The sequence below is a fragment of the Sorex araneus genome, chromosome 2 (genome assembly GCF_027595985.1).
Source record: "Sorex araneus isolate mSorAra2 chromosome 2, mSorAra2.pri, whole genome shotgun sequence".
NCBI classification, from domain to species: domain Eukaryota; kingdom Metazoa; phylum Chordata; class Mammalia; order Eulipotyphla; family Soricidae; genus Sorex; species Sorex araneus.
In genome coordinates this window covers 104,782,649-104,915,233 of record NC_073303.1, presented here as the reverse complement: position 1 = coordinate 104,915,233, position 132,585 = coordinate 104,782,649, and the positions used below count along the sequence as shown (strand labels likewise).

The window sequence follows — 132,585 nt, the reverse complement described above, 5'->3', positions numbered from 1 at the left end:
ATATAACATATATATTATATACCACAAATGAATGCAGTCATTCTATATCTGTCCCTCTCCTCACTCATTTCACTCAGCATGTTACTCTCCATGTCCATCCATTTATAGGCAAATTTTATGACTTCATTTTTCCTGACAGCTGCATAGTATTCCATTGTGTAGATGTGCCATAGTTTCTTTATCCATTTGTCTGTTCTTGGGCACTCAGGTTGTTTCCAGATTCTGGCTATGGTGAATAGTGCTGCAATGAACATAGGAGTGCAGATGGTGTTTATACTGTGTGTTTTCGGGCCCCCAAGATATACTCCTAGAAATGAAATTGCTGGGTCAAATGGGAGCTCAATTTCTAGTTTTTTGAGGAATGTCCCTACTGTTTTCCAAAAAGGCTGGACCATTTGGTATTCCCACCAGCAGTGAAGGAGAGTCTCTTTCTCCCCACATCCACGCCAACACTGGTTGCTTTTGTTCTTTTGGATGTGGGCCAGTCTCTGTGGTGTGAGATGATACCTCATTGTTGTTTTGATCTGCGTCTCCCTGATGATTCGTGATGAACATTTTTTTATGTGCCTTTTGGCCATTCGAATTTCTTCTTTGAGAAAGTTTCTATTCATTTCATCGTTTAATTTTATTATGGATTTGATTTTTTTTTTTCTTGTAGAGTTCAGTATTAACCCCTTATCAGAGGGCATAGGGTGAATATCCTTTCCATTCCACTGGTTGTCTTTGTATCCTGGTCACGGTTTCTTTTGAGGTGCAGAAGCTTCTTAGTTTAAGATAGTCCCATTTGTTTATCTTTGTTTCCACTTGCTTAGTCAGTGGTGTTTCATCTTTGAAGATACCTTCAATATCGTGGAGAGTTTTGCCAACCTTTTCTTCAATGTACCTTATGGATTTTGGTGTGATATTGAGGTCTTTAATCCATTTTTTTTTGCTTTTTGGGTCATACCTGGCAATGCACAAGGGTTACCACCTGGCTTTGCACTCAGGAGTTACTCCTGGCAGTGCTCAGGGGACCATATGGGATGCTGGGAATCGAACCCGGGTCAGCCGCATGCAAGGCAAACGCCCTACCCGCTGTGCTATTGCTCCAACCCCGAGGTCTTTAATCCATTTTTATCTGACTTTTGTGCGTGGTGTTAGGTAGAGGTCTGAGCCCATTTTTTTTTTTGCATGTAGCTGTCCAGTTTTGCCAGCACCATTTATTCCATTTGTTAGAGACTTTCCTTGCTCCACTTATATTTCTTGCTCCCTTATCGAAGATTAAATGATCACATATTTGTCTTTTTTTTTTTTTTGCTTTTTGGGTCACACCCGGCGATGCACAGGGGTTACTCCTGGTTCTACACTCAGGAATTACCCCTGACGGTGCTCAGGGGACTATATGGGATGCTGGGATTCGAACCCAGGTCAGCCGCATGCAAGGCAAACGCCCTACCCACTGTGCTATTGCTCCAGCCCCTGATCACATATTTGAAGGTGTGTGTAAGGATATTTAACCCTATTCCATTGGTCTACAGATCTGTCTTTGTTCCAATAGTATGCTGATATAATTACTACCATTTTGTAGTACAGTTTGAGGTTGGGGAAGGTGATGCCTCCCATCTCCACCCCCCCAGACTTGCTTTAGCTATTAGTAGCAGCTTATTGTTCCATATGAATTTCAGGAGTGTTTGATCAATTTTGTTTGAAAAATTTCATGGGTATCCTTATAGGGATCACATTGAATCTGTATAATGCTTTGTAGTCCCTGTTCTTATGACTACAATTCAAGTACCCTACTGTAGTTTGTCATCTACAATGTAGATTAATTCCTTTATAACAATAGCTTCACAATGAAACTATAGACCAGAGTTGGGGAGATGACTCAAAAGAGTCATCTTTTGCAAGTGGGAATCCCATGTTCAAACCTAGAACCACATGGTCCTCTAAGAACCATGTATGAAGAAACAGATAAAAACTATTAAAGCTTTTTTGTGTGTTTGTTTTGGGCTTGGGGACGGGGGCACACCTGGTGTTGCTTAGGGCAAACTCTAGTCTCTTTGTTCTGGGGTCATTCCTGGCTCTGTGCTATGGGACCATATGTGGTGCTGGGGAGCATCCTGGGGTTGGCATGTGGAAGGCAAACATCTTAAAAGGTATTTCTTTTCCCCCTATGTCACCGCTAGATAAGAGGGAGTTAGTTTGGAGCCAGAAAGGTCATACAAGGCCGTGTTTATTACACAAGACCTTCTTTATTATCCTGCAATGCATTTGGAGACTTTCAACAAAATTTTTGTGAACAGTAACTGTCCAAAGACAATTAAGAATCAAAATAAAAATATATATCAATTGCTCAATTTTCACTTTAGATACAGACATTTAAAAAATATATTTTCTTTATTCAAAATTAAAACTTATATAGAAATATTTTAATTTTTACAAAATATTTTCATTACCAAAGGAATAAAAAAGTTTAGAAATAAGAATTCATTTATAATTCTCCCTTCCTAAGCATGGACAAATAACATTTTAGTGTATTTCTGTTTCTCTCCTGATGCAAGTTATTTTGTGTAATAATATTAGGAAACAGACATTTTGGAGAGACATTTTCATTTAGCTTGTATTTTCTTGATTATATTTCATGCAACAGCTGTGAGGTGAAGGTTCAAAAGAAAGCAAAGAATGCATTTTAGTGACAGTGGTAATTTACATTTTCTCCCTCACAGAGTGGAGAAGGAAACTTAAGAGAAATTCAAGGAAGAAACAGAAAAGAGACATATGCTGTCGTCCTAAATATAAAACAAGTAAACTGAACGCTGCAGAAAAAAATAATTTAGGAACACACAAGATTGGAGTCACTTATTTTTCCTTCTAAATAAAGAAAAACCTGTGTCTTTTTTTAAAGACCCTGATTTTTCTAAATATTCACCACAGTAAATAGCTATAATTAGGATTCATCACACGTAATCAGTTTCCAAATTATTTCATGAATACATTAACTATTGCAAGCCCCCCCTTCTTTCTCCCAAGTCAATCTTCATGCCAGCTCCAGACACACAATGGCACTTGAAACCAGTCATAGTTCACAACAATGTCTGCGGGTCCGGAGACCTGTGTTTAACATGCTTGGATCCAGTAAACATTTCAGTCCCGTATCTTTTCGACATTTCAATCATCTTGATTTGGCGCGGGCACTGAAGGTGGTAGTATTCCAAAGAGCCCTCTCGCTGCATGCTAAGTGCCGTTCTCTGAGTCCCAGCCAGAGCCTGAATACTGGCAGAGTTGATTGCCCAATGTAGTGATTTCGTTTCCAACCTCTGCATACTAAAATTTCATAGCCTAAACACAAAGCTTCCAGATTTTGCCTCCTCAAAAACAGAATAGAAGCAATGGAACCCGGCCACAAAATGACTAAGATCATCTTGGAAATAGGAAGAGAATAAATTTTCCAGGTTGTCATAAAACAATCTTGAGGAAATTAAGGCTGGTTGGTGAGGTTACTGATAACTAAGGGGCTGTAAAAATTACAGTGGCTATAGTTGGGGCTCTTCACATCTTTCTACACGGACTTTATAAAGGGGGCTTGTTATAGTTTGCTTTTCCCTAAAGCAGATCTGGAAAAAAAGGACGTGAAAGCGAGTAGTTTTCAGGAACCCGGGGTGTAGAAGTGCAGGTGGGAGAGAGGAAAAGCAAGACAGGAGGGAGAAAGAACCTAAGATAGAGTACATTTTCCGTACCGATTATTTCTCTGAGACTTAACCTCGGTGGAGAGCCCAGACACAAAGACTAAAAACACAGCTGAGAGCTGAGCCACGTCAAAGGACAAAGGAGCTGGAATATTACTCACCAACTTTCCCCTAAGGCTGCAGGTAGCTATCCCAGTGTTAACCTTCTGTCACTTGCAGCCTCTATCCAGCAAGAATACTGGGAAAACTCTCACGGGGAGTTTCACTTGTTTAGAGGAGGTTGCCACTGGCACACGGCAAATTTCTGGGTGTCAAAGGGAGATGAACTAGACCTCTGCAGGGTTTGTCCTGTGCTGGTGGCGAAGAACATGGCTTTCAATCACAAGGACTCCGTGCAGTCCTGCTTCTGCTAATAATGTGTGGATCAGTGTATTTAGTTTATCTAGGCCTGTTTCTTTATTTGTAAGTGAAAACCATAGTAGAAATCACAGGGATTTTAACAGACTAAGATAGTATCTGAGCGTGTGTAAGCTGTATTCTAGGCTCACCACATAAAATAACTGCTCAAATGCACTTTAGAAATGCTGTTTGAATATTTGGAATTTAACTTTTTTGGGGGGAGGGAAGTTGAAGAGTTGAAGAGGGAAGTTGAAAAATCCCAGGCTCTGTATTCAGGGATCACTGCTGGAGTGCTTAGAGGATTGTATGTGGACCAGGGACGACTGGGGCTGGCTCCATGCAAGGCAACCCCCTCACTCCTGCACCTCCTCTCCAGGTCAACTTTAACTCTTACGACAGCTCTCTCTTAGGGTGGCTGCAGGTGTGCACTTATTAAAATAGGTGCCTCCTCTAACTCCCATGACTCTCACCTCTGAACAATCAAGAGGGGAAACACAGATCAACCCAATTCCCTTATTGGTCGGCATCTGAAACAGCCTGAAACTAAGCCTAAGTTTCATTGTTGGGTCACTTAATGGGACTGTTTTTAGGAACTCCTCAAGGGACCTCCAGATACGGCTCAGTGGTTGTCATCAGGCTGGAGAGATACAGAGTCAACCAGGGTTTGATCCCACCAAGAGTGATCCCTGAGCACAGAGCTAGGAGTGAGCCTTGAGCACTGCTGGATGTAGCACACCCCTCTACACATCCCCAAGGTAAAGAGACCTAAAAATGTCAAAATGTCCTGTAAGCATAAGGCCAGGAATTCAATTCACACAGTGTGTGGCCTCACACATTGCTGGGCAGCACAACTAAAGATGGGAGAATGCTGTGACTGGGAATGCAACCCCGCAGAGAGCACTGAGAGCACCACAGCGGACCCCCTCCCTCCACTCCCCACCCCCCGCCGCCGGGAGCACTACAACCAGAATGTGCACAAACATCACCAGAGAAGTCGATCCTTACTGAGGAAGTATGCAAGCACCACAACTACTTACCAGTGAGACCCCCCAGCAAGCACCATAACCAGCCACCTGTGACCCCAATCATGGCAACAACAGAACAAAAAAAGGGGGAAAAATAACTCTTGTAGGGACTCAGCAGAGCCCAGGTTTGGTTGTTCTGACCAAGCCTAAGGTAAGATCCTCCTTTCAAACCACGCTGCTTAGCTCAAAGCACAGCATGAGTTAGCGAGAGAGAATTTCTACTGCTTGCTATCAACAGAATCTTAACCAATAAAACCCATATGTTCTTCATCTAACACTTAGCTGCTGGCTGCGTTCTCACTGCTATATATATATATATATATATATATATATACACACACACACATACATCTATATATATATCTCTCTCCTCGTATTTTGTGCTTGTTTCTCCTAAGAGAGTGGGAAAGAAAAACAACCAAAACACCGCCCCCCCAACCTCCCAGTCTTTTCCAGTCATTTTAAGAACTGACTGTGCAAAGCTTAAAATATACAGCCGTTGGGTTGGGTCTGGAGAAATGATAGTTCCGCAGGGTGAAAGCGTGCTGCGCATGTAGGAGATCTCAATATCTCAATTTGATCCCCAACACAACCTGCAGTCTCCCAAGCACTGCCAGGAGCAACTTCCATGCACTGAGCCAGGAGTATCCCCTGAGCACTGCCAAGTGTAGCCCCCAAACCAAAATTCAAAGAAAATTATTAGATAAGCTTCAATACGCAGAACAATTAAACTATATACAAAGCAAAGTGAAAATTTGTTCCTTTAAGGCCTTGACATTAGATATATTTAACTGAAGTAACTTCTGAAAATATGAGAGACGATTTTGTATCTGTGAAAAATTAAGATGTCATCAGATTCCGCTCTCCTTTTCTGAAACTTTGGCTTCCTTTCACCATAAGCTCCCAGGGACTCCAATTCCTCACTTTCAATCTTCCCACACTGCTTCTTTAGAGAGGAGGGGATTGCAGCCACACACAGTGAAGCTCAAGGCTAACTCCTGGCTCTGTGTTCAGGGGTCACTCCTGGCAGAGCTCAGGGGACCATACAGGGATTAAACTTTGCTGACTATGTGCAAGGCAGGTACCTTAACCCCTGAGCTATCTCTCTGGCCTTGCCACTCTGCTCCTTAATCTTTTTTCTGTATCTATTGCCTATTCATTAATTCATCTGCTACTTATTTAGTGTCAGCCATGGGCCTACTACAGCAAATACTATATATCTATATCTATAGTTATATAGTAACTATAATTCAAAAACAAAGCACACTGAGTTCTTGATCTTACAAAGTCTATGATTTCCTGGTGTGAAAAACATTGAACATTACAGGGCTGTGGGAAAGGGAGATGAGTACACTGGGTGGTGGGTGTGGAGAGGGAATTATGTGCATAGGAAAGCATCAATAACTGTATTCTAATTCACATTACCTCAAACAACACAAAAATTTGAAATAATCCTAGGGTTGGAGAGAGAGAACAGAGGTTAAGTTGCTTGTCTCACATTCAGCTGACTGGGAGTGACCCCTGAGAATAAGAGCCAAGCTTAGCCCCAAAATACTGTGGGTGTGACCTCCAAACTCTCCCCTGCAAAAAGAAAGCAAAAATCAAACAGAACACCTTGACTCAAGAGAAAACCACAGGGGTGAAGTGTCACAAGAGGCGGGAGGAAAATATTCTTTCTAGGGAAACATGCTTATCACAAGGAATGACGCTGAGTGGGAGTATGTGAGAAACCAGTTTTCACTTGCTTCCTTCTTCAATAAATGAGTCCGTAGGGGCTGGAGAGAACCCACAGGCGAAGGTACCTGCCTTGCATGTGGCTGACCCTAATTCAATCCCTAGCGTTACATCTGTCTCCCAAACACCACCAGGAGTGCTTCTGAGCAGTCAGGAGCAGCCCCTGGTAGCTGGTTGCCAGTGTTGCTATGTCTTAAGGCTGTGTGACCAACCTGACTTATTGGTCACACAGCATTCTGTTCAAATACTTGCCGACCCACTCCCTTCACAAGGATGTTGTATTACACTTAGGGCATATACGAAGAATTCAGAATTATCTCAAGATCCTTAATTACATTTGATTTGCCACAGAAAGGAATAGTTACAGGTTTCAGAGACTAGGATGACCTTTTGTGGTCTTTTATTTGTAAAGTAAGGAAGACCGTAGTCTCTTCTAACCCCAGTCCACTGTCCCTATACTATCCTGGAAATCGAGCTATTCCCAAGTGCTCTCAGCTCATTCTCATTATTTACACTGATATCTTGGGGTTTGCTTACAACCACGTGTCATATTTTGTATGCACTTTATTACCAGGCTAGGACCACTGAACATTTTTTTTAAAGGTCTGAGAGCTTTTCCTTGTTTTATTTTTGGGCCACACCCAGTGGTGCTCTGGAATCACTTCTGGTGGAACTTGTGGGACTCTAAGTGATGCCAGGGATTGAACCCAGGTAGGTTGGCTATGTGCAAGGCAAGTGCCCTATCTGTTAGATTATCTCTATATCCCTGTAGAACTTCCTTTTGATTCTCTTGCCTCAGGCTTACTTTTCTAGTCCATCCAAGGAAACTATTTTTTTTTTTTTTTTTTTTGCTTTTTGGGTCACACCCGGCGATGCTCTCAGGGTTACTCCTGGCTTTGCACTCAGGAATTACTCCTGGTAGTGCTTGGGGACCATATGGGATGCCGGAGATCGAACCCGGGTTGGCCTCGTGCAAGGCAAACGCCCTACCTGCTGTGCTGTCGCTCTGGCCCCCATACAAGGAAACTTTTAAGGTCTGTTTAGTCATGTCACCTTCTTTCCTAGCCTTTACTTCCCTAGAAGCAGTTTATCTAAAGAAAATCTTTCAAAACCCTAACACCAAAAATGTTTTGTTCCGAATATTTACATATATCCCATATACCTTTGTTGCTTAATAACTGCACTCCCAGGGCTCAATAGGGTAGGCATATGCTTTGGCACTGCAGGAGGCCGGGAGTTCAATGCATAGTTTCCTAACTGCCACCAGGAGTAGCCCTGAGCTGTGGCCACAAGACACAACCCTGCACTCCAGCAGCTAGGAAGGTAGTGTAGATGACCATGGCTCCATGTAGCCCTGGAGGCTCCCATACCAGCTTCAGGTGGCCCTACATCCTTGGCAATATTGCGTCCTCAGGCTCCGGCAGTGAGCTGCTGCTTCTGTTGGCTCCACCCCTCCTCCCCCACACCTGGCATCATTTGGAAGTGCTCCCTCCCCCTCAAAGAACTGCACTCTATTAAACAGTAGGAGATCCCCTAAAGTGAACCCTTGGTGGAAACAAAGTAGCTTATTTCTTTAAATAAGTCCAGATATAGTTAAAAGGTTTTATCAGCAATCCACTAAATTATCAGCAGGGTTCTTTCCTTCCCTGCTTTTATAGGTATGGATTCCCTTTATGAGTGACCTCATAATCTATTTAAACATTTGGAGACCTAGTATTATTTGTATGCTTGTGCTCATACATGTATTATGTATACTTATTACACACACAGCCCCAGGCAGTAGTTTAAGGAAGCACTAAGTGCTTATCCTTTCTGTATAATTTTTCCTAGAAACTGTGGGTGCTATTTCCCTGTTAATCTCTTGGCTGAAACTTGGTCATAGGGTCACATTTTGCTGCAGTGGCAGAAAACAATTTTCTGTAGTAGGATATAGTGACCAAAGCTTTGTTACAGCACATGGGAAAATGAATATTGGTAAAGTGGCTGTCTTTTACCCAATATACTAATGTGTTTTTGTGCCCACTGTAGACCTTGGCAAAAAAGTCTTAACAGGAGTCCGAGCGATAGTATAGCAGTATAGTAGGCGGGGCTGACCTAGGTTCAATCCCCAACAACCTCAGAGTCAGTCTCTAAGCCCCACCAGGACTAATCCCCGAGAGCAGAACTAGAAGTCCTGAGCACTGCTGGATATGACCACAAAAGTCCTAACAAAGTCCTTAATATTATGGAGCAATCTCTCAACCATATTTTGAGCAACAAATGAGTATATTGTGAGTCTTTAGTAGTGGAGAGATGAGTCTGAAATAACCTCAACTGACCCCATAGTGCCCTTAAAGGGACTGATAGAACTTGTTAAAAATAAAATAAAATGCAAGGCTGGGGAAAGAGATAAAAGGGTTAATGCACATGCTGTACATGTGGAAGGTCTGGACTCTGTTCTGGGCACTGCAAGGTCTCTAAACACCGCCAGAAGTGACTACCCAGCAATATACTCTGGGTAAAATCCCTGAGTCTGTCAGGTGTGCTTGCTCCTCCAGGTGTGTGCCCCTAAACAAAAATACTTTGTCCTGGGGCTGGAGCGATAGCACAGTGGGTAGGGCATTTGCCTTGCACGCGGCCGACCCAGGTTCAATCCCCAGCATCCCATATGGTCCCCTCAGCACCACCAGGAGTAACTCCTGAGTGCAAAGCCAGGAGTAACCACTGAGCATTGCCAGGTGAGACCCAAAAAGCAAAAAAAAAGAAACCACAAAAAAAAAAACAACCTTTTTTTTTGGGTTATGCCTAGCAATGCCCAGAGGTTATTACTGGTGACACTCAGGGGCCATATGGGGTATCAGGAATCAAACCTGGGTCAGCTGCATGTAAAGCAAGTGCCCTACCTGCCGCACTATGGCTCCAACCCCACAAATTAATAAAAACAGTGGGTTGTGCAAGGCATCAACTGGAGTAAACTAAAAGATTAATTTTACAGCAGGAAAACTTGAGAAATATTACCACTGCCAAAGCAAAAGGTCTACCAACAGTCGTAAATCACAATGTAAATCCTGTAAGCTAAATAAGCATCTTACTTCTGTGACTTCTCCCTATTACGCATCATCAGTTTGATCATGAGGAACAAAGGAACAATTTTAATAGAGTGAAAATGTCCCTAAAATACTGAACAATACAGAGCCATCAAAAACATCCACACCTGTTACAAGATTATCCTTTTGTTCAGTTTTACTAATCCTTCATAACGGTATCGGTGGAAGCGGCACAAAGGCTATTTTGATATATGTAATTTTCCTTTTTGGTGATGCTGGGTTTGGTGCCAGTATTTAAAATGCTTTTTTTTTATTTTAAAGAATTGTATGGCTAGAAGATGGAGAGAGAGTTCAATGAGCTGGAGCACATGCATCATATGTAGGTGGTCCACATTCAATCTTTGCACTTTATGGTCCCCCAGCTCTGAGCTGGAAGTAGCCCCAGAGGCCTGCTCAGTATGTCTCCAACAGCAAGATAAAAACAGGCCATTCTGATTTTAGTAAGCGTCACACCAAATCTGTAGATTGACAGGGGCAAATATGCTATGTTAATGCAATATTAAAACTAATTAAGTTTTACAGTATCAAGATGTCTATTTAGTTCTAAATAGAACTAAATCTATTAAGCTCTAACATTTTACTTTCAGTAACTTTTTGTAGTTCAGTGTACAAGTCTTGCTCATTCTTTGCTAAATTTATTTCAAGTGTTTTTCTGTCTTAGACATTATTGTAAATAAAACTTATTTTCAGAAGAAGACCTTAATCTGTTTATCTTCTATCCTGAAACTTTGTTACATTTGTTTTTTTAGTTCTAACATATTTTGTGGACCTTTAAAGGATTTTTTTTATATACAATGTCATGTGATCTGCAAATAATTTTACTTCTTCCATTCCAATTTAGATGTATTTTCTTGTACTTGCTTATTTACTAGTGACTGAACTGAAAGCAAAAAGTTACAAAGAGACAGTATAGGGTTTTAAAGTTCATCTTTGTTTTGTAAGTTTGCATAAAAGTAGAGAAATTACTTCTCTTCTGCAGATAAGCATATCATTGCAAGATAGAGTAATATTAATCTTTGTAGTTAAAGAGCATATATCATTACAAGCATTGCAACATCAAAAGCACTCAAAATTATGAACAAAAAAATTTCTGTACCTGTTTTATACTTAATTATCTTTAGGACATTTAAAAATAATGAATAAAGACAACTTGAGTAAGCAATTTTCACCTTTAGAATTTATTACAGAAATTATAAATACAAAATGAAACCCAGTTATACAGGAGCTGCATCTGAATAAATTAGATGAAGTTCAATAAAAATATGTAAACATATATTTTTTTTTGTGCATGAGACATACTTAAATGTTTTCAGTGACTGGCATTGTTTTACAGATAACGAGACAGTATTTACTAATTAATATTTTAAATACTGTTTCTTTAGAAGGCTTTAAATACAATATCCAGATAAATGAACAGCAAAAGGCAGCCCAACTCTGAAACTGTAAAAATTAAAAATTCCTTAGAAGAGATTATCTTCTAGTCCTCTCAAAAGAATTTTCCAATCAGTCATGTTACAAATACATAATACAATATCTCTTAAACTAAAAGCACAGCAGTGAATGCTTTACGAATGTATTTTTGACCAATACAAATTTTTTAGTAATTATAATTGTATATAAAATGCATTTACAAAATACACCTAAGCACAAATCTAGAAGGATATTCGGTTTTGAAATATTAAAGTTTTGTGCTATTAAAAAGATGTTTGACAAAGTATCAATCTGTTGTGTGTATAATGAGGAAAGACAAAAGATAATTTCAAAATTTTATAAACACAATAATTTATTATAAATATTTATAAATCACTGATTTTTTGACACTCAGATACGTAATTGTGTACAGCCAGAAGTTGTTCAACAGCCTTTTTGCAAATTATGACTTGAACACAGGCTTTCAAGTGAGTGGGCAAAGGGAGCTAAAGGCAGGTGTGAGGTGAGCACTAAAGAAAACAAAGACAACAAAACAATGCCAACTAAGTAAGTTTGTAGTCTGCTACAATACATCTTTAAGAATAAAATCAAGTGCTTAAAGCTAAAAAAGTCTATATCACTTCATCTTCTTCAACTTAAATGACATAAATCATCAGAAATTATTATGAGTTGGTATACTTCAGCTACTGATATGCATTATTCTTACTACAGCGGTTCAATCAAACTTCCAAATTTATCCTTTTTTTTAAAACCTTACACATGTACATAAATACCAGTAAACTTAAATATTTTTATTTACTATTTCAATCTTTTCCTTAAAAATGCAGGATTTTATCTTGCATCAGTTATGTGGCTATAACAAAGATGAATTAAATAGCAACTGAACATAAAGAATATTGATGCCATGACATCATGATCTGGAACAACTGAAGTTTTCTACCTCTTGCTCCATTTTCTAAAGGATAGAAAGGAAAAAGCAGTAAAAGGGAAAAAATGGTAAGTTTCAATATGGGAAACAACAAAGGAACATTATCCCATTGCAATTTTTTGTTGTCTCCACCCCCTAAATTTGTTTACCCTCCCATAGTAAACATTTAGGAATGATAATTCAGTATTAAAGACTATGACATAAATTGTTACTACTGAGGGACTTTATTAATTGAATAAATTATATTCATATTCATCTTAAATCATAGTATTATAATTTGCTATGGCATAATTAAGAGTTACTAGCATTTTATATTTTGTAGATATTAGTGTTACATATATCATACTCATAGTAGATGAACTAAATATTGTACAGAATATACTAGTAGGTATAGATAGTAGTAAACAAATTCATACAACAAATAAATATAAATACATATAGTTATCACCCAATATCTGTTTCTAAGTTAGTGTTTAGAGAAGTAAACCTGTCCTGACCCGGTGCCAGGCTGTCTTCACCAGAGCAACTCGGAGGGGGTGGGCTGAGTGTCCCTCCCCACTCCAGCAGAACCCCAGCAGCTGAAAACCCCCAGAACCCAACTGCGCTGCACAGCCATGCTCAAGGCCGCTCTCCACAGGCTCTGACGAGCCTCACCTACGGGGTACCCTGGAGAAAAACCTAGGTAGGCAGAACCCGTGACTGAGATCACCAAGCTCGCTTGGAACGGGACTGAGCCTCCTCCCCACAGCTCCCCAGTTTTCCAGTAGCTTGGCAGTCACATCCACAAGCTGCTTCTGGCGCCATATAATCTCATCAGTGGCCAAAATCCAGGGACTGAAATAAAGCTCCCAGAAGAGAGCGACACAACATCCTGGGTGCACAGCCTCATTCGTGGCTGCTCAACCTCTTATACTCTAGCCTATGGATGTACCAGAAGTAGCACACATTTGTTTGGGTTTAACACATATGTTTGTAGTATCTTATACAAGAGCTTAAATGGCTCCAGGATGAAATACAACAATCTTCACACACTTTCCTCTTACAGTGGTGGGACTGGTGTTTGAATATTATTTGTAATGAACTATTATGGACAACTTTATAAAAATAAAACAAAATTTTAAAAAATGGTTTGGTTTAAACCATTTTAGCCAAAATTAAAACAAATATTTCAATCTTAAATAGAGTTCTGTATCTTCATTAACACACAAAATAAAGATTTTCAGTTTGCTGAAACTATAATTTCACTCTGCATTAAAGAAAAACAGACTAGTCTATGGCTAATTTTAAAAAGCACAGGAGCTAGCTGTAGCCAGAAATACTCTAATTCTCATATTTTAAAACTGTTCTAATCGATTTAATATACAAGCTTACCTGAATGAGTTTTGTTTTGTCATAGTCCCTGCGATGCTGATATATACACTGACTGATTACTGCATACAAATTTTCCAACTGAAAAATATTATATCCTTGACTTTTTTTAACAACAGTCTTCAAAAGATTCTAAAAAATAACAACAAAAAACCTGATTGTTTATGAGGTAAATTCCTTGAAACATCACATTTTAGCTTTGAAGATTTGGATAACTTTTAAAGATACAAGCCAGAGAGAAATCAGATGAAGCTAGTAAGACCCCTGATAATGAATCATTCTATATTCTGGCCTCTGATCTGATTACTTCTCATTCTAGAAACTATATTTAAGGAGGCTAGTAACAATTTCCACTCTCGTTAAAAATATCAAAAAATTTAAAACATAATCTAAAACCAGATTAACAGTAAAGAAAGCAGTATTTTGGTAGGGAAACTGACATTTGTAAATTACAGTTAGTTTCATTATAGGAAATTTTAAAAAGTATGTAAAAAATTTTTTTGAAAGTAGTGAAGTGCTTCACCATTTCTGGGTTCTATACCCTACATTAAATCCTTTCAAAAAACATCATTTAAGCTCATGTTAATACAAAATACAATATACTAGAGTCCTTCTTTTTGATAGGTTACGCTAGTAATAGGTGTAATAAGAGCATTATAATTTCAACTTACGTACTTTTAACTGTTCATGGTCCACAATAAGTGAGGGTGTAGGTTGAGAAAGAATTGCCAAAGCCTTTTCAACACTAATGAGTTGCTGTTGCTCTACTTGGGATCGTCTAGCTCGAGTCATTTGCAGAATACATGTTTCTACAGAAAACAAAATAAAACCGCTCAATTATTTGGTTTAAAGACACTGTGATGCCTGAGGGTAAATAAAAGAACATGTTTACTATATACAAAAATCACTTATGCCTTACAGAATCTGCTGAAAGACAAAGATGCTGCCATTTATATATAAAAAATTAAGGACATTTGAGAAGTTGCTCACATTAGTTATTTCAGGTTATCTGTTACAGTAATCTAAAATAAATAGAAGTTGCTAAAATTCCACTCATAGGCCAAAGTTGGCCTACTGCTACAAATAAAGTTTTTATTTACTTTTTTTTTTTTGCTTTCTGGCTCATACCCAGCGATGCACAGGGGTTACTCTTGGCTCTGCACTCAGGAATTACCCCTGGCGGTGCTCAGGGGACCATATGGGATGCTGGGAATTGAACCCGGGTTGGCCGCATGCAAGGCAAACGCCCTACCCACTGTGCTATTGCTCCAGGCCCCTTACTTTCATTTCTAACTTATCCTTGATACAGATAAAAAAAAAGCCAAGAAAGGTAAAATAAATTTTCTATGGTCATCATAACTAGTTGTAAGAGAACGAGCAAGAACTTAAATATAAGCTACTGTCCTATATATGTGAATGTGAAACTCATTTCGAGCCTAGAAAGATAGTACAGGAGGTAAGGCACTCTCTTGCACATGTCTGACTTGGTTGGAACCCATGCACCCCATATGGTTCTCCCATCCCACCAGGAGTGAACCCTAAGCAGATCCCAGGTGTGGCCCAAAAACCAAAACTAAAAGAGAACATTATGAAAGATTTTGGATTGGTAAACCAGTCTCATTCATTAGTCAGTACTTGGTTTTTGATAAAAATTTAAAATTTTTACCACTTTTTTATCTTTTGGGGGGCATCCCAGTGGAACTAAGGTCCCAGGGCCATTCTGAGTGATAACTGACCCGGTAATATAAGTCTCACAGTTTATTGCTTGGGCCTGGCAATGTAATGCTGCTCTAGGTACAGTGTTTCTTGGAAGTCAACAGGACCATATCTATACCTGGAGGTTCTTAGGTGGATGGAAGAGGGAGGGAGGGAGGGAGGGGATAGTATGTGGTACTGGGGATTAAACTAGGGCCTGGCACACGTGCTCTACTACTTAAACTACCTCCCTGGCTTCCTTCTTCCTCCTTTTGCTTTGTAAGACTAAATGTGTGGATTTCTAAAAACGAAACCTATCTATTAAGAAATGTCTAAGAAGATCCAGATAGAAAACAATTTTAGCAAACTACAGGAGTAGGATTGGCAGAATAGGTATGAATAATCTCAGGACAAGGGAAACAGCCTATGCCTTGAGTATACAAATTCAATCCCCAGCACCAGATGGCCCCTTGAGCACAACTGGGTATAGCTATGGTCCTAGGACCACTGGACCAATCACTGAACCATCCAAATGAGTTGCCTAAGCCCTCAGGACTTGCCCCTATGTCCCCAAATTATTGCTTGGAAGCAAACCCCACCCCCAAAATATACGTATAAATCTTTGATTTAACCTATATTAAGGATAGATGAATGATGGGGGTACTTATTCAATACCACTCAGCAATAATAACAGATTATCTTGTTTAAAAATCAGAAGGTCCTCTACCATACTCTATCACCAGGCATTTTGCTACCTGCTTTAGATAATATTATTCAATTCTCCAAACAACTCATTACTTTGCAACTACCTACTTCAATTTTGTAGATGAGAAAACTGAGACCAAAAGGTCAAGCATCTTGCCCCAGGTTCAAATTCAGGTCTGTCTGATGCCAAAGCATGCTTTGAACAATGATTTACTAGCCAAATACTTAAGATGGTATTTTTTTCTAATCAACTAACACCTGAACTCTGAAAGACAAAGACAGAGGATGTAAGTTGGGATGTAATTTGTTTTTTAAAGAACTCTGAATGAAACACCTTGCTGAATTGAAACTTACCCTTTGCTTCTTTTCCATCAGAAACTTCTATAATCTGAGAGTTAGAAGCATCTCCATTGCAAGTTATGTTGTCTTTCTTCAATTCTGGACATGATGTAGCCTTCTGAGAATCAAGTTCATTCTCAATATTACCGACACTTGAATTATTTCCCAATTCTATTTTGCTTTCAGAGGCATTTTGCTGCTTTTCATTTTCTTCCACTGAAGACTCTCCTGTGTTTCCAGTCTCATTATGATCTACACTTGTATCCTGATTTTCCTCTGTATCACTCTCAGTTTTGTCATTCGTGACATTCTGGCTATCATCTTTTGTCTGTGTGATTTTCCTTCGTTTTGTTATGGTGCCTAAGTACCACTTTGACTTTTTGCGAACTTTTCTCTTCAACTGAGCTTAAAAAAATCCAAAGAAAAAAGATAAAAGAATATTCAACAATTTTCTAAAGTCTAGAAGTGGGTGAGTTGTGTGGGAAGGGGGAACAAACATCTCCCAAGATAGAGAACAAAGTTTGAAAAACAACTGATTTTGTATCACTGGAATACAGGGGGAAACAGTAATAAGTCAAGGTAAAAATGGACAATGGTTTGTTATTCTAGGACTTTAATTTTATCTTTAAATTTTTTTAAAATTTCTAAAATAATTTAAAGGAAGTAAATGACTGTGATGCTTGTAAGAATATAGTACTATAAAGAATGAATCAGAGGAAGGGTTAACACTTAAATAGCTTATACTTACAATATACTTATATAGTAGAAAATTTTCTAAACCTTTTTTTTTGCCTTTTATTCTCTTTTCCCAAACGCTACCTCCTAACTTTTTACAAAACAATGCTTTCTCTATCTCAAACCTATTGCTTTCCCCTGAATGGAAAAATCTATAATACAGTAAAGAAAGGTTCCACCATCGGGGCTGGAGTAATAGCACGCAGCCTTATATGCAGCTAACCCAGGTTCAATTCCCAACATCCCATATGGTCCCCTGAGCACTGCCAGGAGTAATTCCCAAGTGCACATGCCAGGAGTAACCCCTGTGCATCACCGGGTGTGACCCAAAAAGCAAAAACAAAAACAAACAAAAGTTCCATCATCAACTAAACCCACACACAGGGTATGGGAGGTGGCCCAGTAGAACACAAGTCTTACTACTAATACGATGGGTGTGACTCTCTGGCATGGGAGGGGATGGATGGGGAAAGCATACTGTAGTGGGGGTTGTAGAGAATCCACAAAAGCCCCACAAATTTGGAACAAAGAAAAAAAAATTTTGTTTACAAGTTTTGGACTGGAGCAATAGCACAGTGGGTAGGGCACTTGCCTTGCACACAGCTGACCTGGGTTCGATTCCTTCATCCCTCTCGAAGAGCCCAGCAAGCTACCGAGAGTATCCTGCCTGCATGGCAGAGCCTGGCATATTTGATATGCCAAAACAGTAACAAGTCTCACAATGGAGATGTTACGTGCCCGCTTGAGCAAATCAATGAGCAACGGGATAACTGCTACAGTGCTATAAAGTATTGGAGATATAACAAGGCATCGGGGGAATTAGGGCACCAAATTCTGAAATATCTGAACAGCTGAGAGGCAAAGAGGCCGTGGGAAGTTTGATGTTCACAGGCTTAAAAGGCAAAGAATCAAAACACTTTCAAGAAAGTAGAATTGATAAAACCCACAGGCTTTGGCTTGGTACCTAATGGAGTTATTCTGAATAAGGAAAAATAGAAAATAAAAATCAGTTTCAAATTAAGTCAACTGACAATGAGATAGACTGGGACTGCAAATATATCCTTACAACCCTACATTTATTTCAAGAATACAAAACCATCTTAATTTTAACAAAACAATGAAACTCACTACAGTAATATAAATAAAAGATACGAGGTCAAGGATGTGATTCAAGATATAGAATATATTTCATACACATAAGATCCTTGATTAGATCCCCAGCACTGAGTGACATCATGGCAAGGCCCTCAACCTGGTTGGCAACAAAAGAGAATAAATGTTCCAATTTCATAAATAAAAAGTACCCAAGCATACTTACCAGGAGTGCTGCAAGCCACTGGAGTACTGGGTGTCTTTAGCTTTTCATTCTGTTCTGGATCTGATCTTTTATCACCAGGAATGGAACTTTGTTTTGGCATCACATGGTAGTAAGATGGGGCATATTTGGAGGAACTGCAACCTATTAAACAGACATGAGATGTGAAATCAACTTTGTATATCTGAGAATTATGTAAGAAATTGTAGCATCATCTTCTGATGCTAAATCATTTTCCTACCTCTCTTCTTCCTAGACTCCTGAATTTCTTCACAAAGTCGTTCAAAGTCTTCATCAAGTTCTCCTTTAATGATAGCATAGGCAGTATCTCTCAAAGCACAAGCTCTATGCCTAATAAGACGATCTGAGAAAGAATACAATTAAAAAATTCCTTTAAATCATTCACTTAAAAAAAGAAAGTTAAGATTATAGTTACTACAACTTCATCTAAATTTTTGCCATACGTAGTAAAAGGTACTATTGTGTATTCTTATGGTTTTAGTGTCTGAACTAGAGACAATGGAATAGTAGTCCTATGCAGGTAATTTTGAAAAAGCAAGCCAAAGCTCATACGTTCAACACTATAAATTGGAAGCAATGTGCTTTGAGGCAGAAGGTGGCAGGTAACAAGTGAATGTAAGATTGCCTGGATGGTTGGATCAGTCTCTACAAATAGCAACAGGGAGTAATATTCAGTTTATAGTTAATAGCAACAGTTACAATATCAGAGGAGATGTTGCAGGGGGCTTCTAATTTGGCTCTGAACTAAAGAAAGGCTTAGCAGAGTCTAAGCAGTGGTTCCTCAATTTTGAAAATATTGGGATCATCTTGAAACTAACCAGAGACTAGAAGACAGGGTCCAACAATTTCAAAAAATATCTTAAAATATTCCTTAGTAGCAGGGACCAGAGCAATAGTATAGTGGGTGGGGCAATGGCATTTGCCTTGCATTCAGCCAACCTGGGTACTACCCCTGGCATCCTTAAGTCCTGTGAGCAACACCAGGAATAATTCCTGAGTGCAGAGCCAGGAGTGACCCCTGAGCATTACTAGGTGTGACTCAAAAAACAAAACAAACAAAATAGCAATAGCAACAGTGGTACTGTAATTAAAAAAAGGTTCCATCTCAAGGGTGACTCCATTTTCTACACTTAAGGTAGCTGTTTCCCACCTCTTACCTCCCAAACACTAAACCTAAAAGACCCCTTGGTGCCCCCAGGATATTCCAAGAGGGAACACGTGAAAATAGTGGAAATAGGGAGATATGACAGCACCAGTCTAGGGGGCCTATGGGAGGACAGGGGACCACAGAAAGAAAAATTGAAACAGCACTAAACTATAGGTGGTGGGGAAACTATAAAGAGAAGAACATAACTTTTCGAACTGTAAGAAATTTGATCTCAAGAGCGATAGCACAATGGGTAGGGCATTTGCCTTGCACACAGCTGATCTGGGTTCGATTCCTCTGTCTCTCTCAGAGAGCCTGGCAAGCTACCAAGAGTATCTAGCCTGCATGGCAGAGCCTGGCAAGCTACCCGTGGCGTATTCGATATGCCAAAAACAGTAACAAGTCTCACAATGGAGACGTTACTGGTGCCCGCTGGAACAAATCAATGAACAATGGGACGACAGTGCTACAGTGCTACAATTTAAAATAGAAAGTCAATACACCAGAGAAATTATGTAGAAAACCATTGTTTATCTAGATATTATATGTAATATCATATATTTAGTAATTATTAAGTATCATTAATTTTATTAAGTATAATTAACTTTTATTTTTAAATTTAATTAAAACCACTCAATTTTATTAAGTATAAATAACAAAGTAATATTAAGCATAATTAAAAACTATAAAATAATTTCCTTTTGAGTATATATTGCCCATTGAGGGTTGATAAATGCATTTATCATTAAAAAAGCCACTAACCTTATTAAATAATATTCTTGTGTGCTAAGGGTATATGCACAGAAAATATCTGGAAAGGTTATTTCCAAATGTAATAGTATTTGCCTTTAGAGAAAGGGAAGGGAGATTTGGTTTTCAAAAATATTATCAATTATTTTCGAAAATAATTATTTTCAAAAATAAAATCAAAATAAAAATATTTTTATTTCATTTTTTATTTCATCAAAACATTATTTTATTTCATAAAAATAAAAATACTTATTTACTTAGTTTTGGGGACCATACCAAGCTTATTCCTGGTCCTCTACACTCAGAGGTCACTACTGGAGAACCATATGGAACCACATGGGGTGCAAGGGATTGTACCTGGGTTAGCTATATACAAAGCAAGCACCCTATCTGCTGTATTTTATTGTTCTGGAACTTTTTTTTTCAAACTGAAACACTGAGATACACTTACAAAGCTTTCATGTTTTGAGTTTCAGTCATACAATGATCAAACACCCATCCCTTTACCAATGCACATTCTCAACCACCAATGTCCCCAGCATAAACCTTCCTTTCCAGCCCTTGCCCTGACTCCACGGCAGACAATTTCCCCCATATTCTCTACTTTTGGGCATTATGGTTTGCAATACATATACTGAGAGGTCATCACGTTTGGTCCTTTATCTACTTTCAGCACACATCTCCCATCGATTCCTCCATCATTGTCTTAGTGATCTTCTCTCTAATCCAGCTGCTTTCTCCCCCAGCTCGTGAGACAGGCTTTCAATTATAGGGCAATATTCCTGGCCCTTGTGTCTACTGTCCTTGGGTATCAGTTCTAGCACCCATCTTAAAAATAAAGTAGCTTAAAAGAAATTTTACTTCACTAAGAAAGCAGCCAGAAAATAGTGTAGTGGGCTGGATGTTTGCCTTGCACGTGGCTGACGGGTTTGATCCCTGGAACCCTCTATGAGGGTTAAATGGTCTTAGGGAACCATTTAACCCTCACAATTGCTGTGAGGATTAAATGGTCCCCTAAGGGATACTGACACTAGAAGTGGGTTTGGAGATGGACACTGAATGACCGAAACTGTTATCAACAGTTTTGTAAATGGTGCTCAATGAATTAAAAATAAAATCCTTTGAAACATTTTTTTCAAGGAGTGCTGGGCATCATCCTCAGCCCCAGAAAACCTTTCAAACCTCCTTTACTATGTTAAATTTTATATTTTAGGAGGACTGATATACAAAGGACATAAAGTTGTTATGCAAATTATTTTGCATTAGCAAATATATCATGCAGTTGCTAACAAATGTAAGGGTTTTGTTCTGGGACCACACCTGGTATTCTTTAGGGGCAACGTTATGGGAACTGGTGATGGGGATCAAGCCAGGGCTCCCACAAGCAAAGCATACGCTGCAGCCCTCAGCCACTTCCTTGGTGGTAGAAATTCCGTCAAATTAAATTTCTGCCTCTGGGGCTGGAGCGATAGCACAGCGGGTAGGGCGTTTGCCTTGCACGCAACTGACCCGGGTTCGATTCCCAGCATCCCATATGGTCCCCTGAGCACCGCCACGGATAATTCCTGAGTGCAGAGCCAGGAGTAACCCCTGTGCAGAGCCAGGTGTGACCCAAAAAGCAAAAATAAATAAATAAATAAATAAATTTCTGCCTCTGCCGTATCTTGGCAGTATGGCCTTGAATCATTATTCCCCTTCTTTGATTTTGGGACACGCCCAGCAGTGCTTGGGGCTTGCTCATGGCTTAGTGCTCAGGGATCACTCCTCGAGGGGCTTAGGAGACAACAGGGAGGGACAAGCTCCTTACCTGCTGTACTATCTCTCTGCCCCCTTGAATAAGTTTCTTAATCTCGCTAAAGCTTATTTTCCTCAACTGTAAAATGTGGGTACAATTGCTGTGAGGATTAAATGGTATGGTGAATGTAAAACGTAAATATACTACCAGGCATAAAAACAAAATGTTAGCAACACCCATTGCACCGCAGAAAACAGCCCATCAATGCTCACCTCCAGGATCTCTATCTGGATTGTATTCTAAAGCATTACTACAGATTAGATCAATATCACTCAAATAGTCTTTTACAGTCAGATACTTGTGGAGATCAATTTTACTGATTACAGATGAAAGGTCCATTGGTTGTTTTATTACAGTGACATAATCAGGAACCTGAAATTCAAGCAAATGACCAAGTCACTAAATTAATTCTGAGCACAAAAAAACATTTGAGTCAAGTTTCTTTGCCAGGCAAGGGAAGTGAGAGAAATTAAGGGTATAAGAGACAGAGGTTGTAATATTTAACCTTTGGCTCTACTTGAGACTGTTTTACATTTGTTTCTATTTTGAACCTAAATCCCCAGTGATAGCTTCTACATCATTCCTCAACCAAATGACACACTTAACTCTCTAATTCATTGTGTCATAATAGTATTAAGTGCATTAAGACATTTTTTAATTGTTCCTCAAATGTTTGTTTGGGTTGGGCAAACTGCCTATTTTGTCCAGGAAAATAGAATTTGTTACTTAGTTTTTAGAGTCTTCATGTGCTTAACAGAATTATTACTCAGTACGCCTTCAGACAGAGAAAACAAGTTCTGAGTATAGATAGGGTACTACATAAACTGTCCAAAATTTTCTTTGATTTTGAAGAACCAGCACATTCAATTCAAAGATCAAATACCTCATCTGGATCAACAGGCTTAGTAAATACTCTGAACCGCTTGTCAATAGCAAGCCTATGTGTAACATTCCTTAAGAAAATCCTCAGTTCTCTAAATGTATCTTCTTCTTGTTCCTCTAGTCGTTTCACTTCTTCTGCTGTTAACGGTCTTGGCTTAGGTGGTGGAGCCACTGGGAGAACCTCCAAGGCCTGCAATACTTCACATGAACATAAGATTTTAGTTATTAACTCTTCCATAACCAAGGGTGACAAATGATTCTGTACATATAAAGTGGTCAGGCTTTCAGGTTATCCTTCATCTGTCAGTTATCAGGATTTAGAATACTAACATGCTCCCATAATTTCAATATCTACAGTCCCTATAGCAGTAACTGGCAACCTGTAGCTTGAAATACTAATTCTTATGCCATCATGTTTATTCCATTTCAAGATTCCATTCCATTTTTAGTTTTTTAGGCCACAGCAAGATGCTGGAATTTCTCCTAGCAGATCCAGGCTTGGGGACTCATGTAGTGCCAGGGACTGAACCTGCGGCTCTTGCACACAAAACATGTGCTGCAGTCCTTTAAGCCATTTCCTCTGCCCCCAATTTAAGAAAAACATGAAATGGTTTCTTTCAAATATTCTAGCTATTAAAAAAGTGTTTTGCACAGGGTTGTTGCAAGTGGTAGGCATCTGATCCCTGGCATCACATGGTTGTCCAGCCACTACTGGCTTTTGGCCCTGGGTCTGCAATCAATGTGAAATGTGGCCCACTTAAAAAAATCTTGTCAAATACCTGATGACCTCACTTATCTGTAGCAGATGAAACAGAACAAGGTAACAAACAGTACTAATAAGTGACAAACTCTTGTCTTTGGGTCATAAAACTCAACTTACCAGCAATACGAGAAGGAGTTGGGGGAAGGAAGAGGTGGACTAGAAGTAAGAAAAGGGTACTGGTGGAGGGCCATGGGCACTTTGGTGGTGGTGAGGTGCTGTAAATTGTATACCAGTACCATAAACGCCAATAGCATTAGTTACCTAAATTACCTAAACCCCATGAGAAATATTATAAAGTATTTTCTAGTTAGTTTTGCACTAATGAAAATTATGGTATGCATTAATTATAACAAATTCTTGGGGTGCTGAAGAGAGTACACTGGGTAAGGTGCATGTAAGGCATGTGCCCAACCTGGGTTCGATCCCCAGCACCACATAAGGGTCCCTAAGCCTTGTCTGTAGAGATCCCTGAGCACAGATCCAGAAGTTAAGCCCTGAGCAAAGCTAGGTGTGGCCTCCAAACAAATAACAACAAAACCCCAAGTATCTTTTGGTGCTTGTTACTGGGGGAACAAGCACCCAGACCTTCATCTGGGTCTCATATATGCATGATAAGTGCTTGACTATTGAGTTACATTATTGGTCCTAATATAACTTTAATTCTGTTAAACAGATATGCACTGAGTCATCACTGTCATCCCGTTGCTCATTGATTTGTTTGAGCGGGCACCAGTAACGTCTCTCATTTTAAGACTTATTGTTACTGTTTTTGGCATATCCAATATGCCATGGGTAGCTTGCCGGGCTCTCCGAGAAGGGTGGAAGAATTGAACACGGGTCGGCCGTGTGAAAGATGAACACCCTACTGCTGTGCTATCCCTCCAGCCCATGCACTGAGTACTCAGGCTAAAAATATAAGAAAGTGATAATCCAGTAAGTTGACAGTCCATTAAGAAAACAAAAAATAAAATATAACATCATTACAAAGTCCTATTAGTATTATGAGAAAAGTACAGTAGGTTAAAAAGGGCAGAAAATTAATCCTGCCTCATTATGCTAGAGAAGAACGAGTTGTATTACTGGAAGGACAATTATTAGTACTGTAGGCAGAGATGGGAGACAAGGATAAAATCATTAGCATTAAAAAGCAGACACACAAAATTATGTAAGGGCAGGAATACATTGCATGTAATTTAAAGAAAGAGGTGAGAAAAGAGGGAGAACAAAAGTGCCAAAATATAGACTGGTTACTCCGTTCTCACAAACATTTGTTTGACCATGAATTCTGGCCAAAATTCCAAATAGATGGGATTATACTTCAAAAAGTCTGTATGCTTTAAGAACTGAATTGTAGTGGGAAGTTCAGAGTATTCTAAGCAGTAGAATTATCAATTTCACAAGCAAGGATTTGAGCTGATTATGTAAAAGGTAATGCTATCAGTTGATATTTAATTCCCACAGTCTCAAAACTATTTTGACTTTGGTATATGAACTAACCTGCTTTCTTTTTTGAAACAGGAGGCTTAGCAGCTTGCTTTAGAATTAAATCTTCGAAAAATTTTGTCCTTTCTTCTTCACAAGGTAACTGGACAGTAAATATTTCTCCATAATCACGAACGAATAATTCTTGCACCTATATAGGAATAGGAAAATATGAAAAAAAATGTATCAAACATCCACAATGTGAGCACTGTCAGGAGTGATTCCTGTGTGCAGAGCTCAGAGAAATCCCTAAGCCCATGTGATGTTCCCTCCAAATATTCACAATGTATCAATTATGAATTAGTGGCACTTGAGGGGGGACCTTTCAGCCACATCTGGTTGTGCTCAGGGATCACTTCTCCTGGGGCTTGGACAACCATATGTGGTGCCAGGTTCAAACCTGGGTCAGCTACCTGCAAGGCAAGCATCCGACCCAATGTACTCTCTCTCTTCAGCCCTCAGAGAGTCTTGTACACATATTTTAAATAAAAATCTAAACTGCATAATGAACGATTTAAAAACCCATATTTTATGCACTGTATTTCTGTAAAAACTATGTATGTATTAGATTAAGTGAAAAAAAAAAAACCCACAGCTGTTCTTTCTTAAAAGTCAAGAACTTGAAACATCAAGGATCTTCCACATACCACTATCACTTATAAATCTAATTTATTAATTTCCTAAATTATTTTGTATAGTCTACTATAAAGAACTACATGTCACTGACTTGTCCATTTTGGTCTTAATTACAATGATCAATTACTAACTTTTTGTTATACTTTAGTACTTTCAAAGCCTCCATGTGTATTTTTCAAAGTTTTCTTAGAAATTCAACCATTTTTTTCCTTATGTGCTGGACACTTCAAGATTTAGTTATTTTGCTGTAATTCTTACTGAAAGGTGTATTTTCCTCCACTTTCTCATAACTCAGAAATCACATTTTTTTTTCTTTTATTAGTTCACCATGTGGAAAGTTACAAAGCTTTCAGGTTTAAGTCTCAGTTATACAATGCTCAAACACCCGTCCCTTCACCAGTGCACATATTCCACCACCAAGAATCATAATATACCTCCCCCCTTCCCCCCACCTCCCCAGCCCCCCACCCCACATGTGTAACTGGTAAATTTCACTTTACTCAGAAATCACATTTTGTATTTATATTCTATTACTGATTTAAATTTCTACCAGATACATGTAATCCTTTTAAACCATACTGTAAGTCTAAGCAATACAAAGACATATCAAAAATCTAAGCAGGCTTTTTTATACTTTAATTTCATTATGTCCTCTTCATCATTTCAACTTTAGAGCAATACAAACAGATTTAATTTCACATTCATTAAGTTCATTAAGTATTTTTCTATCACAATTTATGACCAGCTTTACTGTGTACTAAGCTTACTGCTTACTGTCACTTATGAAAAAAACTAGAGAAATAATCTTTTAATAATTCTTTCAGAGTTCTGGAAAAGTTTCTTAGAATTTTAAGAAAAACATTAGATCTCATTCACATGCTTATAATAACTTCATTAGGCAGAAAATCATGGGCATGGCATAGAGATATACTGAACAGGTTAAGACATAAGGCTTGCAGGTTCCCCATGGTCCCTCAGCAGAGCCAGGAATAAGTCCTAAGTACAGCTCATACAAAAACAAAAGAAGCAATAAAGGAGGCTTGCTCTTCAGTGAATCATGCATCCTTATCTATGTCTCTCTGCTTGTGGCTTTCTGTATTCAGGAGAAACCTATGTTCTCTCTTGAACACGTATTCCTTTCCCTCTCCTGACCCTTGTGTCTTTCAAAGTTTCATTCAGTAAAAACGATCTTAGTTCATTTAAAACAAAAAAGAGGAAGGAAGGAAGGAAGGGAGGGAGGGAGGGAGGGAGGGAGGGAGGAAGGAAGAAAGGAAGGAAAAGAGAGAGGAAGAGGAAGGAAGAAAGGAAAGAAGGAAGAGAGGAAGAGGAAGGAAGGAAGGAAGGAAGGAAGGAAGGAAGGAAGGAAGGAAGGAAGGAGGGAAGGAAGGAGGGAAGGAAGGAGGAAAGGAAGGGAGGAAGGAAGGAAGAAAAGAAGGAAGGAAGGAAGAAAAACTGTCTATCCTTGGTAAGCTCAGTTCTCAGGTTATTCTGTAGACCAGTTCTACTATCCTTCACTAGTTTTTACTCCCTTATTATATATCAATCTACCCCACATATGAGACAGATCATTCTGTATGTGTCACTCTTTCTGACTTCACTGAACATGTTAACCTCCAGTATGGATGGGAAATAATGGAGGATGGGATCTGGGTACTGGGACTACCCCTGGAGGTACTCTTGACTATTCCTGGTAGTACTTAGAGGACCATATGTGATGCCAGGGATCAACCAGGTTGGCAGCTCAAAGGCCCTTTTAAATGTGAAAATTCATGACATTTTGAGATATAGTTCAGAGGCAGTAACCTTGTCTTGCCTATGTTAAGCTCTTGGTTTTGGTTCCTTGAACCACAAAAACAAAAGCAAACAAAAACCCTGGAAAGTTAGTGGTAGCCTTTATGGAATGCTCTATTAAGTAACCATTTTTCTCTTCTTTTTTCCCCTCTCACAAAAATATAACTGGACACTGCTCCTGAATCTCTCTCTAGTTCTTTTCCCTTACTTTGCAAAGTGTTGTCCTTTGTATTATACAATGCAAAGACTCCTGGTTTCATGATCTTCCATCATCTAATATCTTCTTCTCCTCCTTTTCAGTCCTATGGGATCTTTCATTTGGGGGTCAAGTTATTTTGTTTATAATGTCTGCAGTTGACTTTTCCATAACAGTCTGTTTGTAATGGCTATGAGTATCTCAAGTTGGCCTTGCTCAAATTCTGATTAATTCACCTTTGCCTCTGAAATCTGACTGACCATAGTTGCTTTTCTCCTGTGTATTCAAGCTTCTAAATCCAGTGATTCTGGAAGAAACTAGCCAATATTGGAAAGTTAATGTGTCTAATTTGTCATCTGTGCACAGAAGCTCCCCATTCCTTTTGATAGCACCCACAGATAACTACTTCTCCATTATACTCATCTTTCAGCCCAGTCTTACTATTCTAGCTAGAAAGAACCACTGCTAACTTTTGCTTAGGACTGCCAAAAGAAAGCTACCATCTAAAGGTTCTCTGAACTCCTTTCTAGCTCTGACCCAGATCTGTTGTTATAAACCAATTCTGTATTTCAAAGTAGTCCTTTCCTGTATATAAAACTGCCCTCACCAATATAATTCCCAATGCTTTGCCTTTCATGGATTCATTAAAGTTCCTAATCCTCTGATAATATTCTTTCTCCTTTTCCACTACTGTTCTAGGCTATCAGAGTCCATTAGTACTCATGAACTAGTACTTATGGGTACTATGTCATTTTGTGACTGCAGTTCTGGGACAAACGAATGTAGCTAATAATGACATACAGTATTTTTCACTAATGAGTTATATAATATCTAGGTAGCCTGACAGTTATATATTACAGTTATATAATATTATCTAGATAGCTTTCTTGGATTGGGACTGGGCCTCTTCCGCCCAGATCCCCCATTTTCCAGTAGCAAGGCGGTTACACTAGAAACTGCCCCAGGCACCGTGTAATCCCATCAATGACCAACATCCAGAGACTATAAAACCAAGTTCCAGGAAGTGCATCTTATAGCCTAGTTCTCCCTCTAGGAGAACCTAGCAAGCTACCAAGAGTTATCCTGCCCACATGGGAGAGCCTGGCAAGCTGCCCGTGGCGTATTCATATGCCAAATACGGTAACAATGATGGGTCTCTTTCTCCTGACCCTGAAAGAGCCTCTAATGCGGAATCGTTGAGAAGGATGAATAAAGAGAGGCTGCTAAAATCTTAGGGCTAGGACAAATGGAGACATTACTGGGCCTACTCGAACAAATCGAGGATCAATGGGATGATAGTGATAGTGATCTAGATAGTATCACAGAATCATTAAAACCAATGTAAAGTTCTAAGTGGACTCATTTATTTGTATCCATATAGACTATTCTTTAAAAAAACAAACAATACTTGATTCTGTGTCTGTTCACCCCTGTATACAGTATGGTATATTTTACTGAGTTTACATGCTTAGAAAATAATATCCAGAGGGGCTGGAGTGATAGTACAGTAGGTAAATTGCTTGCTTTGCACATGGCTGACCCGGGTTTAATCTGCGGCACCCAGAGCTGGCCAGGAATGACCCCTGAGCACAAAGCCAGGAGTAAGCACTGGGTATCACCGTGTGTGGCACAAAAACAACTCCTCCCTCCAAAAAAACATAAAAGAGAGAAAATACAAAGAAGCTATCATTTAAAAAGCAATCTCTAAAATACAGGATTATCAGAGAAATTCCTGAAGTTAAATAATATACTTGCTTCCCAAACTGATGAAGCTAATGGAGGTTCAACCCTGGTATCCCACTGGTTTCCTGAGTCCTCCAGGAGTGATTCCTAAGTGCAGAGACAGGAGTAATCTCTGAACATAGCCAGGTGTGGTCCAAAACCCAAATATGGGGGTGGGGGAGTGATGAGGAGGACCACAGCAGTGAGAATTACATTTTTTTTGGTTATTTTTTTTTGGGTCACTCTAGGCAGTATTCAGGAGTTACTCCATGCTTTGCTCTCAGTAATCACTTCTGGGGTTCTTTGGGGGACCATATGGGGTACTGAGGATTGAACCTTAGCCAGCTGCTTACAAGGCAGTGGGTCTTACTCACTATTATATCACTCTGATCCCAAGAATTACCCATATTCTTAAGAAAGTTATTCCAGATTAATCTGATTAGTTTTCAACTTCCCTACATCTGTGTATAATGAATCAGATAATTTTGTCTTATTTCTTAACAAACGTATAAATGTCTTAACCTCAAACTCCAAATGAGTAACAAGCTTTAACAAGTATAATTAAGTCGATGGTATAACGTGGCTTCTAAATAGCAAATTTTTCTTTGTGTTAATTAGAATACCACAAGAGTACTTAATTCTTTCTGCACCCAGCCTTTAAAATGGAATAAATATAGAGAAGAACACAGAGAAAAGAGACTTGAATTTTGAAGGAACCATAAAAATGCAAGACGTGTAGCAGATACTGCTAGTGTCAGTACCAACATTCCCATGTTCCCTTCTTTAAGAGTCAGAACTAATAAACTAAAAATAAGTGTTTCAACAAAGGTGGGATATTCATATAAGGTCAAACTCAAGGGATAAACTTTCCTTTTTTTAGGTTTCTGGACCTGGTGACTCAGGGGCTACTCCCAGCTCACGGCTTGAGGAATCATGTTACCCGGGGTAGAATTAGGGCTCTTACATGCAAAGTATATGCTCTAGCCTATTAGGCTATTTCCTTGGCTCCTGACTAGAAATCTTTAATTCTTTCAACCTAATAGTCTGTAATATTCTTAATGTTCATTTCTCAATTTGTACAACTTCCAATGGAATAATCAACAACCAACTATAAAAATAGAGCAAACAGAGACATAATCTGATCCTTTGTTAACTCATTTCCTTTTACCCGGCCCATTACTCACTCTACTTTGGCAATCCTGGCCCTCTTGCTTTATTTCTAAAAACACCAAATATAATTTTGAGAATTTTTGCATCTGCTTCTCTTCAGCAAGAAATCTTTGTTCCTTATATTCTCAAAAAGGTTTTACCTTCTTTAAGGATTTTCCGGGTTAGACTAACTTTAATTTACTTAATAATGGACCCTACAACATGACTGACACTGCGTGGCTGAAATTTTCATGGCAATAAGGAGTTATTATATAGTTTATTTTTGTTTGCCTCTATTTCTAGTTAAATGTAACACCATCCCCTCCCCCCAAAAGAAACCCTACAAATGTTAACCTATATTGTTTAGTGAAATATTTCTGGTGACTTGAGCCATGCCTGGCACAGAATAAACACTCAAAAAAAATTAGTTTCTACTTATGTTCTAAAAAGTGCAATTCAGTTTTGTGAAAGATATGTGAAAGATATTATAGTAACTCAGGCCAAGTAAAATTGACCTCAGTCATTATAATAAAACGCCTTATTTGAAGGACATGGATTAATCCTTAACACTATTTAAAATGGGGGAAAGGGTTATGCAGAGACCTATGCTAAGATATGGTTACATATTCCAAGGATGATAAGATGGGACAAAAAAATGTCATCGTAGGGGCTGGAGAGATATTACAGAGGGGCCTTGCATGCAGCCAACCCAGATTAAATACTCAGCATCCCATATAGTCCCTGGATCCGGAGCACTGCCAAGAGTGCAGACTCAGGAGCAACTACTGAGCATCGCTGGGTGTGGCCCAAAAACAAATAAAAAAAAAGATTTTATGTTCTGTTTAGAGACACCAAGGTAAATAAATTGGTATTTAATATCATGTAACAACAAAAAAGAAGCACAATACGAGAAAAGGGTAATATAATTAAGAAACTGATAATGGGCTGGAGTGACAGCACAGCAGGTAGGGGGTTTGCCTTGCTAGTGGCTGACCTGGGTTCAATTTCCAACACCCCATATGGGACCCTGAGCACCGCCAGAATTAATTCCTGAATGCATGAGCCAGGAGTAACCCCTGTGCATTGCTGGGTGTGACCGAGAAAGAGAGAGAGAGAGAAAGAAAGAAAGAAAGAAAGAAAGAAAGAAAGAAAGAAAGAAAGAAAGAAAGAAAGAAAGAAAGAAAGAAAGAAAGAAAGAAAGAAAGAAGGAAGGAAGGAAGGAAGGAAGGAAGGAAGGAAGGAAGGAAGGAAGGAAGGAAAGAAAGAAAGAAAGAAAAAGAGAGAGAAAAAGAAAGGAAGGAAGGAAGGAAGAAAGAAACTGATCAAGTCTCTTTGGTGCTATCAGAGAAAAAAAATTTGTGAAGCTGGAAAGGCAGTACAGTGGTTAAGATACTTGCCATGCATAGTCAAACCCAATTTGATCCCTGGCATCACTGAAAACAACTCCTGAGTATAAAGTTAAGAGTAGCCCCCAGCTACTGCTGGATGTGGGCCCAAAAAATATCCCTCAAAATTTTCTTTTGGGGAAGGAGATAGTTTGGGGTCACACCCAGTGATGTTGTGAGCTCTCAAGGTGTTTGGGGAACCTTATGCAGTTCCAGAGAACAAATTTGGGTCAGATCATGAGACAAGTGCCTTCCCTTCTATCTATCCATCTCTCTCTCTATCTGTCTAGTACCACTATATCTTTTAATATATGTTATGTAATATCTTTTAATATGCGTTATGTAATCCTATTTTTGTAGGAGAAAAACACCTTTAATGTTATCTTAACATAAACCATACTGCCCAATAAGTACTCATAATAAAGAGCTATCAATAACATCTTTGATAAGAAAATTTTTAAAAATTCATTTCTGTATCTCTTGGAATTTTACTCTATGTTCATTTTGGTGGGGGGTGGTGGGGGCAGGTCCCACATCTGGCAGTACTCAGGGCTTCCTCCTGGCTCTGCACTCAGGAAATCACTCCTGGTGAGCTTGGAGGACCTTATGGGATGCTGGGGATTGAATTTGGGTTTGCTACATGCAAGGCAAACGCCCTACCCTACAGTATAGATAGATTCTTAACACTTTACTATGAATAACCCTTTTTTTAAAGTATATTCATTTTTTTCCCCAATAAATTACCTCTTCCGGCAAAGCAGAATGGGGTTTGTCAGAGGTTGCAAGTAGTAAAACTGGAGCAAATGAAGGAATATTCTGTAACAATGTGGTAAATGTGGCTTTGAGTGTTGGTCCAACTATTTCCCACCACAAGTGGATATGAGGAACATACACTATACTTGGAGCTGTTCTCTTTGCTTCACGAATCATCTATAAGAAAAAAAAATTATATTAAGTAATTAATAATGTTTTGTGGAACAGTTTAACTTCGAGACTTAACATATAAAGCCCTAAATTTCCTTTTTCTTTTCTTTCTTTCTTTTTTGGGTCACACCTGGCAATGCACAGGGGTTACTCCTGACTCATGTACTCAGGAATTACCCCTGGCAGTGCTCGAGGGACCATATGGGATGCTGGGAATCGAATCCGGGTTGGCCACGCCCAAGGTAAACACCCTACCTGCTGTGCTATCACTCCTGCCCCAAAGCCCTAAAGTTCTTAAGACGCTTCCTCCAATGGTGTTTGTGTGTAGATCGGTGAGGGTACAGAAGGGACTGGATCACACTCAGTGGACTTCAGGGGCTACTCTTGGCTTTCTGCTCAGGGGACTCTAAGTGGTAACTGAGATCAAGCCAAGATCCACACAGGCAAGTGCCTCACCCTTTGTACTCTCTCTCTGTCTCCATGCCCCTCCAATCCAATAACCCTTCAAATTTCAGATTTTAATTTTTTTGTAAAATCCTAAATATTTTTAAATTAAAAATTAGATTTAGGTCTGGCACAATGAGCATTAAAAAAAAAGGCAAAGGGGCTGGAGCGATAGCACAGAGGGTAGGGCGTTTGCCTTGCACGCGGCCGACCCGAGTTCGAATCCCAGCATCCCATATGGTCCCCTGAGCACCGCCAGGGGTAATTCCTGAGTGCAGAGCCAGGAATGATCCCTGTGCATTGCCGGGTGTGACCCAAAAAGAAAAAAAAGAAAAAAAAAAAAAAGGCAAAGGTCTAGTTTTGAGGAAAACATAATTACTTCAAGCAATTAAAATATAGCTCAAGAAATATAAAAATGATCAACATAAAATACTTTCACATTAAAATGATTTAACAAATAAATTAAAAAATAGCAAAAATACAGACTTGCCCCTAAGCATAGTCAGAGGATCAAATTCCTGTTATCTAACACGCACCAAGTTAGTTTTCACCTGGTAGTTATGCTATTGTCACAATCTCTGGTACTGCAGGTGATTTCCAGCCACACTGCAGCCTGGTGTGTGTAAGCATCATAGATAGATGGGTGACCCCCGCCAAAAAAAAAAGGGAAAAAAGAAATAAAAGTAAAAAAAGCACAGGGCCAATCAGACAGCATAGTGGGTAGATATTTTCCTCATATGCAGCTAACCTTGGCTTCAATACTCAGCACTGCATACTGTCTCCTGAGCCCTGCCAGGTGTGATCCCTAAGCACAATGCAAGGAGTAAGTGCTGAGCACTGCTGAGTGTGGCTCAAAAACTAAAAACAGAAGTATAGGGTGAATATGGTAATTCTAGAATTGGAAAGTGCTTTGTCTTACAACTTATTTGTCTGAACAACAACGAATTACCTGAGCACAGGTTTCTTCAGGAGATGTAGCACTAATTCCATAAAGAATAGGAATATCTAATGTATACACTGCAAATTTTTCCAAAGCATGAATGACAGCTGGTGCTAAATGAGAACCTTGTCCAAATCCTGGTTCTCCCACAATTAATATCCTTGGTCGAAAAGACATAGGTTGAAAACAAGCATTTCTGAAAGAAATATACAATAAATTATGTAGAAAAAGCAAAAACTTTATAGACTGTCACCCAAATTACCAACTAGAAAACATCAACTATATTATCAGCTAATCATAATAGCATGGTTCACATATGATTTTAGGAATATTCTGCACCATTTTTGTATCAACCACTGTTTATGAAAGCTGTAACAAAAAAAAAATCTGATATTTTAACCCGAGGGGGAAAATGGCAGATCTGTTGGCATCAATCAATGTTTCAACCATATCATTTAATTTTAGGTAATTCATACAGGTGGGTAAGATTATAAGGAAACACACCTATTCAAATTAAGAAAATTAAAATTTTCTTTTGCCTTATTAGAGGATTTTTGAGATAGTCCATTTTCATATACTGATGGATTTTCATCATCACTGTAAGCCAAGTCACTTTCTAACAAAGGACAAGAAATATCTGCAAGATAAAACAAAATGCGGCAGGTCATTTTTTGAATTACAAAGAAAATCTATGTAATATTTCAGTTAGCAATGTATTTTAATGAAAAAAATTTAGGAATAAAAATTATTTGCACAGGTATGAGCACCAAGAAAAAATATAAATGCATTCTAAACTCAATATAGTTTAAGTGTGAAGCAAATTTCCATCAAATAACAAGGCAAAATATTATCAAATTTTCTCCAAGAGGCTCTTTTATAAAGAAACATTTTTGAGATATAGAAACACTTAGCTGCGGGGCTGGAGCAATAGCACAGCGGGTAGGGTGTTTGCCTTGCACGTGGCCGACCCGGGTTCGATTCCCAGCATCCCCTATAATCCTCTGGGCACAGCCAGGGATGATTCCTGAGTGCTAGAGCCAGGAGTAACCCCTGTGCATCACCGGGTGTGACCCAAAAAAAGCAAAAGAAAAAAAAAAGAAACACTTAGCTGGGGGCCAGAGGGATAGAACAGTGGACAAGGTACTTGCCTTGCATGCGGCTGACCAGGTTCAATTCCTGAAACCACATATGGTCCCCAAAGCTTGCCAGGAGTAAGCAGAACCATGAGTAAACCCTGAACAGAACCATGAGTTCTGAGCAGAACCATGAGTAAACCCTGAACACAGCTGGGTGTGGCTCAAAAACCAAAATAAATTATAAATTAAAAAAAAGAAAAAAAGAAACTTCGCTTTGGGACCAGAGAGAACAGAGATTTGGGAGCTTGCCTTCCACTCAGTTTATCCCAGTGTCACATATGATTCCCTGAGCACTGAGCCAAGAATAAACTCTGTGCATAAATGAGTGTGGCCCCCCAAAAAACAAAACAAAACCATTTAACTTGACTGATACTAAAGATTACAGTCAATCAAGTCATACCTGAATCTAATACCTCCTTATTTTCGGTCCTGGCATGAGGAAATACTCTCTGCAGGGCTTTTAAGATCTTGTGAACAGTGCTTTGCAGGAGTGGTTTCACAATAGTGGATAGTGCTTGCCCTGGTGATGTTACAGCTCTCTGGGAGGCTGGTATCATCTTCTGTATAGCTACCACAAAGTCCTTTGCTGAGACATTAATTGAAGAGAGATCCAACTGCAGTTTCTCAGTAGTGGTATAGATCTGTGGGTAGCGTCGACGCAGAGCGCATAAAGCAGCCTCGGAGCATATTGACTTAATATCTGCACCACAGTATCCTATCCAAGAGAAGCAAAAAAATTTTCAAAGTAAAACAACATCTTATTAGAATGGCCATGGTTGAAAGAAAATTGAAAATCAACCTCCCAATATTATCAAAATACTTAGGAGTTAATGCTAAAAATCTTATTTAACCAGTGAACTAAATGGCAATGATAAGTAGTCTAATAAACAATTGTTTACGAGTGAAATATACAAGTACTAAATGCGACAAGGGGTCAAGAACAGGTTCAAATTCTAATATGTATTTTCTAAGAAACTCATGTATGCTATTAATTCTATAAAGTGAGAACAACTTTTTCTACTTTACAGACTGATATGAAAATTATAAGAACTATTCAGAAGGCTAATATTAACAAGATGACTAGAAAGTCAGCAAATGATAGATCCTACTATAAAAAAGTAGCATAAAAACATGCCATTAATAATAGATGAGAAGCACAGCACATTATTTAACCCAAGGTTATTTAAACATAACCTTGCAAAACCGTAACTTGTTCAATCTTTGAAATGTATATAATATTTCTTTTAATTGTATAAGACAATGTTTACCAACACAGTTTTCTGCTAATTCATCTAGAAATATGTCCAGAGGTTTAGGATCCCAATGTCGTGTGTGAATCTTAAGAATTTCTTTTCGAGCCTACAAATAGAAACAATTAAAAAAAATTACGAAAGTGCTATTCAGATTAGAATTTCAGTTTAAACACTTGATTAAAAGTTTACCTAACCTATTTAGAAAAATGTCAGAGAAAATGTGTATATGTAAGAGTTTATGTAAGATTTGCATCTATAATACTCAAGCCCTTCCACCCTACCCCTGACAGGTGTGTGTGTGAACGCCCGGCCCGCCAGACCATTCCAGCCGCCCGCCTGACCTGCCCAGCGCCCCGGTCACGGCCTCCCAGCTTCCCTGCCCGCTGTCACAGCTCTGCCCTTGCCCGGACAGGTGTGTGTGTGTGTGTGTGTGTGCGCGCGCGCGCGCGCGCCTGGCCCGTCAGACCATTCCCGCTGCCTGACCCGCCCAGCGCCCGGCAGCCCCCCAGCACCCGAGTTTCCGGGCAGGCGCTGTCCCCCAAGAGGTTGCTGGGGCGTGGCCTGTACCTCCAGGAGCGTGGCCTCAAAGGGGCGTGGCTTCCTGCAGAAGCAGCACCTCTAACTTGGCCCAGTTATTTTTTTTTTTTCTCCTCCCCTGCTCTGTAGACTTAGGTCATAATCCCTATAACCTATTTCTTTGAAAAACACCCTGGCCATCTCAATCACTATATGCCAATAGTCAATTAGCCTATTCTAATTTCACAAAAACTGTCAGTGAACAATAGAAGCTGTACAAGCCCTTCATAAAGAGAGCATAGCCTCAAGTCTTCACTAGAGGCCCCACATAAACCAGGAGGAGCGCCTGAGAGTAAGGAACTATTCTAAAAGGGGAAAAACGCTACCATCATCAACTTAGCTGATCCAGAATACCCTGCAGCAAGAGGGAACAGGGATAGACAACTAGAAGGTTCCAACTCTATAGTTCCATAACAACATGAAGAAACAGCGAAAATTCCCACAAGGAGAAGATGAAGAAAAGATTCCAGAAGCCTTAACAGGGGTTTCCCACAAATACGACCTCTCAGATAAAGAATTCAGAGAGGAAATCTTGAAGATGATCGACGAACACAAAGCAACCATGGAACAGACATCCAACAAATTAAGGGAGGATATGAATGAAGCATTGGAACGGTTCACCAAGAAAATGCAGGAAGAAATGAGAGCAGAAATTTTAAAGTCACGAACAGAAGTGACACAAATAAAGGAATCGGTAGATGAATTAAAAATCTCGATAGGAGTCCTCAACAGTAGAATGGCTATAGCCGAAGACAGAATCAGTGAGCTTGAAGAGGAGCTGCAGAAAGCTTACAGGCAACAACAAATAATGGCAGAAGACTTCAAAATGGCTCTAGAGCGAATCAGAGTCCTAGGGTATGACCTCAAGAGGAACAAAGTAAGAATCATTGGAGTACCAGAAGCACAGGGAAATAACCCCAATGAAAAAAACACAGTGAAAGACATCATGCTAAGAAATTCCCAGAGGTGGAGAAGGCAGGCATTCAGATCCAAGGAGCCTGAAGGGTACCAGCAAAAAGAGACCCTAACAAAAAGATTCCAAGGTATATCATAGAATGATTTATCAAGGGATATGTACAAGAAGAAATTATACTCTTAAATGTATACGCACCTAAAATGAGTGACCGGCCAAACACTTAAAACAACTGCTAACAGACTTTAAGGAGGACATCGCTAGCAGCACAATAGAAGTCAGAGACTTCAACACCACCTTATCACCTCTGAATAGATTGACAAGAACAAAACTCAGCAAGAAAACACTGTGAGGGGCTGGAGTGATGGCACAGCGGGTAGGGCGTTTGCCTTGCACGCGGCCGACCCGGGTTCGAATCCCAGCATCCCATATGGTCCCCTGAGCATGGCCAGGGGTGGTTCCTGAGTGCAGAGCCAGGAGTAACCCCTGTGCATCGCCAGGTGTGACCCAAAAAGAAAGAAAAAAACCACTGTGAAGGAAGAAATGGAAGAGAGAGGGCTAACAGACCAACACAGGGCTTTTTACACGCCAAAAAGCAAGAATACAGATTCTTTTCCAGTGCACATGGAACATTTTCCAAATAGACCATGTACTGGGTCACAAAACATACCTCAATAGAATTGGGAAGATAGAAATTGTATCAACTATGTTTTCAGACCACAATGCGCTGAAGATAGAAGCTAATCACATGCAGAAGACGCGGAGAACCAAATCAAACACCTGGAAATTAAACAACTCAGTGTTGAACAACGAGTGGGTCAGGAAGGAAATCAAGGAAGAAATTAAAAGATACCTCAAAACAAATGAGAATGAAGACACGAGCTACCAAAACCTATGGGATGCAGTTAAAGCCGTGTTAAGGGGAAAATTTATAGCTCTGCAAGCATTCCTTGGAAGGAAGAAAGGGCCTACATAGATAGCTTGACTTCACAGCTCAAGATCTTAGAAAAGGACCAGCAAAAGGAACCCAAACCAGACTGAAGGAAAGAAATAATAAAACTTAGAGCAGAAATTAATGACATGGAAACCCCCCAAAAAATCCGAAAGGTTGATGAAACCAAGAGCTGGTTCTTTGAGAAAATAAACAAGACTGATAAACTGCTAGCAAGACTCACAAAGAGAGAGAACCCTAATAAACCAAATCAGAAATGAAAAGGGAACATCACAACAGAAACCAATGAAATTCAAAAGATCATCAGAGACTACTTTGAAAGTCTGTATGCCACGAAACAAGAGAACCTAAAAGAAATGGATAAATTCCTTAATTCCTGCAATCTCCCAAGACTGAGCCAAGAAGACTTGGAATACCTGAATAGACCTATTAATATCAAGGAAATTGAAACTGTAATCAAGTCTTCCCAAAAACAAAAGCCTAGGTCCAGATGGATTCACTAGCAAATTCTTCCAAACATTCAAAGAGGACCTGTTGCCAGTTCTTCTCAAGCTTTTCCAAGAAATTGAAGAAACAGGAACTCTCCCAAACAGTTCCTATGAGGCACATATCTCCCTAGTACCAAAAGCAAACAAAGACACCACTAACAAAGAAAATTATAGACCAATATCCCTGATGAACACCTATGCGAAGATCTTCAACAAAACATTAGCAAATAGAATCCAACAACTCATCAAAACGATCATACACCATGACCAAGTGGGATTCATCCCAGGGATGCAAGGATGGTTTAACATTCGGAAATCAATCAACATAATCCATCATATCAATAGAAGTAAAGATAAAAACCACATGATCATATCAATAGATGCAGAGAAAGCATTTGACAAGATCCAACATCCATTCATGATGAAAATTCTCACCAAAATGGGTTTTGGAGGAACTTTCCTCATGATAGTCAAAGCCATCTACCACAAGCCTATGGCAAGTATTATCCTCAATGGGGAAAAATTAAGGGCTTTTCCTCTAAGATCAGGGACAAGACAAGGATGCCCACTTTCACCACTGCTGTTCAATATAGTACTGGAAGTACCTGCAATAGCTATTAGGCAAGAAAAAGATATTAAGGAAATCCAGATAGGAAAGAAAGAAATCAAACCCTCACTATTCACATGATATGATACTATATCTAGAGAAGTCTAAAGCCTCTACTAAGAAACTCTTAGAAACAATAGACTTGTACAGTAAAGTTGCAGGCTATAAAATCAATACCCAAAAGTCCATGGCCTTCCTATGTGCAAACAATGAGACAGAGGAAAGGGACATGAAAAAAACAATCCCGTTCACAATTGTGCCCCAGAAAATCAAGTACCTCAGAATCAGCTTAACTAAGGAAGTAAATAACCTCTACAAAGAAAACTAGAAAATGCTACTCCATGAAATAAAACAGGACATGAAGAAATGGAAACATATCCCCTGCTCATGGATAGGGAGAATCAACATTGTCAAAATGGCAATACTCCCCAAAGCATTATACAGATTTAACGCGATCCCTATAAGGATACCCATGTCATTCTTCAAAGAAACGGATCAAGCAATCCTGAAATTCATATGGAACAACAAACGCCCACGGATAGCTAAAACAATTCTTGGGAAAAAGATGATGGGAGGCATCAACCTCCCCAACCTCAAACTACTACAAAGCGGTAACAATTAAAACAACATGGTACTGGAACAAAGGCAGAGCCTAAGACCAATGGAACAGGGCGGAATATCCCTACACACAACCTCAAATGTATGATCATCTAATATTTGATAAGGGAGCAAGAGATGTGAAGTGGAGCAAGGAAAGCATCTTTAACAAATGGTGCTGGCATAACTGGACAACCACATGCAAAAGAATGGGCTTAGACCTCGACCTGACACCATGCACAAAAGTCAGATCAAAATGGATTAAAGACCTCAACATCAGACCACAATCCATAAGGTACATCGAAGATGACCCACAACTGGTCAACCAAATGGAAACAGAGATAAACAAATGGGACTAAATTAAACTAAGAAGCTTCTGCACCGCAAAAAATACAGTGACCAGAATACAAAGACAATCTACAGAATGGAAAAGGATATTCACCCAATACCCATCTGATAAGGGGTTGATATCAAGGGTATATAAGGCACTGGTTGAACTCTACAAGAAAACATCCAACTCCATCAGAAAATGGGGTGAAGAAATGAACAGAAACTTTCTCAAGGAAGAGATATGAATGGCCAAAAGGCACATGAAAAAATCGTCTGCAACACTAATCATCAAGAAGATGCAGATCAAAACAACTATGAGATACCACCTCACACCACAGAAAGTGGCATACATCCAAAAGAACAAAAGCAACCACTGTTGGCGTGGATGTGGGGAGAAAGAGACCCTTGTACACTACTAGCGGGAATGCCGACTGATTCAGCCCTTTTGGAAAACAATATGGACGCTTCTCAAAAAATTAGAAATTGAGCTCCCATTTGATCCAGCAATACCACTTCTGGGAATATATCCCGGAGAAGCAAAAAAGTATAGTTAAAATGACATCTGCACTTATATGATCATCTCAGCACTGTTTACAATAGCCAGAATCTGGAAAAAACCTGAGTGCCCGAGAACAAATGACTGGTTAAAGAAACTTTGGTATATCTATACAATGGAATACTATGCAGCTGTTGAAAAGATGAAGTCATGAACTTGCATATAAGTGGATCAACATGGAAAGTATCATGCTAAGTGAAATGAGTCAGAAAGAGAGAGACAGACATAGAAAGATTGCGCTCATCTGTGGAATATAAAATAACAGAATAGGAGACTAACACCCAAGAATAGTAGAAATAAGTACCAGGAGATTTGCTCCATGGCTTGGAAGCCGGCCTCACATGCTGGGGGAAAAGGCAGCTCAGATAGAGAAGGGAACACCAAGTAAAATGTGGTTAGAGGACCTGCTCGGGAAGGGAGATGTGTGCTCAAAGTAGACTAGAGACTGAACGTGATGGCCACTCAATACCCCTACTGAAAACCACAACACCCAAAAGGAGAAAGAGAACAAAAGGGAATGCCCTGCCACAGAGGTGGCGGGGGGGGGGGGGGATGGAGTGGGGGATGGGATGGATACTAGGATCATCGGTGGTTGAGAATAGGCACTGGTGGAGGGATGGGTTCTTGAGCATTGTATGACGGAAACACAAGCATGAAAATGTGTAAATCTGTAACTACCTCACGGTGATTCACTAATAAAAAAAGAAAAACACTCAACCCCTATTCATTATAAATGTGAATAAAATTACTGTTCTAACAGTTTGGTGTTTTTTTTGCTTTTTTGGGTCACACCTGGCAATGCTTAGGGGTTACTCCTGGCTCTGCACTCAGGAATTACTCCTGGTAGTGTTCGAGGGACTGTATGGGATGCTGGGAATCGAACCTGGGTCCGCCACGTGCAAGGCAATCGCCCTACCCGCTGTGCTATCACTCCAGCCCCTGTTCTAATAGTTTTTAAGGTCATTTATTGGGCTGGAGAGAAGAGTACAGTAGGTAGGGTGCTTGCCTTGCATGCACTAGATTCCCAGACCTACCAGGAGTAATTGCTGGGTGTGACAAGAAAGAAAGAAAGAAAAGAAAGAAAGAAAGAAAGAAAGAAAGAAAGAAAGAAAGAAAGAAAGAAAGAAAGAAAGAAAGAAAGAAAGAAAGAAAGAAAAAAAAAGAGTACTGACAGGGTAGGGAAGATAGCTCTAGTAGCTGGAGTACATGCTTTGCATGTGGGAGATCTACATTAGATTCCTGGCACTAAATGTTCCCTAGCATTACCAGGTATGGCCTAAAACTAAAGTACTCATAGCTTTATACATAATTCCTCATTCGATAAGAGGTTTTGGGTTCAGAGGAACAAAACAGGGGCTTAAGAGTGCCTATCTTGCAAGCATATCATCTTAAATTCAAATCCCTGGTGTCCTTCATGTGCTGAGCACATTCTGGCTGCCCTGCTGAATACCATTCTAGATGGCAGATAATTTCCAGTCATACCACAACTAAAAGTATGTGTGCACACTGTGTCTAGGAAGTGGGACCTCTCGTGAGCATATGTAACTGCATTACAAGCACAACTTGCATACCTTAACTAAGATTGCCAGCAAAGGATATCTGGAAACACCACAATTAAGGAGCGCAAATTTTAGTGAGTGCATGGATGAGTGCAATCACTGTAAGCTGGTATGTAAGTCCCAGTGAACACCACAGCTAAAAACGTACAAGTTAGGTGTGTGTGCAATAACATCAACTATAACGGAGGGACAAGAAAGAGAGCAGGAAATACATTTAAAATATATAGTAAGAGGTCTTAAATTATGTTTTTTTTTTATCATGCTATCTGCAAAAAGGCTAACAATTCATGTCTGGGGATGTGATTAAAAGGACTGAAATGCACACTCTCCATTCAGGTACCTAAGTTTGAGCACCAACACTGCCTGGTTCCTCCCAAACACTATCAGAAGTGACCCCTAACCAAAAATCAGGAGTGAACTCTGAACATCATTTGGCATAGCCCAAGCATTGAAAAGAAAGTCAAGCAGATAGCTCAAAAAGCTGGGGTACACAGAAGTCATGATTTTGGTCATCGTACCTAATGGTCCCCACCAAAAACTGCTAAGGACTGACCCCTGGAGCAATGCGTCAAGAGTAGCCTTCTTCTGGGCCAGAGCAATAGTACAACCAGTAAGGCATGCCTTGCATGCAGACAACCTGGGTTGCATCCCCAGTACCCCATATGGCCCCCTGAGCACCACCAGGAATGATTCCTGAGTGCAGAGCTAGAAGAAACTCATGAACATAACCGAATGTGAGCCCCAAAACAAAAAACAAACAAAAAGCCCCAACAAACCAAAAGAGTTGCTCTCTTCAAGCATCACTGGCTGTGGTGTAAAAAAACCAAATCAAACAAAAACCCCAAACCAGGACAAAACTATTCATTAGGCCATGTGTTCCAAAGCAAAATATATTCCTAATGTTAACATCAGAGTATAGGGGCTGAAGCGATAGCACAGAGGGCAGGGCGTTTGTCTTGCACGCGGCCAACCCGGGTTCAATTCCTGCATTCCATATCATTCCCTGAGCACCGCCAGGAGTAATTCCTGAGTGCATGAGCCAGGATAATCCCTGTGTATCGCTGGGTGTGACCCAAAACAAAACAAAGAGAATATACTCCACTAAAATAATTTTAAAAATTTGTATATGGAGACATTTTAAAAATAAAATTTAAAAATCCCTTTCTTTAATGCATCCGTAAAACACACAGATTACATGTTTGCACATAAATCACATAACCTAGCTTCAATACATATAAACTTCAAATCTTCCAATTCTTACTTTACCAAGACTTGTTAATGATAAGTGTATTTTGTTGAAATTTTGATGACAGGCTGGAATACATATCTTGCATGTGCAAGGCCTTGAGTTCAATCTCTTGGAAACATCAGGCCCTAGAAGCAGTTTCAGATATAGCTCTCCCGGGTCCCTGCAACATTTAGCTTGAGTAACACCAAATCACTGGGCCCAAGACTAACATCCAGGCCCATACCACAGTTTGAGTATCTATGTGAATGGTCTCTAGGGTATCAAGAACTATTGGTGAAGACCACCCTCGGGAGAAAAATTCAATGACATTAAATTCTTACATCTTTATCAGGGAGGCTGAAAAGGAATTCTCTGTCAAAGCGACCAGGTCTTCGTAAAGCAGGATCAATAGAATCCAGTCTGTTGGTAGCACCAATGACAACAATTTCTCCTCTGCTATCCAATCCATCCATAAGTGCCAGAAGAGTGGAAACTATAGAACTAAATTTTAGAAAGAGAAAAAAAAATCATATGGATATTAAATATTTCTTCTTTTGGTAATATTCCATGTTAAGTATAATGAACAAATTTCCTCAGCATTCTACTAACTCCAATATACTTATAGACGGCTGGAGAGATAGAACAGGGGTTCAGGCACATGCCTGCCATGTGCCCCTCTCCAGTGTCTTATATGGCACACTACGATCCTCCAAGCATCATTGGATGCAGCCTTGGAGGCTCCAAGCCATGGTGGTCCAAATAATTCTTGGCACCTCAAAGTTCACACAGCACATCTTTGGGCCCTAGGATTGTCCCAATTTGCTGAAAATCATCAGAAGGGGTCTTTGCACCCCCATTTAAAGACTCCATCACTAATGAAAAACTTATAGGGACAGGGGAATAGCTCAATAGGCTGGAGCACATGCTTTCCATGAAGGAGGCTTGGGTTCAATCTCTAACACTGCAGTCCCAGAAGGACAGAGAGGCAACCCCAATGAGGTAGTAACAGTTAAAGACACCATTGCTGAAATGTTCCCAGAGCTGCAGAATGCAGGCATCCAGATCCAAGAAGCCCGAAGGTAAACAGCGAAAAGAGACCCTAGGGGCTGGAGCGATAGCACAGCGGGTAGGGCGTCTGCTGCACGCAGCTGACCGGGTTCAATTCCCAGCATCCCAGGAGTCCCCTGAGCACCATCAGGAGTGATTCCTGAGTGCAGAGCCAGGAGTAACCCCTGAGCATCACCAGGTGTGACCCCCCCCCAAAAAAAAGAGACCCTAATAAAAAGACTCTAAGATATAATCAGAACAACAAATACCATAGAGACACAATACTGCAAGGATCAAGATCAAAGAAGGAAATTACAAAGAAGCATCCCTCAGATTTATAGCAGACTTATCAGAGGAAACCCTCCGGGCCCAAAGATATAGTTGATATAGTGAAAAAACTCAATGAAATGAGTATCTCATCAAAAATACTTTACCCGGCTATACTCTCATTCAGATTTGAAGGAATAATGCACAACTTCATGGATAAACAATCCCACAATAAAGGGTCCAAAGAGATAGTACTGAGTTAAAGCATGTTCCCTGGGTTCTATCCACAGCACATGTGGGCACCAAAACATAGCCAAAGGTCACTCTAGCACAGAGCCAGAAATAGGTCATTAGTATTTCTCGGTGAAGTCACCCCTCTCCTCCACCCAAATTCCCATAAAGACCACCCAATTTCTCCTGATTCAATGTATCATTTTATTCAAAATCTCAAATCTTGTTCAAGTCAGGATTTGATACAGTGCCCTTCAGATCTCTAACAGTTCCTGCTGTACCTCCCTCATTTATTTTTTCCCCTCCATATTGTTTCTTTGTTGGAGTAACTGGGTCTTATGTGTTCTAGAATTTCCTTCGAACATCTTGGATTGGGCTGACTGCTTCCAGGTAACTGGAACTTGTCCTGTCTAGTATTTCCAGTAAAATAGCAGTTAGATCTAAAAGCTTTTATTTGGAGGCTAAGTTATTTGGGATAGCATGCTACAGAAGATATCAAGTGCTTAGCTACTGAATTCATAGTTTTTAGCCCAAAACTAGGAAATCCTACTTCTTTTATTTGGTCTCAGTTGTGCTCAAGACTTACTCCTGTCCCTGTGCTCAGGGATGGTTGGGGGACCATGTACAGTGCCAAGAATCTTCTTTCCAGCCCAAAAAACAAAGAAAATTGGAAAATAATCTCACATTTAATAAATTCATACTATTATATACAAATCAACATAAAAATATTAAGCTTCTAATTTAATTTGCATTTGGGCTACACATCTTATTTCTCAGTGTTCACATAAATACTGTATTTCACATTATCCTACAAAATCAATACTAACAATAAGATTAAAAAATATTAATAGGGGCTAGAATGATAGCATAGCAGGTAGGTTGCACACAACCCACCCGGGTTCGATTCCCAGCATCCCATATGGTTCCCTGAGCACCACTAGGAGTAATTCCTTAGTGTACAAGCCAGGAGTAACCCCTGTGCACCGCTGGGTGTGACCCAAATAGAAAAAAAAATACTTAATAATATTCAATATAGCACCGTAGTGCTGTTGTTCATCGATTTGCTCAAGCAGGCACCAGTAAAGTCTCCATTGTGAGACTGTTGTTACTGTTTTTGGCATATTGAATACACCATGAGTAGCTTACCAGGCTCTGCTGTGTGGCGAGATACTCTTGGTAGCTTGCCAGGCTCTCCAAGAGGGACAAAGGAATCGAACCCAGGTTGCCCGAATGCAAGGCAAACGACCTACCTGCTGTGCAATAGCTCCAGTCCAATATCCAATGTACTGCTTTATTATTTTGGGGGGAAAGACATACCATCAAAGCTCAGGGGTCACTTGTGGCTCTGCACTCAGCAACTACTCCTGGAAATACTTGGGGGACATATGGTATGCCAGAAACTGAACCTGGATCCACTGCATGCAAGGCAAATGACCTACCCACTGTATCTCTCCAGCCTCCTATGTTAACGTCTTTAAAAAGCTTAATTAATAACAAGTGTTTACATTGTCAGATTTTAAAAGCCTGATTAAAATGAAAAAGAAAATGTGCGTACTAAAATCTCCCTTTGAGATGGCATGAGCTTCCTAAAATTAATTTTTCCTAAAATTTTTCCAGTCTCTTAGAACTGTTCCAAAATATGAACAAGAACTCAATTACTTTATCATAAAGTAACAGAAATATTAAGTATGCTTTCTCTTACAGCATAGCTGTGAGTAAATAAAGCATAGCTGTCAATGTATTATAAATAAAAACATGCATGTTTGCTGTTAGAATATGTACAGACACAACTATTTTTGCCACAAAATTTTGTATTTTAGAGAAACAAAGGAAATTATATAATACCAGTAAATCAAAGAAAGTTACTGATACAATAAATACTGTTTGATGGTAAAAAAGCAAATCAATGGTGGAGCAATAGTACAGCGGGTAGGGTGTCTGCCTTGCATGCAGCCAACCTGGGTTCAATCCCTGGCATCCCATGTGGTGCCCCCAGCACTGCCAGGAGTAACTCCTGAGTGTAGAGCCAGGAGTAACCCCTGAGCATCCGCTGGGTGTGACCCAAAAAGAGAAAAAATAAGTTAAATAAATTCTGTCTTGCTCCAGACACAGAGAAGAATCTCTGAACAGAGCAGCCTGCTGCAAAGATGCCTCCACACTTTAAGCCAGGCTGATTTCACAGGGGTGCCTCAGACGGGAGCCAGCATCGTCCCTCTACCTGCCCCCTAAGGATCTTGGTGGCTGCCAACTTCCAGAACCTAATGAGAAGTGCCCTACATAAGTTCAATGATGGCAAACTCAGGCCTCAAGAGATAGGGGATGGGCCAGTCCTTCTCATCTCCTTGTCCCTACGGAGCCCTGTAGGTCATGCCCACGAACTGCCTCTGTCTGCTATTTAAACTCCTTAACGACCATGATCTAGAGACACACAAAAGAACTCTCAGAACCCAGCAACTCTGCAGATTTCCCCAGACTTTAATTATCTAAAATTTTAGAATTCCAAGAGTGTGAGGCTGCTCTTGAGGCTGTACAACATCTTATGCTATTCACAACAAGCAATACAAAATAAAGCATGGGCAAGCAAGTCTTACCTGTGAATCTGATCTTGTCTGCTTGATCGTACTGGTGCCAGACCATCGATTTCATCAAAGAAAATAATTGATGGGCGCATCTGATATGCCTAGAAGGGAAATTCATTGATTACAATTCACATTTGTCATGAAAATCTTCAAGCATGCATATTTAACATAAACCATTTTAACCCATTTTTATTCTCACTTGCTCTTGAGTTTATGACTTATGAACCTAAATGCAAATTCAAGAATATTTTTTGGATATTATTGCTTTGACTATTGTGCAGTTTCCTTTGTATATGTGCCATTAAGGAGGTAGTGTAGCATACATCTATTACAAAAATGGGATTTGGAATGAAAGCTTATTTATATTTCTCAGCTTTTTGACTTACTAGTTGAACAATTTTAGTGAAATATTTTTAACTGGCTCTTCCCAAAATACTTGGGTTTTTGCAACTGTTTTTGCAAAAGTACAAATAATAACTCATCTCATAATAAGATATTGTAAGGAATTAAATGCTGCATGTAGTAATATAAAATACATCCCTAGTAATTTTCTGTCAGTCAAAAATGATTATCTTATTGCAATTATTTGTCTTATAACTTTGTATATAATTTCTCAAGCAGTTGAGAAAGTTTTGATTTTTATGTTAAAGTAAACTTTTTTATAATCTCTCAGTTTAAGTTATCCCCATTCTAATTTAATAAAATATTTTCCTTTGGTTAAAAAAAAAAAGAATATTTTTTTGGCACCAGTATGTGGTGCCAAGGACTAAACTCGTATTAGCTGCATGCGAGGCAAGTGCCTCCCCCACTGTATTATCTCTCTGGCCCTAAAAAGTATATTCTGTGTCAGGGATGTGACTCAGTAGTAGAGCATTTGCCTTCAAATGTGAGGCTCTGGGTTCCATTCCAAAAAACACCCTCCCAAAATCAAACCATCCAATTTAATTTTTATTGGCATTTTCATCTGGAAACATACATACTCCTTTGGGTTACAGGCATTAGATTTCAGGTAGTTATTGATACGTAAAATATAACTAGTTAAAGATCAACGGTGGACAAATACATCTTTAAAGAGATAAAAAAAAAAAGCTGCAGAGATGCTCTATACCCCATGCCAGTCTAAGTCTCATCCAGGGCAAACCTGAGGGGGAGCAGGTGAGCCCACCACCCACCCTAACAAAGCCCCAACAACTGAAAACCTCTACACTCCATAATCACCATCATGCTCAAGGCCAGACTCCACCACTTCAGACAAGCCTCATCCAGAAACTGACCTGCTAAAAAACTTCAGTATGCAAGTTTTGACTGAAATCTCCAGGCTCTCATGGAGTTAGGGATGGGCTACCTCCCCCCATCTCCCTGTTCTTCTGGGAGCTTGGCAGTCACACCCATGAACTGCCTCTGACACCAAATAAACTCATTAGCTGGCCATGATCCAGAGAAATTAATTTTGAAAGAGATCAAGCTTCAGAGATGCTTTCAGATCCCATAGTCACCATACAGTTAAAACTTTAACCCCATTCAAAATTTTAGAATTCCTAGAGTGTGCAGCATGCAACCATGCAACCTCTCAAACTCTATACCACTGATATACCCAGAGTAGCACACAACACTAGATGGGATATAAAGTAGAAGGCAACCAATCTCAATTAAGGAAATATTAACACACAAGGCTTAACCTGTAACACTTGTTAGTAATCTCTTATGCAAGGGCATAATGGTTCCCTAGTGAGATACAACAATCTTCATACACTTCTAAGGAAACCTTTTTTGATCATTTTTAGCAAATTATTCATAAGAAACAATAGAAAATAAATAATTTGGGGCCTGCTATTTGATGGGGGAAGGGAATTATGAGGAATATAGGCCTCATATATCTAAGGCAAGCGTTCTATTACTGATCTATTAACCCTGGCTCAACTAATCTTTACCTTGTTTTGCTGAGATATAGCTCACTACGGTTGTCTCATATGTGAGGCTAATACTCTCTCCTGAGGCAGAAAGCCAACTAAAAACTTTCCATTGTTAAGCCTGAGATTTCTTGACATACTACTCAAGAAAATTTGATTTCATTTAAATTTTTTTAATGAAAAGTTAAAGATTTAGTTAATCCTTATATATTTAAATTCACAACTAAGAAATATATATAGGTAAAAGTAAATAGCATACCTGATCAAACAGCAGTCGTAGCTGTCTTTCAGATTCTCCTACCCATTTACTGAGACAATCAGCACCTTTCCTCATGAAAAATGCTACTCTCTTATCTCCCTGACTGCACTCATTAGCAAGAGCTCTAGCAACCAGAGTTTTTCCTGTTCCAGGTGGACCATAAAATAAACAACCTCTGTAAAATAAAAAGTATTAATTAGAGTATATTCAAAAGTAAACTGAAAACAAAATTAGAAACGTTTTAATAACACACTTAATGAACATACAAGAACAAAACTGAAATACTGTTGAATCCACAAAGCACTGCTTAGAATAATATTACAAAATATTAAAACTAACTGAAAAACTTTATTCAAAAACTATTTCCTTGATGCGCAGGAAATGTGGTTCAGTGGTAGAGACTACAGTTTGATTGCTGGAATGGCCCCATATTACTGAGTGCACTCCTGGAGGCATTGCAGTCCTGGATACACTGACACGGCAATATACAATCTCTGGCACACCATAACCAAGTGTGTGACCATCACTCATCATAGCAACAAAAATAATTAAAGGGGAAAATATTTTTCTTTAATCCACTTGTTCATTCATTCATCATACTCACCATTATCACCTGGCCTTGCAGAGAAGGCATTCTTGAAAAGAGAAGGCATCCAGATTATATCTGACAGTTTATTTTTGTAATATGGGGGGGGGGGAAATAGTAGATTTCACCTACAATTCATAGATTCTTAATGTTTGTCAGTAACATAACAGCAGAAAGTTCACAAGGAAATATGATGGAAATATTAAAGAGGTGCAAGATAAAACTTAAAAATGGTTTAATGGCAGGGATTAAGAGTGCAAATAAAACAGTATTTTGTGGGGCCAAAGAGAGTACAGGGTTTAACACATCTTGCATGCGGCTGATCCTGGTTCAAATCCCAGAATCACATATAGTCACCCTGAGCACCACAGAGGTAACTCCTGAGCACCACGGGGTGTGGCCATCCCCCCCAAACCAAAACAGCATTTGCTTGTCATCACTGCTATGAAGTTTCAGATTTTCACATGTTTCCAGATTGCTTTTGACAGAATTTTAAGAAAATGAAGGGCCAGAGAAGGTTCAGTAAGCTGGAGCACACGCTTTGCATGCAGGCAGCCTTGGTTCAGTCTCCAGCACCACATATGGTCCCCCAAGCATGCCAGGCATAACTCCTTATCACAAAGCTGGGAGTAGTGCTTAGGTTCTGTTGGGTATAACTCAAAAACCCAAAGAAAGAAAATGAGTTATGCCCTGATTCTTAATGGAAATGTCAAAAGTGTAGAAATAGTTTCAAGGATTAAGTTTTAATAATTTAAGGAAGATTCCTTGTTTTCACTTCTGGAAAACCAAGTATGATAAATTAAGAATGGTGAGGAAGGAGACCGGAGAGATAATATAGTAGGCAGCACACTTGCCTTGCATGCAGTAGACCAAGTTCAATTTGCAGCATGGTATAATTCCCTGGGCCCCACTTGGAGTGATTTCTGAGCACAAAGCCAGAGTAAGCCCTGAGCATTGCCCAGTGGCCTCCCCCACCCCCACCAAAAAAAAGAAAAAGGAAAAAAAAAATATCCTGCGTGATGGATGAAACACACTAAACATTAGGGCTAGGGGTATAAGGATGGAGTATATAGTACATAATACATATGTATATAGTACAGAGGGTAGCTTGCACATGGCTAACCTTGGTTTGCTCCCTGCCACCCCATAAGGTCTCAACCCATAAGCACTGCCAAGTGTGACTCCCAAACAAAAATAAGTTAAAACTATAATCATCTTTCTGACTTAAACTTTTTTAAGTATTTAACTGAAAATTATATATGATGCATGAATTTAAAAAAAAGTCACTTACTAAGAAATGTATTTAAATCAATGTTTCTTTTTAAGATAATTCACAGAGTAAAGCTCTGTAGAGAATTAGGAACTAATCCTTCAAAATAGGTTAATAAAATATAATAACTAGAAGAAAAGGACAAAAAAACAACAAAAATAAGTTCAAAACTGACTTTCAGTGAAACATGGCAGATAAAAAAAATTGTTTTAGGACCAGGAAAAAGGCTCAAAGGGTTAAACTGCATGAGAGCAAGAACCCTGGGTTCAATCCTTCCCCAAGAACTGAAGGGAACCACCCGAGAGCTCAAGCACCACTCACTATGGCCCAACATTTTTCAAAAACAAAACTTTCCCAGACACATTTTAGATGACAAAGGTAAAGCACAATGAATGGCAAGAGGAAATTAAGACAAACAGAATATGTGTCAACAAAACCACACATAGAATGTGGGGCTCAAAATGAAAACCAAAAAAGGGGAGTATGGGGATGTGGCTCAGTGGTAGAGCACTTGCCTTGCATGTAGGGGCCCTAGGTTCAATCCCTGGGACTGCAAAAAAGAAAAGAAAAACAAAACATATATATACACAGATAGGTAGATTAGAAAAAGAGAAGAAGAAACAAATCTCCCAAACACTTTTCCTCAGGATACTCATAAAATGTGCTGCAACAAAGCGATACAAGGAGGTTTCAGCAGAACCAGCACTGAAAGAGGAAATCCCATGAAGAGAGTGATGGAATTTAGTCCCCAAACTAAGTCACACTACAAAACTATGAGCAATTAGTACAGACGAATGCAAGAAAACAAAGGTCCCCGGGGCTGGAGTGATAGCACAGCGGGTAGGGCGTTTGCCTTGCACAAGGCTGTCCCGGGTCCAGTTCCCAGCATCCCATATGGTCCCCCAGCACCACCAGGAGTAATTCCTGAGTGTAGAGCCAAGAGTAACCTCTGTGCATCGCTGGGTGTGACCCGAAAAGCAAAGAAAACAAAGGTCCCAGGAAGATGTATCTAGAAAAATACAGTGTCAATATATTATTATTTAACTCCTTACTTAAGAGTTTTTATCATGCTGGTGAAAACTTTCATGTGACACTAGTACATATAAAACTAAATACCAAAACAAAAACCATAAAAAGGAAAGTATTAATGTTGGAGAGCAGGTTATAAAAGAGAGAAAAAGTCATAATCTAAAATGGGTAAGCTGGGGCTGGAGTGATAGCACAGTGGGTAGGGTATTTGCCTTGCACGAGGCCGACCTGGGTTCGATTCCCAGCATCCCATATAGTCCCCCAGCACCACCAGGAGGAATTCCTGAGTGCATGAGCCAGGAGTAACCCCTGTGCATCGCCAGGTGTGACCCAAAAAGCAATAAATAAATAAATAAATAAAATGGTTAAGCTATAAGAAATGTTTATAGATTCATAAGGCAGACGCTAAAAATTGATTCAACTTTATATGTACACATAAACATGAATAAACTATTTAGAGCAAATGAACAAAAAATATGCATGTGCAGGCAGGGAAAGCAAGAGTCAAACTGTTAGAAATCTATGGACTGCATTTAAAATTTTATTTATTTATTTATTTTTTGTTTTAGAAGCACTTTATTTAGGTAACTAAAAACAATTAGATATTTAAAAGCAGCGTACAATGAAAGAGAAATCAAACCAATTACTTTATCATATTACATTTGAAATTAAAAAATACTGTATAACTGGGCTGGAGAAATAGTACAGAAGATAGGGCATTTGCCTTGCACACAGACAACCCAGGTTCGATTTCTCGCATCCTATATGGTCGAAAGCCCCTCTCGGAGTAATTCCTGAATGCAGAGCCAGAAGTAACCCCTGAGCATCGCCAGGTGTGGCTTCAAATCCTACAAACAGATACACTGTATAATCATATTATTTATATATGTACAGGTAACTGCTAAAGCTATTAAAAGTAGTTGGTTCTAGAATCAGAAAAATGACTTTATAGCAAAGTGCATGCCAGGAGACCTATGTTTGATCCCTGGCATATTAAAGCATGCAACTGAAAGTGGAAACTGAAACAGGACTATTATAATTTTTTCTGTATAATCTATCATATGCATTTAATTTAAAAAAATTCATTAAAATTTATCTTTAAGAGGCCTGAGAAATAGTACAGTGGGTACTGTGCTTTGCATGTATGTGGCTGATCCAGATTAGAACCCACATATGGTTCCATAAGCATTGCTAGGAATCATCCCTGAATACTGCAGGGTAATTTTAAAGCAAAGTACATAAAGTATTTTGAAGTAAATTTAAATCAAAAATTAAAAAATGAAAAGCAGAGTATCCATGAGGAATTTTTTTTCTAAATTTATAAAAAGCCTCTGAAAATTATACTTTTCATGGGAAATTAATTTTGAAACCATATTTCACATTAAACATTCAGAAGGAAAAATAATTCCCATCTCTCAGGCATTTCAAGAAAAAGTATAAATAAATTTCTGTAAACATAAATAATTCTCAAGCAAAGAATCATTTTTTCTGAACAGGAGCAGCATAGTACACATAGCAGTGTAACACAAGTTTAATGTGTAATTAGGTTACCGTGGAGGCTGAATTTTGAATTTTTCAAAGACTTCTGGATAAAGTAATGGGAACACCACCATCTCTTTTAGAGCTGCAATATGATGAGAGAGACCACCAACACTATCAAATCGTACCTGGCATCAGAAAGAAATATTAACATTATTTAGTTTTCAAGTCAATAATAAAATGATTCTCAATGACTCTCAAAGTATACCCAATTCATACAAAGACAAATGAATATTATAAGCATCAGTATTTTTTAAAAAAAGAACAACACCCTTTGGACCTTGCTGCGGAGTGAGCATGATGGAAGAGCCCAAGGGAGCACCCTTGGACTCCAAGCAGCCCACTGAACTAATTCCGGCATGGGATCGGAGAACCCACGGTGGGCTGAGACAGTGGAAACCGGGCATCCCCCAATTCTTTTAACCTCTCTCTCTCAACCCCTTCCTCCTGAGCACAGCGCAGGGTCCGCGGCTTTCTGAGCGCAAAATGGAGACGCCGAGACTCTCTCTAGGTTTCTCCATCTTATGAGCACCATAAAAGGGTAAAAGTTTGTAGTGATGTTATTTCTGGTTGTACTTTCCCTGGACTTTATACAGAAACCCAAAACCGCACGGCAGCGGCCGCGAGACCTAATGTCATCTTAGCATCAGCAATATGTAATGGTTCCTTTTTAATGGGTCGGACTTTTGTGGGAGATCCTAACAAGAATAGTAAGTCTTTTGCTGAAATACTGAAGGCAATCAAAGTGGTAGCCATCTCTCTAGACTGAACTAAGCTATATCCCCACGCTGGCTGAGAAGAAATATTCTTCTTTCTCGGGAAGAAATGCGGCGTGGCGTCAACCATAGTGTGATGTCCATTAAGCAAACAGACCTGGTGGCGTGGGAATGGGATATAAGGGGAAAAATTATGTACATGGAACAGTGGGACGCTGGTGGAATCTCGAGCCGGAGCCGATACCAGCGCAAGACCTTTGGTTCCAGAAACTGCTTGCAGACACTCTACTAGACTATCAACTAAGCCAGAGCCCCATGCCTGCTGATGACAGGAAATAACCATCCTTTTCAGTTTTTTTCCCTTTGTCAGACAGCGTGGCGATTACTAAACAGGCGTGAACTCGGTGGTGTGGGGCAAGGGGGAAAAAGAAAAGTTATGTAACAAACAGCGGGACTTAATATCTCTATATTCTTAGCAATGGAGAACTATCAAATGCCTCCTTGGCAATAGGACTGTCTTTTTCTTTTTGGGGGAAACCCCAACAACGGTAGTGAGTTGTGTGTTGAAACATGGAATGTAATCGAGATAAAGCGTAAACGAAGTGAAACATCACTTACAAGGGTGGGGACTGGGGAGGTGGGAGGGGGCGGCAGGTATACTGGGGGGGTTGGTGATGGAAGATGGGCACTGGTGAAGGGAAGGGTGTTTGAGTATTGTATAACTGACATAATCCTGAGAACTATGTAACCCTCCACATGGTGATTCAATAAAATTAAAATAAATAAATAAATAAATAATAAAAAAAAAAAGAACAACAACAACAAAAGGTGAAAGATGAGTTTCTGATTAAAACACTGGTTTCCTTTTTATCCTCCAAACTAAACTAAAACAAGAGAAGAGAGATAGTACAGGGGTTAAGGACCTTGTCCTACATCATGCTAACACCAATTTGAATCTCTGGCACTACATATGATCCACTCAGGATGGCTTGGGGGTATTCCTCAGCACAGAGCCAGGAGTAGCCCTTGAGCACCACCAAATGAGGCCTCTTTACCAAAAAACCTAAATCCTAAGACAGTACTCACTGAAGAATCTAGTTGCATTGGATCAACATCAGCAAGGCTTGCTCCAATTTTTATTCGATCTTTATAAATTCCTCTTAATTCATCTCTTCGAAAATTTAGTGGGAGGCACCTATTATAAAATAAAATTTAAACTTGCTTTTTCAACTTAACCTTCCTTTGCAAATTCCATGTTACAGTACAGACATTTTTGATCACAAGTTTTAAAATAAGAGACTGGAAAAGTCATACAGTGGGTAGTGCATTTGCCTTGTATGTGGCCAATCTGGGTTTGATCCCCAATACCATGTATGCTCCTCCAAGTTCACCAGTAGTGATCCCTAAGTGCAGAGCCAGGAGTGACTCCTGAGCATTGTTGGGTGTGGCCCCCAGGCAAAATAAATGAATAGAGTGGGCCAAAGAAGTATAGTAGGTAAGCAGTACCGAAGCAGGAGTAACCCCTGAGCATTGCTGGGCATGATCCCCAAACAGAAAACAAATTGCAAAATCTAGATGGACAAATTATTAGCTTTTTTAAAGGGTATTTCTTTTCTTTTTTTTTTCTGGGTAGCCACCACAATTGGAGGACAGATTTAATGTGATCAGATAATTCACTTAGAAAACAAAGAATAACTGATTTGCATATCCTTTCAATTATCTTCCACCTGCTTTTTCTTGTGTGTTTTATTTTGGTCTTTTGGGGTTACTCCAGCTCTGTACTCAGGAATTATTCCTGGCAGTATGGTATGCTGGGGATCAAACCTGGGTCAACTGCATGGAAGGCAAACACCCTACCAGTTGTACTGTTTCTCCGACCCCCCAACTGCTTTTTCAAACATTAAAAAAAACCTCAAACATTCTACTCTAAGAATATTACTGGATCTGAACACTGGACTTTTCATTTACCAGACAACATGTGTAAAATGGGAATCCTTATCTTTCCTTTGTCCTATTTTACAATTATTTTGAAAATCAAATTAATTCATTAATATAGACATTCTATAAAATTAGGTACTTCTATTTTAAGTTTACTACAATAAGAATGTGTTATTAGGACTGGGGAGATGGCTCAAAGATCTAAAGTATAGGCTTTGCATGCAGGAGGCCAGGTTTTGATCTATAACACAAGGTCTGACAAGAACTGCTTGGTATGGCCTATCCATGAATACCACTTTACGACCCATAAATTAGGGTTGGGGAAGTGTGTTACTATTAACAGAAATAATATGAAATAAAAATAGCTACTTTGCTAAATTTTGGGTATTCCAAGCCAAACTATATAATAGTTACCCAAGAAAATATGTTATTAGTTCCAAATGCAGATATTTTAAAGAAGACAGCATTTTGGCTTATATGTTAACCTGCTGTGTACTTTTTTTTTGCTGTGTACTTTTTAATATTAAATTGTACCTAATCCCAAGTTATTTGGTTGCTCACAACTTGAAAATAAGAGCTGATGGCTTAAAATGGCATTAATATGACACATACCTGTTAATAGCTCTATTACGGCTTCTTTTTCTATGCCTCTCAAAATGCTCATCTTCTGAAGAGGATGATGAAGTAGAGTCACTACTGTGGATTGCATGTCTTCGCCTAAAGAGGAAAATCAAAATTATGAAGGACAGGAAAAAGCCTAGGATACAAACATCAGAAATACCAAAAAGCATTGGGGAATGTAGCTGAGTGGTAAAGGTTCATGCCTTGGATGCATGAAGGACTGGGTCTGGTCCATGTAGCACAGAAATAAACGCCAAGTTGGGGCTGGAATGATAGCACAGCAAGTAGGGCATTTGCCTTGGACACAGCCAACCCAGGTTCGATTTCCAGCATCCCATATGGTCCCCTGAGGACCACCAGGGGTAATTCCTGAGTGCAGAATCAGGAGTGACCCCTGTGCATTGCCAGGTGTGTCCCAAAAGCAAAAAAAAGAAAAGAAAGGAAAGAAACACCAAGTATTCTAATAAGGTTTATGAAATTTATTCCATTTGCTAAGTCACCGAAGTAAGCTTTACTGGTTAGATCTTTTGAAAGAAACAAAACACTTGGATAACGAAAAGGAATAGAGGCTCTAGTGTAGGTGACCATTAAAGGTTCATTAAGATACAGTTCAAGTAGACATTTTAATCGTGATATAAATTAGTCAGCCTCAAAGGGAGAGATGGTACAAAGAGGGTATCAGAATCTTTGGGACAAGTTATAAAAGTTTTATATATATGTATAAATTTCTATCTGGAAGGTAAACAGAATGTCATTTACCCCCAGAAAGAATATAAAAAATTCTGGTCAAGCAAAGTTAAAAAAATAATTCTAGGAAACAGCTAAACACAGGTTACTAAATGGCTTTTATTTAGTATAATCAACTACAAATTCACATGTGATACTAACAGTTGTGTATATGTGGATGAGTTATTTATACATGAACATTAACTGTCTGACAAACTAAGATGATAAAATACCAAATTCTGGGCATGAGAGATTGGACAGGGGGTAAGGAGCTTGCCTTGCATGTGGCCAACCTTATTTGATGCTAAGCAAACAAGGGGACTGCACAAAGTCCCCAAGGCATTGTAGGAGTTATCCTTGAGCACAAGCCAGGAGTAAGTCAGGAGTAAGCCCTGAGCACTGTGAGGTATGCTCCTCCCCACAAAAAATGTCTCAGCCTGGTATAATTTACTATTTGTATAAGTACAGAAATGTATGCTGTCATTCTTTTTTTTTTTAGTCTTCACCAACAGCACCAACAGTTATAAACTACAAAGTTCTAATGCACAGGAAGCAAACCTATTACTACTTGAAAAAATGTGGAGATAACAAGAATCCCTCTTTAATCTTAAATATGACACAATACATGTTGACAAAGAAAAGAAAAATCTACAAATTTGAATAATCAAAGAAAATTACTTACTAATAAGAAACAAATTGAAAAATGGAGAGATAGTACAGGAGGCGTAATGTATGCAGTCAACCAACCCTAATTTGTCTTCTGGACACTGCCTATGATTCCCCAAGTACAGTCAGGGGTCACTCCAGAGCAGAAAAGTCAGGACTAGCCACCCTCTGAGCACCAAAGGGTATGGTTCAAACCTTCTCTCAACACCCCCAGAAAAAAAGATTTAGAAGAGGATAGTAAGCCCAGAAGTTCCTGAGCCCAGCTCAGAAAGTCAGTCATGGCAGGGAATATGTTTGTGATAGTAAATGAGGATAAGACTAACCTATACTCTAACTTAAAATTGATTTAGAGTAGCACTGTAACACTGTCATTGATTTGCTCAAGCGGGCACCAGTAATGTCTCCACTGTGAGATTTGTTATTACTGTTTTTGGCATATCAAATATGCCACGGGTAGCTTGCTAGGCTCTGCCATGCGGGCGGGATACTCTCGGTAGCTTGCCGGGCTCTCCGAGAGGGATGGAGGAATCGAACCCAGGTTGGCTGCATGTAAGGCAAACACCCTACCAGCTGTGCTATCGCTCCAGCCCTGATTTAGAGTGATGTAGTAAAATGCTTACTAATGCTAAGTCGGAAATATTATAAACAATGAAGCAAAGATAGATCTATTAAATACAGTGAGAAACAATGGTACTTAAAAACAATTCCCATTTGTGAAAACAAAGTTAAAACTAGGGCTGGAGAGATAGCACAGCTGGTAGGGTATTTGCCTTGCACACGACCGACCCGGGTTCGATTCCCAGCATCCCATATGGTCCCCTGTGCATCGCCAGGTGTGACCCCCCTCAAAAAAAAGGGAAAAAAAAAAGTAAAATCTAGTCAGTAAGAGACAGCTGAAACATCCTTTCCTTTCTGGAGGGCCAGGTTTGATTCCTGGCACTGCATGGTCCCCTGAGCACAAAGCTAGGAGGTAGACCCTTGAACAGCACCAGGTATAATACCAAAACACACAACAAAAAAACCAAAAAGAAACCAAAAGCAAACACTAGAGCTTAGAGCAAGGGCTTTTAATTGCCAGCTCATATAACAACCACCATCTGTGAAAAAGTCATTGCTATTTAACAGAGTATGCCTGAAAATATTTAAACTGTTTAACATTAGAATACATATTTAATAGATAAAATATTATTACAATGTTTTATTCCCCTTCTGTAGGGGTCCATGAAATCTATTTTCAACAAACCTTGGGAATGAAAAAGTTGTAAAAACATTTACAACCTTTTAGGCTTAGGGCCTACCTTCTTAAAACTGTGGTTCACTTGGGGCCAGAATGATAGTACAGCGGGTAGAGCGCTTGCCTTGCATAATCCCTGGCATCCCATTTGGTCCCCAAGCCCCACCAGGAGTGATTCTTGAGTGCAGAGGCAGGAGTAACCCCTGAACATCATCAAGTATGCTCCTCCTGCCCCATCCGCTCCGAAAAAAAATCCTTGTGACTTTCAACCCTAGTTAGGGCCATGTAACTTATTAAAAAAAATGTATCTTTAAATAAATGTATGACTGCCAATAAATGCTTGATTTTTATCTAAGTGCTCTGAGCTGCATAAGAATTTCTTGGGTGAAAAAGGTTACAAGTGGAAAAAGTTTAAGCAATACAGCTTAAAGCACTACAGACATAGAGCTAAACTTCCCAAATGTACGGACTTGTATCCAATCTAGAATTCTAAACTAATAGACCTAAGACTAGGATCCTAACTAATGATCACAATTATCAGACATAAACCACTATTTAAAGAACCAAACCTGTTCATTCGTTTACAATAGGGACTTCTGGGTCCAGCAGAAGACAGTCGGTATCGTGGTCTTGCAGGAGAAGCAGGGCCTCTATAAAACATGTTGGTCTTTCTTTGGTGTCGAGGTTCTTAAAAAAAAAAAAGGAACTGTATCTTAATGACATGCATATTTAGGGTTTTGTTCTCTATTCAAACACTCCTAAAGTACAACCTTGCATAAAAATATTAGTGTTTTTTTATTTTTTAGTGAGAGCCAGAGACAGCTCAATGGGTTGGAATACACTTTCCATTCTGGAGGCCCAGGTCTGATCCCTGAGTGCGAGCCAGGAGTAAGTCCTAAACATCACTGAGTGTCACCTAAAAAACCACATACACAAGCACAGACTCGCACACACAGCTGCACACCAGAGAAGACTGCTCTCATTTTAAATCACTATCTACAGGGCATGTAAGTACACGTACACACACACATACACACACACACATTCACTCACACTGTACTACAGAACACTGCTTTAATTTAAAAGTATATAAAGTACAAACATCAAAACAGACTCTGACCATAAACAATAATCAAAATTTTTGTTTGCTGATTATCATTCATCCACAATTTTGACAACATCAAAAGAAGCCCTATTTACAAAGCAGCTAAAAATTTTATCTGCTCATTGATAGCTGTGAGCCACACCCAGTGTGTGGCTTACCCTTGGCTCTGCACTCAGAGATCACTTTCGATGAGTACTATATGGGGACTGGAGATCAAACCTGGGTCAGCCACATGTAAGGCAAATGCCTTACCTGTTGTACTATTGCTCCAGCCTGAAAACAGTAAATTAAAGTAAAAGCTATGAAATGAAAGAATTACAAACATAAAATTTCAGGGTTAGAGAGTACCATGAGTAACAAACTCACTGCAACATACCCAGATTTGATCCCCGAAGCCCTGCCAGGAGTGATCCCTGGGACAACAATGGGGTGTGGTGGGGGGAAAAAAACATGGAATTTCCAAATAGTCTACTTATTCTGATAAAGACGAACACTTAACTTTCTTTGGAAAATATGATTTCTTGTTTATTTAGGATAGACAGAATTATGTTTGCCCCATCCCTGTGGACTTTTGGACCACACCCAGCTGTGCTCAGAACTTACTCTTGGTTGTGCATTCAGGAATGACTCCTGGCAGGCTTAGGGAACCATATAGTGTGTTGAGGATTGAATATAGGTCGGCAGCATGCAAGGCTAGTGCTCTATTCACAGTACCACAGCTCTGGCCCCAAGAGTTGTACATATTTCATAAAATAAGCGTGGAAATTGTTTGAAAGGGATGGCTTAGAACACCTGCCTTATCGGCATAAGGCTGCAAGTTCAATCCCCAGTGCTAGTCAATAATCTCAAGGCTCTGCTCCTTAGGACAGGGAGCAATGCTGTTGGTGAACCCTGGTACCATAAGCAATTTCTGGCCAGATACAGCTAGTTGTGTGCAAGCACAGTAAATAAAAGGTGTGCATTCTCCCTGAAAAGCAACAGAACTTATAAAGATACACTAGCACCACAACTAGAGAAGAACGATTCCTCAGTAAAGACCATAGTTAAATGTCTCAGTACCGTAGCCATCTATGTGTGATCCCTAGTCATTGAGCAATGACAACAAAGTGGAAGGAAGGAAGGAAGGAAGGAAGGAAGGAAGGAAGGAAGGAAGGAAGGAAGGAAGGAAGGAAGGAAGGAAGGGAAGGAGGGAGGGAGGGAGTAAAAGAAAAATATAGTTTCCTATGAGAGGAAATAAAAACAGAGGAAAGGCAATAAAAATAAACATAATATAATCATGCTTTCGAAGGGGAAAAAACTTACTTTCCAATGGAGCTTGGTAGTAAACTGTGGCTTTTCTTTGCCTAAGATAGTATCGCTTCTGATTATCTTCTCCATCTTCTTCATCTTCATCATCTTCATCTTCACCATCATTTTCATCTTCTTGGTCTTCTCCCTCTTCAGATGATTCTATAATTAAGATAAATAAGAAACTTCCAAAATGATACTCAGGAAATCGCTAACAATCTTTAACACAGAATTGGGAAATAATATATTTTAAAAAATGTATCGGGGCGGGGCAGGACTGGAGCAATTGCACAGTGGATAGGGCATTTGCCTTGCACTCGGCCAACCCAGGTTCAATTCCCAGCATCCCATGTGGTCCCCTGAGCACCGCCAGAAATAATTCCTGAGGGCAGAGCCAGGAGTAATGCCTGTGCATCGCCGGGTATGATCCAAAAGGCCAAAAAAAATGTATCCGGGGGCCGGAGCGATAGTATAGAAGGATAGGGCGTTTGCCTCGCACACAGCCAATCTGGATTTGGTTCCCAGCATCCCATATGGTCCCCTGTGCACCACCAGGAGTAATTCCTGAGCGCAAAGCCAGGAGTAACCCCTGTGCATCGCCGGTGTGACCCAAAAAGCAAAAAAAAAAAAAAAAGTATCTGGGATAGAGAGACAGTACAATTGGAAAGGCAATTGCAGGCAGTGGACCTGAGTTTGATCCCAGGCATCCCATGTCTGCACCACCAGGATTGATTCCTGAATGCAGAGGAGGCAGAAGTAAGCCCTAAACACTGCTGAGTGTAGCACCAAAACAAACAGAAAAACTGCTGAGTGTAGCACCAAAACAAACAAAAAAACAACAACTACAAAGGTTATCTACTTCTAGGTATCTATTTGTCAGACCTGTAGCAATTGTTTATCTTCTGTCAAGGTTTCCACTACAGATGTGAGAAACATGTGTCCTAGCCCTTTCTGCCTACCCAAAATGAAGTGAATACAGGAGAAAAACAGAAAGGTATGCAATTCAAAGTCTTTAAGAAGAAGTAAGCCTATTTTGCTCCTGAGAAGAATCTAAAATAATCTGAGTATAAGTGTGCTGAAGTAATTTCCCTAATTGTTTATAACAAAACCTAGAATTAAGGTTAATTAAAAGAAGTGAAAAGGAGGGCTGGATAGATAGTACAAGGGATAATAGGGTGCTTCCCTTGTATGTGGATGATTCTTCCTGGGCTTGACCCCTGGCACCCCATATGATCCCCAGAGCATGCCAGGCATGATCCCTGAGCAGAGTAAGGAGTAAGTCCTGAGCCTATGTGTGGCTCATAAACTAAACGAGTGTTCGTGACTCCAAAACCAAAAAAGCAAAGAATTGGATTTTTTTTTCCACACTCAGTGGCACTCAGGGCTTACTCCTGGGTCTGTGCTCAGAGACCACTCAGTGAGGCTTAGGGAAGTATATGGGATGCTAGGGATGAAACCTGGATGTGCCAAGTGCAAAGTAAGCATTATACCTGCTGTATTTCACTCAGCCCTCCAGAAGTGAATTTCTTTAAAAAAAAAAAAAGTACTTCTAGATTGTTCATAAAAAGAATCTAATTCTTTGTAATATTAAATTATGATCTTTATTTTAAACAAAGCAAAAAATTATAGAATTAAAAACAACACTTGGAAGGGGAAAGGAAAACAGAAAAAGATTAAAAGTCTAATGTTGGCACATACTAAAAGTTTGCGATAAAACTAATTTCATTAATACAGTTGACAATACTTGCAAATTAATGAAACACGATACATTTTAGCAGTGCCTCCTTTACTTTAGTCTTACCAACTTGTCAAGTTTGACATTCCATCAGTATCTCTGGCCACCGCTGAGGTACAAGGAGAGTCAACTTTTTTGTTTTGGGGATTATACTTGACAGAGCTCAGGGCTTACTCTTGGCTCTCCACTCAGGGATCACTCCTGGCAGGGTGTGGAGGACCATATATGTGGGTTGCTGGGGACAGAACCTGGGCTGGCAGCATGCAAGACAATCACCTTACCCACTCTACTATTTTTCTAGCCCCCATGCAGCATAACTTAATCTACTATGGTAATGAGGAACAGCCTCATCAAAACTTGAAAATGCATTCCAGAACCAGGGAGATCATTCAAAGGGATAGAGTTGGGATTGGAAAGACAGTACAGGGGTTAAATCCACCTACCTTTCATATAGCTGACCTACGTTTGATCCTTCTACTACATTATTGTTCCAGAGCAATGCCTGAGGAATAAACCCTGCACACCAGTAGGTATGGCCCCTAAACAAAACAAGTTTAAAAGGTGGGCAGTTGTGGGGGCCAGAATTAATGTATGCCCAAGTTTCAGTTTGGATTCCTGGTACTGAGGTCCACTGAGCACCACCAAGAGTAGCCCCAAATCCGCAAGGGGGAAGGTGGGAGGGAGTATTAATTTCAGAAAACTCTTTGTTCAAAGGCAATGATTTTTTTAACCTGTTGAAATTTTTTGGGGGGTCCCATGTAACATTCAGGGGCAGGGGCTTGGGAAGACTCCTGGTGATACTCAGTGAAATGGGCCAAAAAATTCAGTGCTAGGGCACAGCAATGAAGTACTGTTTGGGCTCTCCCTGCAGGGTTCCATCTGGCAATGCCAGGGGGACTGGTTGGAGGGGGGCATCAAAGGATGGCCAGAAAGTACCAGGGATAGAACTCCTGAGTCCTGTCCTACCTCCCTGACCCCTCCATTTTCCTTTCAAGTATATGAATCCTCTAACCTCTTACAAAGTATATGTCACGGTTTTTTAATTAAAAAGCTATTCAGGGACTGGAGCGATAGCACAGGGGGTAGGGCGTTTGCCTTGCATGCGGCTGACCCGGGTTCGAATCCCAGCATCCCATATGGTTCCCTGAACACCACCAGTAGTAATTCCTGAGTGAAGAGCCAGGAGTAACCCCTGTGCATCGCCGGGTGTGACCCCAAAACAAAAAATAAATAAATAAATAAACTATTTTATTAATTAAATAATTAAAATATAAAGCTATTCACTACTAAATAAAAATTATTGAAATTCAAACCCAGGAGACTAACCTGCGCTGCCTTCCTGATTGTCAGTTGTTTCTTCATCAGTTCTTTGAATACTTTTTCGTTTTCCTCTTGTATACATAGTAATATTCTCCTAAAGACATTTAATGAAAAACATTTAGTGATTTTATAAAACAATTTTAGCACCTCAATCTCTGAAGCTTAAGATTTCACCAACAACCAGTGAGTGGTAAAAAGAATAGGTACTACAGAAGAATGGCTAAACGGGAGATTATTAATAAAAGAATCCATTTACTTCTTCTGTTTCATTAAATACTCCCAAGTCTTCAAGCTCTCTCATTCGCTTCCTTCGCAACTTCTTCATGTCATCCATCTTTTGGAGAACAGCTTCAGCAGTGCTTTAAAAAAATATAATTAAGAATATGAATTAAAAGTGGTAAATTTTTTAAACTTAATTTTTCTGCCATTGTATTAAGTGCTGGAATTTTAAATTGCTATGTTGATTTAAATAAAAATACTGAAATGTTTCTAAAAATTTAGATACCTATGTAATATACTCTAATATCACACTCCTTACATGCTTAACACAACCTTAAAACATTAAATATTCAGGCTAATCAAAATTTGTAATTCTTCCCCAACAAAAATTTTTTGCCAGCTACAATCATCTTGTTACTTACTTTGTTATAAGTTTATCAAATAGCACAGACTGGTTGACAGTACTGTAACGACTTCTAATCCTACAACTGCGGCGAACTTCAACATCACCATTTTCTTCATGCACATGTTTTGTAGCCTGAACAATGTTTCTAGTCCTCAATGACCGAGTAACTGAAACCACTTAAAAATAAATGAAAGGATGTTAAGTAACAGCAATACAAAATAATTCTAAAATATACAACTTAATAGCAAAACTTTTATGTATGAAAATCATAGCATATTGAACTTAGCTTTCTTCAAAATGTATTTTTTTTCTTTTTGGGTCACACCCGGCAATGCACAGGGGTTACTCCTGGCAGTGCTTGGGGGACCATATGGGATGCTAGGAATCAAACCCAGACCAGCTGCGTGGAAGGCAAACGCTCTACCTGCTGTACTATTGCTGCAGCCCCTATTCAAAATATTAGAGGGGAAAAGTACTCAATGCACAGAATACATACTTTGCATTAAGGAGGCGCACATTTAATCCCCAATACAGCATGGTCTCCCAAGCAAAAGGCCATGAAGAGCCCCTGTTTATCCCTGAGTGTGGCCTCCCAAATCAAAATCACTAAGATAAAATACTCCGTAATAAAAACAAGGTATTAACAAAGTTATGGCTACCATTCTACTTTCAAAAGAAAAGATATATAATGCTAAGACTCATACACAAATGTTCAAAGTGATTTTGTAATAACCGCAAACTGGAAGTGTTCAAATATCCATTAAAGGATAAACAAAGGGTAGGGACAAAGAGTTCATCAGTGAATGAATGGATGAAGAGATGAAGGACCATTTTTAGCAATGACAAACGAGAACATTCGTTATGACACCAGCTATATGTGGAATCTAAAAAGCAACATCATATTAGGGCCAGAACAATAGTACTATGAGGATGGTGCTTGCCCTGCATGCAGCTGTACCAGGTTTGATTCCTGGCACCTGTCTCACCAGGAGTGATCTCTGAGTGCAAAGGCAAGAATAAGCCTTGAGTACAACTGGGTGTGGCACAAAATATCCACCCATACACACACACCCAAAAAATTCATAGAAACAGACTAAAATGGTAGTTATCAAGGATGATCACTTAAAGATAGAAGTTTTTAAGAGTAGAAGTATCCAGTCATATAATGAGTAAGTTTGGAGATCTAATGTATAGACCTCATACAAACAGTACTAATGTCACAAACAGTAACAGCCACAAAGCTGGGAAACAAAAATCCATATATTGTAATGTCAACAACAGAAACGAACAAATTATGGTTTCTATGATTGATACACAAGGTTATTAGCTGACTAAGAGAGAAGCCAGACATTCATAGAGTAAGTTGGGGAGTCAGGAAGGAATATGAAAGGACCTGGTGAAGCTTGCATGTGGAGTGAAGCATAGTCTCAATACCTGAAGTAATAGTTTTGTTATATACCAATTTGTTACAGTCGTTATATTAGTTATTTGTTATAATCTGCTATAATTTTAAACAGCTTAAGAAAACATCATCCACATACTGCTGGACCAAGTAAAGGTTAAAAGTTTGCAGGCATCAGACTGTGAAATTTAAGGGGCACCATCTGTGCCAACTATGTAACTCCCTAACAGACCCTAGGATTTACGGCAACCATCTGTGCTCAAAAGGGATGGGAAAAAGTGTGCTCCTGACCTTCAGCTATATAAAATTAAGAATTTGCTCTGTGTGATGTATGGCTGTATCTCTATCTTATGCCCTTTTTTGGATGTATAGCTGTAAACCATTATCTTATTTTAAATATAAGTAAAGTTATAGTTAATCTTGCAAGACTTTAGTTGACACTCTGGAATGTAGTTTTAGGTTATAAATGCAACCTGTTTTTAAATTATTGGTCGAATGGGTTAGAGTTCATGACCCATTGCCACCCCTGGGACTATCACAATTAAAAAAAAAAAGCTCTATTCACAATAAAATAAACTTATATCCTACTCCCCCCTTCTTGATTTTTAGCTAGTTTAACATCCTACTCCCCACTTTTTAATTTTTTTTAAGCTATCTCACTAAGTTATGATGAAATTGGGCATTAACCATTGATAGTGTTGGAACCAAACAAATCTTAAAACTTCAAATACAGGCAATTTATTGTATGTATTGCATTGTACAAGTATGGATATATCATTAACATTTCTTACCTTCTTTGCTTTCTTCTTTTTTTTTATCAGCCTGCTGTCTGGCCAACTGCCTATATGGAAAAACATAAAACTTCAAAGAAACTGACAACTTTAAATCCTTTATTTTATCATGCTACAATATAAGATAAAAAGCTGAATCAGCATGGAAAGTTAATACTCATACTAAAAACATAAAAATATGGCTGAAGAATATTTTGTTGCTGTCAATTATAACTAAAAATTGTATACTGTAGAAAATCTCAGTTTGTGATTCAGTAATATATGCACCAACACTTTGCTAAACAAGTAATCAAGGAATTAAAATCAGAAATGAAATTGCTAGTCAAATTACTCTGTTAAAACTGTACTGTGCACTGAACAAAAAACAAGATTGTGCTTTATACTACCAATGATATAGTGATCCCACATCTCTAATGAACTTATACTATAAACAACTAATGTCCCTCAGTGACAGGTTCATTTCCTTTTAAGAGTACTAAATGGCTTTAATCTTTATCTATCACATATTATCATTTACATACAGGAACAGTTCCATTTGTCCCTAACTGGCAGACAAAAATCTATTAAGCATTTCCAAGGCTTTACAAAATAGTAGCCTCTCCTCATCTCTCCCAGTACCCATTAAACAATGTAAGTTTCATTAATCTGTTTTTAGGGGCTCAATGAGTCTCATTAATCTGCATTTAGGGGTTCAGTTCTCCTTACTATTTCGATAGGCTGTATCTTATAAGCAGTTTTTTTTATCAAGCTATTTGCAAGAAGTCTGATTATAAAACTGGCGCAAAGAAATTAAGAGCTAAATTCAAAACTTTTTTAAAAGTCTGCAAGTTCTCAGGACCAGAGCAATGATAATGGGTAGGGTGCTTGCCTTGCACCCGGCAAAGAGAGGTTCCATAGGACCCAAGCACCGCCAGGGAGTGCCAGGAGTGCAGAGCCAGGAGAAACACCTGAGTACCACAGGTGTGGCCCCAAACCCAAAAAGTCTTCTGGCCTGGGACAGTTGTTCTTTTCTTCTCTCCCTCCTCCCACCAAAAGCCAGGGCAGCTTGAATCCTTACCCAGAAACCTAAGGATCAATTTGCAGATACAAGGGAATTATGCCTCAAGGGACCAGGAAATGAACCTTAAGAAAGGAGAGTCAAAGAAGGGAATTTATTTTATTGATCACACTGTCACCCTCCTTAAAAATGTGCTCCCCATTCTCTTTTTCTATACAAACTATTTCTTATTGATATAGCAGGAGCTGAGGTGTAGAGTGCCAGGTCATTCTAAACCCCCGTGCATGGAACAGGTAGCCAATCAGAATGCAGAATAAGATAGCTGGGGGTGGGATTTTGGCCACAGATAAAAGGAAGTCCCAGCCCTATCACTCCCACTCTAAGCATATGAACTCTGGACTCTCTTTTCTCCCTGATCAAGTAGGGCAGTGCACCCAGATACAGGGCGCAGGACAGGTGGGCCAGACAGGGGCAGTTACAGGTAGGGCTTGCATACCCAGGTAGTGACAAGGTACTTAGCACAGGACTCTCACCCACATGCACGTGGCTGTGGCAGGAGAGCAGGAAAACCAGGACTGTATTATACAAACTGCTGGGGAGGCCCAGTGAAGATACATAATAGGGGGGTCTTGCTCATGCACTTTTGGCTGTGGCTGGAGACTGGGAAAGCTCACATAGGAGAGAGCAGCACAGGCACAGGACCTGGCTATTGTTCACGGGAGGCAAGTAGACAGTATGGGACAGGAGAGGGAAGTCATTCACAGGTCAGGGCGATGTGTTACATTACTAGGGACTAGGCTTATGGGAGGCAAGTACACTGCATGGGACAAGTGCATGGGACAAGTGACATCGTTCACAGGAGGCGAGTAGACAGCGTGGGACAGGACAGGGAAATTGTTCACAGCACCAGGCAGTGTCAAGGACAGAATATGGTCATCATTCATGGGTAAAGGTTGCCTTGGACATCTGGGAGGGACCTGGAACCATCTACCGTTTCTGTACAATAAACTTTCAATCTTCTGAGTTTTGTATGTAAATCCTTCATACAATTCTAAAGAACCCACCAGCACAGGAAAATCCCCTTTCATGCCAACATTATGACTATGCAAACAAGTCTTTTCATGGGTTAAGAATCTGTAATCGTCTCAGGTTGCTAGCACCTGAATAAACCTGTTTTTCTCACATAAACCCTGTCTACTGAATATTGTTTTTTAAGCAGACATACCCAGAATTTGGGCTGAGTAAAGAGTATCAAATGTGATACTTTAAAAAGAAAAAAAAAACTTTATGCATAAAAGTTAAAAATTTTTTTATTTTTCCAGCTATTATTTGGGGGGAATCTCAGGAAACCAATACCTTTTGGGGAACTACCTACTTTATATCACCTGTATCTTTCAGCAAGATAGCCAGGAATCAGGTGACCTGTATCAATAACCTTCCTCTTTAAAGGGTTATAGAGCACAAATTTTCAGCTTGTAAGCTAAATATATACACACATATATATCATATATATGTGTGTGTGTATGTGTGTGTGTGTATATATATATATATATTTATATATAGTCTCTATCCTAGCTGCTTAGACTAAGACCAAAACATGATAGAAGTCAGAGAGATTAGGCAATGGGCATGTTATAAAAAAAGTAAACAGTGTGATGACCTTTTGTCAACCTCTGGAAATCTGGGGGCAGAGTAATAGTATAGCAGGTAGGGCTTGCATGAGACCGACCTGGGTTCGATCCTCAGCATTCCATATGGTCCCCCAAGCACCGCCAGGAGTAATTTCTGAGTGTAGAGCCAAAAGTAACTCCTGAGCATGACTGGGTATTACCCAAAAAGCCAAAAACAAACAAATAAACAGCCTCCCCTCCCCCCAAAAAAACCTCTGGAGATCTGTAGGAAGCTATAGGTCTTTTCTCTCTAGAAAAGAGAATGTACACAAGAGTTGTAGACATATAGCTCAATGGTAGTGCTTGCCTTGCATGTATGAGGCTGTCTGGATTTGAATATGAGAAGGAAAGGAAGTCAGAATTAAATAGGTACTATATTTTAAATATTTCTATATCAATCTAACAAGCATGATCACAGCTTTTAAGCCATAAATAAACAAAAAAAGGAGAAAAAAATCAGAAAGTAAAGAGATTGCAGTGAAAAGGGAAAACGGCAACCTAGACATTTTCTAAGCCTTTATAAATTCTGATATATCACCGCATAGTCTATAATAATAATGTCTTTCTATTTTTGCATTGTTTGTAGCAGTGCTGGTAGACTATGCCCTTTGAGTCATCGCCCAGCACCCTTTAAAAATAACTGGATACATTCTTTCCTTTTAGTTCTCAATTATAAAACTCCAATTTATTTACCATTTTCAATTATTGATGCAGTTAAGGTAACATGTTTACAATAGTTTTAATGTTTACAGATTATTGAATAACATCAGGTTGGCCTTGCTTCTCCGGCAGGGAGCTTAAGCTTATTGAGCTACTCCTACAACAGTGCCCCTGAGGCACACCCAATTCCATCAAGCACTAATAATCCTATATTGCTTTTTTTTCTTTCCTTTATGTCACTTGCACAGTTTAGCAATGTCCCTTTTGCATAAACACAGAAAGACAGTTGATGCTATGCTTTTATAACACGGAAGTTAACTGACTCCAAATAATATTTACTCCTGGGCATCCATCATATTTACTTAAGCCTCAGTTGCTTTACTTCCTAACACCCCCAAAAGGAGGGTCCTGATGAAGGGACTGGATGGACCCAAGGCAAGCTGTAAGCTACCCTGGCATTGGAAAGAAACAAGCGAAGTGCCATAAGAAGTATAATAAGTTAAAAGCATGGTCATGGAAAAACTGTCATGACACTGAAAGAAGTAACTGAATAAGGACCCTGCTGGGTTATGAAGTGCTAACCTGACCTGAGGACTGCAGTCTGGGTTATATAGAGATGTCCCCAGAAGAGCCAACCTTTAAGCTTAATATATATCTCTTGCTGTGTTCATACAAAATGACTACAAATATTAGTAAGAAGTACATTTAATGATTGTTTAAATGTCTCACTAGCTGAGGAAAGGAGAAGGCAATACACTCTAGAAGGAATTCCACCCTTGAGCAGATCGCCTAGTAATCAAGAGTGCTGAGCTCCCATATGAGATTTTGTCCTTTAGTTAATCTCCTAGAACTTCCCCTGAAGAAGTGGCTTTACATCTGTTTGTTGTTATGACAATGTTTAACTCTACCTATGTGTATCCTCACCCTTCATGATTTATAGCATAACTATGCTATAAGGAGTAAAAGGGGACAAGGACTATGATGACTATGAACTAGTCTGAGAAATTACTATGCTGTAAGGGGAGATATTGAACTACGTTGGGGAGAGAGAATTAAACTAACTACCAAGCAGCCTGGGGGGGGGCCAGTTTCCATTTCTCCATTCCCCTGGTCCTTCATCCATCCATTGCTGGGGCCACTGAATGCTTGAGTCCCGCATGCTGATGCTTTTCTTTGAAAAATCACAACAGTTTTGATATGTAGTACCTCCCCACCACCAAAGTACCCAAGACCCTCCTCCTCCATTACTGTCCTTAAATTACTTCTAATCTACCTTCTAATCTAATCCCAACCACCCTTGTAATCTCATTTTGTAATTTAAAATTAAGAGGTTTGAATACAATTATTTTCATCAAATGCCAGTAAACTTATGAAAAGATATCTAATATTATTAACCATTAAGAGAATGCAAATCAGAACCACAAAGAGATAGTTTACACCTATTAAAAAGGCACAAAATACAGTCAATAACAAGTACTGTGGAGGAGGCTAAGCAATGAAACCCTCATATATTGCTGGTAGGGATGTAATAGAGTATAGCTGTGCTTTGGACAATTTTGGCAGTTGTTAAAATTCCTCTGAATTGGGAATTCTACACCAAGTTCCCCCTAGCAATGCCAGAAGTGGTCCCTGAGCACAGAGTCAGGAGTAAGCCCCATGTACTGCTAGGTATTGCCCAAAAATCCAAATAAATAAAACAGGATTCAAACAACCTAGCTCAGTGTTCTTGATAACAAAATTTAAATATGTATAAAGCATCTAGTCCCATTAGATGAGTCAAGACTCCTTTGTGAGGACTTACTCCTTTGTGAGGACTGCTTTAGAGGCAGGCATACCAACAGAGAAATTTGCAAATGACTTGACGGATTAAAAACTAGTTGAAAAGTATAACAGCAATTAAAAATACATTAATTATTTTAAATCAAGGATTTGTATTAACTGTGATATCACATAGCTGCATTATTTCACAAATATCACCACTGAACAAGTAAAAGCAAATCTGATTGTACACATGTTAAAGTGTTAATGCAATATTGTGATAAGTTAACTTAAAAGAAATTACATTTAATTGATTAATTATCAAGAATATGCTAAAGATTAAAAGCAAACTCTAAATTATGAGTTGAGACAACCTTTAATTACCTTGTAAAATGCCTGCCATTAATATGATTCTTCATCAGTTTCTTATTCATATTCTTATTCTTATCAAAACTAGAATCTGAAGAATTCTGTGCATTTTTTCTCAGAGACCTTAAATCATGTGTCCGGTGGTAGGTTTCAATTTCCTTAACTGAAGATCCATCCTTTAAGAAAAATTAAGAAAATCATTTAAGTTGTCCTGTAGTAAGAATTTCAAAATTAAACTGAAATTTTTATCTGACAAGTTTGTAACAACTGTTTTTATGCAAATTCTCTGCTATCTGCCCAGAAACCAAATAATCTAGAAAAATCAGCAGTGTCTATTAAATGACTAACATAACATTTATTTATAATTTATAATTATATTTAAGTAATCTAGACAATTAAAGTTTCCAACCCTGATTTTAAAAAAGATTGAATGTCAGAAAAGAGCTATTATTGGAGACAAAGAGTAGAGCAGGTAGGGTGCTTGCCTTGCATGAAGTTGACCCAAGTTTGAGCAAAGCCAAGAATGATCTCTTGAGTGCTGAATTAGGAGTTATATATTAACACTGCTGGGTATGGCCCCCAAACAAATAAAAACACCAGTCTGATACTCAGCACTGAACACTATTCCCAGTGACTCAGAGACAATAATAGCCCCTAAACACCATTTAATGTGGCACAAGAACAAAAAAAATCTCAAGGAAAATTTAAAATTGATATTTGTACACACAGAAGCATATTAAGTGATGTGCATGACACAGATACCACCTTGATCAATCAGTGTGTGTGTGCGCACGCTCTCATATAAGGATGTTTGGAAAAATAATACAATTTCAGGTAGGTGCTCTTTATATTTACTTATGTTAATTTGGGGGCCACACCAGGCACTTTTCATGGCTTATTCCTAGTTCTGTGCTCATGTACCACTCACTCCTAACCATACTAAGAGGGCCATATTCAGTTGCTGGGTATCAAACTGGGGTCAGGAATGTTCAAGACAAGTCCTTAACCCTTATACTAGCTCTCCAACCAAGTGGTAGATTTTTGCTTGTTTGGGAGCCACACCCAGCGATACTCAGGCTTACTCCTGGCTCTGCACTCAGGAATTACTCTACTCCTGGTGGTGCTTGAGGGATCATATAGGTGTTGGGAATTGAACCTGGATCTGCTGCTGTGTGCAAGGCAAGCACCCTACCCACTGTACTATTTTATCAGCCCACTGTACTAGCTTATCAGCCCTGGGGTGTTATATTTAAAATGAATATCTAGAGTGCCCAGGTGGCAAAGCATATGCCTTGAAAGTGTGAAGCCCATTAGTTTGATCCCCTGTACCATCCTGCTGCTGCAACAATCTCTGGTGCACCATAATGAAGTTCCAAGTGTGCGGTTGAGCCACGTCATTGTAACAACACAAAGGGAATGAAGGGGAAAAGTAAAATTAACACCAACATCTTAGATTGATGTAGTACAGGAAAATTCTATAAGAATCTATTCCCAGAGTTTCATCTTCCACATGCAAATGTTCTTAAAACTGATCAGCTATGCATTAGGGATGTAGCTCAGTGGTAGAGCACATGATTCACACATGTAAGACTGTGTGCCAATCTTTGACACCCCACCTACCCCTTAAAAACCCTGAACTACCTGAGATGGCAAGATTTTATTTACTTCTCTTCCATTTTACAAAATTTCAATTTCTATTTCTCTCATCTTAAGATTCTGTGTGTGGACTCTCTCCAGCCATTAAAAACCTTCAGAGAAAAATCCCTGGGGTAGGAGTTAACAATGACTAAGCTAGGCAAAACATCTTTTCCTTTATTAGGTGGTTTCCAAATCTTTGCTTTCAATAAATTTAAAGAACATCTAATAATCAAGTTAAGAGGCCATTAAAAATAATTTGCAGCAAGAGATCACCAGTGCATAAAAACCAGAGAAATGGGCCAGAGAGAGACAGTACAGTGGGTAGGGCATTTGCCCTGAATGCGAGCAACCCAGGTTTGATCCTGGAATCTCATATGGAACCTCATGAACAAACAGGAGTGATTACTGAGTGTAAAGCAGGAGTAACTTACCCCTGAGCACCACCAAGTGTGGCGCCCTCCCCCACCAAAAAGAGATATAAACAGTGAAATCACAAATGTACACATATGCATATCCTTTTAATGAAGCTCCTATATTGGTCAAATTTAAAGAAAATAGAGCATGGTTGCCAGGCAGGGAGGAAGGAAGAATGGGGAATTACTTTAATGGAAAGAGGAGTTCAGTTTTAGAAGATAAATATTGTGGGGACAGTTGCAGAAAAATGTACAAAGCACCACAGAATTGTACAGTTAAAAATAATTAAACTGATAAATTTCACCATAATCCTAGAGATAACTCAGACTTCATAGGAAAAAGAAAGTAAGTCAGAGATAGTACACAGGAGCCCTCCAAAATCAATATTCAAATATTTCGTATAAAAAAGCAAGATAAAAATAAAGAGAGGCAGCAAAATGTAAAATGTTCATTACTAACTGGAAAGTAAAGAAATGTACAAAGATAAAATTTTACCCTTGTAGTTTTCCATAAGTAGTCACTACTAAATATTTGGCACATGAAGCATTCTTTCCCTATGCAAACCAATTACTTTAAAAAATGAGAATACTTTAAAACACTTTATTTTGTAACTTCTTTCTAAGAACAAACTTTTTTTTGTCATAAAACATTATCCTATTCTTCTATTTTAAATAAAATACTAACTATTCCAAACATTACAATCAAATGGAAAAATGGCTTAATGAGGTATTTCGTTTAAGTTATCTGCAATATCTTTTTGGTTTGCTTTTTTGTTTTGGGGCCACAGCTGGCTGTTATCAGGGCTTACTCCTGGCAGTGCTTGGAGGACCGTATGTGGTTCATACAAGACAAACACATTTACCTCTGTACCATCTCTCCAGTCCTGCAAACTTTTGATTTGTGAGAACAGCCCCCAACGCTTACACGCAGTAGTGTGAGGGAGGCCACATGGTGTTGAAGACTGAACTCTGAGCCAAGCCTGAGTAAACCAAGGATGTACTCTGAATTTCCCAGTCCCCACAACTGTTACATGTATCTCTTGATAAACTATCTTGTGTATACACGACTAAGGAAACTAGAACAAGACATTTTTCTTTGTTTTGTTTTTTTTAAAATTTTGGGTCATACCCAAGTAGTTTTCAGATGATCAAGACTGTAGTCCCCACATTCAAAACATGCATTCAGCTCTTAAGGCTTAACCCCCTCCCCTGACCCAAAGTCACTTTTTAACATATAGAATTAAAATAATTCTCAAGAAGCTAAACTCCAGCGGTTTAACAGTAATGCTGGATAGAAATGAAGGTTTGCTCTTTAAGAGGTTAAAAAAAATGTGAAAAAAAAAAAAAAAAAAACCAAAACACCAAAACTGGATGTAGTAGCCCCATAGTTTAACACTATTGAACTGGTCTTCCAAATGTCAGATCTATTGAATATCATTCATCCCAAACACTACCTCATTAGTTCTGAAATCTGCAGCTGGAGGAGGGGAACTGCAACTTCCAGAACTGATAATGGCAGAGCACATGCGCTGCATTACATGGTCCCCTGAGCATTCCAGAGTGGCCCTCTCAAGCACAACCAGGAATTAGTACACACCAACAACAAAAAAATTCCAACTTTTGAGGCCTAAATTCAAGGGCTATCGGGGGCTAGAGCAGCAGTACAGTGGGTAAGGCACTTGCCTTGCACGCGGCCAACCTGGGTTCTGTTCCCAGCATCTCATATGGTTCCCCGAGCACTGCCAGGAGTAATTCCTGAATACAGAGCCAGGAGTAACCCCTAAGCATTTGGGTGTGACCCAAAAAAACAAAAAACAAAAAAAACCCAAACAAATAAATAAAATCAAGGACCCGTCTATATTAGTATAAAATGCCAAGAATGCACTGTTATTCTCAAAAACAAAGTAGATGAGAATACAAATCAGCCACGTCACCTATTTCCATAGGCAAATTCACTGTCACATATCAAAATCTCCTAGTTTTTGCTAGATTGAGCAGTACATGGCTCATTTTTTTCTACGTTGAGATATACTTCAAGTTTTAAAAATATACCATATGTTGTACACATCAGTGCTAAGTTTGGAATATCTTCCCAGACTTTAAATACAATTTTAAAAAATATCTCCTTCTGTAAACTATATAACATGTTTTATTTTTACCTAACAACATAAGGACACTTTAAATGTAGGTAAACACAACCCAAAAGTAATTTAGAATCCCTGCTTAAAGAAACATCATCTACTATCCATCTTTAAGTGACTGCAGCATAAAGTACTAGATTTAAGTGAATCAAAGAACTTCAGACCTGTAAAAGCTGGGACATAAGGCAATAGCATGTCTGACAGGAGGAAAAAGAAACAACAGAAAGGCTAACCAAAATTACAAGGATGATACAATGAAAATAAGAAAAAAAATTTAATTCAAACAAAAAAATTCAGAAGACCCAGACAAGTCAAGGGAAAAAAACCCAAATAAATCCAAACAAATAGGCCCAGCTGAAAGATCATATGTAAAAGTAAAAACTGGTTCATAGATGAATACAGCTATCTGCAGCACTTGATGACAGGATTTTGTCATTAGAATAAGGAAAAATCCAAGTCAATAATTCACATGAATTTATTTTAAAAAGAAACTCCCATGGGGCTATAGCGATAGTACAGCAGGGATAGTGCTTGCCTTGCATGTAGTCTACCTGGGTTGGATCCCTGGCATCCCAAAGCATTCTTCAGCCCTGCCAAGTGTGGCCCAAACCACCCCTTCTTCCCCCCAAAAAAGAACTCTCCCGAAAATAGTAGGAACTCTCCCACATCACCTGGAGCCACTGCACCACCAGGAGTGATCGATCTCTGGGCACTGGCCGAGTGTGACCCAAACCCAAATTATGATCAAAAGTTATTATCCCTCCTGAAAATGCTGGTGTGGAAAAAAATCCTCTCCACCTACAATATCGACCTAAGTGCCAACTGTTAAATGTTCAAACCATCAGCAATATGGCTTTTATGGCAAAGTCTTTATATCACTGATTTTTTCTGAAACACAAGTTTCTTTATCTTTTGCAATCTGGAGATTTAAAACACAGAGCCTCAAAAGTCTCAGATATATATCCACTACCACTGAGCCACTTCTCCAGCCCTAGACTAAATTTTTTTTTAGAATAGGACAATTAACATTTATTGTGTCCCTGCCACATTATGGGGTTGTTCTAGATTCTGAGAATATACTGCTGAATAGATCAAACTGAAATGCCTATGGAGTTACATTCTAATTTGGGAGAGAGAAAACCATTTAAGGGGTATAGAATTAGTATAGGGGTTAAGGTGCTTGACTTGTGAACAACCAGCCTGGGAACTACCTATGGTCTACCAAGCACTGCTGGGTATGATCCAAAAAGAAAAGAAAAAGAAAACAAGAAAAAAATTTTTATAGATTGTTAGAGGGTGAAAAGTGCTAGGGGAACATAAGAGTAAAGGGGCATCATTTTAAAAGGCAAAGCTTTTTTTTTTTGTTTGTTTGTTTGAGGGCCAAACCTAGCTGTGCACAGGGATTACTTCTGGCTCTGCACTCAGAGATCACAAAGGATCTTGGTAGACATTTGGTACTGGTACCAAGGACTCTGGATGGTTGCATGTAAGGTAAAAACCCTAACCACTATACTATCTCTTTAGCACCATAAAAAGGCAAAATTTTAATGAAGACTTGGAAGCAGATTCCTTAAAGTTAGAAGCCCTATTGCTTCTTACTGCTTATTACAAAGATGAATTTGTGTAACTAATATAATCACACCTACCTCTAAAGGTTATAAAGAGTTAAAAAAAAACTTTAACTGAATTCTGAAGGGTGGGGTCTAAATTGGGCATGCTCGGGGACTACTGACAGTCCACTTCTCTGGGAATGGTGCAGTTCAGAACCCTGGGGATCAAACACAGGCCACCTGCATACATAAAAATGTGCTTCAGCCCTCTGAGTTGTCTTCCCACTCACCAAGGCTTAAAAAAGAAAAAAGAGTAGCCGTCAGGAATGTCACTTAAGCATACAGAGAAAATGCCTTCTAAGTGTAGGTTAGATTCTCTGCCCTGCAAGCTGCCAGTCTATCTGACCCCATTACAACCCACACTTGGCCCCCACAATAAAACAAATATATGTAAAAGTGGGCCAGAGATGTGGCTCAGTGGTAGAGCTCATCATGATTGATGTGTCTAAAGGTCCTGTGTTTGGGGATAGAGCAATAGCATAGGGGATAGGGCATTTGCCAGTACCACCGGGAGTAATTCCTGAGTGCAGAGCCAGGAGTAACTCCTGAACATTGCCGGGTATGGCCCCAAGACAAACAAAAAAATAAAGATCCTGAGTTCAAAACACACACACACACAATAAAAGGTAAAAAATATATAAGTATTCAAATATTCAGGGGAGGCACAGAGCTCACAAAGGATAGAGGGTAAAATGAGGCAGGAAAAAAGCATTGAAGAGACAGGCCAACATGGTTGGAATAGATGAAATTTTGCAAAAGGGAGAATGGAAGATGACTACATCATAATGGAAAAAGACAAAAGGGTACCGAACTACTTTCTAACAACAACAAAAACTGGGGGTAGGGGTAGGGTCACCCCCAGCTGTGCTAAGGGCTTATTCCTGGCTCTGAAGTCAGGGATCACTCCTGGCAGTGCTTAAGGGACCATATCAGGTGCCAGGGATTCAACCCAGGCAGACTGTGTAAAAGGCAAGCTTCCTACCCATTATACTATCGCTCTTTGCCTAACTTTAAAATTTTTACTCTTAAGGAATCACTGGAGAGTTTGAGAGAAGTAATCAATCATTTTGACTTAAAAAAAAAAGTACCCTATAAGCTGTATTGAGAACTGACAGTTGGGGAAGAGGGAACTAATAACACATCTAAGGTGAAAATTAGCTAGCCAGAATCTATTTGGCGGCCCTCTCTAATAGCCTCAGTGCTGGGGCTATTACCAACAGCATTTTAAGAAGCAGCACCTAGGGGCACCGGGTATCAGAGATGAATTCAAAACCTGGTTTGCACTCCAGCCCTTTGAGTTGTTCCTCTAGATCACAGTCAGAATCTATTTTAATAACCTACACAAGAGATAATGGCTTGATCTAGCATGGCAGTACTGAGGAGGGGTCAGACTCTGAATATAGCTTTGAAAGTAGAGCTGAAAAACTTTGCTAACATGAAGTGATGAATCAACCACAATTCTAAGGTTTCTGGCCAGAGGAATACAAAAGATAAAGACGCCATTAACTAAAATGTACTGTGATCTTAATAGCAAACTATGGTTACACTCCAGCTATATGCCAAGAGTTCAGATAATCTCCTTATAGGCCTGGTGATAGAGGTGTCACCCCTATTACCAAAGCAGAATCTTGTTCAACAGGCTGGAGCACTTACCTTTCACGCACAATGTTCAGTCTGATTCCCACACTGTTATCACATGGAGATCCAGATCTCCAACAATGACCAACAGGTTAGTTAATTTGGGCCTGAGGGCCAAATTAACTAACCCCAAACCCCATGCTGGGGAAGCTCCGACCAGAGACCTGATTATTTGCAAAATGTACCTCAAATGTCACAGCTCTCTTAAGTTACTACATTACTCATATTCAATAGATCACTACAGTTACAGAATCTGGTACTGTCCTGAACAAGTAAGCATTCAATAAGTTATATTAAAAATAGATATTTATTTTCTAAACACACGTCACTAAAGTGAACAGAAATCAGTGCAAAAGTCTGGCCTCCCCTCCCCAGAACTCTACCAACTTTTGCACAAGACTGAGAAACAGAATTCTGAAAGTCAAGAAAGGGTCTTTTCGTTCAGAGTCACAATCTTAGGGATTTGACGGCATTTTTAAAGTCTCTGCCTAGGGCTGGAGCGATAGCACAGCGGGTAGGGCGTTTGCCTTGCACGTGGCTGACCCGGGTTCTATTCCCAGCATCCCATATGGTCCCTCAGCACTACCAGGAGTAATTCCTGAGTGTAGAGCCAGGAGTAACCTCTGTGCATCGCTGGGTGTGACCCAAAAAAGCAAAATAAACATATAACGTCTCTGCCTTCGTGCAGTCAGCCAAGTAACGGGCCTCTACAAAAGGCGGCTCCCTCGTCCCACACCTCCTCCAGCTGCGAGAGGAGTGCTGCTCCTTCAGACCTCCAGTCCCTAACTAGACCTGCTCCCTACCCCCCAGAGCCCTGCCGCCCCAGGATGTGTGCACCAGCCAGCTTCCTGAAGCGGTCACGGCTTCCTCCGCTCCTCCAACCTCCCGCGTGCGCACTGGCCGGCCCGACCCGCGCGCCCCGTCCGCAGCTGGAGCCGAGGGCGGCCTCGCCAGTCGGCCTAATACTGCAAGAGAACGCCTCGGTTTCCCCTTGCTGGCTGCCTGGAGGGTCTTCATTCTAGGCGTCCTCGGGCGAGATTCTACACTTTCCGTCAAGTTCTTGGGTTCTCTTATCAGACCCAGGTTCTCCCAAGGCCACCCCTTTACGAGACAAAACAAAACAAAAAACGGGGCAAGTACGCCCCAGGGCCTTGGGCTGCAAGATCACAGAGAGCAGCAGGGCAAGAGGCCAGCAATTAATTAGACGGTCTGCAAGCGAAAGCGGGCCGCGCCGCAGCCGGGCGAGTCCAGGGTGTCGCCGTCGGCGGCACTAACCCAGCAGCTCTCGGGCGCGCGGCGACGCCGGCCCCGGGGCGGAGAGGAGCCGCAGCGTGTCCCCTGCTAAGAGCCTGCCCGCGGCGGGTGCGGGTACCCTAACTCCGCCCGTTAGGGCCCTCCCCGTCCGGACCACCGCCTCCGGGCCGCCTCTCCGGCCGGGCGCGGGCCCTTTCCTGGGAGCCGAGCACCAGCACCCCCATATATCTCCCCAGGGTGCCCGTGGGACCGTCCCCCCCCCCCGCCCCCAAGCTCTGTTTCCTGGCGGCTTCGGGGCAACTCCTGCCATTTCCCAGGAGACTCGAGGCCGGGCCGGGCCCGCGCCAGCTTCGGGGTGGGGGGGGTGAGGGTGGGGGTGCCCGGCACCGCGGACGCTCGCAGGACCCCCACGGGGGAGGCCCGCGGGGAGAGGCGGGACCCCCCCCAATCCTCCCGCACACACACTCTCCCCTCCCCCAAAGACCTCAAGAGGTCTCGGGCCCTCCACCTTCCGCCAGCCGCGCGGCCTCGACTCCCGGGGCCGCAGGAGGAGGGAGGTGGTCCGCGAATCACCGTCCGCACCCCTGGGGCCCCCTCCCCAGGCCATTCATTCCGCAGCTCCGGATGTCGTCGGAAAACGGGGGCTGCCGTCGGCGGGCACCGGCCCGGGCGTGAGGGAGGGGGCGATCGCGGCGTCCGGGGCCAGAACCGCTCTCGGGGGCTCTGGCCCCCTAACACGTCTCCCATTTTCCCCGCGTCCCCCCCCCACCGCCCCCAGCAACCTCACCCCTCGCCCCCTGTCACTCCGACCGCCTCGCCCTGGCCCCCGGCCTCCCCAGGCCCTCCCGGGCCCCGTGCACCGGCCCACCCCGAGGCCGCTAACTCACGTCGGCGCTGGCCGCGGTGGCGGCCGCGGGTTGCGAGTAGCCGGCCGAACGAAGCCGCCTCCGGCCCATCTGCTCCAGGCTGAGGAACTCGCCGGACAGGTCCAAGGAGTCCGTGGTGCTGGCGGCGGAGTGGCTGTGCAGCTCCAGGCTACTGCGCAGCACCACCATGTTCGCGCCCTCACGGCCCAGGCCGGGCGAGGCGGCGGCGGCGGCGGCGGCGGCACAGAGCGCAGCGGGGCGGACAGTGGCGGCCGCGTTCTGGAGCTTCGCGCTCCGAATTCTGGCGCCACTAGCTCAGAGCCCGCGCGCGCGCCCGGAATCCCTCCGCCGCCGGCCCCGCCCCCGCGCCGCCGCCGCCACGCAGCACGGCGCGAGGCCCGGGAACTTTTCCTCTCGTGGGTCGAGAAGGAATCCGGGCCCGAGCTGAGGGGCAGCCGGCGCCGGTACGCTCGGAAATTTGAGCGGGCGCCCGCTGGGAGGTGAGGAGCAGGCTGCAAAATACTGACTTCTTTTCCCAGCTAGTTCCGTCTCGCGCGAATCGGCGGAGGAAGACGGCAGCCACGCACTGAGTTCCTGTTTGGAATTTTGGCGCGGAAACGACTGAGTGCGGGGGAAGGGAGGCTCCTGCGAGCTCTGATTGGCTGCTGGAGACTGGGGCTCCGCCCAGACACTCCCGTCACCTGCTTGGGGCTTCCCGCCGGGAGGCATTCAAAAACAAAATGCAACGATATGCCTAAAACTCAACAAATCAGTAACTTTGTTAATCACGGGTCTCTAATAAATTTTTTTTTAAAAAATTCAGCCCTTGACCTGAATTCAGTCTTTTACAGATTTTGACTTTTTTTTTCTTTAAAGAACAGTATACGAAAGATGGTATAGGGGTTTAAAAGCTAAGGACACAGGTTTGGTACCCCAAAATTCCCTCATTTATAAGTTAACTACAATATACCGCAAGTTTTAACACATTACCCCTTGTGGTTGCGCTAGTAAGTGCTCCGTGTTTGTTAGTCTTGCAGAATTACAGAAAATGTCTTTATAGGATTACAATTGTTGACTGAAATAGATAACAGACAATGAATGGGCATAACGTAAGAGGCGTCCTAGTGAAGAAGCAGAAATAAAAGGTACTTATTGATTTGGATAACTGCATTTCCTTAATTCGAATTAGTTAAATATTTATTGAGTATTGTGTATGTGCTGAGCATTATTCTAAACACTGGGGATACAGCAGAGAGCAAAAAGAGCAAAAGCACCCTCATAGAACTTAATTTATAATGCAAGGAGAGAAAAGCTACCTAAACAATAATAAGAGGTGTGGTAAAAGATAGTACAAAGAAATATAAAGTGGGAAGAAAAAGTTGGGCAAGGCAAGTACTATAGCTCTGGCCCCATCTATTCTTTTGTTTGTTTTGGGCGGCCACACAGGCCCTGAGTGATGATTATTCAGTCCACACCCTGAGTGATGCTCAGGGCTTACTCCTGGTCCTGTGCTCAGAGATCACTTCTAGTGGGACCCATTGTGGTGCAGGGGATATAAACTGTGTTAGCTGCATGCAAAGCAAGTGCCCTACCCACTGTACTCTCTTCAGCTCAATCATAATACTTAATGTTGTATTGTAATACATATCTATTTCCTGAAAGTAACATAGCAATGTATACTGAGACCTAGCTATTATTAAAAATCTTTGGTCGAAGAATTCTACTTCAAGGATTCTATCATTAAAGGCACAGACCAAGATTTATAGATAAAAGTGTTGACTATATCTTATTTTTAGTCAGAGGCTCAGGAAACAATGTACTGTCCTAATGGAAAAGTCAAGTGAGCAACAGTTATTTTGTGCAAGTTTTATAATATTGGTAGACTTGATTCTCTTAGTTCCATGTTATTTGTGTGTACCCCTCCCCGTCCCCAAACCCAGGTCCTCCACACACATCTCATGTGCTCTACCACTGAGTCACAGCTCTGGATCCTAGCTGTGTTTATTTCATACTTGTAACAAACCTCACATACCAGCCGTTTGGGTTATATAAATGGGGGCTACAAGAAATCTAACTTCAGGCAGGAACAGATTTGTAGCTTTAAGGGGAATGATTTGCTCCGGGGTCAGTTGACAACCGTGTGTACTGGTAGAGGAACAACTCATTGAAAGTGGTTTTGGAGATTTCCCATGCCTGCCCCTTAATGAATTTCAGGGAGAGGATGCTAAGATATACAAAAAAAAAAAGACAGATATGGAGCGAAAAAATATCTGTATTAAAATTAACAGCCCTACCACTGTCTGCACTGTCACTATTGTCCCCGTTGTTCATCGATTTGCTCGAGAGGACACCAGTAACATCTCCATTGTGAGTCTTATTGTTACTGTTTTTGGCATATCGAATACGCCACAGATAGATTGCCAGGCTCTGCCGTGCGGGCGGGATACTCTCGGTAGCTTGCCGGGCTCTCCGAGAGGAACAGAGGAATCGGAATCGAACCCAGGTTGGTGACGTGCAAGGCAAACACTCTACCCCCTGTGCTATCATTCCAGTCAGACAGCTCTACTAATGGGGGCGTATACCAGACTGTTAGCCTCATTAAACCCTATTTCAATCAAGCCCATTAGAATACATTTGTTCAATCGCGCTGGAGGACTAGAGTCTGATTTCTATAGAGGGCAAGTTACAAAAACATAGTTTTCTCTCCACCTTCACTCTAAGTTTGCCAGATGGCTTAACAAACCTGGCTTGTTCTTTTGCATAAACACATAAGACTGGAGAATTCTCCATTTGGGATACTTTGTTATTTACTGAGAAGTCCCAGGGTTGGCTAAAGATAGGAGATATACCAATAATGGTATTAATATTTACCTGTCACCTTAGGGTTACTGAGGCTTAACCATTGTGTAGATGTGAAGATCAGGTCCCACTATGAGCTGGAGGTGGCCTTAGGAGTTTCCTGGCAAAAAGGAGTCTATCCCATCTCTTCCCTTCATTAGGGCTGGGAGAGATCCTGGTTTCCAGGTTTTTCTCGACATTGAGAGCAGGGCCCACCAGGCTGTGGTCAGTTGTTGCAAATCTGCAAGATTCCTTACTTTCCATATCAGAAAGTGAGGATTTTGCCGGCTTTTTTATGATTTCCAGTCCTTCCTTGAGCTAGCCTGCCGTGAGGGTCCCCCTGAAGTTTGTTAGATACTAGTAACAACACCTTTTAAATATCTGCTCCTGTCATTTAGGCCAATCCCTTTGACTGTTTCCCTGAAAGAGGGCTTTGGGATTTCACAGCTGGTTTTCCTGTCTGCATTAGGGGTAGATCCTATTACAGAGAGGAAAGACTTTTACCTGGATTTATGCAAACCAACATAGTGACATGAAGTATCAAAAACACACTGAAGGCGCAAAGAGAGAAAAGCAAATATTTCACTTTACTCACAATGAGATGTAATATACCCGTTTGCTGTGGGGTATTAGTTTTTAAAAAAGTTAAGATCTATAAGGATAGAGAATACAATTTAACATCATGCTTACTTTCATGTTGAAAACCTTGATTTCCAAGTTATCTAAGAACACTGTAATAGAAGTCGGGATCATCTGTCTACTCTCTTTTTATAGATCTTGCCAAAAAGATACCAGAACAATTCTGCAGATATAATTTGAAGAGTTTCTTATAACAATACATTTGATCATAGTTTCTTTTCCTTAAGACACAACCTCAAACCGACACATTTCTTGTACCTTAGTTATTTGTAAAAGAGACTAATTTTTTCATTAAAATTGGCTGAGGCTTGTAAGATAAAGCCTTACATTCTCTGAGCTTTTATCTCACTTTAGTTTCAGGCTCTGGTTCTGTAGCTCTTTTTAGGTAGTACAGATTCTGAAGCTCAAAAGAATTTCAGGTATTAATAACCAATTTACAGTTTTCCAATAGGAAATTTAGATTGAGAATTTCGATTTCTTTGCAGACTCACCATTCTGATGGGAAACCTTTGTTTAACCTTGATCTAACAAGGTCGAAAAACACATAAACTTTCTAAATTGTTGGGTTGCATATCATTCTGACCTCTCATGATGCTGCTGCTTGCTCAGGTGTAAGGATTTCTACTTCTGATTTAAACCTGGCTCTAACATTCAAGTGTTCCACACACAGAAAAACAACAAATTGACTATAGACAGAGAGGCCGTAGACAAACATACATAGATGCACATACATACTCAGTTGATCGGTTGATATGTGAAAAATGGATCAAGAAAGCACTTTTGTTCGTTAAAAAAAAGCCGGCAAATTAAATTATGGCCAAGTCATTGTCTTTGGGATTCCAATTTCTAGGAAAATACTGATTTTAGTGGGTTTAAAACACTCATAAGGATTACAGTTTTCAGCTTTCTAGCGCGTGACTGGCAAGCATTTCAGTAACCCTAAGGAAAGAGAAGGGGTTCCAGGTGGCAGCAAAGGGGTCAGGTCTGAGATCTGGAGTCAGGGGCAGAGACAGTGATAAGGGAGTGGTGGCAAATGGCCACCACGGGGTTGTTAGGAGAAGAGCACAGGGCAAGAGTGGGCGTAGGCCCCCAAGAAGCTGAGGGTGAATGAAAACTCGGTGGAGCTGACTGGCAAGGCCTCATAGGGACTCCACGGAGCGGACAGAAGCGCCAGAATGGACGGGGCCCTGTGGGGGTGGATGGAGGCGCTGGAGCAGGCGGGGATGAAGGCAGCACAGAGGGCATGGACGGAGGCAGAGCGACGGCGTCGGAGGTGCGGACTGCACGGACAGACGGACCAGGCAGGGCAGGGGTAGGAGGTGAGGAGGGCGTGGTGGGAGACGTGCGCTGGTCTGCTGTCCTGTGAGCTGTGAGCTGGCTGGCACGGTGGTGCTGGAGACTGAACATCTCAGAAAGGATCTTCCCCTTGGTCAGGAGGTGGGGGTAGCCAGGAGGGAGAGCTCGGGTAGGTCTTAGGTGGCTGCTTATGGGAGGAGGGACCCTCTTGGGCCCAAGGGACCCGAAAGGTATGGCAGGTTTTCAGAAGAGAGAGTGGCAGGAGGGCAAGAGAAGAAAGAGACCTGAATATAAGGTATGTCTCCCCACAATCACGGGCGGTGATTTCAGAGGGGCAAAGGTCAAACAGTCCAACAGTCCGGAGTACTTAGGATTTTCTTATCAAACACGGGGAGGCTGCCTTAGTGGCTATTGCTAGAGAGATAATAAATAATAAAGAACGTTTTAAGCTTGATGGGTCTTGAGGAGAACTTGGAAAGTGAGATGGGCTGGAGGAGAGAGGAGCAGGAGAAAGTGTGGGTCACCGCTTTTCTGGGATAGTCCTTAGGGGAATTCTTGAAAAACCAGACACAGCATCCAATCAGCAAAAGGCACGTTTTCTGGAGGAGGGATGCAAAGTTCTTAAGTGTTAACCCAGTCTCCTGGAAGGTCATTGGGGCTGATGAGTCTGGGCCTCCTCAGTCTCTTGCCATGAAGCCCAGCATTAAGCAGCAGAGAAGTGGCAGGAGAGGAGGGTGGGCAGGAGGTGGTGGTCCTAAAACAGGAGTCTTAGGCGTGTCACAAGTACTTGGGAGACATAACAGGTCTTGAGGAGGAAGAGTCGAGAGTGCATGAGTAAGAAGCCATGAACATAAGGAATTTCCCTCCACCTGCCATTCTGTTGGCAGGACATCTTTAGACTGGTCAAAATGGAATAGTCCAGGTCCCATTTTTAGGCCATGGATACATCCACCCATAGGATATTGGGGCCAAATGACATTGTAGTAACGGATAAAATGGTTGGGTTGAATATCTGGGACCAAACTGAGGGTCTTAAGAGAGACTAAAAGGCTAAAAGGCAGCCTAAGGGGGCAGAGGAACTTACCAAAAACCAGAATACAGTGGATGTGAGGCACCTAGAGGTAGGATGGCGATCCTTCACTGGAAAGAAATAGATGGTCCCAGATATAGAGGTTCAGAACAAGGTCACAAGGCAGCCAATCAACTCCAGTCCAAGAGCCCAGGTCCAAATCTGAGCCCAGGAAGGAGGATCATCCAGGCCACAGGAGGCAGCAGGGGGAGGGTATAAAGAGACACCAGGGCAGACCATGTGCCTGGAGTGGTGGGGGAGGGGGATGGCAGCAGAATGTCAGAAGTATAGAGAGCCAGACTAGAGGAAAGAGGGGCAGGAAAGAGAAAGACAGCAGCACAAGGAAGAGCAAAGCCTGAGTATAAGATATTTTCCCCCACTGGTCCAAGCACTGGCAGAAATTTCAGGGGGGGGGCATTAAATTCAAATAGTCAAAGGTCCAATTTTCAAATGATTGGGACATATTAGTGCATTCAGGCAATGCAAAAGGCACCCCAGAAGGGTGTCGGGCTTAGGTTTTTATATTTGGTTCCTCATTTGAATCTGTCCCATGACCAAATACCAGGAAGGTACAGTAAATAACGGGTCAAGTACAAGTGAGTACTTGATGTCTCAAGCACCCCTCAATACTCCTGGAAAATGGTAGTGATTAGAGAAGGAGAGAACATCTTCTATCCCATCTCCCCCTGAGGAAAAATGGAAAGGAAGAGAGGGGCAGGGTAGGGTGGTGGGGGATGGGGTGGGGGTGGTGAGAGGGATACTGGGATCATTGGTGGAAGTGATTGGGACTGGTGGAGGGATGGGTAAACGATCACTGTATGAGTGCAGTGCAAACACAGAAGTTCATAAGTTTGTAACTGTACATCACAGTGATTCTCTAATAAATTTTTTTTAAAAAAAGAGAGGGGCAGCAGGCATCCCCAGTTGCTCCAATTTTCCAGAGGGAGGCTTACTCTGACTTGAGCTCAGATTTCTGGAATTTTAGGGTGCAAAGCCAGAATAGGACACAGGGTCTGAATAGGGCACAAGGCCAGAATTTAGAGTTTAGAGCAGCTGGGTGAATTGGTCAGGGAACAAAACAGACTGAGCAGCTGTATTTAGATTTATCAAGACCAGCCCAGAGTCTAGGTGATGATAACCGTGCATGGACCAGGGTGAGAAAATGAAAGAATGTCCGAAACCGGAGGAAGGGCCGGGATTCACGCACTATTATGATAGATTTGGGAACCCCGTCCAGCTCAGACAGAGGGACAGAGATGAATAAAGTGAAGGATATAGGAGAACGTTTATTGGGGTACGCTCCCTACGAAACTTGGGTGAGGCTGGGGTAAAGCCACACCCTGGGAGAGGCTAAGGGGGCTTTTACGTTGGCTTGGATGGGAAAAAGGCGAGAAGGGCACAAAGACCAGTGGAGCGATTGTGCTTGGTCTGGTTTGTTACCTGTCGGGGACGGATGTGAGGAAGCAGGGAATGCAGCCTGGTGGCTTCCTGTCGTCAGGTAAGCCATCTGCGCTAGGGACAGGGTGATCCCTAGTTTCAGCAATGTTGCTGTCTCATCAGCCAGTCGCTATTTAGTCCCAGCTGCCATTTTCCCCAAGCAAACCTCATACAAAGGTACAACTGTTCTAGGTGAAGAAGATGAGGACTAAAGCGCATTCTCTTTCCAGTGTGGTTGTGAAGTCTGGACAGTGAGGATGCAGGACTGCTGCTGCTTGGCACCAGCATGAAGTGAAGTCACCCTAGAAGGACTCGGGGCACTGGGCAGTACTTAGGGAGGAGAGGGCCAAGGAAGACTTGATCAAGTGAGTTCAGCTCCTGCTCCCCAGAGACCCTGGTGTTTGCAGCTCTGCTTCAGACGCTGACAGCTACTGCTGTGTCTTTCATTAAGGGAGCCAATAATCAGCCTTCCTGCCTTGACTTTGAGCCCAACAGTGGTGACTAATACGATGACAGGGCCAGCTGCTTGGTTGGAATTACATTATATTCTGTTTGTGCTAGAATCCTATTCTAACGAGCAATTTGTTCTTCCAGCAACATGAAATTAAATCTGTTTGGCATGAAGCAGACTTGGGAAGCCCCTAAAGAATTACTTTTTTTTTTTAAATGATCACAAATCATCCTGAGACTAGGCATTGAATTCACTAGTACCTGGAACATATCGTATATGTGTGTGTGTGCGTGCATGCGTGTGTGTATTGCATATATAATATATGTAATATATAATATGAAATACATATGGTCCCTGCAGTTGGCCTTGGTTCAGTTGATCCCTGGCACTGCATATGTTGAGAAAGTAGTCCCTGAGCTCAGAGCCAGGAATAGCTCCTGAACACTGCTGGGTGTGTCCCCAACCCCCTACCAAAAATAAAAAAGAAACAACTTGAGGTCATAATTTAAAGTTCCTTTCATTCACTAGAATTAAAGATTTTCAACTTATTTTAGACATATTTTTATACTATCACACCACTGTTGTTTTTAATTTCCTTACACCCTTATTTTTTATTTTTTTATTTTATTTTATTTTTATTTTTTGCTTTTTGGGTCACACCTGGCAACGCACAGGGGTTACTCCTGGCTCTGCACTCAGGAATTACCCCTGGCTGTGCTCAGGGGACCATATGGGATGCTGGGATTTGAACCCGGGTCACCCGCGTGCAAGGCAAATGCCCTACCCGCTGTGCCTACTCTCCAGCCCCTACACCCTTATTTTTTAGAGCTTGACAATAATTTTCTCTGACAGAGAAAATTCAAGTAAAATCAGCATTAGATGTATTTTCTGTAGTTGTCTGATCACACTATACCTTATGCAAGCTCTTCCTTTCTCTTATAGCTCCTAATATCTAGCATCAAAGCCTCCCAATAAAAAAAAATAAAACTTCTTTCGTTATTAAACTTCAGTGTATTATGAGTTATAGATTTCCTGAATCTCCCCTATCTGAATCTATGCAGCATTTTTTAAAAATACTTTCCTTTGTTGCACATTTCCTTTGTTGCCTCCAACCCCCTTGTCCTCTCACATCTGAATTTTATTGGGAATTGACTTCTTTGAGTCCATCTCTAATTTCTTCTTCTATCAGAGGACTGGGTTGTAGGTCACAGTCTGATTATGAACATCTCTTACTCCTTTGAAACAAAATCCCATTTTATGCCCCCAACTGTGAAAATCATAAGTATGTACGCTAATTATTTTGTTTGGGGGCTATACTTGGCTTTTTTCAGGGATGACTCCTGGCTCTGTACTCAGAGATCACTCCTAGAGGAGTTCCGGGGACCATATGGGGTGCTTGAAATCTGATCCAGCTTAGTTTCATGTAAAGCAAGTGCCCTACCCCGTGTACTGACTCTGTGCCAAGAAAGTTTTTCATATGACCTATTTATTGTTTTTGTTTCTGGGGGCCACATCCAGCAGTGCTCTGGGTTTACTCCTGGCTCTGAACTCGGGGATCACTCCTGGGTAAAGCTGGGGACCATATGTGATGCTGGGGTTCAAATCCTGGCTCACTGCATGGAAGGAAGCACTCTACTATTGCTCTCTCTATGACTTATTTATTTTCGAGGTTAACAAAGAGAATCCCTACTTAAAAGTTTAGAAGCATAAGGAAAGTACATTATGGCAGAGACTGCTGACTCTCTCAATTTCTCTTCTTCCCTCTTACTTGAGACACTTAAATGTTGCCTGGCTGCTCAGAATAAATACTACATTTCCTCATGTTCCTGACACATGGGTGTGGTTGAGTGCCTGATTTTCAGTCAGTGAGTAGAATGTATGCATTTCACTAGGGTATTTTGATGGCCTTAAACCAATCACTTGACATTCTTTTTATTTTTTTAAACCACACCTGGTGGTGCTCAGGGCTTAATTCTGGCTCTGTGCTCAGGGATTGCTCCTGGCTAGCTTGGAGAACCATAAGGGATACTGGGGATCAAACCCACATCAGCCACATGCAAGGCAAGTACCCTACCATCTATACTATTCTTCTAGCCCCTCACTTAGCATTTTTACATCAGCAAGAAACAAGCTGTCATTAGGAAGCAGACCAGACAGGGCCAACACTCCATCTCACACTCTCCACCAAAGCATCAAGAGTCCAGGTTATAGGCATTTTCAGCTTTGGACTGTATACTCAAAGGTTATGCGAGAATGTGTTTTTAGGTTCATGTAAGACACTGCCATTTTAAGTTTCTTTGTTACAAAAACCTCACCTGTTCTCTAATTAAAAAATCAGCAGGGCCAGATAAATAGTGCAGGGCCTCGTGTACAAGGAGCTGACCCCAGTTCTATCCCCAGAACCTCATATGGTTCCCCGATCCCTAGCACCAAAAAAAGTGATTCTTGAGCACTGTGGGCATGGCATAAAAGCCAAAAAATAAAATAAGATGAAAAGAATACCAAGTGATTGCATTCGAGCCAGCAAAAGCCAGAAAAGGAGATAGTGAAAATCCTCTAGTGAAATGAATTCATTCTACGCACAAAAAGTCAGGCACTCTTCCCCCAATAAAAATAAAAATGGTAAGGTGCTTGTCTTGCATGCAACTGTCCCAGGTTTGATCCCTGGCACTATATATGGTCCCCCAAACACTTTTTAAAAATTTTTTTATTTTATTTTATTATATTGAATCACCATGAGAAAAAAATACAAAGCTTTCAGGTTTAAGTCTCAGTCATACAATGACTGAGTCATACATATCTGTAGATAGACACTCTACAGTTATTATACTCATTTTTTGGTGTGTTTTGGGGCTATATCTAGTGATCATCAGGGCTTATTCCTGGCACTGGACTCAGTAATCACTCCTGGATGGTCTCAATGGGCCATAGGGGAATGCCAGGAATGAATCTGGGTCAGCTGTGTGCAAGGCAAGTGCCCAACTTGCTGTACTATCTCTCCAGCCCCTATCATCCTCATTTCAAAAGAAAGATATATGCCAAAAGGTTGGTGAGTTGTACAAGATTATAGAGGATCATGAGTAGCCGAGATAGGATATGATACAGTATGTTTGACTCTGGAGACTTTACCTCTCAAAATGAAACTCATGGCTATACAGATGCCCGAGGCAGAGGTAGGGACTGACTGATTAATCAAGACAGTATATTAGAGTTCTATGACTAAAAGTTATGATCACTTGTCTTGTCACTTGTCTTCCCGTTGATCTTCGATTTGCTCGAGAGAGCGCCAGTAACGTCTCCATTTGTCTCTGTTGCGTGCTAGTGTAGCCCAATGATATCTACTCGCTCCAGGAACAGGAAGAGCCTCAAATTGTTCATTCAGGGTTTTGATGAAGAATTCTGACCATCTTGTTGGTGGGCGGCCACTCGGTCTTTTGACATCCCATGGAATCCAATTAGTCATAGCTCTGGTCCAGCGGTTGTCTCTGAATTGCATTACATGTCCGACCCACCTAATTTTTGATGTCTTGGCAAACAAGACAGCGTCCCTGATTCTTGATTGTCGATGGAGGTCAGAGCTCCGGATTCCTTCTCTCACTTGAGTGAGATGTAACATTCCTAGCATAGCTCTTTCGATTCCTCTTTGGGATACTCGAATAGTTCTCATCCTGTTTACGTAGGGCCCAGGTCTCTGAGGCGTAAGTTAGCACAGGAAGAACGATGGAATCGAAAAGATGTGCCCGGAGTCGGAGGTCCTTCGTTCTCTTAACCACCTTATCGACACTCTTGAAGGCGTTCCACGCTGCTTTCTTCCTCCTGCGCAGTTCTGGCGCCAAGTTGTTTCTCATGTTGAGTTCTCAACCCAGGTACACATAGCTGCTGCATTTGGAGAAGTTATGATAAAAGAGGAAAACAACCTGCAAAAGACGGAAGATAGCAGTATACTGTTCCTGGGAAAAGCCACAAATAATAAAGGTGGAAAAAAAATCCCATTGGAAAGAAAGTATACTGCATTGGAAAGATAGTACAGGTGTTAAGGTACTTACTTACTTTACATGTGGCCCATGCCCGTTTGATTCCTACCACTGCATATGACTCTCTGAGTACCACCATGGGTCACTCCTGATCACAGAACCAGGAATAGCTTCTGAGTACTGCTGGGTGTGGCCCAACGTATCCCACTGCCAAAATTTCCAAAAAAATATTTATCTTGAAAAAAATAGCTGAACTAGATGAGAGATAATGTACTGGGGTTATTTCACAATCATGGTTGCCATGGTTGCTGTCAGTTATTCAGGGGAGGGATTGCTGAAGGAAGGATGGAGGGCTGCCAGAGGCTTCCCAGGGCTTCAGCCTCTGTGTTAGAGGAGTTGTTGCCAGGCTGAAGTACAATGTGACAGAGGGTCTATGATTCTTACAATAGTTCAGGAACTATAGGAAATAGATAATAGATAACAATACAGGACTTAATATGATCAAAGTCTAGGACTGAATGTGTTTTTTAACAGGAAATTTGGAGAATTTATCTACTGTAGAGAAAGATTCAGTTTTTATAATAATCAGCTCTATATGTTCATTAAAAAATAGAGAAAATTCACAGGTATAAAGTTAAAATCCTCTGTACCATTCATTCCACAAATATTGTTTCAACAATTTGTCATCTTTCCTGCCAGATTATTAGCAAAAAAAGGATCCCAAGTGGACTCTAAGCTTTTTCCCATTTCAAGGAGTCAATTAATCTCTGCAAGTCAATAGAAGAAGCTCTAATTTGGGAGAGGGGTGGTGGTTTGGGCCACAAGAGGAGATATTTAGGGTTACTCTTGGCTCTACTCTGAGCTCAGTGATTATTTTTGGCCATGCTGTGGGGACCCAACTAAGGTAATGAACATGAAAGAGGGGTGCTTTAAACCCTGTGCTGTCCTGATCCATAATTTCAAAGTTGAAAAATGTGGGGATTTGGGGCTGTTAGGCTGTCCCTTCACACAGACACTCCGGACCCAGAAAGACAGAGATAGATCATTTATTAAAGCTCAGTGCTGAGGAGCCCCTGGCCTTAACTCACCATTCATTATATACCGTACGAGCTCACATTCTTACATTCTTAACCTTTATCTTACGCAAAGCCAATGTACAGAAGCAGAGGTGGCAGCTAGGAACAATGTTATGCTCGGGTTTGTTACCACATTCATCATCAATTCATCTTGCCCACTATGCGGTGGGTGGATAGGTTGATTCATGGAAAACTCCAACACACTAAAGGCTAAATAGAAAATTGAACAATGTAAAATATAGTTAAAAGTAAAACAAAAACAAAACCATGGCTCCTTTCATTTTCAGGTTGATTCTCTAAGAATGTCTTAGATGGCATTGTATTTGGAATTAAGCTCTCTCCTAGCTCATCTTCTAGAACTCCAGTGTTTTTATAAAGATTGTTCTCCAGACTGTCTTTGTTCGCGGACTTCAAGGCCATTTTAAGTGTGGTACTAATCATTTCCGATGGTATTCTGACCAACAAAACCGAGAAATGGGAACAGGGGGGAGTTCAGTGCAAAATCCACGCCTTCAGCATCACTCCAGGCTCCTCCCACCTAGCCGGCTCGGAAGGGCCGCGTCCCGCACTCTGGGAAACTTGTACCTTTCGACCCACCCGGACCCCGCCCACCGGATCTTGCGCATTTCCCTCTCCCCTCGGGGTTCCGAGCCGCCCACCCCCTAAACCCGCCCCTGGTCCCGCCTCCAGCTCCTCCCCCCAGGGTCAAACTCCGCCTCCCTCTCTCAAGATGCACCACTAGGGAGCGGCGCCTGCGCCCCGTGGCTCCGCCCACTCCGCCCGAGACGCCAACGCCGTGCGTCGTCGCGCGCTGGCTCCGCCCCTTCAGGGAGGGCGGGTCCCGAGCGTCCACGGGAGTCGCGTTCCCTGGCCCGCGCCAAGCCGTCATGGAAGGGGATGCCCCGGCCGCCCCTGCTGTCAGCTACCAGCCGGCCAGCCCCCCGCGGGACGCCTGCGTCTACAACAGCTGTTACTGGTGAGGGCACGCGGGCGCCCCGCAGGCGTCTCCCGCTGCGCGCCAGCAGGGCCCCGCCTCTCGCCGGCCCCTCCGGAGCGGGGGGGGGGGGGGGGCGTCTGGGCCCTGAGTGGCGGGTTTCGCAGTTTGCCGGGGCGCGGGGATTGGGGTTCGAGGATGGGTGGTGGATGCGCGTTGCAACGGTCTTCTGGGCTCTCGGGGTGCGCCCATGGCGAGAGCCAGATGCGTCGGTCCTGTTGGCCTCGTCGGTGTTGCTTTATCGTTAGCTCCTCCAGCCTGGACCTTTTTCCTCGGACCCTGGTGTTGGAGACCCAGAGAGCCTTTGGAAGTGACTCAGCCAAAAAGCTTATTCGGGTTCGCGTGGATGTGAAGGGCAATTTTTTTTTTTTAAGTTTGGAAGAGAATTGAGGTTTAAGATATTTAGCAGTTATTTCCCCAAGACCACCCAGCTAGTAGTGATCCAGAAATCCCCATTGAAGGAGCTCTTGTTCCTTGAAAATGGTTCCATCTGTACTTACAATTCTTTTGTTTGTTTGTTTTGCCAAGTAGTGATTTGAGTGGTTCATTGGAACGAATGCATGCGAGACCCCCCCCCCCAGCTTGTTTGTTGTTGTCTGCATTTCATTTTAACTTCATTTTTAAAGAAGAGGATAAAGAGGCATGGGACGGCCGGAGGCAGCAAACAGGTTTAAGCAGAGTTGTTGCTCTTCTAATGCATATTCCCACTTCTTGGTTCTTACCTTGGTTCTCATTCCCACATCGGCCCTTCCCTTGCTCTGTGGAAATGGTGTGTCTTCCCCATTACTGCCAAGCCCCGGCACCACAGGCCTTAGGGCGATCCAAAACTCCCTTTCCCTTCTTCAGCTGATCATCCACACTCAGGCCCATGGGAGCGTAATGTTGGCTGCAGGTCAACGGGTCATGATGACCGGTAGGTCAGGCTCCCACCCCTCAGAACTGCTATACCTTGCCAGGAGAGAGGCCCCGTTACTTGAGGTGAAAGGACAGCTCGCTTGTCATTCCCATCGTCTTCATTTCACTGATGAAAGGACAGCTCATGTGCTGAGCTCACACCTTAGAAAGTTGGGGCCCCAACCAGCGGCCTTCTGCCTAAGGGGGTCTTGGCTGCTAAACAGTGTTCATCACTGGAATTTTGCCCTGCCTCTCAGTTGAGTCTGATTCTCCTATGGTCCACTCCTGGTATAATCGACTCACTACTGTGTGTTTGGCACTTGGTGTGCGAGATGCATAGTTCTAGGCACTAGGGATATAGCAATGAATCAAGGTAGGACAGATTCCTTGGTAAAATACCTGTGGTCTTAGGCTGTGCAGGCAGAAATAAGGCGGGGGGGGGGGGAGTGGCCCAGGAGGTAGACCGTATGTCTGGTCTGTGTGAGGCCAGGAATTTGGGCTCAGAACCCTACTAGGTAACACTGGTGGCCTCAGAGCACTACCATTAGAAAAAAACAAAACCCAAAACCCATGAAAAAAAAAGTGGGAAGACTTAAAGGCCTCGAGTGTGTGCTTTTGCATGTGGGAAGCCTGGTGTTAGACCCCAGGACTGCTGGTTGTGACCCTTGAGTGCATGATGTCCACCTTTCTTCCTTAAAAAAAAAAAAAAAGCAAACTGTGGATGAGCAGTTTTACAGGCTGTGGAGAAAAGCAAGGTAAGAGACGATGATGTATATTAGTTTATTTAATAAAAGTGCTGCTATGACCATACTTTATCTTAGGATATTTAAGGAACATGGTAAGGTGGTACTGGAACAGAGATGTGAACGAGAGCAGGTAGGGGCTTGGTGGATATTGGAGGAGCATCAGTGCTGGCAGGAGGAACAGGAGCAGAGACCTGAGAAGGGAACGCCATGTCCTCACGGAGTGGCAGAAAGCTGGGTGCATGAGGAGTGGAGTGGTGCGGAGGGCAGATGGTGGGAGGTGAACATCTCTTCCTTCACCGTGGGTCTTGGCACTTCAGCCCAAGGCCAGCCTCCCCTCCGCTTTCCCAGTCCTGGAACTCTGCCCAGCTCTTGCTGTACCGGCAGGCCTGCAGCCTTTCTGCCTGCATACTGTCCAGAGCTGTGGTGAATGTATCTGTGCTGGAGTGTCACTTGGGAGCTTGTAAAACGAGCTCATCTTAGGGTCCTGCCCTGGGTTGGAGTGGCAGAGTCTGGGGATAGTTTGCTGACCACATTTCAAAGGATAGGGTCCTGGCGGGGGTTGGCGGGGTGGAGTTGGGCAGAAATTGTACAGCAGGTAGGGTGCTCACCTTGTATATGGCTGACTTGGGTTTGGTCCCTGGTATCCTACATTGTCCCCTAAACCCCACTAGGATTAATCACTGAGCATAGAGCCAGGAGAAAACCCTGAGTGCAGAAAAATCAAACAAATGACAGAAAAGCAGGGGCTGGAGCAACAGTGCATTTGCCTTGCACATGGCTTACATGGGTTCGATCCTCGGCATCCCATGTGATCCCTGGAGCACTTCCAGGAGTAATTCCTGAATGCAGAACCAGGAGTAACCCCTGAGCTTGCTGGGTGTGACCCAAAGACCAAAAAAAAAAAAAAAAAAACCCTAGGGAAAAAAAAAAGAAACCCCCCTCCGCCCCAATACCTCCCAAACAAATAATATGGTCATAGACAGTAAAGTGGATAACCTAAGTATATCAAGGCTTCCAGGATTTGGTAACTATATTTCCCATCATTTAAAAAATTTTGAGGTTGGGGGTGGGGGTATGAGGTTGGATGGTGGGCAACCTTGTCCTTTCTGCCTTCCTGCATTTGTTTCCTGCAGGGTCTCCAAACCAGAAATGCATGCCGCCTCTCTGCTTCTCTTCGCTTCTAGCAGACAGTTTTTGCCTTTGGGGACTCAGAGTCGGGCAGGCAGCGGCAGCCCCTGTCCGTGCGGCATGGTGTATGCAGAGCATTGCTGATCCCATTGCAGTGTCTTGTGTTCTCCAGGTTTTTGTTGCGCTTCTGATGTGTGCCAGGGTTCCTCTCCTCTGTATTTCTCTGGCTTCAGCCCTGTTATCTGTAAGCTTTGCCCCCTCCCTGCTCTGTTAGCTTTTCTGCTACTGAAACCGTCACCTGATGTATTGGGATTTCCTCCCTCCCCCCCACCCGCATCAGTTGGAACTTTTTTTTTTTTCCCCATCAGTCTCGCCTCCCCACCCCAAACACTTTTTGGTTAAATTTTATTTTAAAATGGGTGCCAGGATCCACCAAATTCATGGCTCTTTCCTCGCAGTGAGTCCCTGCATTTCCAAAGTATAAGAGCTTTGTGTTTATTTTTTTTTTAAATTGAGTTTCTCGAGACTCCCTCCAGAGTATTAATAATACTCCTGAAAATACTGTTCAGAAGAGACAGCCATTTTAGTAACTCGTGCATCAGTTGGTCTTGTCTCAGTAACATTCACATATTTGAAAAAATTGGTTCAGGCTGGACAGAGAGGAAGGGCTTAAGACACTTGCCTTGCTGGCGGCTGACTCTGGTTCAATCCCATCACTGATACAGTTCCCTGAGCATCACCAGAAGTGATTCTGGAGCACAGAACTATGTACGAGTAGAACCCTGAGCATCACAGAGTGTGTCCCAACCCCCATGCTCAATAAAAATTAGGCTCTTAGAAACTATGACATTGAGAACAGAATCCTTGAATAACATTGTTTCAAAGACAGCCAGCAGTTTTTTCTTTTTTAAAAATTTAATTCTGTGTGTGTGTGTGTGTGTGTGTGTGTGTGTGTGTGTGTGTGTTGCTTAGGGGCTACCTCAGCTTTTCACTTGGGATTCCCTCCCTGCAGTGCTGGGTGCGGGGGACGTTGGGGGGGATCATAGGTAGTGGTGGGGATTGAATCTGTATTCAAATCAGGTGCACATCCCATTGAACGAACTCTCTAGCTCTGGAATTTATTTTTTTCTTTTTGAGTCACACCCCGTGATGCACAGGGGTTACTCCTGGCTCTGCACTCAGGAATTACTCCTGGCAGTGCTCAGGGGACAATATGGAATGCTGGGAATTGAACCCGGGTTGGCTGCGTGCGAGGCAAACTCCCTACCCGCTCTGCTATCGCTCCAGCCCCTCTAGCTCTGGATTTTTTTCCCCTGCCCTGAACCAATGTTTATCGGGAAAACTGTTAAAGTTGTTATTTAAGAACATTCTGTAATCTTGAGCCACATTTGTATTCAGTCTACCAGCAATGTGTGTGGTTGGCAAGAATTCACCGCTACTTTCTAGAACACTCTGCCTTTCCCTGGGGGAGAGGGAGGAAGACTAGGAGAAGCACTGATTTGTACCTCCTCCATTTTCCCATAACTGTCAGAGTGGATGATTTTTCTCTCCGTGCTTTCTCTCTGCATCTTTGATGGCTTCTATGATGGTACTTTACAGTTCTGCCTGTCTCTTCTCATCATCTGTGCACTCAAATTTTCATTACATTCTTGTAAGCACTTAGCATAGTACTTTGTGCAATTGTAAGCTCTAAAATGATCATGGTAAACTTCCCAGAGCTTCTACTGAGACATTCGTCCACTTGACAAATGTGGTAAACTTTACAGAGCTTCTAATGAGATATTTGTCTGTTACACACATGTCGTCTCAAAACTTGGTCTTGGACATCTAGATAAGCAAACAAAAATTCACCAAAAAACTGTATTTTACTGAAGAAATGAATTTGTTACTGTATAATACTTAGCATTGAAGCAGTCAGTACCTGACTTCCGTTGTAATTTCTTAAGACCACTTTTTTCCCCTTGTAGGATTTCTTAAGCATTTTACAGAAAAGTACAATTCTCGGAAAAGCTATTCCCTCCAGTGTAGTAAGGACTGAGACCAGATGGAGACTAACAGGACTATTGTATAGAGTGTGTATTTCTGTGTTAGTTCAAGACAGGCCTTGAGGCTGTGGAGCCTTCATTTTCATGTAGCGTGGATGATAGATGATTGGGAATTAGGTTTCAGCAGAGTGAGTCATTTGAGTGTGAGGGAGGGAGGGAGAGAAAGAGAGAGGGAAAAGTAGGTATGTGCAAGCAGAGTGTGGATGTAGCTTCTTTTGAGCAAAGGTGTAATTAGAAAATGACAGAAAAGATGGGGAGATAGTATAGGAGCTAGGTCATAGGCCTGCATATGACCCCTCGTTTAGTCTTCAGCATGACCAGTCCCACTGACCCCGACATTTCCTGGTGTGACAGCCCAGGACCTGGAGGTCCCTGAATACCATTCGATGTGACCTCGGAGGCCCCCAGAACTAATGAGGTAGTCCTTGGGGTCTTCTGTTGTTAAATCCAATGACTTAATTGGCTGAGTAGCTCCTGGAGTCCTGTCTGCATCTCCCCTCCCCCCAAACACTGCCTGGGAACTCCTCAACCCCCAAAACAAAAGGCAGGTGCCCAAAGGTTGAGCTGTGAGTCCTGCCCGCAGTGACCGAGTGGTGAGGGGAGCATGCCTGCCTCCCAGCTATTTGGTTGCGTGCTGTGGACATGATTTTACTTAGGCAGTTCTGACTTCGGCTTCATGTTGCAAAGATCAGTTCATATAGAAAATTTGAAGTGGAGAAAGATGGATTTCAGTTCAGGATGAGAAGAACTTTCTCCATACGGGAGGAGCTAGGGAAAATTCCACTCGCATGGCTGTTCCATCCACAATTCCAATAAGACTTGCTGGGCCTGTCATGTAAATACCCTGGTCCTTTATAGCCAGGAGTAGTAGTACTCCCGAACTCTCTCTACCCCATTTGTAAGGGGAGCTGGAGACCAGTGTTAAGTCTGTGCATTGTTTATGTCCTTTTCTCAGGTAAAGTAAAAAAACATATTCAGGGAGGTCAGAATGTTCCAAACTGTTTACTGTCTAAGTGGCTGAGTTAGAAATCCAGTGGCATCTCAAGACTCTGGGCCCCGAGCTTGTAGAGGATTGACAGTGTTGATGAGGCATTTTACTAATTACAAAACATCCCCATAGATAAGCTCTAGGTGAGGTAACAAGCTCTTAGTCTGGAGAGGGGCCTCGGGCATTATAGGTCAGACAGCAGCCTGCTGGGCGTGTTTTCCAGGAGGGTCAGATGCTGACCACTTATTGGGTCAGATAGTACTTGGCTCTTTCAGTTTTGCCATCATCAGTCTTTTGTTGCAGTTGGAAAATTCCCAGGGTGTTCTTACTTACCTGTATTAATCGAACCATTATCTTGTTTCAGTGAGGAGAATATCTGGAAGCTCTGCGAGTACATCAAAAACCATAACCAGTATCCTTTAGAAGAGTGTTACGCTGTCTTCATATCGAATGACAGGAAGATGGTAAGTGTTGGTGAGTGATTAGCAGAAAGGAAACGAAAAAGTTAGACGTTTGGACAGAGTCTGGCCTGGCATAGCACAGTTCTAGCATGTGCTTTGGGGTCCAGGAAGTAGCCAAGAGGTAGCCCAGATGTCTTACCTGTGTGCAGCCCTGGGGTTGATCCCTGGAAGCACGTGCACTCTCCTGCCTAGCATAGCCTGGCTGCCTACTCCTCCACACACACCTCCCAACAACCACAACAGCAGAAAGAAAGGAACTGTATAAAACAGAACAAAGTTTGAAAGTCTGGAACTTGAAAAGTTTTTTTGTGGTTTTTTTTTTTTTTTTTTGCTTTTTTGGGGTCACACCCCACAATGCTCAGGGTCTACTCCTGGCTCTGCACTCAGGAATTGCTTCTGGCCGTGCTCGGGGGGACCATATGGGATGCTGGGGATCTAACTGGGTCAGCCAAGTGCAAGGGAAACGCCCTACCTACCCACTGTGTTATCGCTCCAGCCCCTGGAACTTTTGAATGAGACTGTTTTCATTATTTGAAGAGTGTTTTCTTGGGCCTGGGAGATAGCCTCGGGGGCAAGGCACGGGCTTAGCATGTGGTTCGATCCCTGGTACTACTGATGACCCTCTGTGCTGCCAGGAGTGATTGATTCCTGAGCATCTCTGGAGTACAACACTGCTGCATATTGCCCAAAAAAAAACCAAAAAAAAAAAAAAGCAAAAAGAGGCCCTCTTTTGTAGCTAGGGAAATATTTGATGATGTGTTTATGCAAATTAAGACCCTTTTGAGATACAAAGTTAGAGCTTTCAAAATTGCTTAGATTAGACTACAGTTTCATAAAATCGCTTAGAGCCAAATGGGCTTATTTCGCTTTGAAGTCAAGATTGCTTTGTCTTGGCGTTTGATGTAAATTTATGTCAAGTATTAGAGAAAGTAAGTCCTTCCTATTTTGTAACGCTCTTTTGCAAGCATCATCTCATTTGATCCTAATGGAAATCCTGTAAAGTAGACAAGGTGCAGACAACTGTCTCCGTTTTATAGACAAGGAGAGAGAGGCTCAGGGGATCCCATGAATAATTAAGTGGAAAGCCAGACTTGAATCTGCCAGGCCTTCTGACTTCTAGTTTAGGTCTATTTCTGTTCTCAGAAGAGCATCACATAATTAATTCTGTTCTTTGATTGTGAAGGATACTTTGATGGATTTCAGTTATTTGTTATTTGCTCTTTCGACTTATTGTTGCTTGCTTAGGAAAAGAAAGAAAAATATCTACATGTTGTGGGGGCCACATTTAGTGGTGCTCAGGCCTGGCACTGCTCTGTAGTGTCAGGGGCCTTTGAGTGCTTGGAGGGGCTCAAACCCAGGAAAGACCCCACATGTGCAAGGCATGCTCTGTCTTTAAAAGCACATTTCTGAGACCAGAAATGTTTTTTTTTTTTTTTTATGTGCAGGGTTCTTTTAGGAGTTTCACAGTAGCTTAACTGTAGCAGTGACTTACGAACTCTCTTGTATTTTGTAGATACCAATCTGGAAACAGCAGGCAAGACCTGGAGACGGTCCTGTGATCTGGGTGAGATGGTCAATCGGAGAGCTTCCCATGCGGGGCGACTTGGCACCACTGAGTGGCCTTTATGTTTTGGTAAAGTAGAAATGATAGGCAGTAGAGGAAGATTCTGATCCTTAAGAAGTTGACCTTGGGGCCAGAGTGATGGTACAGTGAGTAGGGTACTTGCCTTGCATGTGGCCCACCCAAGTTGGATTCTCGGCATCTTATCTGGTTCTCTAAGCCTGCCAGGAGTGATCCTTGAGCGCATAGAGCCAGGAGTAAGCCCAGAGTTCCACTGGGTGTGCCCCTGCTTGCTCCCTCCCCACCCTCCCAAAAAATGTTGGCCTTTTGAAGGTTGGTTTAAGGTAGTGGCATATGGCAGACATATTTTGTTTTGAAATTAGTATAGAGTATAGGAAGTATTTTCTATGCTAATTTCTATACTAATTCAAAACAATTAGTATTGTTTTGAAATTAATATATTGTTTTGAAATTAATATTAGTATTATTTTGAAATTAATATATCTGCCCCCCAACAAAAAGAATCTGTTACATGGGCCATCTAGCAGATTCTTTTTGGTGGGGGGGCAGATATATTTTGATCTCATAGACTTTTATCCATTTAACAGCAGAAGGAAGTTTCCCAAAGCTGCACATTAGTATTACCTGGGTGGGAAAGGCCAAAGAGATTTGTCCAGGGGCTAAGGTGCCTTCCATGCAGGCCGCCAACCTTGGTTCGATCCATGGTACTCTATTTCATGGATGGTCCCCTGAGCATCACTGGGTATGGCCTGAAACACTTCCCCTTCAACACCTCCCCCCCCCAAAAAAAAAGCATAATTAGAAATACTTGGGTGGGTGGGAATGTTGCTCAATGGTATAGCATATGATTTGCATGTATAAGGTCCTTTGGTTTAATTCTGGTATGAAAACAAAGGCAGTAGCCTGAATTAAAATGACAGTTTCTGGGTTGGAGAGATGGTACAGGGGTTATAATGCTTGCCTTACACTTGGCTGATCTGGTTTGATCCCTGGCATCACATTTGAGTCTCCTGAGAATCACCAGGTGGGTGACCCAAAAGGCAAAACAAAACAAAACAAAAACCCTGAAAACATACCGTTTGAATTTGGTTAACTTACTCGTTTTAGTATATAGTTTTGGTTGCCAGGCAGAAAAGAGACGGAGGCTGCTGGGCTTCACCGAGCTTGCATCCTTGCTTCCTCTACCCGAGATGGCCTGCTGCTCTTAGATAAACCCAGCTGTTTTGGCTTTCCTCGTGTTTTTTATTTGTGGGCCAGATGCAGCAGTGCTCAGCCACTCGATGCTCAGGGGTCACTACCTGGCAGAACTCGGGGAACCAACCAAGTGGTGCTTGGGACCGAACCTGGGGCCACATTCTCCCCAGCGCGAAACCCTGCAGTGTTGTGGAGTGGGGGGCAGACTCCGCGTCAGACAGTCTGGGCTCCCCTTTTGGCCCACCTGCTGGTGAGCCGTGCTGCATCCATGTTCTGCTTCGTCCGCCTCTTGTCCGTTGCTGCCACGTCTGTCAGATAAAGCACTGGAAGTGTTTTCTGAGCATCTGGCTTAGCATCCACTACCAGTGCCCGGGAAGTGTTAGTTGTCACTGATAGCTGCGCGGTCTGACCATGGCTGCCCGCTGTCCTTCTGCCCGAGAAGTCCTCGCCAGCGCTGCGCCACTTGTCCAATTTCAAGTTCATGGTCCAGCTTCTTGGGAGACTTGCAAGGAAAGGACACCGGGCCACGTCCCTGTTACACAGTGTCTCCCGGCAGCCCCGGCTGGGGCGTCCTGTTGGAAGAAGTCTCCATACCCACGGTCACGCTGTTCTTGTCCTCTGTTGTAGGACAACAAACAAGGTGCCCCACGGCGTGGTTGCGTCCTGGGTGGGCGTGCCTCCTAGCCTCAGCAGGGTCTCCTGACATTTGGGCGGGGGCTGGCCCTGGCTCAGAGCAGTGCTGCTGAGATCTGTTTTCCTTGACAACCCCCGCCCCTGCCTGTGCCTGGGGTCGGCAGGTGGTTCCTGTGTTGGGGCCTGCGCCAGTCCATCCACCCCCTGGTGGGAAAGGGTAGGAACAGGAGGAATAGAAAGTTGTGCCGTTCACTGCGTCTGCCCTTTGATAAGATCCACTTTCTTTCTGCACGGCTCCGGCTCAGGCAGGGTTCGGCCCTGGCCTCCCTCCTGGGGTGCAGCTTGCCCTGCTGCTGGCTCCGAGCGCTCTGCCCCTGTGTCGTGGCCTTAGAACAAGCCAAGCACTGCTGTAGCAGTCTCATTCATTCTCCCAGTAACATGAGGCGGTAGGTACTAGCACTCACTCCATTTTGGAGCAGAGGAAACTGAGGCTGGGAAGTGAAGAGGCTGAGGTTTGAACCCAGTGACCCTCCTGCACGGTGCTCCCACTGCCCTCCCGCCTCTCTTCTCCTGGCCGCAGGAGTGAGGCCCCTCCCTTCCCTTCCTGGGGAAGACCCTGCGGGTGAGAACTTGGCTTTGTCGTCTCTGTATATCTCAGCAGTGTACTTTCCCACAACTAATGCATAGGCACTTCAAAAAAACTGCACTGTGCAGTAGATGTCTGGGAGGTTAAATTGCTTTTGGTCAAGGTCAGAGATAGCTTCTGGCGGAAGATCAAAAAGCAGGCTGGACTGGGGCTGGGGAGGGAGAAAGCATTTCAGCAGGAGCGTGGATGGTGGAGGAGGGGGCCCGCGGGTGGAGAGGGTGGCTGCGGAGGAGCGGAGCCACATGAAGCCACCAGGGGAAGGAAATTGTGGGCCCCTAGGAGAGGGGCAGCTCTTAGCTTATCTGAAGGGGCGGATGCATTAAGGAGAGGACAGGGAATTGGCATCCATTTCCGACGCTCTTTCTGCGTCCCTTAGAAGGAGCCGGAGTTGGAGGAAGCATGTGAGACTCTGTTGGTACAGCGTGGCTAGACCCGGCTCTCCTGCCTCGCCAGGTGAAGCGTTGCTGGAGGAAGTGCTCTGTAAGCTCTAGGGCCTAGACACGGGAGGAAAGGGTATTGCTGAGGTTGTCAGAAACTCGTCTCCAAATACTGTTCTCCACCACAAGGAGGCTGTTCTGAGGAACTCAAAGGAACTTGGACCTTCCTGACGTCCTTTCCGGGCCACAGCCGCTGTTGGCCAGTGTCCCGGGACTTCGGGGGGTGTGACTGTCCACGTGGCGTTGTGACTGCACGGCGCGTCTTTCAGTCCCCTCGAATGCCGCAGACTAGAGCTTGCTTGGCTGCTTTTGGTTTCTGAGCCTCCCTGCAGGGCGCTGGGGATCTGCCATTCATGCAAGGTTCGGGGGGCTGTTATTGCCCCCCAGCAGTGCTAGGGGGACCAGGTGATGGGTGTCTGGGATGGAACCTGGGCCTCCCGTGTGCCAAAGCATGCACTCCAGCTCTTTGAACCCTGGGTTGATTGTTTCTGAAATACATTTCACTTCTTGAAATTCCAGGCAGTATAAAATAGCTAGAGGCCAGACGGATAGTCCAGTGGGCAGGGCACTTGTCTGGCATGCGGCCGGCCTGGGTTTGGTCCTTGGCATCCCATTTCGACCCCGGGCACCGCCAGGAATGATTCTCTGAGCATAGAGCCAAGAGTAACCCCTGAGCGTTGCCGGGTGTGACCCCAAAACAAAAACGCAGAGTAAAGAAATTAATGTTCTTCTGCCCTTCGAGTAAACCTCAAACACTCCCCTTATTTATAGTTTAGATATTAGCCTTGTAGGTATTTTTTCTCCGCCTTTATCTGAATGTATAGGTACTTTCAATTGCATGCATATATGTGAATGCTTTGTTTTTGTTTTGTTATTTTTGGTTGTTGAGCCGAGTCTGGCTATGCTCAAGGCTTACTCCTGACTCTGTGCCCAGGGATCACTTCTGGTGGCACTCAGGTGGCTGTATGTGGGATCAGACCCAGGTTGACTGCCAACAAGGCCGACTTCTGAGATGCTGTACTGTTTCTCCGGCCTCTATATTAAATAACTTTAACTAAATTAAAAAAATGTGTCTGGGGGTTTCTAGACCATACCCAGCAGTGCTCGGGCTATTTCTGGCTCTTCCCGGAGGTACTTGGGATAGTACTTGGGGGAGCCACGTGGTATTAGGGCCTTTTGGCCTAATGCAAGACAAGTGCCTACCTCCTGTGTTATTTCTCCACACCCATATATGATAGCTTTTAACATACTTTATCGGTTGTAGGTCATACTTACAGGTGTCATGGTCTACTCTTGGCTCGGTGCGAGATGCTCAGTCTTGGTAGTGCTTGGTATCTGTGGGGCTGAAGTTAGAACTCGGGCCTCCTACATGGAAAGCACTCGTGCCAGCCCTTAGTTCTCTCTCCTGCCCATACATTGCTTTGTATTATTTAGTTAGTCTGGGGGCCACATCTGGTGGTGCTCAGGGATCACTCCTGGCAAGCCCAGTGACCATATATGGTGCCACTGATTGGACCTGGGTCAGCTGTGTACAAGGCAAGCATCCCACCTGCTGTCCTATTTCTCTGTCCCCTCAGATAGCTTTTTAAAAATAATACATCCATTGGCTTCCTGCTGCTTACTGTAGGCTCTGGTCTGTTCTTTATACTGGCTCTGTGAGTGGAACCACCGTAAACCCACCCATCTACACCTTGGCCCAGAGTATATATGGATAACAGGGGGACATGGAAAAACAATATATACATATCCTTAAATTTGGGTTTCTATACAACTATATTTTCCCATTTTCCACATAATTTACCTAATTATATTAGCAGTAGCATACTGTGGGTTTTTTTTTTTGCATTTTTTATATATTTTATTTTCATGAAAGTAGTTCACAGTGTTTCATTACAGATAATATTCAAACACCAATCCCACCACCGAGCACCTTCCCACCATAACAAGAGGGAAGTGTGTGAAAGTTGTTGTATTTCATTCTGGAGCCATTTAAGCCCGTATATGAGAGAATACTAGCAAGTATGTTAAAAGCAAACAGATGTGTGGGTAGCATACTGTTCTCTCGTTGTGGTTTTCTATCCTTGGTTTGCAGGTCTAAGTAAGTAGATTGAAAACTGCTATTCATCATATGCCTGCATTGAGGTTTATTAACAGTCCTTGATGTGAATCTTTGGCTCTGATTTTTTTACTATTACTATTACTACTCTATTATAAATACATTACAGAAATTGTATCTCTGTAAAAAATATATGCATAGGCCATTTTTCCTCTAGACTCAGAAGAAAACTTTCTGGATCAAGGATATAATTGGAGTGTTTACAAACATTTCTGTTTAACGATTTCCTGTTCCTGGACTCTAGACTGCTTTCAGGGGTTTATGTTTATTTACTATAAACTTCAAATGTACTATTTAGTACAGTAAGGAGGTCTGATGGGTGTTCTTTTTTAATGTTTTTAAACTGGGCTGGGGGGTGATATGGGGAGAAAGTGGGATGGAGTCGGTGCCTTTGGGATTTTGTTTCAGTTCCATGGTGCCAGCCAGGGGTGGAGCCCAGGCCTCTTCTGTGTGGTTGCTCCCTGTGCTCTGTGCTGGCCCGGAGTCTCCATGCTGGTGCCGGGGCTGCTTATTGCCGGAGCCTTGGAATTGCTGTTGTGAAGGAAGCAGGCTCACGCGTATGTCTTCTGCCCTAGGATTACCACGTTGTCTTGCTCCATGTCTCAAGTGGAGGACAGACCTTCATCTATGACCTCGACACGGTCCTGCCTTTCCCCTGTCCCTTTGACATGTACGTGGAAGATGCCTTCAAGTCGGACGAGGACCTCCATCCACAGTTTAGAAGGTGAGGAAGCTCAGGATGGATCTTCCTTTCTGAAGTTAGACCTTGGCAGATATACAGAGGTTCAGTTCAGCGGCTGTTCTAGCTGTGCTCTGGGATTTTTCCTGCTCTGTGCTTTGTATTCCTGCTCTTGTTCTGTTGTGCAGGGGACCATGGCGTGCTGGGGGCTATACCCAGGTGCTGAACATGCCAACCCTGCGCACTAGACCTGTAAACCATCTCCCAACTCATGAACAAATTGTAACTGTATCTTACCGTGATTCAGTTAAAAAAAAAAAAGTAGTAAAGGCTAGAGAGGTAGTTTGCTTTGCACCTGTCGACTGGGTTTTATTCCCCAGCATCCCATATGGTTCCCTGAGTCTTGCCAGGCTATAATTCCTTAGAGCAGAGCCAGAAATTACCCTGAGTACTGCTGGGTGGGTGGGTCCCTAAACAACAATAACAAATAAAAAACGAACGAAAAATAATAAAGGCGTTAAAGTAATACAGGGGGTAAGGTGCTTGCCTTGAACATGGCTGACCCCTGATTGATTTCCAAGTGATCCTTGAGTACAGAACCAGGAGTAAGCCCTGAGCACTGTTGGCCTTATAGCACATGCATGCACACGTATGTGCGCACATGCGCTAATGGTCAGTAGTCTTATAAAATTTGTGTGATGAGGTTTGAGGCATGTTGGGGATTTTTCTCATTCTCTTGCTTCTATATAAGTGTGTGTGGGGGGGTGGCCTTGCACTGCTTAAGTTGAGAGAATGGTGATGGCAGCTGTTGAAAAACACACAGATTTTTGTGTATGTGTGTGTGTGTGTTGGGAATCAAGCCCAGGACTCCACACATGCAAGGTGGTACTCTGCCACAGCCTGCCTGCTGTGCAGTTGAGGAACTAAAGGTCACCAGATAGATTTCTGTGATTTTGTGGTTTGAAATTTCAGCTCCTTTTTTCTCATGAGATACTTAACAGGCAATAAAGTTGAATCTGCAGGGGCTAGAGCAATAGTACTTTGCACGTGATCAACCTGGGTTTGATCCTTGGCATCCCATATAGTCCCCAAGGATTGCTATGAGTAATTCCTGAGCATCACTGGATGTTGGCCCCCAAACAAAAAAACCCAAAAAGTTTTTTTGAAACTGCACTTGCATTTATGCATTACCCATGATACACAAATGCCTGAGTAGTTTTGTGCATGATGTAGAAACTGTGTTTATATAAAAGTTGAATTGATGGGGCTGGAGAGATAGTACAGGGTTAAGGCACTTGCTTTGCATGTGACTACTCCATTCAATCTCTGGTACCGAATATGGTTCCCCAAGCACAGCCCAGGGTCACTCCTGAGCACAGCGGCAGGAGTTTCCAACCACTTCTCACTTGTCAGTCTCCCCCCCACCCCCTCCCCAAATTGAGATGTGAATTAAGTTGACTCTGGTATCTCCCTAATGTCAGTGGATGTTGATTGATCTGCAGGAAATTTCGAGTGATCCGAGCAGATTTGTATTTGAAGAATTTTGCTTCTGACCGCTCTCACATGTTAGATGCCAGTGGGAACTGGAGAGAACCTCCTCCGTCCTATCCATGCATCGAAACCAGAGGTGAGTAGAAGCTGCCTTCTCCCAGGGATTTCTGACCCCCGGGCCATCAGCACTTTGTCAGATCCGAGGACAATACTTGAGTGTAATATTTGTGTAAACCTCCCTGAGTGGCAAGAACATGGGAGAGGATAGCCGGAGAAGAGTTCTTTATATTTGTTAGATTAGGAATTGAGGTACGGAGACCGGGCTTGGAGGATGTAAGAACCACGGTGGCTCATGCACTCAGGAATTACTCCTGGCGGTGCTCAGGGGACCATATGGGATGCTGGGGATCGAACCCGGGTCTGCCGTGTGCAAGGCAAACGCCCTAACTGCTGTGCTATTGCTCCAGCCCTGCATGGTTGTCACTTTTGGGGCCTCTTAGGCATCAGTCCAATTTCTAGTTTCCTGGGCTGTAAGTCGATAAAGGCCTCTGCACCCTCCTCCCTGTGTTTTGCACTCAGGCCAGTCAGACACCTATTTAAGACACTCACTAGTACCAGCACTGCCATGGAATGGTGAGCGCATCCAGTTCTCACATGGGAGACTTGCTCCTTTCACTATGTGACCTGCCAGCAAAATAACACAGCAGCATCCAGAGTTCTGCCAGGAAGAAAGGGAGAAAACATTCTGGGCACATTTCTTTTTGTTGTTGTTTTGTTTTTGGACTATACTTGGTGGTGCTGGGAGCTGATTCCTGGCTCTGCACTCAGGCATCACTTCTGGTGGTGCCCTTGTATCAAACCTGGGTTGGGCGTGAGCAAAGCAAGTGCCTTAGCCCCTATGCTCTCCCTCCAGCTCAGTTCTGGGCATGTTTGGAGGAAGTGAATACTGCAGAGGATGCAGACTCTGATTTTGCCACAAACTCTCATTTGTTATTATTACTGGGAATCGAAGCCAGGACCTCACACATGCAAGGCTGGTGAAATTCATAATTTAATTTTGTTACTATTATTATTATTACTGTTATTTTGCTTATTTTGGGGTCACACCCGGTGATGCACAGGGAATACTTCTGGCTCTGCACTCAGGAATTATTCCTGGTGGTGCTCAGTGAACCATATGGAATGCTGGGAATCTAACCCGGGTCAGTCGTGTGCAAGGCAAACACCCTATCTGCTGTACTATGGCTCCAGCTCCTAATTTTGTTATTTTATTTCTTCTTTTTTGGGTTTTGCGGGGGTCCATAACTAGCAGTGTTCAGGGGCAATTCCTGGCTCTGTGCCTATTCCTGGCAGATTTTGGGGGATCATATGTGGTGCTGAGGATGGAATTGAATTTGGCTGCAGGCAGGGCAAATGCCTTTACTTCTGTACTGTCTCTCCTGCCCCAGACTTTGTGAATTTTATATCATCAGTTGCTAGTTCTCAAATATGCTTTGGGAAGTTGGTGTTGCTTTTTTTTCCCAGCATGCAGATAAACGACTTGGAGTGAATTTGATTCTTTGAAGATTTTGAGGCTGCTTCAGAGCTGACTTGCATCACTGGCTTACTTAGCTCCACTACTCTGCTGTCAGCCCATTCTGAGGAGTCTGCCTAGGGCCCGCATTTAACAAGTTCTCTCTGGCCGTGGAATTTCTGGGAATTAATCAGGCAGCCGCCTCTACTGTGTTTTCCCTTCAGCCTCAGGAGGTGAAGTGTATGGCCATCTATGTCCATCCTCCATTTGGGGGTTGGTCCCTTACATAGATCACTGTTTCTCTGTGACTGTCACCTCTGTCCTCTATCCCCAGATCTAACTGCCTGGGACTCCTCAGCTAGATCTCTGTCTTCTCACCTCTGGGAACTGCCCTGCTGTCCCTGTGCCCAGGTTGGGCAGAAAGCTGCAGTGACCTGGCTCATTTTTACAGTTCCCAGGAACCCATCGTGTGTCTGGGAACAGTCACTTCATGTACTTGGAAGTCAAAGAGCAGTTCCCATAACAGTTCTTTGATGGGGAGAAGTAGACATCTGAACACAATTTAAACTTTTCTTATAGTCAAATCATGTTTACGGAGGTGTCATGCTTTGCAGTAGCAGTGAGGTTTCTGTTTTATGCTTGCAGTATTACCACATCACCTCCATCACTGGTGTGGCATTATTCCTCCACTATTAGTTTAAGATCCCTCCTTCCCGCCCCTTTGCAGCCCTAGTTTAGAGCTCTGTGGATAGTGATTCAGGACTTGCTAACTTTTTTGGGTGGGCTACACCTTGCATGCTCAGGGATGGCTTCTGGCAGAGCTGAGGGGACCATGAAGTACAGGGTGTCAAACACGCGAAGCATGTGCTCAGCATAGGGAATTGCTTCTCTAGAAATACACTTTTTTTTTTTTAAAGTGGTACATTTAAATCTTAGACAAAATCAGACAAAATTTATATCCACTTTTTACCCTTCTTGCATTACTTTGAAGTAAATCCCAGATACTTTGTGTACTTTCAGTTCTAAGATTTTGTTTTAGGGTTCCTCCCACCCCCATGCTCAGGGGCTACTCCTGGCTTTAGGCAAATCACCTTGCAGGGGATTGAACTAGATCAGCCTCCAGCAGAGCAAGACTTGTTAACCCCTAGTGCCACCAGTGTACTCTTTACCCAGCAGAGGCCTCTAAGTTAAGTAACCCCACTGTGTAATTGTGCAATCTAAAAAACTGTTACAACTTATACTAAAAAAATTGACATAATGGTATTGATACAATACTGGTGACTTGTAGGCCTCTTTTCAGTTTTGTACTTTTTCACATTAATTTTCTATTTTCTGCCTGGACTCTAACCCTTTGGGGTTTGGTCTCCTGGATCTTCTCCCATGTGTGATGGTGATTCCTTTTCCTTTTCTGTTCTAAATTTTACACTATTTTTTGTTTTGATTTGGGGGCCACACCTGGCAGTGCTTAGGACTTATACCTGGCTCTGAGCAGTCCTGGCTCTGAGCTCAGGAATCACTCCTGGCAGTCTTGGGGGACCATATGGGGTGCCAAGGATGGAACTAAGGTTGGCAGCATGCAGGGCAAGTGTCCTACTTGCTGTAGCACCCTCTGTCTGGCCCTACTTAATTTGCACTCTCGAAGAGTATTAGGTTTAAAAACGTTATAAAATTACAGTTTTGGTAACACGGTTTATTATTGTTTGGGTGATATGGTTGCCTGAGTGTTAAGGTTTTGACGTACAAAGTTACTGCACCATGCCACCAGAAAAGTGCCTGTGACCCTCCGTCATTGTCCCTAGCTCACCTCTGGTCTGGGCTTCATTCTCCTCCATCTGTAAGTCAAAACTATTTCAATTCCCTTGTCTCTGTACTCCACAGATGAGTGAGAACATCTGGTATTGTTCTTTTCCCCCCCTCAGTCAGGTATTCTGTGGCACATCCCTAATTTTAGGTTTGTGTGTTCAGTTCTGATTACATTGAGGTGTCACGCATTTGACACAGAATACCACAGAAGTGATCTATTAACTCTAATCTATTAAGATAAGTTCCCCTGGAGCGATAGCACAGCGGGTAGGGCATTTGCCTTGCACGCGGCTGACCCGGGTTTGATTCCCAGCATCCCATATGGTCCCCTGAGTACTGCCAGGGGTGATTCCTGAGTGGAGAGTCAGGAGTAAACCCTGTGCATCACCAGGTGTGACCCAAAAAGAAAAAAAAAAAAGATAATTTCCCCTACTTGTAGTTGCCTCGTTTGTTTTATTGCTGTATTATCAAAATTCTGTTTTTTTTTTCTTTCCATTTCAAAACAGTTGTTTCATTGGACATTTCTTTCTTGTACTTTTCTAGATTCCAAAATGAACCTGAATGATTTTGTCAGCATGGATCCGGAGGTCGGATGGGGCGTTGTCTATTCGCTCTCTGAGTTTGTCCATCGCTTTGGCAGCCTTAACTACTGAACTAGACAGGTGGAGACGAAGTACAGGAGAAAGTCTAGCTGTGAACAGCAGATCCCTTTGTTTGGGATAGCAAATGGTGATGGTGCATTTGACCTGGAATTATGTTTTCCTCTTTAAAGTCAATTAAGTTGAAACACAAGTGAACACAAATACAGTTGTCTAAATATTTGGGCGTGTGTCCAGTTGAAACTTGATGTAGTCTGTATTTGTCTTGATACTCCTGAGCCTTTATTTGTTAAAACACGGCCACATGCCAGGACCTGCCCTTGGCCTGATAGGGTTGTGGATTTTGTGCCAGTTCGATTCGTTGGGTTCTCCCCCAGCGATATTATAAGCTCTTTGAGGCCAGACACATCGCTCAGTGCTCCGTGAATCGTGGATGTCCAGGGAAGAGCCCAGGACGTGTTTCCTAGTGATTGTTCTGTTGCTGGAGGAGGGCGAATATTGTGAGCTGAATCAGCAGTAAGTCTTAGTCTTTTTTGACTATATAATAGTTTCTTATTAAAGAATGCAGCCCTCTCAGTCTTGAGTGCTATCTGGCTTATTTATGTATGTTTCTAAATAAAAAATTGATTCAAAATAATTTTGTGTGGAAGAATCTGTGTCTTTGTTTTTGTTGTGAGGGGTCATGCCTGGCAGTAGTCAGTGGCTGTTCCTGGCTCTGAGCTCCTGTGGCCAGGTGTGGGGGATCATGTTTGTGGCCGGGGATTTGAACTGGAGTCAGCTGCATGTCAAGCATAGCTTCAGCTGGATAAGCTTTGGACTAACCAGCTTTGGACTCAACCCTGGATAAGTTGAGAAATGACCGACCCTGTAGTCTTTGGATTTTTTTAAAAAATTGAATCAACATGAAATACACAGTTACAAAAATTGTTCAGTCATACAAGTTCCAACATCATCCCTTTCCGGCCACCAATGTCCTAGTTTCCCTCTCCCTCCCCACAATCCGCACTCCCCAGCCTGCCTCTGTGGCAGGTACTTTGACTCACTCTCTCTCTCTCTCTCTCTCTCTCTCTCTCTCTCTCTCTCTCTTCCTGCCCCTCTCTTTCCTTTTAGGCACTGTGGTCTGTAATACTATTACTGAATACTGTTACCATGTCTATCACTTTACCTCTTTGCAGCACTGAATTTTTGTCCAAAGTGATCAGTACTATCATTGTCATAGTGGTCCCTTCTCTGTCCTAACTGCACTCCTCAACAGTGTGTGAAAAGCTTCCAACCATGGACTGGCCCTCCTGGCCCTCGTATCCACTATCTTTGGTTATCATTCTCATATTATGGGCTTCCCCCCCGCCCCCATATCCCACAAATGAGTGCAATCATTTTGTCCTTCTCCCTTGACTCCTTTTTTCTTTGGGGGGTGGGGAAACTTTTGGGTCACACCTGGTGATGCACAGGGGTTCCTCCTGGCTCATGCACTCAGGAATTACTCCTGGCAGTGCTCGGGGGACCACAGGGGATGCTGGGAATCAAACCCGGGGTCAGCTGCGTGCAAGGCAAACGCCCTACTTCCTGTGTTACCACTCCAGCCCCTCCCCTGACTCCTTTACTCAGCATGATGCTCTCCATATCCATCCATGTATAAGCAAATTTCATGACTTCATTTTTCCTGGTGGCTGATACCGGTTGTTTTTTTTAAAATATATATTAATGTTCAGAGAGAAATTCTCAAGCACTGCTAAGCCAGGGAACAGGGACTGAGAATTTGGGCTTGCTAGGGAAGGATCTGACTGCAGAATGCGTCCCTGATGAACCAAGTGCTGGAAGACATTTATTTTAAATTTGTTTATTAAATCACTGATCTAGGTAGTCTGTCATAGATAGTTTTTTTTCGGGCCAACAGTGTTCTAGCACCAATCCCATCGCTAGTGTGACTGTCCGTCTACCTGTTCCCTCCTCCCCACATTCCCCACTCACACATTCCACCAGCCTGCCCCCTTAGCAGGCAAAAAGCAAATTTACTTCATATTTTCTGAACTTTTTTTTCTGGATATTTGTCCAAGTCAACTCAGCCTCAGCTTTTGAATTCCCTAGTTACATATGTAAGTGGATTCTTTTTTTCTCTTGTGAGACCTCTGCCAGGTCTTTTTGGAGAGGTATGGAGGTGCGGTGGGAGTTAGGTTACACAGAGCAGGGCTCATGGTTTGCTTCTGGTTCTGGGCTCGGAGACCCTCCCAGTGGTGCTCAGGGGTCTGACAGCACAGTGCCAGGACTTGGATGCTTGTTTGGCTGCATGCAAGACAAGTGCCTTAAGCCCTGTTCCATCTCTGGGACCTAGTCTCTGTCAGTTTTAACTGAAAAGTGTGGGTCCCTGTGTATGATTTTTTTTTTTTTGCTTCTTGGGTCACATCCAACGATGCTCAGGGGTTGCTCCTGGTGGTGTTCAGGGGACCATATGGGATGCTGATAATCGAACCCGAGTCGGCCGCATGCAAGGCAAATGCCCTACCCAATCTGGTGCTATTGCTCCAGTCCCAGCATGATTTTTCTTTTTAAAGTCACTGATCAGTCTTTGGAACTGTTACTTTTGCTATTCTGTGCTTGGGTTTTCTCTGAGCTCAAATTTTCTTCTCAATATGTTCAGTGTGTGTGAGAATGGACTTTAACTACTGAAAAGAGCAGTATGGAAAGAGGAACTGTGAGGAAAATCAGGGGACTGAAATAATTTGCAAATAAGCTATGAAAATAAGAAAGAAGGCATCGTTGAGAACCTCATATTGTGGAGCAGGAAGGCAAGTACAATGCAAAATGGTTCCCAGGCCTGTGGAACTGACCATGTGGCTGAAAGTAATCCCAGGCTTTTAAGAAAAATCGTGTGTTCCAGAAGAGGGCTGGTGAGCAGGGGTAATAAAGACAAATCCTTGTGGTTTTGGTTTTTCTCTATTTACATTTTGTTCTCAGGGCCACACCCCGCAGTGCTCAAGGTTTACTCCCAGTAGGTTTGGGGGTTACATTATGGGTCCCAGGGATTGAAGCCGGGTTGGGTGTAAGGTAAGTGCCTTACCCCTGTCTTGTCTCTCTGGTCCTCAGTTTTTTTTTTCCCTTTTTGGGTCACACCTGGCGAAGCACAGGGGTTACTCCTGGCTCTGCACTCAGGAATTACCCCTGGCCGTGCTCAGGGGACCATATGGGATGCTGGGATTTGAACCCGGGTCGGGCGCGTGCAAGGCAAACGCCCTACCCGCTGTGCTATCTCTCCAGCCCCTGGTCCTCAGTTTTAATTAAAAAGACAGCACATGTTTATGAGGTAGGTAAGGAGCTTGCTTGCACACATCTTACCCAGGTTCCGTCCCCAGCACATATGGGGTTCCCCGTGTCTGCCACAAGTGATCCCTCAGGAGTAAGCCCTATGCCACACCAGGCGTGTCCCCATTCAAAATAACAACCAAAACGCCGAACCTCCACCTCCAAAATAGATGGCAGAGTCCAGGTTCAAGATGCATGGAAATATCTGAGAGGCACCGTTCCCTCCCGCTTTGTTCTTCAATTTTTTTATTTTTCAACCCAGAAACATCTGTTTTCAATTTCTTTTATGTCCTTGTAGGTTTCGTTTTCTTTTTCTTTTTTTTTTTTTGGTTTGTTTTTGTGTTTGGGGCACACCCAGCAGTGCTCAGGGCTTACTCCTGACTACACTCAGGGTTCATTCCTGGCAGTGCTTCGGAGATCATATGCAATGCCTGCCCTGTGAGGCCTTATTGATTGAGCCATTTTTTGCGGTGTGTGTATGTGTGTGGGGGTAGGGGCGGGCACAGCTAGCTGTGCTCGAGGTTTCTCTTGGCTCTGAGCTCAGGAGTCACTCCTGGTGGGCTTGGGATGGGATCCATATAGGATGCTGGGGGTTGAAGCTGGGTCCGACATGTACCAGGCCAGTGCTCTACCCACTGAGCTATCTCTCTAGCTCCTGAGCCATCTTTCGGGCCCATTTAGTACTTGGGGGAGGTGACTCCCAGCGTAGGGCTCAGGATGCCTGGGGCTTTACCAGTTGTTCTTGCCTGGCTGGGCTGACATGAAGGGCCTGAGGGGGTTCCTGGCCTACCCTGGCCATGCTTGTTGGGGGTCTCAAGTCCTGCACTTGGAAATGTGCTGGGGGTGCCTGACATTGAAGCCAGGTAGGTGCATACTAGGCACGCATAGTAACTGATTTGCTGCCTCTCAGTCTCTACTTTTAATATTGTTCTGGGGCCAATGGTGCTCTCAGGCTCTCCCCTGCTTGCTGCATGGTGTATGCATGTGGGGGAGTCGGGTCCTGTTGCCCCAGGGGAAAGGTGTTAACTCACTGTGTCTTGGTTGGTGTTTCCTGGATGAGGAGGCATGTCTCTTGGCTGTGTCTCTGTGGTGCTAGATATCAGCTCCAAGTCACTTGGGCCATCTCTGGTGCCTAGGAAGGCTGCTGGTCCCAGGCCACCACATGCCACCTCACCACTTTCTCCGAGTGGCTGTCGCTGAGATGATTTTGTGTATTTGCTTGTCTAATGGTCTGTTTCCAAGCAGTAGAGGGAGACTAACACTCTGGCGGTGGGTGGGAAGGTAACATCATATTCCTGAAATAGTGCTATTAACAGCATTGTAAATCACAGCACCTAAATTTATTTATTTATTTTTATATATTTATTTTTTAATTAATGAGTCACAGTGAGGGTACAGTTGCAGGTTCACACAGGTGCTTGTTTTCCCTCATGCAATGTTTAAGAGCCCATCCCTCCACCAGTGTCCATTCTCCACCACCCATAAACCCAGTATCCCTCCCACCCCCAAGTCCCATCCCCCCCCCACACCCTGCCTCTGTAGCGGGGCATTCCAATTTGATATCTCCCTTTCCTTTTAGGACAGCACCTAAATTTAAAAAAGGCTTTTTTGGGGGGTGGTGGTTGTTATTGTGCTATCCCTAGCAGTGTGCAGGGCTCTCTCCTGGCTCTGTGCTCAGGGATCACTCTTGATGGGGCTTGGTGATTTATAGAGACCCTACTCTCTGCTATCTCTCGACCTTTGGTCTTTTTTTTTCCCCCTTAAACTTTCTGCTCTCCTTTGCAAGCCTCTCCAAGTCCAACTCCAAGCTCTGCTCTCTGAGGTCTGGAAAGCATGTGGTAAATAAATGCCTTCTGCAGAGGGACAAGTTGGCATTGTCCCTTTCACCCCAGTGGCCCCTGTCTCTGGTTTCCTGCTGCAGCCGCCTATGGAAGGCCCCTTGGTCTACGCTATATGAGCTGGTGGCACCTGGTGCTCCGGTGGCTCGCAGCCCACCTGGGAGGAAACTCTCTCGCTCCCTTTCCTGCCCGAGTGGAGGTGCCTTGGGCCCTGAGCCCCCGCAGGCCCGTGTGTGGCTCAGGCTTTCAACAGTTTGGTATGGAGGGAGTCTTGAGAGCCGGCTCACTGGAGAGACACATCTTTCCTGCGGTTTCCATGGGGACCAGGAGCGATTTCAGAGAACACAGGAAAGAAATCAAGGGGGCAGAAGGTCACTGCAGTGGGCCTGCTCTGGCACACACTGTTTCCGGAAAGCTGTGCAAGGATGAGTCATTCCCCGCCTGGAAAGGCCCAGCGCTGCTGCTGCTGCGGCGAGTGTGACGTCGGAGTGGCCTGGAGCGGAGGCAGTTTGTCCCCTGCTTGGTCCTTGGAACCCGTCCCAGCTCTGGCTCCCACTTGCTCTGTGACCCTGGGAAAGTCGCACCAGCTCCCTGTGCCTTTGGCTGCTGCTCTTAGGAGTCATTTTCCTGGGGACAGTGGCAGGGGGTCCTGTGCCCTTTTGGTGGTGGTGGCCTTCGGTGCTTTGGACATCCTGACCTTTATGTAAATGAAAGCCCTTTTGTTACCATGCCACCTGAACCATAATAACTGAAAAAGACTCAAATGAGATTTTATACATGTGTGTGTATATGAGAGAAAATGTTTCATAAGGAGATAAAATGTTTCCAAGAGGTACAGTTACTGCCATGTGACTGATAGCCCTTCCAAGCCCTTTCTGTGGGGTTAGAGAGATAGTACTGGGGTGAAGGCACTTAATTCGCATTGCACGTGATTGACCGGGTCCCAATCTTGGCAGCTGTGATCCCTCGAGCACCATCAGAAGTGATTAAGCCCGGAGCTAGGAGTAATTCCTAAGTAGCCCAATCCTTCCACCCCCAGAGTCAAGCCCTTTCTGTATGTATACTAAACTAGTGATCCTCAATACAAAATATAGGGTAAATCCATTTATTCTCCCCATATGGGGAAACCAAAGGACTAGGACATGAAATAAGTTACTCACAGCCACCTAGTTAGTAAGTAGCCACATCAGAGCTGTAACCCCACTCTAAGACCGACCTGTCCCTTATTTTACTCAGTTTCCAGGATCCCAACTCCAAATTCTAGATAAGCTTGCAGCTCCTGCAGAGAGGTTGTCCACTGTAAGGCAGGCCGTTCCCCCTGATCTGTGTGAAGGGACTTTAAAGTGATCCACTGTATATACTCTCTATCCACAGAGAGCATAGGGGGTAAGGTGTTTGCTTTGCATGTGGCTAACCCTGTTTCAATCCCTGAGTACTTCAGGTGTGATACCTGGGCACAGAGCCAGGAGTATAGTCAGGTGTGGCACTAAAAACAAAAGAAAAGGAAGAATGGAAAGATGGAAGGAAGAAAGGAAAGGAGGGAGGAAGGGAAGGAGAGAGAGAGAGAGGGAAAGAAGAAGAAATAAAAAGACTGAGAACGAGGTCCAGGAGAAATAACCTACCTTGTAGTTACTACAAATAATGCTTATTAGTGAATTTTAAACTTGGCCACCTTAAGACTCATTGAAGATTTTTTTAAAAATTGAAAGGGTTGAGTGCCCGAGAACAAATGACTGGTTAAAGAAACTTTGGTACATCTATACAATGGAATACTATGCAGCTGTTAGAAAAGATGAAGTCATGAACTTTGCATATAAGTGGATCAACATGGAAAGTATCATGCTAAGTGAAATGAGCCAGAAAGAGAGGGACAGGCATAGAAAGATTGCACTCATCTGTGGAATAGAAAATAACAGAGTAGGAGTCTAAAACCCAAGAATAGTAGTATATAATACCAGGACGTTGATTCCATAGCTTGGAAGCTGGCCTCACACGCTGGGGGAAAGTCATACCAAATGGAGAAGGGAACACCAAGTAAAATGTGATTGGAGATCCCGCACAGGAAGGGAGATGTGTGCTGAAAGTGGACTAGTGAACATGATGGCCACTCAATACCCCTATTGCAGACCACAACACCCAAAAGGAGAGAGAGAGAACAAATTGGAATGCCCCGCTACAGAGGTGGGGTGGGGTGGGGGTGATGGGATTGGAGGGTGGGAGGGATACTGGTTCATTGGTGGTGGAGAATGGACACTGGTGGAGGGATGGGCTCTCGAACACTGCATGAGGGAAAAACAAGCACGAAATGTGTGAATCTGTAACTGTACCCTCACTGTGACTCACTAATTAAAAAAAAAATTGAAAGGGTCTGGGAAGATAGTACAAGGACTTGATCCCCCACACCACGTGCCTCCCTCCTCCCAGCACTACTGGATGTAGCCCAGGAGGCTGCCAAGTACGGCTAGAGTGTCCCTGGTGTCCGCGGGCACCAGTGTGTCTCCAGGCCCTGGCAGGAAGGGAACAGCGCAGTTGGGAGAGTATGGTTGAGGGAGTCCTCTTGGGAGTCCCCTGTGCCCCAAGTCAAAGCAGACCTGCCAGCTGCTGAGTGAGTGAGTGGGCCAGGTGGGCTGCGGCTGCAGAGGGCAGGAGTCAGTTTGGCTCTGTGCAGGTGAAGGGCTCTGGCTCAGGAAGCAAGAGTTGGAGAGGAGGAGCATGAGGTGCAGCACTCGAGAGATGCCTCCTTTCTGCGCCGGGGGACCCGGGCCCCTCAGCTCGGGCCATGCTGTCCAGCCTCTTGGGCAGCACCCAGTGCCACCAGGCCTGGTCTCGCCATGGGGACTTCAGGAGACCAGTCACTCGCCCAGCCCAAAAGTGGATGCCCTCTGCCTCCGGGGAACATGGTGAGACCAGAGAATCCTGGAGCACTGCGGCAGTGCCCCTCTGACTGGAAATAGATGGACAGAATGGAGTGTTCAGAAGCAGTGTTGGCTTGGGGAAGGGTAACTCGACTGTACTCAATTGTTCCCATCTCCAAGGCAAATTCCAAAGGATGTGACATTCCATTTCATTGCAGGGTAGCACCGTAGCACTGTCATCCCGTTGCTCATTGATTTGCTCGAGCGGGCACCAGTAACGTCTCCATTGTGAGACTTGTTGTTACTGTTTTTGGCATATCGAATACGCTACGAGGAGCTTGCCAGGCTCTGCTGAGCGGGTGGGATACTCTCAGTAGCTTGCCAGGCTCTCTGACAGGGATGGAGGAATCGAACCTAGGTCAGCCCTATGCAAGGCAAATGCCCTACCCACTGTGCTATCGCTCCAGTCCATTTCATTCACTTGTATCACTTGTCATCTCGTTGATTGTCAGTTTGCTTGAGTGGCGCCAGTAACGTCTCCATTTGTCCCTGTTGCATGTTAGTGTAGCCCAATGGCATCTACTCGCTCCAGGAACAGGAAGAGCCTCAAATCGTTCATTCAGGGATTTGATGAAGAAGTCTGACCATCTTGTGGTGGTCGGCCACTCGGTCTTTTGACGTCCCGTGGAATCCAGTCAGTAACAGCTCTAGCCCAGTGGTCATCTCTGAATTGCATTACATGTCCGGCCCATCTGATTTTTGACGCCTTGGCAAATGAGACAGCGTCCCTGATTCTTGACCATTGACGGAGGTTGGAACTCCAGATTCCTCTCTCACTTGAGTGAAACATGATACTCCAAGCATAGCTCTTTCGATTCCTCTTTGGGATACCCAAATAGCGTTCTCATCCTGTTTTCGTAGGGCCCAGGTCTCTGAGGCGTATGTTGGTGCAGGAAGAACAGTGAAGTCAAAAAAAGATGTGCCCAGAGCCAGACGTTCTTCGTCCTCTTAACCACTTCTACGATGCTCTTGAAGGTTCTTGAAGAGCTTATCTATTTCATTAGTTTTCATTAGTTTTTAAAGTAAGTTTTGGGTGATGGAGGTGGTTGGGCCACAGATGGCAGTGCTAACAGGAATATATGTGGTGTTGGAGACTGAACTGGGTCGGCCTCAGCAAGGCAAGAGACTTAACCACTGTCCCCTCCCTCTGTTTCCATTCGTTTCCTATAATCTGATTGTATTTACATTCCCATATAAGCACTTTGGTTAATACTCGTCCTGCCCAGGCCAGCGTGATGGCTCACTGGACCGAATGCATGCTTTCTATGGGGAAGGCCTGGATTTGATGCCACACACCACATCGTCCCCAAATCACCTCTGGCAGTGGTCTCCACCCTGAGTCAGTACTAGTCCGAAATCACAGTTGAATGTGCCCCCACCCTGACCAAGACATTATCCTGCTTATTCCTGCTGCTTTTGAATGCGAGAGAATTTATATGTGTGTATATCAAAGGAGAAACTTATGTATTTACTTGTTTTTGTACAGTATATGTAAAGGGATCTTGAGCATCTAATTTCTTTTGGAGCAAAGGAGAAAGCTGAAAGGGCTGGATCACATGCTCGGTAAGCACAGGGGCCCAAGTCCAACCCCTGGTGTTGGTCCCCAAAACCATCACGTGTACTCTTGGTGGTCCCTGGCACTGCTCTGGAGGTCCCCAAACCAGAACAAAAAGAAACTGGTAATATCGGTTGCCTCAGGAGGGGAGTACTGGGTGTCTGGGTCAGAGGAGCGAGAGAAACTTCTTTGGAAATATACTCTTTGTATTTTATTTGATATTTTGGGCTTCCTGAGTGGCTCAGGGGGTCCTGGTGGGCAGGGTGAAAGTTCAGTGCAGGGGCTGAGGGTGTGGTGCTGTGTGGGCCCTCTGGTGCAGGAGGTGCCCAGGGTCACTGCTGTTAGCGCTGGGGAGGGGCTCGGGGGACCATGTAGTGGCTGGAATCAGAAGCAGGTCTGGTACTGTCTAGTGTGCTCACCGTTGAACTGTCTCCTGGCCCGGTTTGCTTTGAGGCCACACCCAGTGATGCTCAGGGGTCCCCCGTGGCTCTGCACTCAGAAATCCCTCCTGACAGTGTCAGGGGACCATGTGGGACTCCGAAGATTGGCCTTGGTTGGCTGTGTGCAAGGCAAGCGCCCTACCCACTCTTGTATCTCTCCCACCCCTACCCTTGGCAGTTTTGAGGACTCCGAGCCATTTTAATATATGGCTGATGAAGAAGAGAGTTAAAATTTAAATTCAGGAAGCGGTACTCTTGCTCTGTCCTCGCTGGCACACATTTTCCTTTGAGCCGAGCATAGTATTGCACGCTGCTGCTGCTGCCGTGGTTGAGCGACTTACAGCAGAAGCCCCGCGTGAGAGCGTGCTCAGAAGTACAGAGCAGGCTCCCCAGTGGGACAGGGGGAGGGGAGGAGGAAAAGGCCCGGGACCCACTTAGCTCTGCCTTTGTCCAACAGCGTCAGCCTTGGATTCCCTGCTATAAGCAAGCAAGCAACCTTTCTTTTCTAGTGTTTGTGTGTGTGTGTTGGGGTTGAGGTGGGGTTGGGGGAACATGCCCGGTGATGCTCAGGGCTTCTTCCTGGCTCTGTGCACATTCCTGGTGGGACTCTGGGAATCATATATGGTGACAAGTCAAACCCAGGTCAACTGTATGCAAGGCGAGTGCTCTCTGTACAATTGCTCTGCTCACATTTCTTTAAATATTTTTTAAAAATTATATCACTTGTGATTTACCAACTTGTCAGAATAGTTGTTTTGGGTATTCAATGTTCCACACCAATCCCACCACCAAGATAAACTTCCCTGTACCAATGTCCCCTATTTCCTACCCACCACCTCAGCCTACCCCCTTGCAGGCACAAACAAATAAACTTCAGATCATTTGTTACTGTGGCTGAAGATGAACCTGCTGGAGTTCCAACCACTTCTGCGAGAATGGAATCACAAACCACAAGCGCTTCTATTAACAGTCCAAATCCATCTACCTCTCAGCAGGCCTCTGACCCTGCATCAGCTGTCACTAGTAGCCAGCCCTCTGCAGTGACAGAGACTTCAGCTACTCTTCCAAGCAATAGTATGACTGGTACTTCTATAGGAGGTATGTCAAAATTAAAGGCATGGGGAGGAGTTTTTTCCACCACTTTTATTCAAAGAAATACTGATTTTGAGATTTTACTATATAATGGCAAGGGACTGGAGTGATAGCACAGCAGGTAGGGCCTTTGCCTTGCACATGGTTGACCCAGGTTCGATTCCTTCATCCCTCTCAGAGAGCCCAGCAAGCTACCAAGAGTATCCCACCCGCATGGCAGAGCCTGGCAAGCTCCCCGTAGCGTATTTGATATGCCAAAAACAGTAACAAGTCTCACAATGGAGACATTACTGGTGCCTGCTTGAGCAAATCGATGAACAACGGGACGACAGTGCTACAGTGCATTTGTAGCACAAAGGCAAATGGAATTATCAAAACTTATATTCATAAGAGTCATTTGTGATCATTGTTATAGCTCACAGTGGTGTTACCAAAGTCATTGGGTTGTCTGGTGCTAGTTGAGCCTTCTGTGTTAGGGTCATTGATCTGGTGGCTTCTGTGCAACTTTCCCATCCTATTTGCTGCAGTTCTACTGGGCTGACAGGACTGTGAAATTAGGAGGTGTCACATAGCTGCTTATGTGGCCATATAGTCCTGTAGCTATAGAACTGGAGCAATTCAGTGACCTGACAGTATGTTGAGGTTCAGTCGTGGGCTGGGACATTTCTCTAGTGAAGGGTGTCCAGTGTGGCTGCGGGCTGCTGGGCCTTCAAGCAGAAAGGGGGACTCTGCCCACCCCTATTCTGAGAAGGCCCCAGAGTTCTCAGCCAGAACCAGTTTACCTAGGAAAATTCGGTAGTATCACATTTTTTTTAAAAAAAATTACATCACAGTGAGATACAGTTACAAAGTTGTTCCTAATTGGGTTTCAGTCATATAATGTTCTAGCACACATTACTTCACCAGTATATATTTTCCACCACCAATGTCCCCAGTTTCCCTCCCCACTCTCCTCCTGCCTCTCTGCAGGCACTTTTCTTCATTCTCTCTCTCCCTCTCCCTCACCCTTCCCCCTCTCCGTCCCCCTCTCCCTCTCTTTCTTCTCCCCCCTCCTGCCTTTGGGCATTATGGTTTGCAATACCAATCATGATCTTTTGGAGATTAGTTGTGGAGCTGGGCTGTTTCTTTGCCTGCAAGATGGCAGGTGTGGGTGTGGGCTGCTGTGTTTTCTGGTGGTTTGGGGGCACTCTGCTCACCTCTATTCCAAGATACCACCAAGTTTTCAACCTGTAGACTGGTCCGTCCCACTTTGGAAAATTCAGAGCTTGTTGTTCTGTTTGAGATTAGTTGTGAAGTTGGACCAGGTTCTGGCGTTTCTTGAAGCAGCTGATGAACCCCATGGGAAGGGGTGTGTCCCTGGGCCTCTGCGACTTGGGGAGTCCCTGGGGAGCTGAAAGATGCAGAAAGCTGAGCTCCAAAGTGAGGGACTCTTCTAATAGCTCTTGACTTCTCTTAAGAATATTTTACTAGGGCTGGAGTGATAGCACAGTGGGTAGGGCATTTGCCTTGCACGCAGCCGATCTGGGTTCGATTCCCAGCATCCCTTATGGTTCCCTGAGCACCCGCCAGGAGTAATTCCTGAGTGCAGAGCCAGGAGGAACCCCTGTGCATTGCCGGATGTGACCTAAAAAGTAAAAAAAAAAGAATATTTTATTTACTTATGATCCCGGGGGCTCCCCAAGCTGTGCCCAGGGAGGCAAGGTCACTCTCAGGGATATTCCTGGCTGACAGTTGGATGGCCAGGCCCAGCGATGCTGGGGAACCACGTAATGCCAAGACTAAAAATGGAGCAAGTGAGTGAAATGAATCAGAGGGCGAGGGACAGACATACAATGATCATAGGATATATATATATATATATATATAAACATAGTATGAGAATAATACCCAAAGACAGTAGAAACAAGGACCAGGAGGACTGGTCCCTGGTTGGAATCTTGCCACCAGGGGTGAGGTGGTAGTTCAGGTAGGACAGAGAAGGGGCCAGTATAACAATGGTAGTTGGAAATGATCACTCTGGGTGCTGAAAGGAGATAAAGTGATGCCCTTTTTTGCAACACTATTGCAAGCCACAGTGCCTAAAAGTAAAAAAGGGAAGGGAAGGAGAAGTGTCGTGTGCAAGACAAGCATCCTATCTGTTGTACTATCACTCTGGCCCCAACACTTGAACTTGTAAGGAATTTATTTCGAAGAGTCTTTAAGAAGAGGTTCATAGGTAATAATAACTGAGTAACCTTGACTGAACTCTCATTGGTTCAAGCATTGGCCCAAGCTCTGCCCTGTGTCTTTGAATCATCTCACTAATCCTCCCAGTTACCAATGATTCAGTTCTTTTTTTTTTTTTTTTTTTTTTTGGTATTTTGGGTCACACCCAGTGATGCTCAGGGGTTACTCCTGGCTCTGCATTCAGGAATGACTCCTGGTGGTGCTCATACGGGATACCAGGGATTGAACCCAGGTTGACCATGTGCAAGCAAACGCCCTACCCACTGTACTATTGCTCAGGCCCCACCATTCAGTTCCCCCTTGGAAGGAGATGTCTCCAGAGGTGAGCGGATGTGGGGTTCAGCCCTAGGGCTCTTTGCTGAACTCAGATCCTTCACAGACAAGACTCCAGGGGTTGTTTTTCCTGATTTCCTACTCACGCTTCCCTCCATCTGACCTGAAATTCAAATTTTGGCAATCATGTGGAGCAACTGGGGGGTTGGGTAGGACACTTGCCTGGCAGGAGGCCAGCCCGGGTTTGTTTTCTGGCGTCCCGAAGGGTCCCCTGAGCCCCACCAGGAGTGAGCCCTGAGTACAGAGTTAGGAATAAGTCCCAAGTACCACTGGGAGAAATCCCACAATGAACGAACAAACAAAGAAAACCAAACTTAAGCAGCAGCTCTCCTTCTCTAAGAATCCCGAAGTCTGGCTTTCCTCCCACCCAGGGCAGTTTCTGGCTGCGCTCTGGTGCTTGCATGCTCCTCTCGGTACACAAGAGGGAGCATTTAGCTCGGGAATGGGACTAAGTTTGCAGCCGGGAGTCAGTAAACCTGTTTTTTTTTTTCTCTTTCTGGGAATGGCGAGTCACTCAGCGGCTCATAATGTTTCTGTTGGACTATTTGGAAGCAAGGGCAGATTTCATGAGATTTCAACTATAAAGACTTCAGCAGAAATTCCTAAGAATAAAGTAATTCTTCTAGCCAAGCACATAAGTATATTAATGTACAAGAAATGTAACATTAGTGCAACAACATTCCTACATAGTTTTGATTTGAATTCTAAAAATACCCCCAGTATGTTCTTTTTTTTCCCCTTAAAATTCAATTTTATGCTATATATGAAGTCATGGTTCATTTTTTCCTGTAATGTTTTATTTATTTATTTATTTTTCCTTTTTTGGTGCAAGAGTCCATCTGGTAGTGTTCAGGAACTACTCCTGGCTTTGTGCTCAGGGGTGACCCCCTTATGGTGCTCTGGGGATTGTATGTGGTGTTAGGGATTGGACCAGTGTTGACTGCATGTGAGGCAGGGGTAAGCCCTAGGCAATACCTGATATGGCTCAAAATTTTAATAAATAAAAAAGGGACCAGAGTGACAGTACCGTGGGGAGGGCCTTGTATGTGGTTGACCCGGGTTTGATCCTCCGCATCCCAGATGGTTTCCCATGCACTGCCAGGAGTGATTCATGAGTACAGAGCCAGGAGTAATCCCTGAGCATCACCAGGTGAGTGGATGTGGGGTTCAGCCCTAGGGCTGTTTGCTGACCTCAGATCCTTTATAGACAAGACTCCAAGGATTGTTCTCCCTGACCCCAAAAAGCAAAAAAAAAAAAAAAAAAAAAGAAAGGAAGTAAAAACCCACAAAGATCTTAGCTTCTATATTATCTCTCCAGCCTTTTTTTTTTTTTTGGAATAAAATTCTGTTTATAGTAAAATGTTTATTGTTTTTAACTATCTAAAATTCTATGAAGTTGATTTACCATAATTTGTTAATAAATTTCTCTGTTTCTACTCTCAGAATATTTTGGTGATTAGGGGAATTTTCCATTTCTTAGTTTTTTTTTTTTCTTTTTTAGTCACACCCAGCGATGCTCAGGGGTTACTCCTGGCTCTGCACTCAGAGCCTCCTGGTGGTGCTCAGGGACCATATGGGATGCCAGGGATTGAACTTGGGTCGGCTGCATGCAA

General features: G+C 42.5%; 2 protein-coding genes across 2 annotated transcripts; one reads left to right on the top strand and one right to left on the bottom strand.

The window, feature by feature from the left end:
* Nucleotides 1-11,096: 11,096 nt before the first annotated feature.
* Nucleotides 11,097-84,866, bottom strand: ATAD2 (ATPase family AAA domain containing 2). The gene is made up of 28 exons (XM_004607761.3): nucleotides 84,566-84,866; nucleotides 75,000-75,160; nucleotides 69,531-69,580; nucleotides 67,354-67,513; nucleotides 66,969-67,071; nucleotides 66,719-66,806; nucleotides 63,673-63,819; nucleotides 61,835-61,952; nucleotides 58,631-58,735; nucleotides 57,167-57,275; nucleotides 55,377-55,492; nucleotides 50,941-51,115; nucleotides 48,784-48,872; nucleotides 44,989-45,148; nucleotides 36,857-36,947; nucleotides 35,989-36,303; nucleotides 34,957-35,089; nucleotides 34,462-34,648; nucleotides 32,889-33,074; nucleotides 25,281-25,416; nucleotides 23,022-23,218; nucleotides 22,351-22,510; nucleotides 18,667-18,789; nucleotides 18,429-18,569; nucleotides 16,391-16,780; nucleotides 14,312-14,445; nucleotides 13,640-13,768; nucleotides 11,097-12,295 (listed from the first exon to the last, which is right to left on the bottom strand). Exons 1-28 carry the CDS (start codon nucleotides 84,731-84,733, stop codon nucleotides 12,251-12,253), a joined length of 4,116 nt encoding a protein of 1,371 aa, XP_004607818.2. The 5' UTR covers nucleotides 84,734-84,866; the 3' UTR covers nucleotides 11,097-12,250.
* Nucleotides 84,867-98,141: 13,275 nt separating this feature from the next.
* Nucleotides 98,142-117,910, top strand: NTAQ1 (N-terminal glutamine amidase 1). The gene is made up of 6 exons (XM_004607760.2): nucleotides 98,142-98,300; nucleotides 104,484-104,583; nucleotides 106,094-106,144; nucleotides 111,764-111,912; nucleotides 113,370-113,494; nucleotides 117,218-117,910. The coding sequence occupies exons 1-6, from the start codon at nucleotides 98,212-98,214 to the stop codon at nucleotides 117,325-117,327; spliced, it is 624 nt and encodes a 207-aa protein (XP_004607817.1). The 5' UTR covers nucleotides 98,142-98,211; the 3' UTR covers nucleotides 117,328-117,910.
* The last annotated feature ends 14,675 nt before the right edge of the window (nucleotides 117,911-132,585 follow it).

Coding starts and splice junctions, on each gene's coding strand:
- ATAD2 (XM_004607761.3), bottom strand. CDS start 84,733: ATGGTGGTGCTGCGCAGTAGCCTGGAGCTGCACAGCCACTCCGCCGCC. Junction 63,820..66,718: donor CAATCAGGAAGGCAGCGCAG/GTTAGTCTCCTG, acceptor TCTTAATTATAG/AATCATCTGAAGAGGGAGAA. Junction 58,736..61,834: donor TATTGTAAACGAATGAACAG/GTTTGGTTCTTT, acceptor TTTCCTCTTTAG/GCGAAGACATGCAATCCACA.
- NTAQ1 (XM_004607760.2), top strand. CDS start 98,212: ATGGAAGGGGATGCCCCGGCCGCCCCTGCTGTCAGCTACCAGCCGGCC. Junction 106,145..111,763: donor GAGACGGTCCTGTGATCTGG/GTGAGATGGTCA, acceptor CTTCTGCCCTAG/GATTACCACGTTGTCTTGCT. Junction 113,495..117,217: donor TCCATGCATCGAAACCAGAG/GTGAGTAGAAGC, acceptor GTACTTTTCTAG/ATTCCAAAATGAACCTGAAT.